Source organism: Gouania willdenowi, chromosome 11 (genome assembly GCF_900634775.1).
Source record: "Gouania willdenowi chromosome 11, fGouWil2.1, whole genome shotgun sequence".
Lineage (NCBI taxonomy): Eukaryota > Metazoa > Chordata > Actinopteri > Blenniiformes > Gobiesocidae > Gouania > Gouania willdenowi.
Window position 1 is genome coordinate 11,564,369 of NC_041054.1, and position 117,374 is coordinate 11,681,742.

A 117,374-nucleotide genomic window follows, 5' to 3' on the forward strand; every position below is an offset into this window, starting at 1 on the left:
AAGGTTTATTAAGGACGTGTTCCATTGACTGAAATGAATTCTGTACAAACAACTACAAACATTTTGTTTAAACACTTCTCTACAAGGTCTTACTTAAAAAAAGAGATTGATTCTCAAATAAATAAAGGTTAAATTAATTTTATTTTATTAAAAAGAGTCATGGAGGTAATGGTATTGATCCACAAAGCCCTGATCACAAACTTGATCTGAAACATTGCAGCTTGCTGGGGTAAAAATAACACATATACACTTTTTAATACAACAAGTCCTTCAATTAAACATTAAATAGCAATTGTATTTACAAAAATAGAATGTAAGAAAAAATAAAATACACACTGGTAAATTTTAAAAGCTTCTTTATACAAAACTGTGTGTGTGAATACTGAAATAGTCTAATGCCCTGTGATGCAGTCAGATGATGGTTATTCCAAACAGGAAGCCGCACCAGGACCTTTGGCAGCTTTTCAGCCGTAAGCATACTTGTCTGTTGGTCCTTTGTCATTTGGAGTCATCTGTCCACTCAGCTTCATTAAAAGCTTCACTATAAGGCCAGCCTGTAAGGAGAGAATCAGCAGAAAAACAGAGTTAACCTTCAGACATTTATCTGAACAGATTAGCCTGTTAGCAACTTTTGTGCTGATATCATTGAGGCAAACGACGAGTGGATTTGATCAGTTTAATGCGTCACCTGTTTTGTGTGTACAATGAAGTTCATTTTGTTGTCCCCACTGTGTATCTGGAAGTACTGGTCTGCGTGGCCAAGCTGCCACATGAATGTGCCGTACTCCAGGCTGATGAGAAGAGCCTGCAGCATCAGTAGCATCACATGTTCAGCTAATGATAGCATTAACTGCACCACATTTACATAAATGATCACATAGGCCCAGTTGTTCAAAAGGTATGATCTGGTCAGCATGGGGTCACTCAAAGTATATTTATTTGAGGAAATAAAAGGAAAATAAAATAGAAATACCTTTAATACTATAATATCTTTTGACCAGCCAGAACATACTATATCTGCCTCGGCCACATTAAAAAATAAGGGGAAAAAGGCAAATATACATTCCATATGCTTTTGAGAAAGTTAGGAATGCCATTGTCAGACACTATTTTTAAACAATGCTTTTTGTTTCTAATTAGAGTTAGAATTGAATATTGTTTGATTTTTGACAGCTTTTGAGAGGATTATTTCAGTTCTCCCTAATTGGTCTGTAGTGCAAACTAAATTCAACTGTATGCTTTGAAAATGAGTTGGAAAAATATCAATAAATACATGTATATCTACTGTATGATCAATGTAATTTATTGGACCAGGATTTTTTTTTTTTTTTTTTTTTTTTTTTTTTTTTTTTTTAAAGGATTTTTTTTGGCTCTAGTGGCCTTTATATGACAGTTGCTTGACAGGAAAGGGGTCAGAGAGAGCAGGGAATGACATGCAGGAAAGGGTCCCAGGCCGGGAATCGAACCTGGACCCGCTGCAGGTGAGGAACTATAGCCTCTGTACATGGGGCGGGCGCTCTACCCACTGAGCTAAACACCGCCCCTGGACCAGGATTTTAATCAGTTATCCAAAGCCTACTAAAAAGTTTTGAACAACACTAACTAAAGGTTTGATCCAGATTAAAACCAAGATTACGTGATTTATTCTAATTCCAGAATCCGATTTTAGTTTTGAACAACCCATTTTCAATATTTTTTATTTTTCATATTAATATTTTTAATACTTGATCCAATTCATTATCCAAAATGCAATCAGATTACCTTTTGAACAACTGACCCATAGGAATATGTGGCCGAATAAAGAATGGGCTTTGTCAAGATGCAGAAGTTAAGGAGGGAACGGACCTTGGTCTCCATGTTCATGAGGTGCAGCCCCTTGGTGTTGACCCCCACGTACACACGGATGACCTTATGGTTGCTGGCGCTGGCCTTCGTGTAGACCTGTCCAGTGAAGAAAGCGGCTCCGTACGTGGGGATGTCCCAACAGTTCTGCAGGAAGAGACGCTGGAGGTGGTGCATTTCTTTGCTCACGCCTTCGCTGGTGCTCAGTGCCTGTCGGAGACACACAAACTTTAAGTAACCCCAGGGACTTGATTTCATTTCTGAAAGATGAGCATACTTTATATTCATGTAGAATCCTGTGGGTCCAGTGATACGCTTTGCTTTTCACCTTAGAGATCGGCACGATTGACTTCAAATTCTCTTCACTGGAGAAACAAAAAAGGCCAATGTTATTTAGATTTTTTTTTTTTTTGCATGAAATGAGGCAGGGTTGGGGTCAATTAAATTTTTAAATTACAGTTACGTTTTCAATCATCCATGTTCAATTACAATTCAATTACAATCTTTTAAAGAATTTCCCTGGTAATTACAAATAAAGTCAATTATCTGAACTCAATTACAATGGCAACAGATCTTTTTACATTACACTTGTAAATAATTATCAATTATGTGATTACAATGCTGACAAATTCTCTAAACTGTATTTCTTTGGTTTCTGTGCACATTTTTTTACTATGTGGATGGCTAAATAAACATAAGAGTAGAAAACAGCATTTTACTTGAGGAATCCTTGTTTGTGCTTCTTGCTCTCATAGTTTCCATAGATGATCTGCAGGAGAAGGCTGGCCAGTGTGATCAGCTTGCTGTCCAGAGCAGGAAAGAAACCCTTCAGGAGGCAGTGATGAGCCTCATCAAACAGGGTGAGGATGGCGAGTGGATCCTCCACCTAGAAAAATAACAATATTTATAACAAGATTGGCTTCTTCACAAAACTTTTAGTCTCCGTTTATGTAAAGTTAAGTCACCTTTTTCTCAATCTCCAGAGGCAGACGAACGTCCCTGCGGAGGAAAAGCTGAGGTGTTTCCCTCTGAGGGTCCAGCACCGTCAGGTCCGTAACAATCTCCGTCCAGATCCGCAGGTGCTGCAGGGGCTTGTGGTATGGCTTCAGCTGTAAGTCTGAAATCATTCAACAATCATGCATGATTAGGAACTCTACAAACCGGACATCTTGATAAGCATATTCAAATGAAAGATGAGTAGAAAAAGTCTGATGGACTCACGGAGGTTTTCTGAGCAGATCCAAATGGTGAAATACTGCTGGGTGTCCTGAGTCAGACGCATGCCCTCCATGATCTGCTGCACTGTTGTGTTGTTGCCGTGTTTTAACTCTACAGAGCGATAGGATCCATCCATTCGATAGATGCGCACCTTCTCATACTGTGAGGCACAGAAACACAAACAAGGAGAACGTCAGTTTGCTTACTTCCTCACCTCTCATCTGATCAACGGACTAATGACTAGCAGACTACAGTAGTTGTCGGATACACAGAAATCATGGTAGGGTAGGAATGGGCGATATGGACCAAAACTCATATCGCGATAATTTTTCTCAAAATGGCGATATACGATATAAATCTCTAACTTTAGTTCAAATAATGTCTTACCAGAAAGACAATTCTAGGTTAAATTTGCTGATGCAAAATGCCACACATGCACACACAACGCTTTTGTCTTTTTCTCCTATAATGGACAGCACATCTAAGTGACTTGTTTATGGGAAGGTCTCGGTTAGGACGCACTCGGCAAACTATCTAAATTAGTATTTTGATACAAAATCAGCTATAAAAAGATATCTCGATATAGGCGATATTGTCATTTTATATATCTCCAAAATAGAAAACTTGATATATCTCCCGGCCCTATGGAAGGGTTAAACATACTTTAAAAATGTGATCTGTGACCTTTTCGGTTTGCATTAGGATCTCGGCCACAGTCTGAAGTAAAACAGCAAACCTTCTCGTGACTTACTGGTTTACTGCTGGCTTGCTGTAGAAGTTTGACAGTCTCCTCCCACTCGTTCTGTTTGTTCTCCTCACACACTTGAAGGGGAGATCTCTTCTGTTGGTCCTCAATGTGCTGTGGAAATGCAACACATTTTACTCAAAATGATTAGCGCAAATATTATATTTAAACTAACTATAACTAAACTGTATTTAAATTAATTAAAAACTCTGCACACAATATAATTATTTCACAACTTAACTGTGGTTATTGCTTAAAGCTGACCTTGGAACGATGTGATTACATTAAGGAACTAAGTGTTTTGTTTCCTACCCGATCGATCTCAGGATGCTGCAGCAGCAGCTGCACAATGTCTGCGTGGCCTCCTCTGGCTGCAAAGTGCAGAGGAGAGCTGAGCTGTCCATTCAGAAGGTTTGGATTACAGTTCCCTTTGTCCAGGAGCAGCTTGGTTGCATCTACTTTACCATGCCTGCAAGAAGTCATGCAGAAGAAGTCAAATATCACTTAGACCAGTGGTTCTCAAACTGCCCTCCAAATAATAATGTAAATACAGGCAACCAGGATCGACTGCTGCTCATTAATGCCGACCCAAGTTGAATCTGTCTGCTGCAAAGAACCGTCGGCATTAATGAGCAACAGTGGATCCTGGTTGCCTGTATTTACTTGCACCCAGGAGCTCTTCTTCCCTTCTTCATGCCGTCTACGAAACAGCAGAGTTGGAACTGTCGCCACATGCGGTCACAGATTTTTTCGGGTCACGGATCTTGTTCATCAAATTTCGGTGAACAAAAGAGGTTTACATCAACTTTTTTAACGTTTACTGATTTTTAGAGCAACCCAAAGCAGCACAAGTTGTAATTTTGACTGAAAAAGCTGCTAAATGATCCTGAATGCTTCACCTCATATAGAACTCAGTGGACTAAAAGGGGTTGCGATTCGCATCATCAATGATGTTATTTCAACATGGCGGCATGCACGCTCTGAATTAGTAAACTAGTCCAATTTTTAAAAGTTAATAAATCGAATGTGGTGCAAAATAATGCATTTTGTTAGGCATAGATCTTCTAATAAGGACATTTCAAAGGTTTTAGGCCACATATGTAAAAACAGTGGAGGATCCCTTTAAGAAGATTGGCATGTCATACCTCCATTCCCCACTAGGGGGCCGTGTCACACACTTCGAGAAGCACTGCCTTAGACAATCTAAACACAATTTGATTATTCAGCAGCACACTCACCAACAGGCATAGTGTATGGCAGCCCAGTGGTCACTGTCCAGCTGCTTGACTGAAAACCCACTGTCCAGAAGCTTGGAGAGCAGCTCCGTGTCGCCCTCACAGGCGCTGCGATGCAGAGGGAAATCATCCACCCACTGGTGATCCCTGCAAACACATGGCTCTATGTTGACTCATTTGGAAACATAATAAGATGCTAAAGTGGTTTGTAAAGTATTCAATACTAGTCATCACGCTTTTACGCTAAATCTCTTAGAAGGGGTAAACAAGTGGATTATGCTCGGTAACAATATGGTTAGGGGTAACCGTGGCTCAGTGATAGAATGGGTCATCCAATAACCAGATGGTTGGAGGTTTGAATCTTGGTCTCTTATCGTTGTGTCCACTTTATCCACATTGCCTCGTAAAAATGGTTATGAATTGTGCTGGTTGTGGTCGGAGGGGCCATGGGCGCAAAATGGCAGCCATGCTTCTGTCAGTATGTCCCAGGGCAGCTGTGACTACAGTGTAGCTTACCACCACCAGTATGACTGATGTGAGTGACTGGTGTGAATAAATAATGGTGTCTTTAACACTTTGAGTCTCCTTCAATAAAGCACTATATAAATCCCAATTTTATATTAATATAATGATCTACAATGTTATTTATTTTTATAGTAGCCTTACTTCTCCTCTGTCACACAGTTGGGCCCGTGTTGCCATTGCTCTCGTTTGGGAATCTGAATCTTGGAGTAGTCTGGTGCTCCAAGCCCAAAGTAAGGGTTGATGATAACTTTGTCCACCTACATAAACAAACAAGCAAAAAGATGAAATCAAGCAAGTTGTAATAATACTGTTTTAATCACTGCAATTCCTTAATATGATTTTACCTTCTTCAAAATCATCTTGGATAAGCAATTAAGGTCGTTAAGATAAACTACATCCAAGCACATAGTGTTTAAGTGAATAAAAGAAAGTTCCTGTTGCCCCTCACCCGGTTGGTGTATTGCAGATCTGAGCCATAGAGTGGGTTCAGTATGCACATATCGGCCTTTTCCAGTGACATCATCTTGCTTTTAATCTCCAGCGCCGTGTAGCCCATGTGCAGCCCGTCATCGCTCACTTTGCCCTCGCTGCTGTAGGCTGGGTTGCTGACGTTGGTTTTCACCCGCTCCCCGGGTGCTGGCCTGAACAGGGCGGGGATGGCGTGAGGCACAGAGTGCTGCTCTGCTAACCATCTGTGGAGAGGGAAGATGCAACGCTCTCTTCTGTTTACTGTACAACTTACATCCTAGTGTCACTGGGTGGACTGGGACAAAAATTCCGCCCCGGCATTTGATGATCCAGACCAGCCCACTACATTATCAGTGACACCATGTAGAAGCCATTATTAAGTCATTGATGCTCAACATGTGACTCTTTATGTCTTCATTTTAATTATTTCCCCAGAAAACCATAAAAGGGGGAAACTTTTTAACCCCTTTTTACTTATTACCTTTGGCCATTTCGCAACTTCCTTTTTCCCATTTTTGCCCCTTTTGACACTTTTTTCAGACTTTAGCAACCTTTTGCCAATAAATATCCCTTTTTTCATATTTTCTGTCCATTTCTGCAAGTTATTGTTGACACTTATCATATTTCTGTCCTTTCTTTGACTTTTGTCATAATAAGCTAACTTTTGTATAATAAATACCACTTGTTTTCATTTTTCCTTACATTTTGACTCTTTTAGTTCCACATTTTTGCCCTTTTTCACTACCCTTTGACATTACATAATACCTGGTTCCTCTTTATTTACCCATGTTTGCCACTCTTGACTTCTTTTGACCCATTTTAGTCACTTTTCACTATTTTCTTGGCACGTTTTCCCACTTTTGCAGTATGTCTGCCTCCACTTGCACGTCAAAAAAAGGGAGCGGACCGAAATGGTCCACTTTGGGTTGACGGCCCACTTTGACGATGCACGGTATGTTAGATGACCAGTCCACCCTTGCTAGTGTCACTGGGTGTGTATGAGAAGATGCGTCCGTACTTGTCCAAGGCCAGGAGCATCTTAGAGGTGATGGAACAGAAGTGAGTGCTGGTCTCACTGCACACCCGCATGATGTCCTGGAAGCAGTAAAAGCTGGGGCTGCCGGGGTTGTGGACGTGCTTGCTGTTGTCTGAGCAGAAGTACACGTTAATCTACCAAGTGCACATCCTAAACTGTGGATCATTGTCAGAAAAGGAAATCCTATGCTTACCTTTGACACCAACAGGCACCACAAAAAGAGAAACATCTTTTCCTGCATGTTCACCTTCAAGAGTAAATGTCTTCATGTGCACCACACGCTTTCCTGCAACGCCAAAACACATCAAACCCTGATGCTTAAAGCTCAAAATAAGTCATTCCAGTTTGTTATATTGAGCACACACAGCTGTGCCATTTATTCAAGGACTACCTGACCTATACAACTTTGGTTGGTGGAGATCAATCTGATGGTTTCATCGACATAATCTAAAATGTTTTTTGGTTTGTCTCCTCCGGCTTTGATCTTTGTCGTCAGGAGGACTTTCTTCCTCTTTTTCTCCTTCCCCTCTAAAGGCACTTCTCTCAGCAGGATCTAAATATGAGCAAAGAGACGCACCGAGAGTGAAGTTTGAGACTAAATTATTGGCCTTGATGAAGGATTAACAAGAAATATGAGATGCTGTGACAATAGCGTGCACATTTCCAGAATTGAACATTAAGATGTTTATGTGATTGGTTTCAGTGTACCTCGTAGGCTTTGGCTCTGTATTCCTTTGAGCTCAGACTGACTTGATTTTTAGGGCGAATAACGGCAACAAACACATCTTCGGGGACTTCCTCGTTTCCCATTGTGACGTCCCTCCTCAGGCCAGATAAAGTATCCAACACAGAGTCCGAATGCTTAAGGAAGGCATGCCTGACATAGCAGCAAAATGAAACACAATGAGGAATGTATAAAAAGAGTTACTGTACATAAAAGCTGGCGAGAAATTAGCTTGTTAAGTTTCATTCAGTACAGTCAATCTAAAAAGGCAAGTATAAGATTTGAGATAAATAGTAAAGTCACAGTAATCATATTTGGGTGGTTTTATCCAGAACAATCAATAGATTAGTTTAGATTAGTTTAGTTTAGATAGACTATATTAATTCCTTGGGAAGGCTCCCTCAGGGAAATTATATTTCCAGCAGCATTACAGAAAGAAAAGAAAAGCAGCAAACAGGGTTGAAATAAATAATATATAAATAAAGAATATAGAGAACAATCACCAAAGATTGTAATGCATACAAAATAATTATTGATAAAATAACCAGTTTAATGTATCAGATAGGGAGACATTATTTTCTAAAATGTTTATGCAGAATATTAATTTGTAAAGAAGTAATTACTACCAATGAACTACTATTACATTCCAAATGATCTTGAAATGCTAACTCACCAAATAAAGTGTCTATATTTTTTTCTTCTGGAGACAGAAGACACAGCATCTACCGAAGATCAGTATCACTTTCATTTTTATTGGTGTACTAATGTGTGCTCCAAATACGTTTGGTGCACATGCCAATTACGTTGTATGCATATTTGTGTGCATGTGTGTACTATGAGAAACATGCATGCATATAGTTAGAAGGTATTTATATTCTTCAAAGACTAATTATTATATGATTTGGCTACATTTAAATGTCTACTAATCAAGCTGAATCAACAGCAAGAGCTGATGAACAGTAGTGTTTTTGTAGCCTTTATTCCCACATATGTCACCCACCTTTGTATTTACACCCCTAACTTCTGGCATTGAAATAGTTTTATTTTTGAAAACCCCTTGGACGTCCATGAGTCCCCAGACCCTAGTTTGAGAAACATTAAAGATTGTTAATGAGAGTAAATAAAGACCATTACTCTGCTTAGGATTAAATTTGTTCCTGAATCTGAAAAGTTAAATGATGTATAAATGTTATTTATTCGTATATTTATTGCACAGAACTAGGGTAAAGCATATTAGTAAGTTCAGAGGTGGGTCACGACCCGGAAACCACACACCAGTGTAATTATACACTAATTTAAAAAAAAAGGTCAGTAGTATTATTCTGTACAGTGCTTGGTTAAAGCCGATCATGTTGTTTTTTGTCTCTTGATCAAACACAGCAAACTTTTACCCCAACCAGCCGCAGTAGCCGGGGAGGCTACACTTTTCCGTTCTCTGAGCCGCTAAAACTCACCGACACGATCCGCCTGCTCCACAAACACTCACAACTTTCCCGAGTCCTGATACAATCCGAACGGGTTTGGACTCAGTCTGAGACTTGAAGGATGGACCAGTTTAGTCACAACAGCTGCTGTGTTGATATGGGCGACTGTAGGCCTGTGAGTTCAGCCTGGGATGGAAGTTGCCAGATGAAGCTATCGATTTCCAAGCTCCAAATTGAACGAAAAAACAACCGAACCCCACAAACCGTATATTCACGGTTAGCTGTGTAATTTTAAAAGTTTTTTACTCACACTACATTTTTTGTTTCCAATACCAAGCTCAAAGACATGATTAAAAGAACCTAATGTGCGGTAAACTGCCCAAACTGGCAACGCAACTAGACAAGGAAGAATCGTGTTACATTTTTGGGCCGCGGATCTGCTCGGAAAACAGAGAACTCTTGCTCATGGGAACGTTATATACTGTATAATTAGAAATGGAATATAATGAAACATCTAACACTGTATGTAATGAAACTACAACTAAGAAAAGTTTGACAAAGTATACTCAAATTGAAAGAAAAGTTTAATATGAGTGATTTCTAAAAAAAAAAAAAAAAAAAAAAAAGTATTTTAGTATTCCACACTCATCGGGATTCATTAGTACTTATTGTATATTGGGAAAGTTCAGTTTATTCAACTGTAATGTTTGAGATTTTACTAGTTTTCATTTGTTTTAAAGCAGTAGCCTTTTCTACAAAATGTGTAGAAAATGTGTGTGAAAGAGGGGAGGGATGCAAAAATGTTTGTTTTTTTCACAAAGCAGGGCCTAGTCGACAATGTTCAGTAGCCAGATGTACTGAAGTCTTGCAGTGATAGGAAGCCAGTGAAGAGTACATAGAAAGTTTACTTACCTTTGTTTTTGTCAGCAATTGTCTGTACAATAAGTACCTCCACAAACCTCAGGAATCAATCAGAAATAGTCAGGTAGAGAAAAAGAAGACACTCCAGAATTTTTTTTTTTTTTTTTTTTTTTAAAGAAAAAAATATATTCAGCTTTATTTTGATAGTTCACCCTCCTTTTAGTGGTGAAAGCCAAGTAAGAAACCCAACACGTAAATACAACACACTTCACCTTTCAAGGGCTTAAAGTAGAAATGGTATTATTTCAGGTGGTTATTCATTTGTTATCCAAATTATAGCCAGAGTTTTTGGTATTACTTTGGTTTACCCCACCGATTGTATTTCTATTTCAATAACAGTTATTAGCATCAGAACAAATCCTTTTATTCCCTTTCATTTCCAAAACTTTAGCCTAAATAATGTCACGGGCAACTAAAAAAAAAAGACATTTTTAAAGGGTTCATTTGTAACCAAATAATTTATACATTTTACTAAATAAATTGTACAAAACTTCAGCATTTATTGATGTGCAACCCGAAGCAGCTGAAACCTATAGTGGTCATTTTGGACAACGACATACACAAGCAGGACAATAATAAAATGCAATACAAACATCCGATACAGCTGAAGTGCAAACAAGCGAAAATGGCTTTACTATATATGCACACGCTTAAATAGTAATAATATTTACTCTTTAGGTCATTTGCCGATGCCTACGAGCACAGGTGTGGGTCCAAAGGGTTTCCTGTGTGTGGGACCAGGTTCAGGGCGCTTTGGTGGATTGTTTGCACTGACTCAGCACTTCCTCCATCTTCTCCTGGATCTCACGCACCCTTCCGGCCCACTTATCCCGCACTTCATCTTCGTCATCCTCAGTAACAGCGGTGTAGGCCATCAAAGTGATGAGGCCAATGTGAAACAGGTGTGTGATATGTGAACAGTAGTGCTCCATGATTTCACGGTCGCTCTCACAGTTGTCGAGGTACACTTTCAGCAGCGGCCTTCCAAACAGAGAGCTGGTGCCCATCACGCCTCGGTAGTACACGTCCAAGCTCAGGTCGCTTTTGTCTCTCTCATAGATGTTTGAGAAGGCGTCCATGTAGCGCTGGGTGTTTTGCGGGTCTTTCTTCACCTGTGACACCATTCTGTTGAAGGCCGCGTACTGGTGCTTGATGTACTCTTCGTACCTGCCATACGTTTCATTCACTTCATCAATGCGGATCTTCCTCAGGCAATGCTGGTTCTTCTGGGAGATGCTATTCAGTTTGGTGTTGATTTCCTGGAAGTCCTTGTCCAAAGCATGACCCTCCTCTTTCAACAGGCCCTTCCGAGCCACCCCAACCAGAGAGGAGACGATGCCAAATATGGGGTCGATGGAGGAGGCGAAGGATGAAACCTTCTCCACACAGCATAACACTTTGGCTGCAGTTTTCTTGATCTGTGCTGCATCAGCCATCACTTCTACGTTAGCGTCCACACAAAGAGTCAGGAGTCTGAAGGGATTTAAAAAGAGCACATAGCAAATCAAAGCTTGAATTACTACAACAATTCTGATCACTGTAAACACAACTATACCTCAGAACTGTCTCTCACATCTACAACTCTAAAATATTTAACTCAAGGCCAACAGCTGAGTGCGCACATTATATGTCACAGCTGCTCCTCAAACCACCTATTGTGTAAGACGATGCCAGAAGGTGTCATTTGCTGCTATGAGATCAGTAGCAGCAACAGGCGGTGTATGCCAACCAAAGCTGCAAAGACCAACTTGACACAGTATTGACTTTATAATTTTTATCAATGTGTCTGTTCATAAACCTATTCATTTCCAGTTATTTGGATACATCTCTTGATTAAAAAGCGGATTTTCAAAATGCTCATGTCCAAAGTTTAGGTCACAGGACCATTTGTCAACAAAAAAATAAAGTCAACACAATAACGATCTCTTGGGCAGAAATTTCAATTTTTGTGAGTAAATTCTCAGTTTTTTCAGAGGAAATGCCTTCGATTTACTGATCTGTAAGGCCTACACTATGTCATTATGTAAAATGTTAGTTATCATCCCCGGCAGGTTTAAGTAGCCATGTATTCCACTTAAACATGCAGTTTACTGGCAGAATCAATCAGAAGCAACCGGACAGGGATTCCCCTTTAAAACAAGCCAGATTCATACACAAAGTTTCCGGTTTTAAAACATCTGATACAGTTAATCAAAGTATTCAGTTGTTTCTTCAGAACTTCAACTAGCATATTGTTTTCCAAATTGTATATGCTACTGATGATTTGCATGACAATGAAGCTCTTGCTATTTGTACGTATATTGTTTACTCAATTAATTAACAAAAGAAAAAGAAGAAAAAACTACACACAATGTAGATTTCCACACGCAATAATTTTGGGTGACTTGGTGCAAGAGAAGAGAATGTCAACTCGACAACAATCTCTTGGGCAGAAATTTCAATTTTTGAGTAAATTCTCAGTTTTTTCAGAAGAAATACCTTCCATTTACTGATCTGTAAGGCCTACACTATGTCATTATGTAAAATGTTAGTTATCATCTGATACAGTTAATCAAAGTATTCAGTTGTTTCTTCAGAACTTCAACTAGCGTATTTAAAAAATAAAATAAAAATCACAATTTTCTCAGAAACTAAGTAAAAACACAAAAACTTTTATTTTCTGTGATGCCGACTTGTTCCTGGACTTACAGTGGCACGTCAAATAAACAATGTTATGATTTCAGTCTTTCTGTGTGGGGTTTGCATGTACTCTAGTTTCCTCACAAAGTAATGACTTCAAACTCAAATCAATTTTTACTTATTCTACCTTAGCTTATGGGAACAAAGTCCACCTTGAATAAGATGCCTTAGGGGTTAATCAGCCTAATTTAGTTTGGATTATTGTTGTCTCTGTTTATTAACTTATTGATTATATTTTTAATTATTGATCTTCCAGTTAACATCAGTCAGCTGCTGTATTATTTGATTTCTCTTGAGGAACACCTCACAGCACCTTCAATACTGTATATGTAATTGAAATATCCAAACTAGGAGGACTCTTTTGGACATTAGAAAATGTAAATAATCAGTCTTTGGAAATTTAGGAACCAATTTACAATAGTTAATAAAAAACCCACACATAATTGATTATGGATTCTCTACAGTCTATTGCAGGGCAACGATAGTCACGTATAAATTAACTCATAATCACTACTCATTTTATGTTTAGAGATTCCACTTCTTCCATTGTCCCACCCTAACTCACTCTTCCCTGTTCTTTTCCCCTTCACCAAGATGTAGGGAGGGCTGGTAATGGGCACAACTAAGCAATAAAATAAGTTTCATTTTGTTTCATTGAAATAATAAAACATGCATTAGCTGTCGTAACAAGATTGCACCACATGTGGTGTTGACCTTCGACAGCATGAGCATACAAGGTAAAAAATAAAATAAAAATAAAGTAAGAAAGGAGAAAACATGAGTAGCTGAAATCTGTAGTATTAACCACAAATAATGAAAAGGTATGATTTTATTTATTTATTAACTAAAAAGAGCCAATAATTGAATACATGTTGATGTATGTGTTTTTAGAAGGATAAACTGATATCGGAGACCACGGACCTACTTTTAACTTTAGCACATATTTGTGACGCTAATCATCCTTCTCTATGTTGCCATGCTGGAAAAATGACTTAAGAAACAACAGTGGGTGTGTCTCCATTTGTAGTAACTCAGGAAAGACTGGAAACCAGACTGGATGCAGGTGGTGACTCTGATGAGTTCATCTCCAGCAGCTAAAAACATCTATTATGCGATCTTTAAATGAGCCCATATTTAAGTCCAACTCAGAATGTGTTGCTGCTTGTTCTGAAGCTCAGTTCTTATTTCCTGATTCCCTTCACCCTCCATTATTCCGCCTGTTTTGTCACTGTGATTTAACATCACAGCTGATTTTATCTTCACGGAGAGTAAACACCGCACAGAGCAGAGATAACAACGCATGGATATATTACATTTACTCACCAGAGATGAGACTTGGCGGTGCTTCGTCTACTGCTCACAACTGGGTTTCTTTTCCACCATTTTCCCCTCTAATCAAATAAGGACCGCCCCTTTCTGCCAAATAAGGGAATGAAATCCCGGAAGTGAGTCACGCCTGCTGTGCGGTGATTGGACGAAGGGAATTCTTCCAGATGTGTTGTGATTGAGGCTCCAACCGCAGGCTTATCCTAACCTACACCCATTGTCATGACTGGCTCTTCACATAAATCCCTCATATTTATCAATTTACCAAAAAGAATGTCATCTGTAGACAATCGGTGAGATTGGATCATTTTCAAGTTAAAATATTTCAAAAATAAGTAAATTTTTTTTAGCTTTTTTAAATAATTATTTCATACAGAACAACAAAGCCCTTGAAATTTTTAAATAGTAAGTTTTTATATATATAATTGTTTTTTTAAAAACACAATTTAACGATTAAATCAATTTACAACAATTTACATTACAACAATAAGATGGCACACAATAACTAAGAAAATAATTAAGAAAGAAAAATAAATAAATAAATTCAATTCAATTTAAACAAATTAAAAGTGTGCCTCAGTAGCTGATAGAGGGAGCCTATGTACTGTGTATATATATATATCACACAACCCTTTTTTTATTCATACTGATTTTATTGTATTTTTTCCCTTATCTTTATTCATTTGATTGTTTTCCAAATTGTATATGCTACTGATGATTTGCATGACAATGAAGCGCTTGCTATTTGTACGTATATTATTTACTCAATTAATTAACAAAAGAAAAAGTAGAAAAAACTACACACAATGTAGATTTCCACACGCAATAATTTTGGGTGACTTGGTGCAAGAGAAGAGAATGTCAATTCGACAACAATCTCTTGGGCAGAAATTTCAATTTTTGAGTAAATTCTCCGTTTTTTCAGAAGAAATACCTTCCATTTACTGATCTGTAAGGCCTACACTATGTCATTATGTAAAATGTTAGTTATCATCCCCGGCAGGTTTAAGTAGCCCTGTATTCCACTTTGACATGCAGTTTACTGGCAGAAACAATAATAAAAGTGTGTTACTAGTCAATTAAAGCCGGTATGTTAATCAGCTGTGGAATTTACTTTCCTGAAATTAACGCGGAAGCAACCGGACAGGGATTCCCCTTTAAAACAAGCCAGATTCATACACAAAGTTTCCGGTTTTAAAACCTCTGATACAGTTATTCAAAGTATTCAGTTGTTTCTTCAGAACTTCAACTAGCGTATTTAAGAAATAAAATAAAATCACAATTTTCTCAGAAAGTAAGTAAAAACACAAAAACCTTTATTTTCTGTGATGCCGACTTGTTCCTGGACTTCCAGTGGCACGTCAAATAAACAATGTTATGATCTCAGTCTTTCTGTGTGGGGTTTGCATGTACTCTAGTTTCCTCACAAAGTAATTACTTTAAAACTCAAATCAATTTTTACTTATTCTGCCTTAGCTTATGGGAACAAAGTCCACTTAGAAAACAACACAATGAAGAAAAATTAATTGATTAAATTCAATAAAAATAAAAGTGTGCCTCAGTAGCTGACAGAGGGAGCCTATGTACTATATATATATATACAGTGCATACGGAAAGTATTCGCAGCGCTTCACTTTTCCCACATTTCATCATGTTACAGCCTTATTCCAAAAGGGATTAAATTCACTTTTTTCCTCAAAATTCTACACATAATACCCCATAATGACAACTTAAAAACATTTGAGATTTTTGGCAAATTTATTAAAAATAAAAAATGAAGAAATCACTTGTACATAAGTATTCACAGCCTTTGAGATCAAGCTCAAAATTGAGCTGAGGTGCATTCTGTTTCCACTGATCATCCTTGAGATGTTTCTACAGCCTAATTGGAGTCCACCTGTGGTAAATTCAGTTGATTGGACATGATTTGGAAAGGCACACACCTGTCTATATAAGGTCCCACAGTTAACAGTGTATGTCAGACCACATAACAAGCATGAAGTCAAAGGAATTGTCTGTAGATCGCCAAGACAGGATTGTCTCAAGGCACAGGTCTGGGGAAGGGTACAGTAAAGGTCCCAATGAGCACAGTGGCCGCCATCATCCATAAATGGAAGAAGTTTGGAACCACCAGGACTCATCCTAGAGCCAGCCGTCCCTCTAAACTGAGTGATCGGGGAAGAAGGGCTTTTGTGAGGGAGGTGACTAACTCCCTGATGGTCACTCTGACAGAGCTCCAGGGTTCCTCTGTGGAGGGAGGAGAACCTTCCAGCAGGACAACCATCGCTGCAGCACTCCACCAATCAGGCCTGTATGGTAGAGTGGCCAGACGGAAGCCACTCCTTAGTAAAAGGCACATGGCAGCCCGCCTGGAGTTTGCCAAAAGGCACCTGAAAGACTCTCAGACCATGAGAAACAAATACTGATTTTTATTGTTTTATTTTTTTTTGGACATTTTTCCCTTATCTTTATTCATTTTGATTGTTTTCCAAATGCTGTTGTATATGCTACTGGTGATTTTGCATGACAATGAAGCGCTTGCTATTTGTATGTATATTATTTACTCAATTAACAAAAGAAAAAGAAGAAACTACACACAATGTAGATTTCCACATGCAATAATTTTGGGTGACTTGGCGCAAGAGAAGAGAATGTCAAACTTCAAAATTTTATGGCTTGTGCAATATGTGTGGTTCATCGTTTAATCATGGCTCAATGGTCAAGTTATTGAATTCATCCTTAATAATGGAATGTTTTTTCTTTTATTCTAATTTATTGGGATTTCAATAAGAGTTAATTTTTACCATATCCAGTAGTGTGGAGCTCAACAATGAAGGTGGAGGAATCATTACTTGTTAGTGCTGAAGTGAGGAGAGGGTTTTTAGTTAATCTTTATATATCTCTAAGCTGATTTCATTTTCCTGACTGCTTTCTTTTTACACTACGCTGGTTTCTATTTACAATGGTGGTGTGTATATATTTTCTCCTTGTATTAGCCATGTGATGCTGGATAGGACTGAGTGCCTAAACAGGATAAGCCGGTGGTGTGTCTTTAAGTGTATGTGGTGTGGTTTTTATCAAACAAAGGTTTTGCTTCTGCAAGCATGTCCAAATCATTTTTGTGAATGATTCATACAAAGCCAAATTCAAAACAGATCATACAATCAGCAATGATTATGTTGTAGGGGAGACCTTTGTACGTTTGTAAATTACTCAAAAATATGTCTTTGTTCAAACCTATATAGTCACAGTGATGCTTGAGTAAAGTTGTAATTCAATTCACTTTGAGCATTATAAGAAGTTCTAACACTAAGTGGTAATGTTCTCCTCTAGCACCATCAGGTGGTGACATTAACAATCATCTTAGATTAATTTTACAACAATTAACAGGTTTTTGCAAAGCCATAAATGGAAAATCCACGTGTTTCAATATGAATGCGAGGAGGCAGGTTTGTATGGAAGCCCAAAAGAGTCATAATTAAATAAAAACATTTTTGAAATAAATACCATTTTGATAAATAACAGACAAATATATAATATGGCCATTAAATCGTTAAATAAGCTAGTATTATGAAATACGTTTTATTATTCTTAGATATCTATTCCCGCAATTGTCTTTTATTTCATGTCCTTTTTCACAACGGCCTTTTTTATTTCATATTGTCGTTTTTCAGCAGAATAACTTCGGTCTGTCAATCAAAGCTAGTGGGTTGGACCTCGGCTTGATCCTTTAAGATCTATTAGTTTTCCTGGGTATCGGTCATGGCCATTCTTTGACTGACACAGTGGTAGCAATGGGAGGGAATATAAATAAAAGATTAACAATAAAAAATAAAGCAATAAAAGTCCAGTGAGATGTGTCTAGCTTGAATGTATTCATTTTGAGTGAGGGAGCGGGTGTGTGCGTGTGTACAGTGCAGGTAGTAAAAGTACAGCTCTCCAACACCAACACAGCCTGTTGTTTCTGCGCGGTTCCACTTTTATCTGACACGGATTCTCAGCGTCTAAAATGATCACCGAAGGGGTACCCCGTGTGTCGAACACTGACGCTAAGGGGTCCTGACCGATGGTCAATATGTGACGAGTTGAGAATCAGACTCTTAACATGTGATGCGCTCAGGCTTCTCAGCATTAGTGATAAGTCTCCACGAATCGATACAGCAAGTGCTGCTGCTCATGTCTGTGCAAAGGCTCAGCCAATCACTTCACTGGCTCCGCCTTAAGTTCTTTGATTGACAGACCGAAGTCATTCTGCTGAAAAACAACATTATGAAATAAAAAGGCCATTGTGGAAAAGGACATTATGAAATAAAAAAGACCATTGCGGAAATGGATATTTAATAATAATAAAACGTATTTCATAATATTACTTTATTTAACAATTCAATGGCCATATTATATATTTATCTGTTATTTATCAAGCTGATATTTATTTCAAAATGTTTTTATTTATTAAATTATGATTTTGAGATTCCATAGGTTTGTGCTGAGCCTTGGACAAGTTTATGAAGTAAATTATGTATATTCTATTATGTTCACAGTAACCTGATATTAAAACGGCAACTAAAGATCCTAAAAGAGGCAGGTGGTAGGTGTGCCTTTATTTAGTGAGCACTGTTATGCACCACATACCTTCAATAAGTTTAGATGGATAGATAGATTAATTTAAAGTTGAGTTTTATAGTAAATTAAAAATGAATTTAATTCACTTTTGCTCATTAGAAATTTTGCCAGTGGTCTGTTGTTTGGATTCCCAAGGCCTAAACTCACCTGTTTCCACTCTCTGTGAAAGACACGCTATAGTAACAGCTAACCAAACATGATGCAGGCAGTCAGGGATAAAAGCGTTGTGTAATGGTTGACTCCCCCTTTAGTGATAGGAGCCACATATGAAAACAAGAGACATATTTATGTGCCCCTGGACGTTGCTTCAGCTGGTGTTCCTTGGAAACATTCATTTTTTTGAAAGACGCATTTCAGACAATGTAAAGACAACTACAGCTGCAAGTTACATGACAATCCCAATAAGAACCAGTGGGATGTCATATTTTGCAACAATGGAACATCCTTCCATCCATTTTCTGACCCACTTGCTCCTTTTCAGGGTCTGCAGGTGTCTATCTCAGCTATCATTGGGCACTGGGCGGGGGTACACCCTGGACAGGGCGCCAGTCCATCGCAAGGTAGCATACACAAACACAGATGGACAACCACTCATACTCCCATTCACTTCCTCCATAAATCTAGAGACTCCAATCAATCTAGCAGTAATGTTTTTGAATTGTGGGAGGAAACCCAAACGCACAAGGAGAACATGCAAACTTCACACAGGAAGGACCCAAGCGTCCACCCCAGGAAGCAGAATTGCTAACCACATCTACTTTCAAACAGGATCAGAAAAACACAGAACAATAGAAATAAAGAAAGGCATCATCCACATCAACTTCCAGCTTCTACTTTTCATCTGCAGAATGGAGGGAGATTTGGAGATGCACTGGATCTCATCATTGCAAAAAAAGAGAGGAACATAATAGATACAAAATAATGATTAAATAATGCCATTGTAAAACGATTCCTGTTCCTTTCCTCATTCTTGTTGTCTTTCTTATTCTTATTTGTTATTTTTAAGAAGATAAAATATAAACATTTTTATAATAATGGCTTACTTTGGTGTTTTAGATCTCACTTAAGTTGCTTTTGTAAATACCTTGTACTATATTGTAAGGCTTAATCCTGACTGTGTGTTTACTTGATAGATGAGAAAACTATTATCTGTAGAAACAAGGGATCATACTTTTAATCAGACACAAGGTTTCTAAAAAAAAAAAACTTACATATATGTCGTACAAGAGAGTATACATATTCCAAACATGGTGGTGATTATGATTTTGTCTCTGGACTGCAGGGACTGTCGGACATGATCAGATGATAAACACCCCTTTGACCCCCCACCACTGAGCCCTCCCTCCGATGCTCTGTTCAGCTCCTCCTCTGTGCTTTTCCCCACAGTCATATCCTAGGTCAGCACACTGACCATCACGCCGTCCCTCAGGAAGCCCCCTGGCCGAGCGCACTGGACAAACCCCCTCTAGTTTCAGGTATGAAGCAGCACATCAGCAGGTCTCACACAGCAGGAGTGGATGCTGTGGTTCAGCTCTGGGATTTGAAAAGCTTTAAGCCTTCCATTGAGTTAGCCTGACTGGTCCAGAGGGGTGAGCTGAGTTCAAACTCTGAAATCTAAATGAGTCCACTTCTTGTTACTTTTAATCTCTAACTGTTCAAAAACTAAACTATGGCTCAACTAAATCATTCATTATGTTATATTCTTGCTAAACCAAAACAAAAAACAAAACAAAAGCTGTTGTTGTTCCAATACTGCAAAAGAACTATATGCTTTAATGGACATTTTGTGATTGGTCCGACACACACTCAAGGTCACACTTTGGATCTGATTATCTCTAACGGTATTGATATCTCTGCTGTTGATATAAGAGACTTAGCTCTATCTGATCATTTTTGTCTTTTTTACTTAAAGACTGTAACATCTGCCCCCCCTACTTCTGTGTGTTTAAAGAAAAGGTACATAAATAACAACACATGTGGACAGTTTATGGAAGCCATAGCAATGACTCCAACCTTGAGTGCTGAGACGGTTGATAATCTTTTGGATGAGTTTAATACAAAAGTCTGTAATGTCATAGATGTGGTGGCTCCAATCAAAACTAAGAGAAAACCAAACACACAGAAAACACCTTAGAAGAGGACCGAGATAATGCAGAATTTGAAATCTGATTATAGAAGAGCTGAGCGTAAATGGAGATCAACAAAACTCCAAATTAATCTAGTACAAAATAGGTCTGCGTAAAATCAATGATGGCTTGTTCAAAGCGAGGCAGCAATACTTTTATTGCTAAAAATGTCAACTTTTGCACATTGTTTTCTGTAATTGAAAAGCTTCGACCAACTCAGTCAATGCTTAACATTCAACAAAATATTTGATACATTTCTGTCAGGCGTTTGTTCTCATCACGTCACAGAAACTCGTCTTATCAAAGTGATCAATGACAAGGTTGAACGCTGATTCAGGAAAAGTATCTGTTCTCATTCTATTGGATCTAAGTTCTGCATTTGACACTGTAGACCATACGATTTTGTTGCACAGATTGCAAACATGGGTTGGACTAAATGGAAAAGTAATGCAATGGTTTAAGTCCTACTTTGAGGAGTGAAGTTATTGTGGAAGCATTGAAAAATTTGAATCTGACAGATTACCAATGTCCTGTGGGGTTCCTCAGGGCTCTGTTCTTGGACCTTCTGTTTAGCCTTTATATGCTTCCTTTAGGACAAATTTTACAGAACTGTGAGGTTGAATATCAGAGCTACACAGATGACACACAACTATATCTATCACTGAACCCAGATGACTATGGTCCCATAGAGGTGTTGTGTGACTGTGTAGAAAAAGTAAACTTCTGGATGGGCGAAAGCTTCCTTAAACTAAATCATGACAAGATGGAGGTGATTGTTTTTGGTAACAAGGAAAAGAGGACTGCTGTCAGGACTGCTGTCAGATCAAATCTATTACGAAAAACAGCCTTCTACCACCTAAAGAACATCTCCAGAGTGAAAGGTTTAATGACTCAGAAAGATCAGGAGAAACTGGTCCATGCTTTTATCTCCAGCAGACTGGACTATTGTAATGGTCTTTTGACAGGAATACCCCAAAAGAGCATCAAACAGCTACAGCTGGTTCAAAATGCTGCAGCTCAGGTCTGAACCAGAACAAAGAGGTCAGAACACATTACTCCAGTTTTAAAATATTTACACTGGCTCCCAGTCAGCCTCAGAATAGACTTTGTGAGTCAAGTATAAACCCGGCAGTTGCCTTACCTTGTTTATTTATTATTGTGTTTTTATTAGCTGCTTTTGTCACTGTCAACCCTAAATCTACAGACTACTGGTTCATAGAGATCTTTTACCATGTGTTAAAGGACAATGCTTAAGTTAAATTGTATGTCCAGGTCTGCATAACTCAACATGAGGATCAACATCAGACGATGTCCTTCAAACATGGACATATTGGTCAGTGAGCTGCTGCTTCTGCTGGGGTATGTATTGATCACATCAGCCAACACACAGAGGGTAAAATATTGGAAATTCTCCACAGCTTTTGTCTTTTTCTACCCTTTCATGCCATTAAATAACAGATTTTATGATTTTTTTAGATACATTTTTGAAGTACATTAACCAACCCGACATAAGTGAGAAATATAGAGAAAATGGCTTGGGTATACTGAAGTGGCTAAGTTGTCACAGGGTCTGGTGTTGGACTGAGATGTAGAGAGAGGAGTCAGCAGGCAGGAGTGAAGCATGTCTGCATTCTATTTAATGATTAAACTCAAAATTACTCAGTACAATAACAACAAAAAATAACAAGGAAACAAGAATTTGACTTCACTTAACCTGGAGGGGGGAAAACACCACTACACACACACGCAGGAAATAATAATGAGAATGAACCAACAACTGCTCAGCTAAATAGTAAGGGAGCCTGATTATGAATGAAGTATGTTGGAGTACAAAAGAATACCTGAAAGCATAGAGACACAAGATTTATCCAAGTTATCAACAACAAACTCGGAACCTAAAGCAACACAGATAAAGAATAAACTGGTACTGACTGAACAAAACATTAACTAAAGGAGGAATCTACACCACAGGGCTTAAGAACACTCAGAGACCAGGACACAAGTGGCCATTTATGCTCAAAATGTTTAACATTATGCTTTAATTACCGCCGCCAGGGAGGTAATATTTTCACAGGCTTTTATTTGTCCGTTAGCAGGACTACGTCAAAAGTACACTCAATGGATTTTGACAATTTTTTTTTTACCAACTATAGACCTTACGCCATGGAAGATTATATAAAATGTTGGAGGGGCTCTGGATCAAAATATGGATTTTGGATCAGTTTGGAAAAAAAAAAAAATCCCTACCTCTCATCATTGGCAAAAATTCACATCTCAGTTCGGGATTGATCAAACTTCATAAAATTTGACTCAGTTATGTCGGGTTGGTTCCTCAATTACAGAGTTTCATCAGGATTCGATCTGGTTTGTGCATTTCATTGAGATTTTTCAGGGGCAGAAATGGATGTCCCGACATTCGGACCTACTGTGTCGTTATTAATGGGGAATGAAATTTCTTTAAAGTGTAAATAATCATGGTAAATTATAACTTTCTATCTCAGACTCATTGGTTGGAGTTATGCTGACATACAGAGACCAGACTATGATGACACTTCTGACCCAGAGTTCCTGAACCCTTTGTGGATGGCCAACATTCCTGATGACCAGCCGCTGTCTGAGGTCACTATGCCCGGCTCTCACAACACTATGGCCTTGTACGGGGGAGTATACGCCGAGTGCCAGAGCTGGAGCCTGGCCTCCCAGCTTCGTGCCGGCATCCGCTTCCTAGATATTCGTGTGCGTCACGTCAATGGGAACCTCACCCTCCACCACGGGGTGTCATACCAGCGAGGGCACTTAGGCCACGTCCTGGAGGGTGTGTCTGATTTTCTGCAGGAGTATCCAAGTGAGACGGTGCTGATGCGCTTAAAGGAGGAGTTCAGTGAAACTTATGACATCTATGGTGCCGTGGTGGACTACATCCATCGCTACGCTCACTGGGACCTGCTGTGGCACAGCAGACTTGTGCCGAGTATGGGTGAAGCTCGGGGGAAACTCATCATCTTGCAGGATTTTGCTGGTCCAGATTTGGGGATGCGTTATGGTTCCCTGGACATAGCTGATGACTGGAAGGTTTGTTATATGCAGCTCTTATTATTATTATAAATATCTGCAAATACATTTATCTTATGTTCATATTTTATCGTCCTCTGATGTCCATTGAACATTTCTCTCCCTGCAGGTTCCAACCCTCCTACATGTGGAGGAGAAATGGCTCAGTGTCCATGAGCACCTTGAGACGACACTGACAGGAAACAGGACCCAGATTTTCCTCACCTACAGCAGTGGAGCCGGATTGTTTGCTTTTCCCAAAGCTGTCGCCCAGCGCATCAATCCCCAACTGTACGAGTACCTGAGGAACAAGACCAACCTGAACCAATGCTTTGGAATTATTTGCATGGACTTCCCCGGAGCGCCCATGATTCAAACCATCATTGACTTTCAGCTAAGAAACATAGAAAGTGGAAAACGGGCCTTTAATCTGCAATTCGGCAAGAGTAAATTAAAATATTTCACTTCTCCTCTCACAAAGGAAAGGGTCAAACTTTTTTCAGACAATGTTTAATCTAGATTCTGATTAAGTTAAACATGTCATTGTATGCTTTACAACCTATTCTGAGAACAAAATAAAAAAATGAAGGAATGAAACTGCAACATGTTTCTTAAACTTTTTACAAGGGACCACTTAAAGTTAGCACATTACAGACTCACAAACCACTGAACTGAATGTTCAATCTTAGATCAGTTTCTTGATGTATCTAAATTAAAATAAACTTAACGTTTTAAATGAGTTTTTTAAAAAAAATAATAGTTAAAGTCAAATATTGAATAAACATGCTTGTGTTACAGGTAGTTTGAGGAACACATTTTAAAATCCTAAATTACTGGCTCATTTCATGGTGCACTAGGGGGCAGTCTTACATTTGATCTCATTCATACTGTTCATACATAGAGAATTTTTTATTATTATTTTTCTGTACATGTGTTGAGCTTTTCTTCATTTTTATTAGCTTTTCCCCCCCAGTATTAGGAAAGTTCAGAAACACATTTTTGTTGCTGTAGTTTATTGTTTTAGGCTGAGGGTTTAGGGTTGTGACTGATCTGATAATATTCTGTTTTTAGAGTTTGTGTCACTCAAAGCATGTAGAACAGATTAATAGAACCCAGCAACTGTTTTTATCTCCATTTCCTTTCAGATGCAGAGGGTGTTGCAAGAGTTTTTTTTGAAACGCTTAAAATGTCTTAACATCCTGACAAAAAGCAAAGGAAGTTGGTGACACTCTCAGCTAAAAAATAGGTGGCCAACACCAACTGGTGTAGGGTTTCTCTTGCTACATTTGAAAAAAAGAAAATTAAAATTTGAGGAGTTCTTTGGAGCATCTTTATCGTGACAACTCTGTAAGTGTGAACGGTTTGGATCAAGACGTGAACATGCCTGAAGAATCTAGTTCTCAAAGTGGCGTGAACATTGCAACAATTGGTGAGATTTCATCTCCCTAAATTCACTTTTGGAAGTTCTGTTTGTATCTTTTTGCTTGTAAAATTCATTTGTCACTTTTTTCAGTTGTGGTGAATATTACTTATTGGATGGTAATGTTAACAGCCATCGGATTAGGTATGTTTCATTGCCTTCTCTTTAGCAGGAATAAAGCACATTCTATTAATCTACAATCATTAAGTATCATTGTTTTTACATACATTTTAATGGCACTCTGCTATATTATAGGAGCTATCTATCTGGGAAAATGTCCAGTGCAGCCAAACATCCCCATCTACCTGATTGTTCTTGGGTTGACCACTATCGTCATTCTGACTCTGTCTTACATCATGCTGGCCAGGGGAAAAGACTTCCTGACTGGATGCGGTGCAGCTTGCATTTACATTTTCAGCTTTGGCTGGTTCATCACAGGTGGGGGAAAAAAATACATTGCGTTTGTTTATGCGTGAATCAGGTGACATTAGTAAGGTAACTAGCTGCCTGAAATCATCAAATGTAGGACATTTTATTATCTTCCGTCAAACTTGAAATCCATTCATTCCATGGAGTGTTGGTGGGAAACATGATAGGAGAAAAATGACTGGATTTATCACAAAAGGTGTCTTCCCTCGTCATGGGGGAAGCTTAGCTGTTCCCAGGCTAGCACTGAAAACAAAATATGTTTAGATTTTTTTTGTTTCTAACTTTTTATGTATATATTGCAGGTACACGTTGGATTTATGCTGTCTACCCTCCCAGCTACACACCTGGAACAGATGGGTATTGCCATAAAGGCCTCTACCAGTTTGCCTTCATTCTCACCTCCCTGCAGTGGGCTGCCATCATTGTTGTTCTGATCTTCGGGATTTTTTACTTGATTGCTTATTGCCTAACTAGAAACACAAGATATCATCTGCTCAGCCGCAGCTCTTTCTATGATAACCTGAGGCCTTCATATGAATCCATTTGAGATGATGTAGCTTAAAAACCTGTTGACTGTGACACCCATAATAATAATGCTATATTTTCTGTCTGTGTCTGAGGATTACCCAAACAGTTATCAGCTTCCCAGTTTTTTAGTCTAGAATTTGCAAATCCTTCATGAAAACATTTGGAGTTTTTTGTGGCACAAAGGTGTCCTGCTGCAGTCCAAATATATGTATGAGGTTATTTGGAATAATAAATTGACCATGTGAGTTTATTTTTGACTGATTGTGACATTGGTGACATAATTAATTGGAAATCTGTGAAGGTTGTACAAGACTTTTTGGCGCAAGTCTGCTAAGATAGGCTCCATCACCCTTCTTCAGCCCAAAGTGGGTATAAAAGATAAATAGTGAACTGACAGTGAGCAATGTGCTAGAAGACCATAACCAGGATACAAAGTGATGGTTGGATGAATGGATGGAAAGTATAAAGGGTATTAAGTAATTAAAATAAAAATGATATAAATATATGACAAAATTTAAAGCTTTTATTTGAGCTCTACAAATGAATCTAAAAGTTAACAGCAGCTACATTGTTTTTTTTCTTTTTTTTCGTGACATTTAAAAAAATCATCCAAAAAAGGCTGTACGTTCAGATATTTACAATGATGTATAAAATACTAAGTGTATTTGTACGGTTGCCGTACGGACCACCACCGGTGCTATTGGTACGGTTACTCAGTTCGTCCAGCTCAAATACTTTCAATCAAACACCCCCCCCCCCTAGGTTTAGGGTAAGTTTTAGTCTTAGTCACGCGACCAAGACTGGCCTATCACGTGACCTAAACTGGCCAAAAAGGGGCGCTGCGTCCGGATAGAATGTCGGTATATGATGGAAGCCGTACGGATAGCCACTGCCTACAAAATATTTCCCCAATCCAACAATTGTAAATTTCCTCCCTTTTATATACACCAAAAATAAGAACTCAATCTTTACTGGAAACTTAGGTTAGGATATTTTGAACAATATGGGTTTAAAAAACAAAAAAAACGTATCTTTTTAAGCAGACTTTAAACTCGGCTTTAAACGTCTTCTCTGAAGTTCCACTGATTGGTAGTAAATATTATAAAGAATAATAAAACATTAAGCAATGTGTTTGACACATACCGTACTACTTTTTACTCAGGGTTTTTTTAGGACTACTAAGTGGGGTCCTTGTACATTAGCATTTAGCAGCTAAAACACACGCTGAGGTTAACACAGTAGTGTTTGAGCCCTTTTTTCTGTAGTCCTCCGGGCAGCTTCCTGTGTGTTAACCCCCTTGAAGTATGTGGAGCTACCTGGGCCACCGTTTCCTCCAGGAGCTGCTGGTCCGTCCTCCGGTCCGAGGCTTCAGTCTGTCCGCTGCTCAGGTCAGATCCAGTGAATGAGGCAGTGTGTGAAGACATTTGTTTAGCTTAAAAGACTTTGAAGGACATTCTCCTCCTTTGGCTTAGTGTCTGCCTATTTGGAGGTTATAGTTAATGATACTTGTTTTGCGTGTATAAATTAGCGTACTAGTGCATTTCAAGTAGCATAACATAATAATATGACAGCCCTCCCATAGTACAGGTACATCTGATTTTTTTTAAAATTATTTTATTTATTTTATTTTTGGGGGGGAATATCGTGAAAAGTTAAATTTTTGTCACTCATATATATATAAATTAGTCTCAGAAAATTACAATATTACCCAGAATCAATATTAAAATGATATTTTAAACAGATGTGCAAAATTTCACAGGTATTATTTACCCAAAAATAATTTAATTTTATGGGGTTATTTATCAAAGGCTCAGTAATTATGATTAATTATATTTTAACTTTAAAGAACGTAATTGACTTTAGGTGGAAAAATGCTGGTAAATCATAATTTAGTTATAATTGAACATGGATAGTTGAAAATGTAATTGTAATTGTAATTGACCCCAAACCATGACTTCTTCAACACACAGTTTTTAATTTGTCAGTTTGCGTAATTGATTCTTGTATTTGTAGTGTAAGTATTGATACTCGGGATAGGCACGTACACATCTAAGTATTGTATCGGTTTGTGGAGAAAGCTTTGCATGTTATTCGAGCCCTTGAGGATTAACAGAAAATGCTCACCACTTCACTGATTTATTGTAGAGATAGCCAACTAAATTTCATTGCAGCTTATTCAATTTCCTTTTGTCTTTAATTATTGTTTCCTTTTTATGATGAATCAGTTTTAATTCTTAACGCTGCTGTGAACGTGTGTTGTTGTTTTATTCTCCTTACTGTTGGATGATCCACACAGAACACAGTCATAGTGGAGCGATGGTGGAAGGTGCCTTTGTCTGAAGTAGGACAGGAGCCGAGGCTTCACCCTCGAAGGCACAAAATTTATAAGAATGTCGAGGACACCAAACATTCTCCTCAGGAGAAGATGGAGCTGATCCTGACTCAGAATCAAAGTGAGTCTCCAATGCTGTTCAAGTGTTTTTTTAAACCTAAATCTCGCTGATGATGATGGTGGTGACTGTGTGTGGCAGAGCTGGGTGGAAGAGGAGACACCGTGCTGGTGAAAAAGTCTGTTGGTCGGAATAAGCTGCTGCCTCAAGGCCTGGCTGTGTATCCGACACCAGAGAACAAGCAAATGTTTGCTGAGGATTTAAGAGTGAGTGCTGATACCAGTCAATTACAATTCAACTTTCGTAAGTGATAATTAATTACAATTCTGGTGTAATTAGAATTGTAACTGTAATTTAAAACATCTGTTGCTGTTGTAATCATAATTGAATTGCAACTGAGTTCAGATAATTGACTTTGTAATTGTAATTGGCATGGAAATTCTATAAAAACTACAATTTAATTAAAACACAAAGCTAGGGAAACATGTTAAGTTTTATTCCTTACACATACTGTACATAGTTAACAATTATTAAAATGTCTCATATCAGGTTTTTTCACTTCATTTCAATTTTCTTGAGTATCATTTTATCTTTTTTTTTTTTTTTAAATTGTAATTGACAGAAATTAGGCTCAGGATCCCACGCCATAGACATTAATACCAGTATTTGTATGGATAAGGAACTCTAACAAGGTCACCAAGTGATAAGAAACAAATTAGATGATAGATAATATTTTTTTTATTGTATTGTACAGCTTATTTAAGACATTGGTCATAACCGACCAGTTATCATAAGAGATGCTAACAGAAGGATAACACAAGAGGAAGGTTTAGTTTTATGGGGTTATTTATCAAAGGCTCAGTAATTATGATTCATTATATTTTAACTTTAAAGAATGTATTTGACTTTAGGTGGAAAAATGATAATTGTAATTGGAAAAAATGCTGGTAAATCATAATTTAATTATAATTGAACATGGATAGTTGAAAATGTAATTGTAATTGACCCCAACCCATGACTTCTTCTACACACAGCTTCTACGTGAGGGGCGACCAGAGGACAGGATACAAACGCGCACGGGACAAATGGTGACGTCTGATATTGAGTCTGTGTGCTTAAATGTGAAAACGAGCTCAGTAAGTTACATGAAACTCACACTAAAAGTTGCTTTTATTGTTTTGACAGACTGTTGAGTTCCTCAAAAGCTCCACGTTAAACATAAACAAAATGCCATCAGAGGAATTCCAGCTCAACAAAGAAGTTCTCATCAGACAGTTTTCCAAAAAGGTAAAGCCATCGGCCTCTTTTGAATTCTTCTCTACCTATGGAACAGCTTCAGCTGTACATCAAACTCATCACCTTTCCCTCTGTTACACTTTCCTCCAGCTTGGAGTGGTTGTGCCACCTCATGCTTTGAACTTTCCATTTGAACCAGTGAAGGACCTCGGTGAATACTGGTGTGAAGTGACGGTAAGAGCTTTTCCCATTGGTGCACCTTGTTCATCCTCCGTAAGGTAAAGATTATTATTAGTTTGTTGGAGTTGAACCTGCTCTTCAATTTGTGCCAATGATACTTCAGAGACTGAGAGAAAACCCAGAGTGACGTAGTGATTTGTTGTTTTTTTTTTTAATCAGTACATCGTAATAATTGTTGCACACGGATAAAAAAGGGACTTCCAGGCACGCATGGGTTGATTTAACTCTCTTGTCAGTGTTCATAACGGTCCTGATATTACTGCGGGTCCCACATAATACCTAATTTAAATGGTGGTCACCAGATTACATGATCAACATTCAAGCAGGAATACTGACCTGCTCAAAACAGACAAAAATTATTGTTTTTCCAACAGAAATTATCATGGAGATACTTTTTAACTATTTAAAAATGCACCCCAGCATTTTTTGGCGTTCATCATGCACCCACATGCATGACCGTCAACCGTTACCATGGTGACCATTGCCGTTGCTGCCAAAATCGTTGCTGTGGCTCCCTGGCAACCATTGCTATGGTCACCATTATCATGGCGATTTATTTACTCCAGGTTTGCGAAGGTTCCCAGGGATCCTTCAGTCACCACATAATGTCACATACATCCATGGTGCAGGAGAAAGCTGCTGTAAACTGATTATACAGTGTGCATCAGCAAAATATGTGCTGAAAGATGGTTTATGAGGATGATGGTGTCTGAGTTTGAGCTGTAGTTTTCAACTAGTTTGGCTTCAGGACTCACCATCACCCTTATGCTGCATTCACACCAGATGCATCAAGAAATGTTCATGCAACCAGAGGCGAAATCTTTCCGGTGCGGTCTGATCTGCGTGTCAAGAGTGTTGGCCGTGCGAGCGCGCTCCCGATTTTTCATCATATTCGCAAGAGTTGAAAATATTGAACTCCGGCGACTGTTTTGCATGACAAAAGCCAATCAGAGACTTTGTTGACGATGACGTCAGGCCGTCAACACGGACACCGGTCTGTTCACCCATTCAACCATGGAGTAGAAGCTGTGTGTGACCACCTGGAGCTGTATGATTTGGCGTGGAGGAGAATCGGCGAGGAGGTGGTAGTAGCAGGTAAAAGTTCTCTGTAGTTTCATCATTGAAAGTCAGCACTGAGGTAGGATAGCATTAGCCGCTAATCACACCGGCTTTTTTCATTGGTGGTTTATGTTTATGAGAGGAGAAAAAGGAGCGCAGCTTCTCGCTTCAGCAGGCAGTGAAACTCTCAGAGTTGAATGTGTCGCTGGTGGGCAACGCTTCATTTCAAATGCGCATATGAAGCAAATGAGGACATTTTCTTTAACCTGCGGAACGTTTCGTGCGGCAGACACGTCCTGCACCGCAGAAGCCGCATTCGGTGTGAACCCAGCATTAACAATCAAAGCAAGTAGCAACCCAAATGATTTCGCTATTGTCATTTCTCTTCTAGGTGAATGGGATTGACACGGTTCGCGTTCCCATTTCACTGTTGCCCTATAGAGATCGGTCAGCCCGTCATGGAGCGCAGACCTTGAAGCAGGCTGAAGAAGGGGCAGAGTCTGTTCCTGAGGAGGCTGAAGACGCTGTTTCAAGATCTACTGCTGAAGAAGCAGCTACGACTACACAGACGGAGCAAAATACAACCACACCACCAGAAAACAAATAAGACTTTAAAGAAGGACGTGAGAACAGCTGTGTTATTCTCAGGATGTACTGCATCAGGACAGATGATGACTTTACTGTTACTCGGATGGTCATCGTGTTGTCACATTTCCCCTGCAACATTAAACTGAAGATTTTTTTATCGTTATTGTTGAATTGTTTGTCATTGCCGACAAGCTCTAATTTACACAATATTAGAAGGCAGTTCACACTTCCTGTAATATTGATGAATGCTAGTTTACAAAACATGATTAAAGTAAAAATTGTAATGTAATGGTACATCTGTTGGCTAATCAAGTAAAATCAGATGGTTTTACACACATTGTTCAAATACTATGTGGTTGACAATGTTGACCTAGACTTTCCAATTAAACCAACACGATTTTTAACATGTGGAACCTAAAGAAGCACAAACTTAATATTCAAGTCTTTTTGCTAAAAAAAAGGCAATGTTAAATACTTTTATTTTTATTTTTACAAATCAATAGAAATTTTGAAGCCAAAATCTAACATTTATTCTCAATGTCAAAACACAGAAAAGGCTGCATCACTTCGTTACACACACATATTGGAATACAGTTCACATTAGATCATTTTATATCCAACTTAAACAATGCCATCTGTACATTCCTGTCAGACATCTGCAGCCTATCTGTACAAAATGACTTTGTTGCATTTTTGTCCAACAAATGAAAGTTTGAGCTGATCAGAGCAACATCTCATGGAAGTTTAGGCAAAACTCAGCATGTATGAAACAGACGGGCTCATAGGTTGTTGTTATTACTGCTTACAGACATGATTAATTCAGGCTGTGACCAAAAGGAGAACAACCTCATTGAGAAAGCTGAGTTGGGACCATCTTAACTTGGAAAAAGCCAAAGATATGGAAGACTAAAGTTCAAGTGAATGGCAGTTTTCAGTTAGACCTTTGTGTCTAAGACACACACACACACACACATTTAGTATCGAATCAAAGGAAAACAGTGTTCACACTGGAAAAGGTTTTAAATCATATTCCCGATGCCATACTCATATTTACGCACACATTTAGTTTAGGATGAAGTATGATTGACAGGTTTGATGCAGGTGAAACATTTCTGTATTTCCTAAAAGGGTAAGAGGTAAAATCATGTGGCATTTCTGACAAACGTCTTTCATTGTTAAAGATAATGGAAAAATATGATGCAGCTTCTAAAAGCTTCGACTCATTTTGTCTCCCTGGAACATTTCTGTCACATGACCAAAATAAAAATAACTCAAATGTTTACGCACACACATTGAGCGGGAAATATAAGAACCACACTGGGGTCAAATTACATCTGCTCTGCCAATAAAGACCCTAAAAACACGGTGACAGTTCCTTTATTTATTGTAGCCCACTATTTAAGGTACAGCAGGCGTGACTCAACATGGAAGTAAACAACAAAGAACAACCTAAGTAGGATTTGAGGCAGAGAAGGAAACCTGCTCGCAGGTTTGTTTGCTTGAAAACACATTTTTCTCCCAATGTGTGCGAACAGTGCGATGGTGGAGTCACTTAGAAACCATATTTGGCCTGCGTCTGCCGGCGGGTCAGTTTGTTCTCAGCCCAGCTGTTCTTCAGCTCCAGCTCCCGTTCTTTCGCCTGAAACAGATGGAAAAACAAGAACCCCCACTTTTTAGAGCATTCCCCCCCAAAAAAAGGTCTTTGTGTGTGTATCAGAGCTAGAAACGAACATGATCTAAAGCATGCACCACTACAACCCACCAGCATTAAAATCACAAAAAAAAGAACTTTTTACCAAGCTCAACAATGCTTGTGCTACACCAGTGGTTCCCAATCTTTTTTTTATCCTGTGTACCTTCCTTGCATTTTTGTTAAATCATGTGTACCCCCCTCTTCATATCATAAGTACCCTCTCCATAATTTCATATGCTTTTTCATTTGTGGAACAGCGGGCTCTCCTAAACCCCTAACTGTGTCTCACACATTAATTCATTAGGCTTAATCTACAAATTCAAAACTTTTGTGATTACTTCAACAGTAAGTGAAATATGGTTTCCTTTGTAAAATGATAATTATTGTCTTCAATTTTTAAGTGTGATAAAATGGCCTCTACAGCATACAATAATCCGGTTTCAATAAATTTCAAGAAAATATTGTATTTTATTGAGCAATAGTATTGTTAGTTTGTGGTGAATATGTCCAAAAAATAACCTAAAAAATGTCCTGATTAATTAAATCTTTCCAAGTACCCCCTGCAATGTGCTCCTGTACCCCCAGGGGTACACATACCCCTGTTTGGAAACTAATGTACTACACTAATGTGAGCCTGTGCTGTTTCTCTGTCCTCACCTGATGAATTAGATATGTAATCTGATGCTTGCGTCGCTGCTGTCCAGTAGGCATCCCTCCTCTTTTCTGTACAACACACAAAAGTAAAAAAAACAGTTTAACAAATACAGGTTTCGTTGTATACAGTACAATTACAATAAAGATGTTCTATTCTAAAAAAAAAACAGCACAAATTGGAAAAAAAAATTGATTAGTAGCCAGATTTGTTTCAAGCTCAGAGTTGTTTTCTTACACTAGAATGTTCCTATTTGAAACATATTTAAGACTCCACCAACATTAATGACTGAGGGTCAGTTTCTGTGTGTTTGAAGTCTCACAGAGCAAAATCAGTGCTGCTGAGCTCACCTTGCTGTGGGACTGCCTGGTCTGCTTTTCCTCGCTGATGCTCTTGGTCAACCACTGCTGATTGCCGCTCAGCTGGTCGTCCCCACTGATCTCCAGAAACTTCACCTCCTCTTTGCCTCTGTTCCTCTTCCCCTGCAGCCGCATGAACTGCAAATTGACAAAACAACACTGAGTCACACACGTCATCAGAAGAGACATCGAGGGGAAGATTCTTCTCTCTACTTACAGCTTCATCGTCAAACACAGAGGACTGACCGGGCTCTTCAGCCTCTGGCTGTCCAGGGCTTGTTTCCTGGAGGTATGGCTCGCTGTAGTATCCCTGTACGAGAGCAGAGAGAGGAGGTTTGGAACCACAGGGTAAATCTGACATAAATAATGTAACTGTAGGTCTAAACACAACGATGATAAATACCTGAGGATTATCCTCTGGGCCGGGGATGTGCTGCTGATATTGACCCCCCCATGCACCGACTCCCTCTTGGTTCCCCCCAAAGTCGAGCGGTGCATCGGACTGTCCGGGCTCCTCTGGGGCAGGAAACGGAAGAGGATCTGTGGAGGGTGAAGTTTCGGGATCAAAGTTGGGGATGAGCTCTGAGGAAGACCGGGAGCTCTCGCAGAGTGAGAAGTAGTTCTGGGGGCTGATGTCGGCCTCGTCCTGGTCGTCGGTGGTTATTTGTCGAGCAACCTGCAGCGCTGCGGACTTCGCTGCAGCTTTGATGGCCGAAGGTGACGCGCTTGAACCAATGAGGCCCTTAACCGCAGCTACGGGTTTGGGTACCTTCGGTTCTTGCCTTTTGGTGAGTGTGTGTGGGATGAGCGGTCTGTCCTTTGCCTTCACTGTCAGGTTTTTGGGTTGTGGGAGGAGGGACGCCAGACCTGAGCCTACACTCTGATCGGAAGAGAAGAAAAGATTTCAACTTTAAAAATGTTTGAATCAACAAATATCTGTTTTTTTTCAGCATCTTATAAAATTTCAAAACACAAGTAGAGGAAAGACAAAGAAAACTTAAGAGATACAGACCACAGGTTAGCATTCTATCATAAGCAGCCAGTGACACTGTGATGGACTAAAAATAAAATACAAACTGTAGCATTCTGATCTTCTATGAATGGGAATGTTTTCTCACCTGCCGCTGTTTCTTGGGTGATGGCTCATCGTCATCAGAGTCTGACTGCACAGAAAAGACACAATAATGATGATTAATGATAACGTATTTTAGCAGAACTCAATGTATAGAAGTCAACCACTGCATTCTGACAGGTGACTTGAAATGCACTTGTTCTTATCGTATTATCTGTTAGAAGCTGGGATATATTGGAAAACATGTGATGCACAGCATTGCTTTTACCAAAGGAGGAATACTGGAAATGTGATTTTAGTTCATTTCTTAACAATGTGAGGGTAGTGGTTCCCATCACATGACATTACCACAATGGTTTCCAACCTTTTTTGGATCGTGGCCCCTTTTTGACATCAGTTTTCTGACGACCCCAAAGAGATTTTTTTTCTTCTTCTAAAATTAGTTTTTGATCACTTTTGTTACAGTGTTACAAATACAGAATTAGTGACAAATTGTGCCATCTCAAATATTTTTATACTACATTTTGTTTGAACTGAATTTGTGTGATTGAAAAAGTATGGAATACAGTTGTTTAGGATCGTGTGTTTTAATCTAAAAAAGAATTTATTAATAATAAATAATAATAATAATTTCATAACAAACATTTTTAATCAGTAATATATATATATATATATATCAATTACTAGACATTTCAGGCGACCCCAAGGTTGAAAAACACTGCATTACAAGGTTACATAGAAAATAAACAAACGTTTAAAACGTTGGATTAGAGCAATGCAATAGATGAGCTTCAGATGCTTTGCAAAGCCAAAACTTTAAAATAGCCAGAATGTTAAGAATAATAAACAGTATGTTTAATGTGTCAATCCCTCCGTCCTAATACATTTCCTTTGATACTTTTCAAAATAAAAATGTGTTCTTAAGTGCACGGCTGTTTAATTAAAGATGTAATACTACTACTGCTCCTGTAAGTATCTATGAACAGGATCAGGGGTGAAGTGAGTCTGCACAGAATGTTATGTTCAGTACTTACATCCCGTCTGTGAATCTGTGGCACTGTGATCTTCACTGGTTCAGTTCGTTTCCTTGGTTTAGGCAGACTGGAGAACAAGCCTTTCATTGATGGTTGGAGGACTGGTTCCTCACGTGTGCTGTGGACCGCTGATGGTTTAGCTCCTGGTTTTTTGGGAGCAGGAAGCTGGGAGAAGAGCCTCCCTGTACTGGGTCTGCTCTCAGAGATGGAGAGAACATCTCCACCAGAGTCACTCTCATCACTGCTGCCATAAGCGACCAGAGACATGTTTGCTGCTGTAGTTGTGCTCACAGAGGTCTATCCGAGTGAATCAATGGACATCGATATGTGATCAATGGAGGTGAAGATGGAAAACACAGCAAGTTAAAGGAGAACTTCACAGTGAATACTGATGATCTCTACGCTAACTGCGGCTACAGGCCGACGATATCAGAAAACCAGCTGTTTCTTCTTCAAATTATCTAAAATCTTCTTCAGACAGCGGCTGCGCATCATTTGGATAACGGAGGACGTAGCTGCTCATTTAATTAACGGGTAAATACGAGTCTTTTACTATTTTAATCCCTGCGATACACCAAAACAGTGGCCTCCATTGCTGCTGGCAAAACAGACTACTGCGCAGCTTTTTGCGCATCTACTTCTTCTTCTATTGAATGAAAGCCCGCATGAGTGAAATACACTAGCGCCCCTAATGGAATAAATTGGTCTTTCATCCTTAATTAAATAGTTAAAACGAAAACATTAAACATGAAAATATTAATTAAAATTGTTTCACTCGAGTTTGTCAAAAATCATGTTATATTTTATTATGATTATCATAAAGGTTATTATTATTACTATCCTCAAAAATGAAAAAAACAATCATTGAAACACTTAGACAATATATTTTCTTATCTGCAATGTGACTCCATCATCATGCTTTCTTTTTCTGGAAAAAGAATCCAACTATATTTCTGTGTTTCTACATTATTGTATCTAACTAGTGTAGTGCCCGTAGGAAGTATGTCTTGCTATAGAAAAGTGGGAGGTTAAGTAACTTTTTCATGGTTGGTTTACATGGGAGCTTTAGTTCCTCTTCAATTCAGAATACAAGTCAAATCCTCTTTAAACTGGCTTTGTAAACACTCAATTCCTAATGCAAATTGAATTCTGAATTACACACACACACACACGCACACAATTCTTTACTCACTTTAGCTACAAACGTTGCTCACTGAGGACACCTGCTGGTCAAAGCCCTTTAAAAGCCCATGGTGCAGTCAGATTCTTACGCGGCTCTCCATCTTATCCCGAGTTACCATGACTACGAGTCAACATTGAGCTGTTCTACAAAGCTGCATTTATTTAAGACAATTTTATGAAATAATTCAAAAACGGTATCATTGCAGTCCAAACAAATACAAATTTGCACACCCTTGCCATGTTGAAAGTCTCAGCTCTGTCTGGCCCTGAACCGCAGAGATATTTGAGCCACCCACAGAGATTCCTTGCTTTTATAGATAGATGGATAGATGGGTTGTTTCCCATATCCAAATCTTTAACCTTATATCATATTTTATGGAAGAAAATGTGAGAAAAACAACCAAATACAACAAGCAGAGGTAAAAAAAAAAAAAAAAAAAAAAAAAAAAAAGAATATATATTGTTGTTTTTAATGAGACTAAGTGAATTTCACTGTTCAGTTTTGGCCTGCAGGGGCGCTAAATGTCCGGTTTTGGGTGGGGGGCGCGTCTGCGGAGAGAAGCGGGTTTTAATTTCAAACCCTCGCAGTCGGAGGGAAGAGCCAGTGGAACCTGGAGGAAACGTCTAATACCAACTGTTTCTCTGCCGTATTGCCTGTAACAGTGGACCTGCTTACTACACCCACGCCGCGACTTCGCGCCAGTTTTCTGCGTCAAACCCAGTGTGGAGGACAAACCGGGGCTTCTCTTGTTTTGTTGCTACAGGTGCGGATCACCAACGAAGACTGAGCCGCGTTAAGACGTTTCCTTCGTCCACCACCGTATCTCATACACACTCAGCAAGCCATTTCTGTCAGAAACATGCCGCGGTCCAACAGGCAGAAAGAATACAAACCGGGAGACCTAGTGTTTGCTAAAATGAAGGGATATCCTCACTGGCCTGCAAGGGTAAGCACTGTTATTTAATTACCCACCGTTTATTTGCTTTCCCGTTTGGTGTATCTAGCTGCTCGCTCTCGTGTTTCGGATCAACTAGTTCCCTGGCTAACCGATGACCGATTTCCGCATGCCAGGCTAATGAACTAGCATCCCATGTTTAGTTGTTTATTTTTATTCCATACACTTTTTAGTTTGTATGTTGGCCCTTTTAACTACATACAGTAATATAATACGAAAGTACTTACGGAACTTCCCTATTAAAACATTTTCAATTCAACGCTGTTAAAAAAAATTAATAAATAAAAAATATTGACATTTAACAAACAAATGAGGTAACAGGAACTGCTGTACAGTTTTTTTTTTATTTTTTTATTATTTTTTTTAATATGTAATATTGTTATTACTTAGTCAGTTTTGGTGATTCCCTGAAACGGAAGGATAGGAGCTTCCAATACTTTTTCCAGATTGACTGATCTAACACTATAGTTGTTTAACCCTGTTGAAAAGATTTTATCAGACAATTAGTTGGGACCTAAAAAGCCTGATTTGAACAGGTTGGTTCAGGAAATACAAACACAATTTAAACAGTTCAAATTACTTGGATAAGTGTTTATAAAAATATTTTAATTTTAAGTTTGTTGTGATTATGAGTTATTATATTAGTATTGTTGTGTTTGGTTCCCCAGGAGTAAAAAAAAAATCAGTTTTTGATATTAACCTGGGAAAAAAAAGGAAGCCACTGTTGAAAGAAATTAAGGTGTCGGGGAGAATTTAGGTATTCCAATTAAACTATGAGCAGAAACCAGTGTAGTACCTAAGAAAAATAATGTAAGGACGTAATAATAATAATAGTAAAAACATTGAAGTTGAAAACAAAAATGCTCAAGTTTATGATGGAAATTCAATCAAGTTTAATAATTATAATACAGTGCTGCTCTAAATTAAGGCAATCCAAGATTGCAGTGGACTTTATAATATTTCTGTCATCATGTAATGTCAGATTATGTGTTTTGACTGGTTTTGATAAGCTATTTTCTTTATGTGACAACAGATGTGAAAGACCACAGTCAGGTTAACCATGTGCTGGCTAGTGTGTGTATATATATATATGTGTAGCTTTCCACATTTCTGTAAGGTCAGCTTTGTGTACTGATGTAAGTTACGTTAACTGGTGTAACTAATGAATAATGTTTCATGTCTGCACTTTGAGTTTCTGCAAAACCATGTATTGTGAGTATAGTTTTTCAGGGCAAATTCAATCTTATTGGTTTGTATATCATTATATCTCTTGGCTTGGATTGTCATCATAATTGAATATAAAAGGAATTCCATTGTCTGGCCTTATATTAACAAATATATATTACTGAGCAGTAAACGTTGCAAAAAAATGTTTACAAAAAACAAATTGGTTAAGGAAATGTAACTCACTATGAATATAACTTTAAAATAGTATGTTTATTAAAGAAAAAAAAAAAAAGAGTTAACGTGGCATCATCAGTGAAACACATCCTACTGCTTTTTGCTTCACAAGCTAACGTCAAGGCAGCCGGAAGTCGATCACCAGTTTTGTACAGTAACCAACAGACTCAAAACGTTGTCACTTGTTTACCTGCGCGGCCTAGCCGTTGTTAGCCTCCACGAGTTAGCCTAGCAGCCGTATTCTAAAGTGCCTCAGCTCCTACTCAGCCGCCATCGCACACAGCGACCACAGTGCGTATACTTGCATATTTATTGAATGTGAACTAAACAGGGGTTCGCTGAAAAGGAGCGTTGTTGCGGCTGCTTTGTGGCTCCTGCACCAGGTTCCTCTGGTGTTCCGCTCACGGGCTAACTTTGAGCTCCGTGACCGTTAAGACGACGACAGCCAATCAACTGTCGCGTCACTTGCAACGGTCAATTCTGACCAGCAACACAAACCTTAGTCCCACAGCAGTTCATCACAGCAACATATTCTCTCATATAACTGCTTTTACTTTGTCACAGTTTAAAAACTGTATCTTTAAATGGAATACGCAGATGTTACTCTCAATATTAAACTCACAGTTTAATATTGGCCGTGGCTATTGATACGGAAACGTATGAGTACGTTTAGGCCAGTTTAGGTGATACGATAGATGCACCACGTGACTTAAAGTTCTGTCAGTTTTATTTTAACTCATATTTATTTTTAGCTAAGCCTTTTATTTTAGCCCTAACCCAGGTGATGCCCTAAAATGTTTATTTTTCTGTATGTGTATTTTTAAAAGTGGAATTTGCCGTGTTAAATATGTTAAAATGAAAAAATATATATGACAAAAGTGGGATTCAAACCCACTGCAGCGGGTTGTTGTCAGGATGGCCAAGGTGAGAACATAGGCACATTACGCTTATGTAGAAAAGGTCTGGAAAACGTACCCATAGTCTTGGGGTATACGTTTCCGTATCAATAGACACTTCCTTTATTATATGTGTATGTCCTCTAATAATGACAGTTAAACAGCTGCTTACGGAGCCATGTGCTCTGACTCTTTGTAAACAGACTAGACTTCAGCCCTTCAAATATTGACAATACAAAACATACGAATTCTTCCCACAAGGCTTGTTTTTTTTTTTTTACTCTTTATAACAGCTTGCCATTGTTCCTTTGACATCATATGGCATTGAATCAATTGAAAATTATTTAAAGAAATCAATATGCTCAAAGGTTTGAGTATCTGCTAGAATATGTCATATGAATGATTTACAAAAGCAATTATACTAATGTATTGATGATATCAACATAGACAGTGATTAAAATAATAATGGAATTGAAAGAAAATGCAAACAGAGGATATATACATCTTAAAAAAAATAAAATAGAAAGTCAATATTCTTCATGGTACAATATTTATCACAAAGGAATCTGCACCTATAATCAGGTACTAGCAGTCCAAGGGATGACCTTGATAGGCTGAAAATTATGATTAAATATATTTAAAATGAATACATATGAGCAAATATGCAAGGTTTTTAGTATTACAAAAAAAAACCTAAAAGCAATGTAAATATGAAGTGAAGGAGTTAGTTGTTGGTTTAGTTCAAGTTGTAAAGTAACTTTTTAAGGGCTTCACTGGGAGGAGAAAAAAATCTTATGTAAAAAACCCATCCCATTCATCCAATTTCTGATCCTCTTGCTCCTTTTTTCAGAGTCTGCTAGTGCCTACTGTATCTCCGGCTCTCATTGGGCGTTAGGCGGTGGTTCACCCAGGACAGGGCAACAGTCCATCTCAGGGCAACACACAATCACGCCTACGGGCAATTTTAGAGACTTCAATCAACCTCTAACAGACATGTTTTTGGGTTGTGGGAGGAAGCCGGAGTACCCGGAGAAAACCTACGCAAAAACGGGGAGAACACGCAAACTAGGGCTGGGCGATTTTGCCTAAAAATAAAAAATTCCCCAATTATTTTTTTTTAAGGAAAATTGGAGTTTCCTTTTTTTGTTTTTCACTGCACTTAGAAATGACTGCAGACAAAGTTAATGAGCCTCTGTCATTCAATAAATTCAAGCTTTACCCAGGTTTAAGCAAAAGAGCTTACATTTTCTGATTAAGAAATCAGATTACATAATTTATAACATTACAATTAAAAAAAAAATTAAACTCTTCCCTTTTCATCTCAGCATAGTGTGAATAAAACATTAAACATACCTGTGGCACACATATAGCCTACTTAAAGGGTAAACACATGTAAACAAAGAGGGGGCTGGATCACATCGCGCTACGGTAACCCACAAGGAAGGAACGCGATAAAAGACCGAAAAAACTGGTGGGAAAGAAAAAATATTTTTATCTACAAATTCGATAAATCATGTTTTGTTTTTTTGCCCAGCCCTAATGCAAACTCCACACAAAAAGAGCTTGAAACCAGAACCTTCTTGCTGTGACTGTGAGGCGGACGTGTTAACCACTACACCACCGTGTGGCCATAAACAAACCCCACCTGTGAAGTCTACACTGATTTACCAATAAATTAAAATACAACAACCTGCAATCCCTGAAATCCTGATGGTGGAAAGGAAATAGACGGTTTCCCTTTGAACAAAAACACCAATAGGTGATAGAGTTATGTTATGTGTGACTTTTCCTTCATTTCTTATCAGCCTGGCCTCAGGCTCTGCCCCACCTATTCTGATATTCAGACTCAGTGGTCATATCTTGTGATACCAAAGGTCCTGTGTGGTAGACTTAGGCCATGGTCAGATATAATATACTGAATTATTTGCACTACTGAGATATTAAATATACTGAGCACTGGGATTTACAGTTGAAGGTAGTTTAACAGCCTTATTAAATTGGTTGACATTACTTTGACTGTGATGACGAACCTTTTTATTCTCATTCTCACTACATATTAAAACAAATATAAGCTCTGTCTGTTAGTTTAATAAATGTTGTGATGTCCATCAGAAATGACTGTAGATGAAGGGACAGATGACACATTTGATGCATCAGCAGCTCGTCTTTATCTGTGAAGCCATGAGTCAGGGAGTGGGGAGGTTTTCCCTCTTTTTTTTAAACGGTATTTTTCCATCAATAGGAGAAAGAAAATTACTAAAATAATACAGAACATCTCATAAAAATAAACAAAAGGTGTAATGACAATTTACAAAGCCAGAATGAGGGATTTAACAACAGAAAATGTGATTGTGGGGTTAAAATTGTAAAAAAAGATGGTAATATGTTGAATAAATGAATCCTGTTTAAAAAAAAAAATATATATATATATATATATATATATATATATAGAGAGAGAGATAATCTTGTTGTTTTCAGCTCTGTTAAATGCTGGTGACCATGTTTTGAGTTTAAACTTCTGTTCTATTTGCTTTGTGTTGTTTAAGGAGAAATTATTGTTTGATTTTCTCTCGCGAGTCTCTGTGAAATAAGAAATAGATCAATTAGTAATTAAACATGAAAAATGTACATGATTGTGTCCCAACCCATATGTTTATTTTGTGAATCTTGTTACCTTGACCAGTGCATGCTTTGTTCTGTTTAACAGATTGACGAGTTGCCTGAAGGAGCTGTGAAGTCGGCCTCCAACAAGTACCAAGTGTTCTTCTTTGGAACACATGAGACGTGAGTATTTTTAACGGTAATGCTCTGGCTGTCTTTTCTTGTGAGAAGTGGAAAATGATAACATTTTACTACAATGTTTCTCTGTCACAGGGCCTTCCTGGGGGCGAAGGATTTGTCCCCGTATGATGAATGTAAGGAAAAGTTTGGAAAAGCCAACAAAAGGAAAGGATTTGCTGAGGGACTTTGGGAGATTGAGAACAACCCGACTGTCACACATGAAAACTACGAGGTATGAAGATAATAATACATGTATATCATAACTGAGATGAGTTACGTTGTGTTATAGTGTTACATAATGAGAATATATTCAGAATTTGGATTGAGTGTGTTCTTAACTTTGTTGCAAACCCAAATGTGTTTTGAAGCTTCAACAATACTCAACACATATTTACATTTGATGCTATTATACATTAGCTTTTAGAGCAAGCCAGTAATACTAGATTAATACTTTAGTTTTCTATTTAGAAGCAAATCCAGTATTGTATCAATGCTTCATGTGACGACTTTAATTTATTTTATAAATTGTATAAATTTGGATGGTTTATGTATTCTGAGGTGATGCTTTAATGTGTACCGTCACAATAACAGGAAAGTTGCTTAGTTTTGTCAAAATGTCTTTGTTTTGAAAGAACAATAGTGTAAGCACAGTCATGCATGTGGGATTTAAATGCTGTCGATGTTTGATTCACTGCAGCATTTTCACCCTTTTTAGGAATGACGTGGCTTTACAAGCACAGGAAAGCGTTTACACTTGTATTGATTCTACAGTGATGCCAACATTTAGTGTCTTTGCTCTTCAGTCAAAGCAGGACGAGGCGTCAGAAGGAGCTGGAGACACTGCTGGCTCAGAGAAAGCTGAGGCCGAGGGCAGCAGCGACGAGGACGAAGGAGCTCTGGTCATCGATGAGAAGAACGAGAGAGGAGCGAACAAACGGAAAGCAGAGGAGTCCTCCGAGGTGAGCGTCATCCCCTCAACCTTTAGCCGAGAGCCTCTCAGTGGTTGAGCTAACACCGTCATTGACTCTCAGGCTCCTCCCAAACGGCCTAAGGACGGAGACATAGAAGTTGATGGTAACAAGTCCAACGCAGGAGCCAAGCTGAATGATGTGGCTGCACCGAAGACCACTCCTCCTTCCTCAGAGAGTGAACTTAAACCTGAGGCCAAGGAAAACGCTCCCGTGGGGGGGAAGCTAACTGCAGACAAGGTGACACAGCTCCCCTAAACTCAAGCTGCATTTCCATTACCCTTGGAAATTTGCAAAATCTAATTAGCGCAATAAAAACTGACAACGGAAGCAGCAGAATTTTAAAATAAAAACACTAAAAATATCGCAAAAATGTTTTTGGGCTTTCATGAGGAGGTTTTTCAGACATTTTGTTCAATAAAGCCATCCCCACAGACTAACTTCCTCTTTCTGTCCCTGCAGCCGGCGACAGACAGCACTTAATGTCAGCCCTGAGGAAAACCATCAGCCTGCTTCTCACTGGACGTGAAACAAAGGGGGGAAGGGGGGGGGTCAAGCTTGTGTCAGGAAACGAGCAAATCTTCATTTTACCATTTCTTTGGGATATCGTATATCCCAGAAACAAATAGTTTGCTAAATCTGATTTTAAAAAGAAGAGCATTTCTAAATGGGAGTTTGGTGTATATATTTTTATTTCTAAGTGCAATTACATAATTACAAAGACTGATTGCTAGTTGTCAGAATACTTTCAGTACAGAGTGAAATTAGGATTGAATATACCTTAAGTAACAAGCAAACATAATGTAAAAATGATCCATTTGTTTTGTGGGACAAAATCTTTCTTTGGTTTTAAAATGTTGATGTGACAATTTAAAAAAAAAAAAAAAAAAAAAAAAAAGGACACATTTACATCCATGTTCTCAACTTCTTTTCCTGGAATAACACTTTTACTACACAAAGCTCCTCAGCAACTTATAAATCATCCATTGTTTGATTATGAAAAGTTGCACTTCAAGTTTTGATTTCTTTGCTTCATTTTTTCATCTTTTTTTTGTTTGTTTGTTTTCGTGCTGTTGCATTTGCAATAGGACGAAGCTTCGGTGTGCGTGTGTGCTCGCTTTAATGGAGGTGACCAAAGCGTGTGATTCATTTTCAGGATCCCACATGTCATTTGTGTATCATGTGGAACCCACATACTCATGTTTGATAGTTACCCTTTGAAACCTTTTCCTGCTGATGACGAGAGCAGAAAGACTTTCCCGATCGCCGCGTTTGAAATCCATGCCAGCTGACGGCTATCAGGCCGCCACTCAATTTGATATTATTATTTAATATTTTTCAGGAACTGTTTAGTGTTTCCATTACATCTTTGCAAAAATAGAGCGTGTTCAGGAATGAAAAGCAGAGTAAATGAGTACTTTGTAAAGTTCAGTTTTCAATATTGAGTTTGAACTGGAGTCTGCTTCACTTCAGTTGTCACTTTAATTGTAATGTAAAACAAAGTGGGATGTTTTGATCCAGATTTAATTGAAGAGAAAATGTGTTGGTTATGGTGCAAATCTAATTCTCGGGGTTTGAATCCCTCCTCTCACTGTGTTACCTGGATGTCATCGCTTTAGTGTTTGCTCAACTCATTGCCTGCTTTAGTCTTTAGTTTAGAAAAGAAAGCTATTATTAGGAGGTCATAATGAACTCTCATTAAAACCACCAGCTTCTTCAACTTCATGCTGCTGATTTTAAATATGGGGGGAAGTGACTGTTCAAACGTGAAGGCAACTCTGAGGGTTATATTTAGTATTAAAGTGTAGTTTGTTTTGTTCGTAATTCATTAGTTGTTTGTAGTCGCCAGCTCATTTAATAAACTTGTTGATTATTAAAAAAAAAGTGGAATCTGAAAATTGTGTGTTTCGGTATCAGAAATTTATTTTCCTTCATTTTGTGTGTTATTGGAGTCATAGTATTTTCTTTCTCATTTTTGTGTGTTTGTATTGTTTGTGTTTTTATCATTTAGTGTAACCTTTTTGTGTGTGTTATTTTTTTTCTGTTTATGTTGTCATTTTGTGTATGTTTTTGGTATCCTTCACCTTTTTTCCCTCCTCCTTTTGTGGGTTTTTGTGTGTTTTGTTTGTGTGGTTTAGTGCCATTTAGTATAATTTCTCTCTTTTCATGTATTTTTGTAGTAATCTAAGATGACAAAATTACTGATCTTATTTCAATTTTTCTGTCATTTTGTGTGATTACTTTGGGGGAGGGGGTCGCACAAAATTAGCCCAAGACTGGCCAGTTGCCCATGTGAATTGAAGACATTCATTCATTTGATGGCATTGGACATTTTAGTGTATTTTTTTTTAATTGAAAAAGTACGGATTCAAATAAAAAAAAGGCCAATTTCACATTAATACAGATTATAGACAAAGCTGAAAGACAAAACAAAAAATTATATATGAACTAATGGGAAAAACAATGTGCTAACAATCAAGCAACAGATTGGGAAATTGAAAAATATCTAGTTTTTTTCATAAATGAAACAAATCTAGAGGCTTTTTTTCCATGAAGAGAGAATTTATGGAGGTAAATTTACGTCTTTATTATTGAACATTTTTAAATTTTTCTTTAAAAATTTAGTTTTTTGATTGAATAATAAAGACACAAATGTACTACACATAATGTGGCCCAAATACAAAAAAGATGACTTCAACAAAAAATGTTCAAATGCAATTGTTTGGATCTCAAATATTTTTTTTTGCATTTGAACACTTTTTGCTTTGATTGGAAGTATCAATTTTTGATTGAAGTAAACTTTTTGATTGAAATTTTTTTTTTTTTTTTTAAAGAAGTTTTTTTTGATTGAATAATGGAGACACAAATCTACCTCCTAACGAATTGGCTTAAAGTTTAAGGTCGTTCCAAAATCAGTTATCTTATCCTTAACAAACGAGTCAAATTTACATCGGATACAGTAAACCCTTTAATCCCTTTAGATTGAAACCAACCAGTCCTAACTAAACAAAACACACAGTAACCAACACCCAAACTAAATCTCTGTCTCAATAATACTTTTGTAAGGTAAACATCATTCATCATTTTAAACATTTTAGTATAGTTCTTCTCTTCCTCTTAACGACCTGTTGTATAATCCAGTCCAGCAGGGGGAGCTAAACGCACTTCAAATCTGTTGCACAGAAGAAGAAGAAGAAGAAGACCTCCGCACCGCTAGGTGTCGCTGTCCACAGTCTCACGTGTGACATTGACAACAGAGGGTAAAAGCGGTTTTGTAGCTTCTCTGAAATAACGCATAGGTGCGGACTACTATTTGCTTTATTACAGCACAATGAGACTGACTGCAGTGCTGGCGATGGCAGCCCGGGCCGTGGTGCCCAAAGACTACCGCTACGGGACAAACAGGCCGTGGACTGAGGCCGCTAAGAGGCGGAATCCTCCGGGGAAGAAACGGAGGAAGGTGTTCGTGGAGCCGCTGGAAGCAAAGGACTGGTCCGTGCTTAAAGGAGACATGGTGAGAGAGGCTAACAACAACAACGGAGTGGTCTGGTTAACAGCATGTACAGTGGGGTTCTCTTGCCTAGGTTCGAATCATAGTTCAAATACGGTTCTTTTATTTTGAAGGAGACTAGTTTTTAAAAGAAAGCCGTACCCGTGTCATGGTATAAGTTCTCATGGGTCAGATCGTTTATGAGCATGCGCACTACCGGGAAATTAATTTATGCTACTACTATTTGTTTATTGGATTATTATTCTCAGTGCTGATATAAACTCAGTACGTGAAACCATCACACAGTAATAGGGGGTTAGGGTTAGTGTTTTCTGTATGATACCACAATTAAAATAAAAGTTATTTTATTATGCATGCAATTTAGATTTATTTAGTTGTGAATCACTACTATATACATTGAATGAACAAACTTGTGTTAAATTAAAAAAACATTTAATAAACCTCTTTAGGCACTCCTCCGAAAAAGATTTGATCAATTAAATGCTCTTAAGATGCACAGATTTATTTATTTATTTATATATATTTTTTTTAATAATTAAAGAAGATCCAGTGCAAAGGGAATCATGTCTCACTCTACTGTAATCTCTCTGAGTTCTCCAGACAGCGACCCTCCAGGACCAAAGCTGAACATTTTAAAAATCTTATTCCAATACCTTTCATTGTTAGGTTGTGTTTTAATCCTGATTTTGAATGTTGTTCTCTGATTCTCAGGTGGAGATTCTTGCAGGGAAGGATAAAGGGAAACAGGGGAAAGTCATCCAAGTCTTTAGACGCAGAAACTGGGTGATCCTGGAAGGACTGAACACTGTAAGGACAGCTTTTAGTTTGTTTTGAAAACCGTCGGAGAACATTATACTTTTTAATAAAACTAGGGTTCTGAGATTGTTCATTAGCCATAAACCAGGACTCAAACAAAATACAAAATGTAGAAATTGATATTCAGGCTCATAAAAAACTGTTTGTTTTTTTTTTGTTTTTTTTTTTTAAATCTAAGTGACCACCATGCTTACATATATTAGCATTAGGATGTTATAAAATGACATTATTATAAGTTCTGCATTTAGTATCATGAAAATGATTCTCTCTTTAATTCCTCTCAGTCTAAAGTAGTCATAAAATGCAGATAATCGCTAGAGTATGTCAGAGTAAATATAAAGCTACAAACATTTGTAATTAGTGTGATGATTATTTGGGGAAGAACCATTTTTTCCATGTGAATGATCGTTGGATGGCAAAGGTTTGGGAGATGCTGCCTTTAGTGATGCTGTGTGTAAATGAAAAGTTTAAACTGTTCGTTGTTGTTGTTTTTTTAAGTAAACCTTTATTTAACCAGGAAATGTATGTTGCGTTAAGAATCTCTTTTTTCTGGAAGCTGTGAGGTTTAAAAGTTTTGTTCAAGGTCACTCCTGCACCTTTGATCATTTATGTCACTGGATTTAGGGGTTAAAGCTGCATAAAAAACAAAAACTATTACTTTTTCAACCTCACCACCAGATGGAGTCAGATCAGTAGCAATAAACTACTGATGGTGGGTGTGAACTTCTGTTTTTGTTTAATTATTACAGGTTTTAGGGGTTTTGTTTTGTTTTTTAATCACCATGTCTGCACATTTTGCTGTGAGAAGTGCAAACTTTTACGGCACACATGCCAGTTTTTTTTTTTTTTTGCACAAAAAAAAAAGAAGTTGTAAAACTTTGATTCTTTTGCTCAATTGTGAAGCATTACAGGTATATTGGAAAGTCTGATGATTACCGTGGGACCTACATCGCATCTGAGGCTCCTCTTCTGCTCCAGAATATAGCACTCATCGATCCCGCCGACAGGTACAGTCCACTGACTCACATTCCAGTGGGGAGATCTTAACTACACATCTAAAGTCATTAGGTGATATTATTTAATTAACATGTTTTCTTGATGATGCCACAGAAAGCCCACAGAGGTGGAGTGGAAGTTCACAGAGGAAGGTGAACGAGTTCGAGTGTCACTTAGGACGGGTCGAATCATCCCAAAGCCGGTGGTGGAACGACGAGACGGCATTGTGCCTGAGCAGTGGAAAGGTGAGTGTGTGTGCTGTGCGTTTGTTGGAGGATAATTCCTCCCAATGGCAAACATTTATTCCAGTAGTTTCTACCAGTCAGCATTAAACTGGAGTTTTTTTTTTTCCCAGGTTGTGCTGACTCAACAGAAACGGCTGCAATCAGTTTTTAAAAAATGTTTTATTGTATTTTTATCGTCACACTTTTTATTCTCTTAGATTGTCCATGGGCAAACTGCAGGCTGGGAGCCACATGTGACCCTTGGTCTAATTTTGGACGGCCCCTAAAATAAATACTACCTGACTCTAAAAATATTACTCAAAACCACCACAAAATAATACAGTAAATTGAAGAAAAGCAGACAAAATAACAACTAAAAGTATACAAAATGACATCATCAAGAACACACAGAGACCTTAGTTCTATCTTGTATGTTCTGTGATTGGTCATAAGTCTATTCTGTGGCCCTTTCATTGGACAATCACATTTTTGTGCTAAAAGTTGCCCATCTCTGCCATGGATGTTTAATGTGTTTTTGTTTGGAACCATAACTGTTACTCACATTGATTTTAAACCCATATATAGTTATTTTCACTTTTCAAAGTGTTTGATTTGAGTATTTTTCCCTTTTTCTTAGATGGACCAAAAGACACAAGTCCTGAAGACGCTCTGGAAAAGACTTACCAACCCTCGCTTAAAACCCTGCAGGAAGAAGTGATGGAGAAACTGGGTATCCAGGAGGACAGGAGGCACCGGACGTCTTACTGGTACTGACCCAACAAACCACAGACACTCTGGCTCCTGTGTGAGCCTCCAGTTCTCCCAGGGACTCGGAACACGGTTGAAGGTCAAGACACACAAAGACGGTGAGGGGAAGCCAAGAGTAAGAAAATGCTAATGCAACATTTGAAAGAAAAGAAAACGAGCTGTAAAAACTGACACAGAGAGGAAATAATGCCCGTCTGTAAATGTGTCAATACAACAGTGAATAAATATTTCAGTGAAGGAAATGTTTCACATTGTGTTGCTGGAGATAAATTTTGGGACTCACGTTATCTAGAACCAATTGAAAAATATGTACATTAATGGTCATGAAATAAGATAATTTAAAATAGTAAATATGTAATAGGGTACCATTAACATTCAGAAATAACTTAACATCTCACTTTGTATCACCAGTTGGTCAATTAAAATTCCTAAAAAAGAAAGAGAAAATATTTGATTTAAAATTTGCCACAATGAGCTTTTAATAATTTGAATTCATGACTTGTGCCATTCTTTCCTCTGTAATTTATAAATATTATGTTGATACATTGGACGTGTATTTCAGATCATACAGGCGTTGACTCGCCTTACAATCCTAAATCTTGCACCTTTAGTCTGAATGTGGCTAAAAATAGTTGCATTATGTCACAAAAGCACAGATATACAGCCCTCAGAAAACCCAAAGATGGGTGAGTCAGCGTTTCTACTGTGCCAGAGGAAGAGGGAAAAAATGACATGAAGGGAGAAGACGCATCAGACTGTCTGGTATAAATACAGGCCACGCTCGCCTCACTTGGCTTAACAGCTACAGTCTACAGTGTGTGACGTGTTTTCAGTTCTAAGTATTATCTCGTATGAAAGTAGCCGCGGTCTGCGACAAAGGCAGCAATGGTACAGTTAGCACTGTAGCTAACGGACGTTAAAGTGTACATCTTCCTTTTTTCCACGCTTTATTCGATTTTTACTGCCACACTAACTGTAGATAAGCTTTTATTTAGCTTTATAAAGAGTTTCTCTCCTTAACCTTTTACTTAAAGCTTCTTCTGTCCTGCTCTGTAAATGAATTCACTACGTTTATATGTGTAAAATGTTGTTACTGTAAGCAGCAGCTCCTATCAGACCCTCTACAAATGCGTGCTATGTAATTAATAGCTCAATGGGTTACACTCCTCACTACTGTATGATCTGTCCCAAGCAAGACTTTTCATCTGCAGGAGACTTACTGTAATATTTCCAGGTTTCATTTCTTCAAACAACTTTTTTTCAGGAAATTTACTTTGATCTCCTGAGATGTTTCAACTTCCAACTGTCAGTCTTTCTCATAGGCATCTGCTGATTGCTTTGATGTGTCCTTATGAGTAATTTCTGGTTGTGGCCAACTTGGCAGTTCTCTCAGGCTGGCTACGTCCCCTGTCTGTCGCTGTGTCTGGAAAACAGCGTTCCTCCTGTGAGAGAGTCCAAATGTTCCCTCATCCCTGTTGATGTTAAAGCTCTGCTTCCAGCGTTTGTGTTTGCTTCCTTCTGTCTCCGTTATCTTTGCATTGTCCCTAACCGTGATGTAATATTTTATTTTATGCTGGTCTGATATTGCAAACTTGTTATTTTCAGAAGGAAACATAAAAGCGATCAGCAGACGCCGCTGAGGAAGCCTGTCAGGAGTATCAAAGTAAAATACCTCAAAAAAAATTGTCTGGATGAATGAAACCTTAGCATATTGCTTCAGAAAAGAAGACAAAATGAAACTTGACATAAGACGTAATCAGTTTCCAAAGGTCTCAATTGTTGCCAGAAAATGTAGACATGCCAAACAACATGATCATAACTTAAATCTGGGTTGAGTTGACTGATTTAGTTTGATGTTTTTTAGAAAATGTATGCAAAGTTTATAGGCGGACAGGAATATTTTTTTGCAGATCGTCACGAGGTTGACATGGTTTTAATTTTAGACTGGCGTGAATGGTCTTTGGTCTTATTTTATATTCCTCTTGAGTTGGAAAGGTTTTGTACAGAGTAAGTGTGAGTATGTCCAGAGTTAAAGTCAAATAAAAGCACGCTTAATTTTGGTCTTTTTTTCCCTTTCCAAAAATATTGTATGGCTGTCGTGAGCCAATTATCGTCCATCGTATTCGTGAGCTTTGTCCATCATCCCACCTCTGTTTATCACTGATCAGCACAGAGATTCTGATTAGTTCATTTAACACCATTCTCTCTCACACTAACTCGTTTTTGTTTGTTAAATCAAATGTAACAAAGCAGTAACATCATGTAGAAATCCGGCCACGTTGCATTTCTCAGCATGTGGAGGTTTGCAGCAGTTTTCTTCAGATTCATCCCTCCTGATCCAGTTCACCTCTGCAACCCAGAGGGAATAAAAGCACCCAGTCAGCGGAAACTGGGATTTGAGGTTTTTTTCTTTTGTGGGAGGAAAATGGATGCATAGTCTGTTCTGTCATTGCATTAGTGTTTGGTGGTTTTCCTCTCAGGGGTTAGAGCAACGTTAAAGCTGAGCCTTTCTGGTGCTTCTGTTTTATTTCCATTTAGACACAAGTCAGACATTTATTGGGAGCGTTGGCCTCTGCGGGGAGAAAAGCAGTTTTAAACGCTTTTCCAATCACTAGTTAGTGGTAATCTGACAGCACTTCTGGTAACCCATGCGGGACCACTGGTGTGACTCAGGTTGAATTAGGAATACATAAAAAATGAAGTGCTGAGTCACATTTGGTCCTATAATGAATTCCACCTGGTGATGCAGGCTGCACGTGGCAGGGCCAGGGGCGTAGCACCACATTGTGGGCCCTGAGGACAAACCATCTTGTTGAGCACCTACTGTAAGTTATGTACACTTTTTTTTTTTTTTTCCTGGAAACTATACTTGTATTCTCACATTATTAAATAAGATTTCTTTTTTCTTTACATTAACCCAGAAGTTCCTAACCTTTTTTTGGGTCGTGACCCCATTTTAATATCACAAATGTCCGGCGACCCCAGAGACATTTTTTTTTCTAGAATTGGTTTTTGATCATGTTTATTAAAGTGTTACAAATACAGAGTAGTCAGGATTAGTAACAAAGTGACAAGTGATCCACATCAGATGTTTTTATACTGGATTTTATTTGAACTAGATTTATATTTGAAAAAGTTTCAGTATAGGATACAGGATTTTGATATTTATTGTGTGTGATGTGTATTTATAAAATAATAATAATTCAAAGAAAATACAATTTCAATCCTTTTTTTACCTATTTTTTATTTATTTTTTTATTTTTACAGTTACTAGACATTATTGGCGACCCCATTTTAATTCCAGGAGACCCCACATTGGGTCCTGACCCTTAGGTTGAAAAAAACTGCAATAAACTAATGACTCCATATCCATTGCTTGTATTTTATAAATCTGTTCAACTATATTTTAGTGATTCATTGAATATTGTGTTTGTGACATTTTTGCAACAAATTAGGGTGGCTGGTAATTTTTTATATACATTTTTTTTGGGGGGGAGGGGCTATAACTACCACACACGCAAAGCAAACGTGTTGGAAGATTAATAAAAGGTAAAGATAGAATGATTAGAATCATGGGGACATTATTTATTGAAGCTTCTTGTTCTTAATGTTCTAATCTCTTTTTCTTGGACTGATTCTCAGTCTCTGCACAGATTGTCCACAAATAACATAAACATGAACAAATTCACAGCATCTGATTACACTTGAAGGTAAAATTGGAGCTTCTGACTCACTTGATCTGAGTGCAGCTACATTGTAATGATAGTCTAATTATAGGCTGATTGTTTGAAGGCCTGCATGAAAATGTAGCGTTAGTTTGTATACAGACTTTGTTGGGTTTAATTTAGTAAGATATCCTATCCGAGGGTCTTTGTATACAACCTCTAAGTGCTGCAATTAGGAATAGAAAAACTCTCATCTGACTTCATTTTGAGCTTTTAGTAATGAAACCAAATCTGACTTCTGATCTTGAACTGTTCATGAATGCTAACCTGATGTGGATGCTCATTTATGTACAGTATGTCACAAAAAAGATACCTACTTAATATCAATATATATGTATATGAGAAATTCTGTATAACAGCCCCTCATTAAATAAATTGCTTGATTATAACCATGCAGATCCTAAGGTAAACACACAAAACAACTCAGACACAAAATTACACACAAAAAAGAGAGCAAATGACACCAAAATGCACGAAATAACAAAAATATAGGACCATAAAAATACACAAAATGACTCCAAATACGCACAAAAGCACATAACAAAAACACACAAAATGAGAGAAAAATATATAAAATGACAACAAAAACAAACAAAACCCTTTGATTGTTCCTGTATTAATGCTCAGATTGGTCATTATTCTAAATGCTGATGTGAAAGTTGATAATTTGGCCCTTTGATTAGAGAATCACATTTTTGTGGCTCTGCTGTGATAAAAGTTGCCCATCTTGGCACTAATCTATAAAAGTGAATACATTCTCTTCTGCTTTTGACTCAAAGCCAAACTGAGGACTCAGCTTTTGTCCCTAGTGGCTCATAGTGTTCTATATAAGTAGATAGTCCACCTATAGCCAGAAACGCCATTCCATCCTTTTGTATTTTCAATAACTTAAGAGTTAATTGCATGGTTGCATATAACTAGTAAAACAATTCCACCTGTTTGAACTGTTTCTTTTGTATAAAAAAAGAAAATAAGGCATAACATATGTACAAATCATCTTTATTGCACTCCATGTGTTTTCTGTGCGTTCACGAACTGAAATGACTTCTACAAACGGCGTCTCGCTGTTCTTTGCCTTCCTGTAGATCAGCCGGGCGGATTGGGTCCTCGTCAGCCGTTTCTTCATGTCGTGCTGGAAATTTCTCTCCTTTAATGATGGCAATGTTATGTAAAACGACACACGCCACAATAATGTCCCTGGCCCTCTCAGGAGTGACTCTCAGGTGGTGCAGGCACTGAAAACGGGTTTTAAGCAGCTCTATGGTGTTCTGCACACAGGCTATTGTCCTACTGTGGGCTTCATTAAAGTGCTGCTGGGGGCCTGGTTTAGGGTCAGCGTAGGGCGTTAATAGGTGTTGGTTACACTGGTACGCCCTATCACCCAGGAGAAAACCATCAAACTCACCTGGAAGACATTGAAAAATGAAAAATAGTTATAAATATTAATGATAAACTAAGAAAAACTATTGTAAAAATAAAAAGGATTAGGGACATGTCTGCTTATTTTACCTGACCTAAAACCCTTAGTCCAAATTCAGATCAAATTAAACATTTGGTAAAACTTAATGGAGATAAGAAACACATTTGTAAAAATTAAAACTTAAACAATTATTTAAAACTAATGGTGTATGACAGTGTTTGTTGATCAGCACAATTATGCCACAAATAAATACTTTTAACCAAAATACACGTAATTTCTGTTTTGGGTTTTTCATACATATCTGTACCCCTTAATTTGTAAATAATCATAATGTCACATGTGCCATATACACCATTTGCAGCATCTTGATCTCCTAAATGATAAGATCTTACTGTTCACATTAAAAATAGGTGGTGAGAGGTGATAACTATATTCACATCAAAAAGCTCAGTTTATATACTTGGTTTCTTAGATAAAAATCATGAGTATCTTAAGATGTGACAATAAGAAGGCCGTACAAGAGATTTAGAGATGTCTAGGTTGAAATAAATGTAGTCGGATACTTATATGACATTTGTTTGAGATCATTTCGTTCTAACATTTGTCATACAGTATGTGACTTCATTTTGAATCGATGTGTTATGATGAGCAAAGATGCAGACATCAGGTAAAGTAAAGTTGGATCAACCTGAACCTACCCCTCTCAAACCTGGTGTTCAGACTCGACTCCGGAAAGATCTTTGACTCATGAATTGATCCGGGCCACTTTGTGTCAACATTGGTGATTATTTGTGATGCATCACAAGCGATCTAGACGAAGTTTAGAATACATTACACTGGATTTATTTATCTCAAATATATATAAGAAATCATTGCTCTCTTTAAAAAAAAAAAAAAAAAAAGACATTTATGACATTTGGAGACCACGTGTGGTTTACCTGCACATTAATACTGTGGGTGGACTTTCTGTTGATATAGTCACCTTCACTGACTGCAGGGGATTTAATATGAACATGTGTCCCATCAATACAGCCAATCACACTGGGAAACCCTAAAAAAAAACAAAAAAAAACTTATGTATACATAAAAACTGTGCATTAATATGATTTACCTGCAATTTTGTGGAACTCCTCCTTTATTTGACTGACTGGTTTGTGTCCAGGGAAGACGATAAACATCCGGGAGAGTTTTTTCAGAGCTAGACACACTGATCTCACTGATCTGCTAACAGTGGATTTACTAATTCGCTCTGAATCGCCCACGTTGTACAGAAAGCTGCCGTTGGTGAAGAAGCGCAGGGCGACACACAGGGTCTGCTCGGCTGTGAGAGCACGTCCTCTACGGGTTCTGTGGCTGATGTAGGGTCCGATCAGATCAACCAGATACCGTATGGACTCCAGTGTAAAACGATATCTCTCAGTCAAAACCTTATCCGGGAACGATAAGATATTCATTCGTGGTTTGAAAATCATCTCCCGACGGATGTTGAGCTCTCTGCGGAGTAACTTTGCTCCTTCATCAATGGGGTTTTCCAGAAAAGGACACGCCATTTCCAGCTCAGTGTGTTTGTTTACTTCAGCACACTGAGCATTTAAATGAACGTCTCTGAGGAAATTATAGAAACTTAGGGAATTTTAAACCTGCTCCTGGTGAACAGGTGCTTTTGTTTACAATCAGTTACTGCAGCAACACTGATTTAATGTTATAAAACCGTCTACAGCAACGGCTCACTGTCAGGTTTAAAATATTTAGGTTTGTAAAACATAAAACAAGGAGTTGTCCTCTTCATATCAGGCTTTTGACGCTCAGAGTTATCACAAAAACAAGAAAAAGACAGATCCTTCTTCTTCTTCTTCTTCTTCTAGTTTTTGGATGTCTTCCACTTCCGCTTTGGGTTGGAATGGCGGGAAGCATTACCGCCACCTGCCGGACGGAAGGAATTGTGCTAATGGTTAGCTAGTTAAAATAAGGCCTCAGTTTCCCCATTCCTACCCAAAAAGTAGTCTGTCATTAAATACTATATAAAAAATACATATGAAAAAAAAATAAAATAATTTATAATGTTATTTGTGCATAAACTTTATATTTATATATATTCAACTATAAAGTATTAACAAATTGTAAAGATGTTAATTAAAAATTTGACTAGAATTAGTAAAAATATTACTAGTATTCTACACTAGTAGTGTAGAAATGTTTGTAGTGATGTATTGACATGGATGGGAGAAGTTAGACAATTTTCCCTTCGCAGAATGACATTGTAGATATTTACAATATTCATTTTGACTCAGAGGAATTTCATTAACATATATCTCTTACAAATATCCAGGGCAGCTAATAAATGTTAAAGCGGCTACAGCAACAGCACAAGCTTCCTGTGAAGTGTAGAATAGAATGTTAAATCCTTCTGTGAGCAACACATACGTAGCTCAGAGTAAACAGCTCTCAGATTCAGTGAAAACACCACACTCTACTTTTAAAATGATGAAATGAAAGAAGAAGGAAAAAAAAAACCCCTCAACAATAAAACAAGACTAACGCTAATGGCCAACAAATGTAATCATGACAAAATCAACCGTTAAAAAGTAGCTAATTTTCATCAACAAATATAAATCAGTCAACCAGCAGCTTTAAAAATGAATGAGAACACTCACACTGCTCCAGGCAAGTTTTCCTTTTACCTGCTTGTGGCGACATCTCCCTGATCCCTGGATTCATATCCATCTGGGTCATCGTGACAGTGGACGTGGCTGAAAAACATTATATTTCTGCTGTTATCTGACTGTGAGATTCCTCAGATCTGCAGCTCCTCACACCACAAAGCACCATTCAGTCTGTTTGCAGAGGTCTGGATACTCAGCTGGTAAGTGGAAATATGCACTATTTTATCTACATGTTCAACTTAGCCCTGAATTTCATCTAAATAGTTCCACATTTAAAGGAGGGTTGCGTGGTCTTCCAATGTCTCACATAATCACAGAACATTGCTTTAAGAAGCAACTTAAATTTGTTTTATTAATTATTATGTGACACATGGCCAAGCTCAGCCAAAAAAAAAGATTAACCGATGTAAATTGATTTTCCATTGAACCTTCAATATTGAATGACAAAACTGATTATTTAACGTCTGATGACTGTGTAATGCAGTGCTGTAAATATGAATATTTTTAAGAAAGTGTCTATTTGTACGGTTGACGTACGGACAACCCCCGGTGCTATTGGTACCGTTACCGAAGTACAAGTAACTCGCAAATCGATTCGGGATTTAATTCGATTTTCGATTAAGCTCAGGATATTTCAGTCACAGTATCAATTTTACTTGAGTATGGAAGAGATTCTCAGAGAACGAATGCTGTAAATACTGCAACAGTATAAACTAACTCAATAACCTGGTGAAGTATTAAAAATAGGCAGTGGCTATTCGTACGGTTGTCAAATCAATATACCAACATTCTATCCGTATGCAGCGCCCCTATTTGTGCAGTTTGGGTCAGTCATTGGCCAGTTTAGGTCACGTGACTAAGACTAAACCTTACCCTAAACCTAACCCTAAAAGTTGTTGTGATATAGGGTTATAACCTAAACCGAACCCTAAGAAACAGTTTTTATGTGTATTTAAAACTTATTTGTATAAAAACACATTTCCAGTATGCTTATCATATGCCATATTATCTAATTATGTGATGTTGTCTAAAATTGTAGCTGCTGAGGTCAAAATGATGAGGTTGAACCTGAGTGGGATGAATGCAAAGCAATGCATGAGATAAATAGATCTTTAAAAGAAGAAAAATAGGGGAGAAAAAAAATGTGTGTTGTATGGGGTGCCAAGTGTAAAAATTTAGTATAAAATTTTTAGCAAACACATTTTCATTATTTATCTCACTTTTATCATATTTAGCACATTTTCCTACATTTAACACAACATTTAACCACATATATAGAGGTAAAAAAAAAAACCCATTAAATCTAAATGTTAAATCTAAATATTAAATCTAAATCTAAATGTTAAATCTAAATGTTAAATGTTAAATCTAAATGTTTAAATCTAAATCTAAATTTTATATATCATATCTAAATGTTAAATAGAAAATCTAGATGTTAAATGTAAAATTTTAAATCTAAATCTAAATGTTAAATGTTAAATCTAAATCTAAATGTGAAACTTAAATGTTTCGCACATATGCTAATTGACCCCGCCCCTTGTAACCTCAACCAATACACAAGCAGAGACACATAAAACCACTCCCACCCACCTCTTCACCAATGCTTGGCTGGGTGATATGCATGGCTGGTTCTTTCCGTGCGGCAGAGATTGAGCGCGTGGCCATGGCAGGTGGACGACCTGCCCTTCACAGTACACTCCCGCAACACAACAGTGCAACACATTTATTAAAAGGTATTTCAATCCCGTAGTTTGTCGGTGTGTGTTAATGTGATGTGACATGCTGAGATCTCCTGCTGCATATGTAGCTACGGTAGCTGAATGGATAAGGAGGTGCGCTGTTAAGCCAAAGGTCTATGGTTCGGGGCCCTCTTTCTTATTTTGTCTTTTTGGGATGTCTAAAATGTTGTAAAAATTTTCATTCTGCACCCATAAGATTTAACATTTAGATTTAACATTTAACATTTATATATAAGATTTAACATTTAGACTTAGATTTAACATTTAGATATAACATATAACATTTAGACTTAGATTTAAAATTTAGATATAGATTCAACATTTAGATATAACATATACCATTTACATTTAGATTTATATATTTAGATTTAATGGGTTTTTTTTTTTTACCTCTATATATGTGGTTAAATGTTGTGTTAAATGTAGGAAAATGTGCTAAATATGAGAAAAGTGAGATAAATAATTATAACTTTTATATAAAAAAAATTTACACTTGGAACCCCATAGTGTTGTGTTGTAATACCAGTATAGAGAGTTTGTGTTTCTGTCTCCCTTGTCTTTTCAGGCTGTGCCCATCCTCTGCTCTGCAGCATCATCATCAGCAGCTCTGCACACTGCGCTGATTCCCATTCAGTGTGTGTGTGTGTGTCACACAGGTCTGCACTCTTCACCTCTCTCTCTCTCTCTCTCTCTGTCTCTCTCTCTCTGTTTCTCTCTCTCTCTCTCTCTCTCTCTCTCTGTCTCTCTCTCTCTCTCTCTCTCTCTCTCTCTCTCTCTCTCTCTCTCTCTCTCTCTCTGTCTCTCTCTGTCTGTCTCTCTCTGTCTGTCTCTCTCTCTCTCTCTCTCTCTCTCTGTCTCTCTCTCTGTCTCTCTCTCTCTCTCTCTCTCTCTCTCCCTCTCTGTTCCTCTCTCTCTCTCTCTCTCTCTCTCTCTCTCTCTCTGTCTCTCTCTCTCTCTGTCTCTCTCTCTGTCTCTCTCTCTCTCTCTCTCTCTCTCTCTCTCTCTCTCTCTCTCTCTCTCTCGCTCTCTCTCTCTCTCTCTCGCAGCAGTAGTTCAGGACTTTACTTCAGGCGTCACTCCTTCCTTTCCATCCCGTGTCTGTCTCTCACCTGCCCCTGTAACCGACCCGGGAGAGACGCACTGCAGCAAGCCGAGCCAGGGGGACCAACTGAGGCCGAAGAGACGCCGAAATGCTGCGGGGAGCGAGTCGGTATGTGGGATGTTATTTTGCTGATGCTTGATGCACTTTTCATCTGAAAAAAAAAAAACATTTCTAGAAAACAATTTAGCTGGAGATACTTCTTTTACTTTTGTTTGCTTATTGATGGGAACCATTTAAGCAAAACACGTCACAAATTATTTAAAACGGTAATAAATAAATAAAATAGATGGGAGGAATTGATTTATAACTGATTAATACATGTGTAAACAACAAGAACATGAAGATTAGTAACAATAATAGGAATGTTTTATGGAAAACAACTGCATACATCATGACAACTCTGCACTATTTAAGACCTGTTTTTGTGACTTTGAACACAAATCTGATGTTATAAAATACGTTTATTATAAGTGGAATTTAAAAAAAGAAAGAAAGGAAAAATGAAGGGAAAAAAACCCCCTGCATCAATAATAGTTACGCTAGTTAGAATAAACTATATACTTGTAATTTTGTGGCCCCCGTGTGGCTGCAGGGTTGTTTGCATCTACTGTAATAATCCAAAAGAATCAGACCTCTGTATTTGTAAGAGTGAGTTATACTTGTATAGACAAGCTGTAATTACATGTAACGTTCAGCCCTCTGGTAAAGCATCAATTATTGAATATGAATATGATTCTTGTTCATGTTAGTTTTGATTTCATGTCAAACCTGATGTACAATAGTATTTCTCCCAAATTAGAAAATTGTTTGAAAAAAACATTTTCTAATTTCCAAGCTCAGTAACAAAATATGTCCCTTATCTAAATAAATTCAAGTCGAACTCTACAGTAGGATTAAAGATGCTGTACAAGATTGAGAAAAAATGAAGCATATTCACCTAGAAGGAAAACACTGTGGAAAATGTGAAATTTTCAAAAACAAACATCACAACCTCAAGTATAGGCAACCTGTGCAGATACTCAATCACTTGCTGGTAAAGAGTAATAACACGCATGTGTGTATAATGATAAACCTTTAAAAAGTTTTCTACAAAATGGGAGATTGATGTTGATCCTTTGCAGAAATATGAAAACTCTTCTGCTTATCCGTTACCGGGTCACGGGGGCAGCATCCTTAGCAGGGAGCCCCAGACTTCCCTTACCCCGGCCACTTCTTCCAGCTCCTCCGGGGGGATCTCGAGGCGTTCCCAGGCCAGCATCAGAATCAAAATGTGTCATGTTGAAAATATATAATTGTGTGTGCTTTCATTTAATTCATTTTTATTTTACTGATTTATTACACTAAAATAATGGAGCTGCATGTGGCCCCTGAACAAAGATTGATACCTGTGTTCTAGATAGAGAACCTCTTATTCTTTGGGTCAGAGGTTCACAGACTCAAAATGCAGAACAAACTGCTACAGCCATAGTTTTCTTCCTGCTAAGACGATGCAGCACCATTAATAGATTAGATGTGTTGCAGACTGTGAACCATGTACACATTGATAGGTTTTGCTGTATTGCTGTGTGTTTGTTTTCATGTGTTTTAAACTGGACCTGTGGTACCAAAACAGAAATAAAACACATGCCTATGTCAAGGTTCAGGGTATTTATGTGCTGAGTCTCCATGTTTTATTTGTCTTCTTCTTAGATCCATTAACCTCATGTAAATCTATTCGAAGCATGAATAAAACAGTCCTCTGTGTAACGTGAACCCAGCAGTTACTTCTTCTTTGTGTTTTGGGGGAAACAGATGATGTGATGCTGCTGGAGGTGCCTGATTGTCTTTCTTTGTGTCCTCCGAAAACTGAAAATCTGCTCAGAACAGTCAAGGGGGGAAAAAATTCTAGTTTAGTCTGATCGGTGCTCGGTTTGTCTGTGGTTTTGTTGAGTCAGGGTGAGATCAGGTTTGGTTTAAGTCCACTCAGCACTTTCCCAGTCTAACTGGATGATGAATCAAGTTGTTGGTATTTTTTTTAACCATGATGTAGGAACTTACAGATGGAGATACTTTCCAGATACTGGGAGGTCTAGAGGCAGAGGTTTAAGGATTCCATTTTAGCCTTTGCTGTTAACCTGGTGAATGTAATGATGCTGGTGTTTGTCCCCCGTGGGGTACTGTATTCTAAGGACCTAATAAAATTAAAATTAGTGTAACATGTGCAGCTCATTTATGCCTTTTTTTGCCACTGCACATGAATTGTTGGAGAGATACAGCTTTGCATTGCAAGATGTTTAATTTCAAATGTTCTTAATTATTAACAATTTGATTGAATAAATAAATAGTAATTTAACTAAAAATAATTTTTCAGGCCTGATTGTGTGAAAAATGTGATGGACATTTCAGTGAATTTGGTGGATAAAGTCATCTTTGTGTTCAAGTGTATGCTTGTGTGACGCCCCTGACTACTGCGGAACAAACCAAGGACTTTCGAGCTGTAAAGCAGCTCAGTTATCCTCTGCACCTGCATCTTGTTGCTTTTTAATCATCCCTTTATTGAAGAGAGATTTCTTCACAGAAAGCCTACCGTACAGACAGACTTATTCCATGGGTGATATAAATGCAGGGTTTCTGTGAATGTTTAAATCCATCCATTTTCTGAGCCACTTACTCTATTTCTCAGGTTCGTGGGGTCTGCTGTCTATCTCCAACTCTCATAGGGCGTTAGGTGGGGGTACACCCTGGAGAGGGTGCTAGTCCATCGCAGGGCAACTCACACAATCTCTCACATTCCCATTCACTGTAACAGGCAATCTAGCGATGTTTTTGGACAGTGGGAGGAAGCCGGATGACCCGGAGAAAACACAAGTACGGAGAAAACACGCAAACTCCACACAGAAAAGACCCAAGTGTCCAGCCCAAGGCTTGAACCCAAGACCTTCTTGCTGTGAGGTGGATGTTCGAACCACTACCACACCATGTTTAAATCTGAACATCTGATAGGTCTGGATTGAGAGTGAGTTTTCTAATTTGCTGCTACAGAGCAACTCGTGCCTTTGTTGACTGTGTTGCATTCTGGATACCTGTGAGATGTTAGGACCACTATTTTTTAATCACGCTTTAAAACTATTTGCAGTCGATGCCTGTGTGTGCAAGAGGTGGACACTGAATTAGTCTTTGGGATGATTGATGCACGGACTGCATTTATTGGATCTATAATTTCAGTGCGATGGCATTGGTTTCTGCTTGACTTGTCTCATTGTAATCCTCATTAGGATGAGCAGTGCTGCAGAGTGTTTGGTGACAAGAGACCTTAAAGACCTCAGTGAAAACATCTGATCCAAAAGACGAGCAGGGCTTTCCCCTCTGCCATCCTGTGAATGCACAAAGTGCTTTCGAGGCACGCTGTGGCAGCAGTTACACCATTAGAGTCAGTGTGCTGGGTCTTAATGTGGTCATCTATTTCATACAAAGCCTGTTCCAGAGCCTTTCTGAGCCATTCTCTGAAACTTCCTTTTGCAGCTATGAAAAGAGCAAGTAAAAGAAAAGAAAGCAAGCGAGCAAGTGTGCCAGTGCCCTGTTCTTTAGCTTTCCCTGAAGCCTTTTGTCAGTGTGTGGCTATGAAGTGAAAGCACAGTGTGCAGCTGTCCTCTTGCCCCATCGCAGGCTTTTTGTGAGAGGTCTTCTTCCTAGGAATACTAATGGTGATTCAAACTCTGTGGAGTCAACCCAGCTGGCGAAAAAAAAACAAAAATCACTTATGCTACAATCAAAGAAGGGCATTTAAAATGACACGACTTACAGAGCTGTGCCTCTGCTGACTCCTTACAGAGGATGTGTGTGATAGTGAAAGTGATCCTCAATACAATTAATGAACATGAAGCTCTGGTTTAGCTCACATTGTTGTGGTTATTTTAATGTGGAGGCCAAGTTAATGGTTTTTAAGGCTACTCATGTTGTGATAGTTAAGTCTATCTTTAAAATGTAAGTTTTTGCCACAACACTATTTAACCTGATTCAAATTTGTCAAAACAGGTAACCAAGTTCAGCTGTTTTGTCCAAGATAGGTTGTCTTGGACAAAATATGGGTTGTCTGTCTACAGTAGGTAGACAGCCCATGTTAAAACATCCAAGGTTACATTCCCACATTTGCAGATCATAAATGGATGGTGGTTTCCTCTTATTGTAAAAAAAAAACAAAAAAAACATACAGGTCACGCTATCCAAGCTCAATCCATAGGAATCCGCTTCTATTTAATTCATTTAAGTTGCTTAAGGTATGTACGAGTGAAATCATTTCATGGTGCATTTTTCCAATCACAACAAAGCCTGTGATTTTGTTAAGCAAATGGTCTTACAGAATAGAAACAAACCGGTGGAGATAACAGGCAGGCATGCTGACAGTGACCTTTAATTTTACAATAAATCAGCTGAATGTGTTCAGGCTGAAACTAGCTGAAGCAACACATTACACAACCACCGGAGTCAGAAATCACTGAGCCCATTAAAGGCTAAACATGTGTGAAATTGAAAAGTGGGAACTGGATTGGTCTGCTCTCTATTGTGTGAGCTGAAAACTGTATCATTTAATGGTTATTTGACCCTATTTTAAGCTTTTTTTTCTATTGGTTCTAATTCTATATTTAAAACAATTGACGACCCAGGAGAGCTTACTAAGTTAAAGTTCAGAATTAGTCTGTCATTGCTGGACACAGATGATGATCCTGTTGACCTTTATTTCAATGCTGATGCGGCCCATTAATCTGCCAGCCACATTAACACTTCTACTGTCTGCAGTGAAAGGGAGGAATAACGTTTGCATTCTTCAGGACTTGATTGCACACAATTAATTTGCAACAGTAATATGAAGACCTTTTAGATCTGATGTGTTTTTGCATGTATGTGTTGAAGTCTCAGGAGGACAAATGACAAGTATTTAATTCTGGTTTCTGTGTTTCACCTCGCAGACATGTCCAGATATTTCCACTTCTCTGTGCAGTCTGTCAGCTCACTCTGGCCTTTCCCACGCAAACTGCTTCTTCCTATGGTATGCCTACATTTTACTCTCACCTTCACTTGAATTATGAAAACCTAGAGCTATGCTTAATGATTCTTTTTTTTTTTTATATTTGTGCAGACGGGGTGAAGCGGCTACAGGTGAACATCCCTCACTCAGGTACATTATTTGCATCGTTGGGCAGCTCCGTCACCATCCCCTGCTCAGTATCGATGTCATCTGAGTCTCCCTCCACATATTCTGCCTCTATTGAGCCACGAATAAAATGGTCAGTGGTTTCTGAAGAAGTGGAAACTCAGATCTTGGTGGTTCGAGGGCAGAGGGTGAAGGTGAACGAGCTTTACCGAGAACGCGTCGCACTGCTGAACTACACGTCGAGCCCTGATGACCTCTCACTGTGGCTCAAGGATCTGCGCTCAAGTGACTCGGGCCATTACCGCTGTGAGGCGCAGCAGGGCCTGGAGGACGCCAGCGACCTGGTGCAGCTCAAGGTCAAAGGTAACACAATCAGAAATATTGATCACTGTTAAAGTCTCAAAAGAATTTATGACATGGATTGGACTAAGATGAGATCATCCATCCATCTGTGTGTGTTTTTAGGAGTCGTCTTCCACTACAGAAATGCTTTGGGCCGCTACGCCTTCACCTTTCATCAGGCGCGTGATGCTTGTGAGGCCATCGGTGCACAAATCGCCACAGTTGACCAGCTGCTGGCAGCTTATCGTGACGGATACGAGCAGTGCGACGCCGGCTGGCTAGAAGATCAGTCTGTCAGGTATTAAATCATTCCTGTATCAGCCTCTCTGTGCTCTATAAACACACATGCAAAGTTCTTAAACCACTGCCTTAAATTCTGGTGAGCTTTTGGTATTTGATTCACCTTGGATATCAAAATCATTACGCCATCACTCCTTCAGGTACCCAATTCAAGTGCCCCGGGAAGGTTGTTATGGAGACATGGACGGCAAACCAGGAGTGAGGAACTATGGGACAATGAGTGCAGATGACGAGTATGACGTCTATTGTTATGTAGAACAAGCTGGAGGTAAATCCCTGTTCATGGTCAAAGGAAAAGTATTTTGATATACACTCAACGATTTTTACTTGCATGCAGTATATGAATGAAAAACATACTTTTTTCCCCAGGTGAGGTTTTCCATGACTCCAACCCGCAGAAGTTTTCATTTGAAGAGGCTCAGCTATACTGCAGGTCCACAGGGGCTGAGCTGGCAACAACAGCACAGCTGTACTGGGCCTGGAGTGAAGGACTGGACCGCTGCAGTCCCGGCTGGTTGTCTGATGGCAGCGTGAGGTTTCCTATTATCACCCCAAGAGAGCGCTGTGGGGGAGCTCCAGCAGGAGTCAAAACTCTTTACCGCTTCAGTAACCAGACCGGTTTCCCAGAGCCATCCAGCCTGCATGATGTCTATTGCTTCAATGGTGAGTCTTGTACCTAAAAACTGTATTTTGGTGAAAAAACCTCATAGCTAATAAAACTCACTGTGAATGAACTGCACTTTTTGTCCTTCTAATGTCTAACCTCACTCCACAGGAAACAAAAATGCATCGACAGACTCTCCGATGGACTACATGGTCACAGACGCAGAAGACATTGAAAAAGATGTTGTTATTCTTATGGAAAAGGATCATGAACTTCAAATGAGCAATCAAGATGAGCAGGTGGAACGAGAGGCCCAAAGTTGGCTGGAATCTTTATCATTTTTCACTGCTCCTTTTAAAGACAGAAACCAAGTCAACACCCACCAAACAGTCCGAACAGAGCCATCCTTCAGTCCGACCGCACGTACAAACCTCCCTCGGCCTCTAGAAGAAATGCAGTCTTTTACTGAAACAAACTTTAACTCACAGAATCATACAGAACAGATAAACATTACGATTAGCAGCATAGAACCTCACAAATCACCACAAAATACAACATTTTTCTCCTACGTTTACAATGAAACTCATCCTCAGCAAAACTCATCAGAAAATACCAAAGATATTCAAGTCACTGACATTACCAGTTTAAAAACACAAACAAATCACAGCGAGGCAAGCAGCAACCATTCTCATGAGGAAAGTCCCTGGGAGGTCACCTCTGTGACCTTTGACCCAATACAGATGACGCTGGAGAAGGCAGTCATGGAGGACTCTGTGCGAACATCGTTCATGAGTCAAAACTCAAAAGAGGAAGAGTTACATTTCTGGATACCTGATCAAGCAACCAGAGTTATCACTGAGACACAAACATTCCCTTGGTCACACATGGACGGGTCTGGAGATACCTCTCAAGGTATGTAAATATATCAACGCCCTACACACATTTTTTTTAATTTATTTTATACAGAAACACTTAATAAATAATTATTTAACTGTATCTGACAACAAAGGTTAGAGAAAACATTTCAGAACTAGCTTGGAAGAAAGACTATGCAACGTTAATTAAAACCAAAAGTACCACTCATACACTGCTTTGTAAGTAACAAATGCTGTAATATTTAATATGTGAATGATTACAAATGTACTAGGATCACTACATTTGACAACCTCAATACTGCCATTATTTAAAAAGTGTCTTTTAAAAACTGTTTTCCAGACAGCGACCTCGACATCTCAACCGCAGAGTCTCCTGCTGTGGCTGCCACCACTCAACCAACTCCTTTTGCCTTGTCTGAACATCCAGATCTCAGTTTTTCTACAGCCAAACTGGGCTTGCATGTCCTCTCCACCATATCACAGCTGTGGGAGGCATCCATCCCCATGCAAGAGGGAAGTTCAAGCTCTGACATTGAAGATAGGCATAACGTAGAGCGCAAAAATGAACTGCACTTAACAATGTCCGCAGACCAGGTCGTTTCTGGAGTAAGTCTGTCTACGGAAACAGCTCCAGATAACTTAAACACCTCTAACGTCTTTCCTGCAGACTCTAGCACTGCAAACACGTCAGGGTATAGCATGGGTTTATTTGTCGGAGCCTATGAAGAAGCCAGTGGGCATGAGCCGGGTACAGTTGAATATGACATCGAACTTAAAAAGAACATTATTAATGCAACAACTCTTGAGGGAAAAACTGAAAGTTACACTTATACACTGGAAAAGGAAGCAAATGTTTCCCTAACTCCAAAGGAAGCTGAAGGTAATGGTATTTATACCTCATCTTTAGAGGAAAGTTTAACCATTGATCCAATATTTGAAGAAGCTAAGGTTTCTTCAACAGTTGTGCTTTTGGAAGAACTGTTCAATTCTTCAACCCTTGATCCAGACTTTAACTTCGCCCCAACTTTTAAGGAAGGGTTAAAAGCTGACCAAAACTTTGAAGAAGCTAAAGTTGCAACAACACTTTCCCTTGAAGTTGATTTAAACAATTCTTCCACTGCTGAAGAAAACATTAACTTTATCCCAACAATTAAAGAAGGGCTAAATGACTCAGCTCTAGAAAGAGGAAAAAATGATTCAACAACTATCTATCAGGAAGATTCCTTTGGCACCCCGACACCTGAGGATGATGTTAACATTAGCCCAACTCTTAAAGAAGAGGATAATATCGCTCCAACTCTCGAGGACTTTACTACCTCTACCATTATATATAAACGTGAAAAGTCTGTGAATGACCTGCAGAACAGCCAAAGAACCACTACATCGACCACCGACCCCATCTCGTCTGGCTCAGCAAAAACCACCATCCGATCCACCACACGCCCCTGGAGCCCATCCACTACAATGTCCCGGAAGGCGACCAACCATATGCCGCCAGTGGACTACGGTCTGGACCTTGAGATTAGTCTCACTCAGTCACCCACCCTGCTTATTTTGACCAATGAAAGGGCGGCTAAGGGTGGAGCGGGGAAGTCTTCAGGTAATGTCAAAGCTCATCTCATCAGTCTAACCGTCCTCTTACTGCTCAACACAGTGATGCACTAAAGTCCCCTGTCTCTGCTCCATGTTGCTCTAAAATCCCTTCTGCTTTTCAAGCCCTCCCCCTCCCACACTCCCCCGTTGGTTTCACTTGTTTCACTAAGTGAACCTTTCCCCTGCTGACTCTTCCTGTTTTAAACACTCCTCCCTTGTCTCCTTGTGACTCTCCCCTGCAAGACGCTCACTGTGGGACAGCTCCCTTTGGCTCCTGTCAACCCCCTAGTCTCTTTGTGCATGATGTTTTTCCCTCACCCATGCAAAGTTTGACTTCTGTGAAGTGTGAAACATATGTCGTAAAGAGTAATCAACTGCTTCTGTAAGAAAGGCAGTTTTAGCATTGGTAAAACGTTCTCAGTATTGTAATCTAGAGAGTTTAAGTGTAAATAATAGATTTATGGACATTTAAGCACATAATCTTCTATTGATGAATGTTTACTCTGTGCCATTTTAAAGCTCTCTCACCTTTTCCATCAAACTAGAATTACCTCAGAAGAGGATTTGTCTTTTCTATTGAAAGTAACGTCATTCACATTGAATGTCACAATTCCTAATCATACAACTGCTTAATACGTCATACAGCATTACGCTCTGATAGATGGTATTGGTTTTCAAGCACTCTTATGTCATAAGCACAGTTTTTTTTTGTAATATCTTCATAAGCACAAACCGTGTTCAATGCAAACAAAGGGCCCTGTTTTGACAACACAACTGTGAGAGCACAGGGCGAAGCTAGATTTTTCTTATTTTTTAATATGTTGCCAGATACAGCTTTGCAATGCTATGACCATCATATAATTTCACTGCATGATTATTTTGAGCTCGCCTTCCTCCTACAAGTGATGTTCTTTTTTTAAAAAATAAATATGCACAGTCTAACAGAGTCAGAGAGATTTGGAAAGCCAGGTCAAAGGACAAACAACAACTTTCATGTTATATTTCACCATTTATCAAAAATATTTTTTACTGAACATGACAGCAGATGAGTTGTTACTAAGTTATCATTTTTAATTTGCATTATATTTATTTGTATCAATACTAAGAGGTTTAAGATTGAAGAATTGAGGAGCGAGATAACGTAAATATTAGGATTTTTTAAATGTATGTTAACAGTAAAAAAAACCAAATAATGAAAAAGAACATACAAAAGGATCTCTTCTCAACTGGTGGTTCAGGAGGTAATAGTGGACTCCAGGCATTTGGTTAGACAACAAATATCATATTGTTTTATTATGGTAACTTATGAGAGTAAAACTTATTCCTACTTTTAATAGTTGGTGGAAGTTATTTAGTGCTTTTGGTACTTTTTCCATATTTCTTGTTAAATGACACTTTTCAGTTTGATTGCTTTACATTTCTGCAAGAAAAAGACGCTGTATACGTGTCATGTCTATTATGATAAACATATAAAACTGCATCATACAAATACACATATTTTAAAGTTGTTGTAAATGTGTTTGTTGGTAGTTTCAGAGGGCTGAAGGAAGGTGGGTCCTAAAGCCTGATTAGATGAAAATCACAGCAAACTAGTAAACACTGCACCAGACTCATTTCCCTTTTTGTTGAGCATGTCAGACACATTTAACTCTTGTAGTAGGAGCTTACATCAAGTGTGTGTTTGAACTACCATTGATGTTACTTTTTTCTAATCAAGTCTATCATGTTTATGTTGTTTAATCCCATTTGTTTGATACCCCTGTCTGTTCTAAGACCTAATACAGACTAAGCTGAAGTATTTGTGTCCTGTCTCTCTTTCGTCTATGAATCGGATTATTTAAACTCCTGTGTGTGTGTGTGTGTGTGTGTGTGTGTGTGTGTGTGTGTGTGTGTGTGTGTGTGTGTGTGTGTGTGTGTGTGTGTGTGTGTGTGTGTGTGTGTGTGTGTGTGTGTGTGTGTGTGTGTGTGTGTGTGTGTGTGTGTGTGTGTGTGTGTGTGTGTGTGTGTGTGTGCGTGCGTGCGCGCCATGTGTCTAGATTTTACCCTGTATTTTAATGTTGGAATAAATTCTATCCTGCTGTCATCTTTGCATGTACAAACAAAGATACAAGAAGCATTGCTGAAATATATGACGTAAAGTGCGGCTATAGATACAAAATATTAGACCTCACTTTGTTATGCAATGATTTTTTTCACGTTACCTTGAATTTACATTCAGCAGCTTAAGGAAGGGAATCCAATAGTGGCGACTGGAAAGAGGCAGTCCCTTTTATTCATTTTAATAACCTGTCAATGCTACTCTACAGGTGAACTAATGTGTTTTTGGGAAGGAAGACATTGTGCATGTTTACATGCCAAGCTTCTGTGTAATAATTCCAGCAAGTTTATTTTGTCCTGTTTTTATTATTAATATGTTAAGGTTTCATCTATTCAGACGATTTCTTTCAGGAAATGTACTTTCTCCTGACATGTTGTGACTGTCAACTATCAGACACCTCTGAGGAAGAATGACAGCTTCAATCGTAACATGTCAGGGGGCAAAGGTAAATTTCCTGTAAAAAAGTTGTCTGAACAATTGAAACCTCAGCATGTGATAATCTTCTTTGTCCTCCAAACTTGATAGACTAATAACTTGTCCAGGGTGCTCTGAGTTGTCTTGGATTGGGCTCCCACACCATCCTGAAGAAGATGATAAGTGGGTATAAAAGAAGGAATGGATGGACTGATAGATTTTGATTAAGGACGTAGCATCACTTTCCCACTCGTAGGCTTAGTTTTGTTCAAACCATATCATCAGACTGAGTGTAATGACAGATCTCGCATTGTTCATGTTTACTGTGTCGAGAGAAGCAAATAGACCAAACCCTCATTTAAAGTGTGTCATTTCAGCTCGAATGCTTCAAACCATCATTTACTTTTATTTCTACAAATTCAGCTAAATTGAAAGTGACACTTAAACCACTCACTTCTCATATCAACACTGTAAATGATGCTCAGACAGGGATTTTTGGACTGATGATGGGAAACATTCCTCAGCGTAAAAGACACAATTGTAAACACTGTAACAAAATCCACACTTTTCTCCTGGAATTTAGTGTTGGATTAATTAATTAATTGTGGGAGAGTTTAAAACAAAAATAATGAATAAAAATAATTGCCTTTTAAATATCCTGTTTAAGAATAGGAAGATCTTACACTGACATTTGCTGCCATCTGCTGGCTGTTCTCCTGTTCTCTTTACGTCCTATCAGTGAAACCAAAGATACATTTTTAATGCATCAAAAAAAAAAAAAAAAAACCCTTGTCCATGTAAAATGTTAATTCCTGTCATATGCCCTCCACGTCCTCTGGTTTATGATTTTTAAATTAACTCTGGAGTTCCTCTGTTGTGTTTTAGATGTTTGTGTAAGTGAGCCATGTCTCAATGGAGGCACCTGCATGGACAGAGAGGGCCATGTTGAATGTCTCTGCTTACCAACATATGGAGGACACTTCTGTCAGACTGGTGAGAGCTCTGCTACTTTACACTGAACACTGTTTCTTACATGTCATGAAAATTAAAGTGTGTGCAAGCTCTTGAACAGATGTAGGTGTAAAGAGTACTGATGCATATCTTCCTCAAGTAGAAGCACTGTTACTTGATTGAAATTGTACAAGTACTAAGTCATACATAAAATACTTAAGTACAAGTAAAAAGTCATCAATTAAATAGTACTAAATAGTACTAACTGTTAAAATTTACAAGTTACATTTACCCCTACCCCCACGTTTATTTTTGGTAATAAATCTTGCCACGGTTCTCTTGTATACAGTAAACATCTTATGTATAAACTTAAAAAGTAAGAGACAAAATTAATAAATTATTTTCCACAAAGGCATCTGTATAAAATAAAAGGTTTGTCAAAATGTACATTTTTTTTAAATTAAAATAACACCACTGAATTCAAATCAAAACAAGAAGACAGTCATCAACATCCCCCGCCAGATTGGTTGTCATTATAACTCACAACCTTTTCTTAAATGTCCTAAATCTAAGAAGTTAGATGTATACATAAGAAAATATTATCACATCAGAATATAAAATTACTAACTATCTTAAATGGCTTCTAAGAAAAGCTGTCGCCTTTGAAGATACCTCGAATAGAGTAAAGAAAAATTTAACAAGGGCAATAACTCTGGAAAAGATAATTGTGTACTTACCATTTTCGAACTCACACGAAGCCACACGCCAAATTTGGTTATCCTATCTCAAACAGTTTCTGAGAAAAGCTGTCCCCTTTGAAGATACCTCAAACAGAGTAAAAAACAAAACAAAACAAGGGCAATAACTTTGTAAAAAATAATTGTGCGCTTCTCATTTTCGAACTCCATCAAGGTATTGATACTCTGAAGCCACACACCGAATTTTGTTATCCTAACAATTTCTGAGATGTTTTGGCACCGAGCATTACGTTTAATCTGGTTGGTCGGCTATGATGTGATGCATTTGATTGTTGTCTGGTCATTTCATTTTTTTTGTAGTTTCACAGTGTCCGTTGATCATTTTAGAACAAAATGGACCCACTACCACCTGAGCCACGGTCACAGTAAATAATAATTTACTCAGTAACGGTTGGGGGTAGAAATTACTTTACTTCTTTTAAAATGCATTTAAAGTCAGAGTAAAGCAGAAATTAATTTGCGTTATGAGTTTGTCACACCACAGAAACATGTGTCAATGACCACTGCAGCCAAATTTGAAAGATGAAAAAAAAAAAAAACCGCTAATTTAATCAAATTAGGTTTCACAATCATGGAAAAAAAGCACTTCTCTCTGCTATGAGACGCTGGGGGCGTGTCAGTTAGAGGCGCCTCTGTGTACTGTGTCTGGGAGAGAGCAGTGTGAAAGCAGCTCCAGTGTCGATAGTGCTTCTCCCACTGGTTTTCTAAAAGTGCTCGGATCGGGCCAAACAATGTGTCAGCGTAAAGGTCTGCCCCGGACGCGTTTTATTCCCCCCGAGTCCAAATATGTGGATTGCACCTGCTGGGGTCTGCGGAAGTTTGGTATTCTAACCGGTTGAATGACTTTTTACATGTTCTAAGGAATACATTTATGACCTGTTTAATGTGTTTAGGAGAAAATGGCTGATTTGGAAATATACTAAAAAAAAGAACAAGTACCAATAAAAGCTACTCAATTACAGCAATATGAGTACTTGTAATCCTTTACTTTCACCTTTGCGCTTGAACTCTTGCATAGAATGTTTGAAATAACTAGTATGGCCTGTGTATGTGCAGTGCTTAACAGAACTAAACAAAACTTGAAGACGTACAATCAATAGGAATGGAACAAAAAAATGGAATCCGCCTGGTTGTGTTTACGTCTCCACTGTGACCTTCTCAGACCTGGAACACTGTGAACCCGGCTGGGACAAATTCAACGGTTTCTGCTATCGACACTTCAGCCAGCGTCTGAGCTGGGAGGTGGCAGAGCAGCAGTGTCGCATGATGGGAGCTCATCTGACATCCATCACAACCCCAGAGGAGCAGAGCTTCATCAACAGTAGGACAACATTCATGTGTTAGGATTGAGATCTGAGCTATTTGTTTGGTTTTCCTGCTGATTCCCTGACTGACTGACACTTCCATATGTACTTAATGTCAGGGAACTACAAGGAGTACCAGTGGACGGGCCTGAATGACAAGACAATAGAGGATGACTTCCGTTGGTCTGATGGAAACTCATTGGTGAGACTTGTCAGAGATACAGCAAATTAAAGACCTTTCAGTACTATAAAACAGATACAATTAAATATGTTTAAGGGAAAACCTTCAACATGTTCTGCTTTTTATATTCTACATTTGCTTCAGCTCTCATTATATTCATGTTTTTGGTATGCATTTGCATTAATGCTATTTAATTTGACCAAAATACAATTTTCATCTCAAGGCAACTTTACCAGAGCAAAACTGTAACTACTACTCAGAGTTAATGAGTTATTTTCTGCAGTTAAGCAGTAGGACTCGTATTCGTGGCTTCACAGCATTAACTCCCCTTGTTCGTATATGAAAAGTGAAACTATAGCTAACTATATATAACTTTTGTTGTAATTACAGCTGTATGAGAACTGGTACAGAGGGCAGCCGGACAGCTACTTCCTCTCAGGAGAAGACTGTGTGGTGATGGTTTGGCACGACGACGGGCGTTGGAGCGATGTCCCCTGCAACTATCAGCTCGCTTTCACCTGCAAAAAGAGCACCAGTGGGTGACAAATAAAAAAACACAACTGAGCTACATTTGTTGCAAGCGGCCATACCACATCACTGAGACAGGGAGGCCTATCTCTCTTCCCCTCTGTGGTAGTCCTGAGTTGTTGCATGTATGTTTTAAAGTGATGGTTCAGGTCTGACCTTGGGATCCATACTCAACCAGTGATCACCGACATATGAGGAACAAAAGGACATTTTATTAAAAAGTTGGTGCATTTTGAACCCGAGATATACAAAAATAGCACCAATAAAATAATCTGAATGACTGGAAGTTAGCTTTGCCAGAGAGAGCCTAAAAAGCAGAAAATACGGTTAAATAAAGGAAAATAATATATAGAATTAACTTTGTTTTAATTCCCAATGGAAATGAATCAAAGTCGGATCAGAGCTGTTTCCAAGAAAAATGCATCGACCCACTTTTGGATCCAAGTTGATGTGTTAAGAAGATCTGTTTCACACATTTCTAAGTTTTTTATTTGAATTGTTGATGTCTTCCCACAGCCTTTTGTGGTCCTCCGCCAAAGATCCGAAATGCCTTAACATTTGGGAAAGTTCGACAGAGGTATGAGACGAATGCACTGGTGCGTTATCGCTGTGAAGAGGGTTTCCAGCAAAGACTAAACCCAGTGATCAGGTGTCTGTCTGCAGGCATCTGGGAGAGGCCAAAGATCCGCTGCATACCTGGTAAGAGGGCTCGAACCTGCAACCATATTAGATGCTTATGACAATAATGAATCCTTGAATAATCCAGAAAGAGAACCCAAACCACATCACAATAATGTATCAAATCTTTGCTCCCCTCAGAACCTGGAGGCTCAACTCAGCTTCCCCATGAGACTTCTGCAACCAACAACTATGCAGCTGCTGAGAACAACAATGAAGCAACTAAAGAAACACCACAGTACTGGGACATCAGGTTTTAAATGATAGTTTTCCAAAAGGAAGACCCTATGAACCACTGAGATAAAGAAAAGTAAACAAATGAGGATTCCTTTGAGCCATTGAGGAAAACCAGCACAGAGGAAGTCACTGTTTTTCTTTTCTCGTCAAATATTTGTACCCCACCTTAATATTGGGTCAATGTTACCCATTGAGCCATTTGAAAAATATCTCATTGGTTCATTTGTCTTTTTGTGATTTTTTTTGTTTTTTATACTACGTGTTATGCTTATGTCTTTTTTTTTAATAGTAACCATAAATGTGTTTTTATCCTAATGTACCCTATCCCACCTTTTTTTCAAAAATGCTTTTTTCACTTCCAGTGGATGCACTACTGTTTGTCAGCCTGATGTTGTAATTAAGTTTTGTATAGTGCTGATGATCAAAACAATAAATTACTCCCTTACCTTCACATATTTACTTTGTGCTATGTTGACTTTATAAAGAGTTCGGGACTGTCTGACCCTTCATTAATCTGAAAAACATACACCACCTTGTTTTTTTCTCCTTTAGAATGAAGTTTAAAACCGGCGGGTAAACACCCGACCTGGCAACTCTGGTAGTGACTTCCTGTGTTTTCAATCACGTGGTGAATTGATTGACTGTTGATACGGAACTAAAAGTGTTTAATGGTTTGTAAAATGGCTTTTTTTCCTCTGCTGTGCGAATGACAAGAAGCAGCTAATATTCAAAAGAAGATGTTTGCAGTGTGGACATCAGCGCATGGTAAGTAAAAGTTGTTGTTTATGCTACGGTCAAAATGTCTGCTTTATCTATGTGGAAATTAATTTCATACAGTCACGTTGACGTGATTAAAAAACAAAAAACAAAAAAAAAAAACAAGGAAATTCTACCTTTAAAAAGTCTATTTCGATTTAACTTTATTATTAAAATTGCATTTGACAGGAACCTTATATGCAACATTGCTGGTTCATCGTCACATTATGTGAGATCCCAGGTCGGTGTTACATATAAGCAAATGTTTAAGTAGTTTATTAAATATTGATAGAACTATTTTTTTTGTTTTTTGGGGGGGTTTTTTGTGCTATTTTTTGAAGTTTTATTAGTTTTATTAAGCTAGCTAAAGTGATTTGCGTTAAATGTAATGGTACATTTTCCTACCAGCAGGTGGCAGCACAGTGTTAGTTAGGGTTCTGGTAGTGACTTAATTGTGTAAAAGATGTTTAAATCATTATTGGTCAGAATCAGATCATAACAGAAATGAACAGAATTTCTAAAAGACTGAAAGAAGACAAAAATACAGACTTATATGGTTTTAGTATTACAATTATGAAATGCAATAATACCACAAAATGGTATTTTCAAATGTGTTCTTTATTTACTGCTTGTATTTTGACTTTAAAGACGCAAATTGCTTAAATTCAGGTGTTATGGGTTCATCAGTTTTAGTAAGTGTTTTGTCAATTCTGAAACGGTTTATAAGCGGGAATGATTTCTGACACTAAACACTTTTTGTACTTTATAAAAGTCAAATTTATTTGATTAAACACTTACGATGAATAAAGAGGTGAAAGCTGTGTGGTAAAAAAAAAAACAAAAATCAAATACAAGACCTCATAAATCAAAGCTTACGTTATAGCTTTCATACCAGGATTGTCCAGATACTGGGCTCGAATGGATGGATGGATTAGGGCTGGGAAATATGGACCAACACTCATATCTCAATATTTATCTCAAAATGACGATATTCGATATTAATCTCAATATTTTTATCAAAAAAGTCTCACCAGAAAGACAATTCTGGGTTAAAATTGCTGATGCAAAATGCCACACGGGCACATTTATTAACAAACAGCCGCATAATATGTGCCACTTTTGTCTTTTTCTCCAATGAGGGACAGCACGTGTGAGTGAGTTCTGTAGTGTGGCTTGTTTAGAGGAAAGATTCACTCAGTGATCCATCGAACTGTGCTTTTCATGCTGTTCTGAGATGTAGTGAAAGCAGTGACTCCTAAAACGAGTGTTTTATTGCAAAATAAGCTACAAAATAAAAATATACCGATATAGGCGATAATTGTAATTTTCTACAACACCAAAAAAGAAATAAAACTTGATTTATCTTGGATGTCGATATATTGCCCTGGCCTGGGATGGATTAAAGCTGATCATATTTTTTACACTAATTTTAAAGTGCTCAACACTTGGAAACGTTCATCTTGAGAGGAGATTATTTGAAGTAGTCCGCCTGCAGAGGATAAAGCTTTTTGTCCAAAACAAGAAAAGCATATTCTCACAGCTCTGCCATCCAATGAGCTGCACTCCTCTCCTTGTGCTACGTCTTATTAAAGGAAGGCATTTGATCAGCACTGCTTTGAGGCTAAGATGGACATTCAGAAACAAGTTCATCCTGGAGTTGGGCTGTCACTCTCTGGCGTTCAATAGCCCCCCCCCACTGGCCTGAAAGCAGTCCTAGCAGAGATCACAGCTTCAGATGGGTGTGTGCTGTGACCCCTGACCTTTATGTTGCAGGGGTGAAGGAGAACGATCAGAGGCCAGTCTTTGGGGACTGATTATGGACTTGGTCTTTCTTCCACTGGGGCGCATGGCTCACTAATTGAGGGCCGTCCTCCCCCTTCGTCCAGCTCATGTGTGAGGATGTGGAGGCTCAGAAATGAGCCACTTGTAAGAACAGGAAAAGGTGTGAGATGTAATTATGTTGTGTTACAAGGCTAGATGCTGTTTTAATCACTACGGTAGTGGTTTTCAAACTTTACTGGCTCAAGTACCCCTTTTTCTCATTTCTGAATCCAAGTACCCCCTTTGTCCGACTAGAAAAAACAACTATGGAACATAATGATGGAATGAACGAGCGATAACACACATTTAAAATAATTTCATTTTGTAAATTAGTGGAAATAAACAGTATTCAGTGCCTCCTCAATACATTTATTGTTATAGTTTTTATTATTTCCAGTCATCTGAACCAAGACTGACTCTTGTATTTTCAGTTTATGTTCTAATCAAGATCATTTTTATAATCATTTTCTGTGTTTTTGGTGTCCTTTTGTGTATTTTATTGTTGTTTGCCTGTTATTTTATTACTCAGTATATTTTTCTTTTTATTTTGTGTTTTTGTTGTCATTGTTGGTATTATTTAAACTATTCTCTCTCTGTGGGTGCGTTTTTGTGTATTTTATTGTTGTTTTTCTTATTATTCAGTATATTTTTCCCTTATTTTGTGTGTTTTTGTTGTCGTCGTTGTGTGTTGTTGGTATTATTTAAACTATTCTTTCTCTGTGGGTGCGTTTTTGTGTATTTTATTCTTGTTTGTCTGTTTTTCTTATTATTCAGTATATTTTTCCCTTATTTTATCTGTCTTTGTTGTCGTTTTGTGAGTTGCTGGCAATATTCAGTATGATTATCACTTTCAACTAAAAATAAACATTATGAAATATTTTTAACGCTTTCCTTTGTTAATTTTCCACTCTCTCTCTCTCTCTCAAGTACCCCCTGTAGTGCCATCGCGTACCCCTAGGGTTACACGTACCCACATTTGAAAAACACTGGCCTAGAGTGTGACTCCAGAAAGATGAAACCAAAAGTCGTGATGATAATGATAAATTGTTGTACACATAAAATAAAAACAATAAATGTCAAGAGTTTATATCATTCAAACATGTTATTCATCATCAAATCATGTTTTGTAACAATTTGTAACAATAGCGAGAGAGTGAGCTGATAAAACTGTATAAAGGCCCATATTAAAATTAACATATCAGTTGTAATTTCACAAAATGGCCCATTTGAGCATAATAATCCACTTACATCTATTTGTTTTCTCCCATGTGATTGGAATGATGTAAAATCCTGTTTATTTCAGCTCTAAGCAGATTTCTACTTCAAAGATGATGCTGAGGGTATTTGTAAGACTCAATAAGGATAAACACTAATTGCGATGATCAAACGGGGGCCAACTACTGTTTCTGCTGGGAACGTCAGCACGGACCTTTCACCACAACCTTTTACCCCTGCGTCACAGCTCTGAGTGAGGGACACAAACAACCTTTGTGACTTCTCCCGCCACAACATACACGTCTGCATAAAATGCAGAGGTGGTTCTTGGTTCTTTGGGTGCAAAAATATATAGAAATAGAAGATAATAAATAAAAGAAAAAAGAAAATATTAAATCCAAAATGTATCTGCACTTTATTTGACTATAAACAACATATATAGTCTCATGTAGACAGTTTCTACTATAAGAAGACTGTTAAACTTTGAATGGTTTTTATTCAATTATCAATAAAGTCACAATACCTGCAGGGTTTTTTTTTTTCTCAAAGCTGACTCAAAAGTATGCAAAATTAGCAACAGAGCAAGAGCTTAATTAATAAGATTATAATAATATAATTTAAATATGAATATACTGAAACTGCTTTTATAAGGTAGTTGAAAGGAATGCATCAGCCAAGCCACTTAAACTCATTTAGATGTGACGAGTAATACTGATTTTGCATTATCGGCCTCCTGCGGTCCAATCGAACCATTTCAGAGACAATCAGGGAGAACAGATTCAAACAATAACACAAACCACCTCTAGGACAGAGAACATGTATAACCTAAGGGTGAAATTACCAGATATAAAATTAAATACTACTTACATTTTTTCATCAAATTGTAAATATTGTTAAAATAAGGCTTTTAACATGGTCGGGGCCACAAAAATGTGATTGTCTGATCCTAGAGCCACATTATCAACATTCACGTCACCATTTGGAATAATGACCAATTTGAGCATTAATACAGGAAAGAACTAATTGTTTTTTGTGTTTTTTATGCCATTTTGTGAGTTAATCATATATTATTGTTGTTTTATGTATTGTTATCATTTTGTATATATTTTTCTCTCATCCAGAGTGTTTTTGGTGTTACTTTATTGTGATTTAGGAGGTATTTTGTTTATTTTTGTTGGTTTGTGTTTTTGGATTATTTTTGTTGTCCTTTTTATGTTGTTTTTTCTCTCTTATTTGGCGTGCTTTTGGAGTCTTTTTGTGCATTTACCTTTGGGGCAGCACAATACCAAGGGCTGCCAGTTTGCCCATGTTTGCAATAAGGCACTAAATGTCTTTTTCTCTCTCTTCTTTTTCTTCTTTTTGTCCAATGTAGTTGTGTAAGTTACAGAAATCTGTAATATTTATGTCAAAATGTACTCTTTGAATTAGATGAATAAAACACATCTGTAGATTTCCATGATTATTTTGTTAGAAACATCTTTATGATGTCATCTTACACATTTCCAAGGCTTCATTCAGCCTTTGGGGTATTTTAGGAATGTTGTGAGTCTTGGATCTTGGCAAATGCTGCAGCAGCGGGGTTGTAGCTGCCTCTCAGCACGATGTAAAAGTGTGTGTGTGTGTTCCTTTGCCTGGCAGCTTTCAGATCATCTTTCCTTAATCCACGACAATTCAACCCACAGGGCTCCCTGCAGGGAGTGGCTGTTCTCACACTGCACCAGTTTGCACTGTGAAGGGAAGCACTGATTGGCAGGCAGCTGTGAGAGAAATGAAAGTCAAAGAGGGTTTAATTTGATCCTTTGGAGGTGCAATGCTGAAGTGGAGGAGGTGGAGGAGGAATGAAAAGCTGTTGATACGGGCCTATCGTACACATAAAAGCATCTTATCAATTATCAATGATACATTTCAGTAGAAATCAGATTAAATTTAGATTAAAAAAATGACTTTTTCTTGCTTAGATTCTGGCAAAGGCAGTGATTGGCTTTCACACACATTTATCTGCTGCAAAACTCGTCAGTGAAAGACAAATAAAGTTTCGGATCAATAATTTGTGATTTTTTGCACCATGCAAAGATCATAATTGAGAGAAAAACACTGGTACCTCGCTGCAAAAAAGGTCAGGAACAGGACCTGGTTAGATGTGAGCGTATGTAATGCTTTGTAATGGCTTGGGGATCTGTTCATGAGGGAAAAAAAATAGTGAAAACTAAGTTGTAAATATAGCATATAATATTATACTTGCATACAACTTTTTAAGTTTGTATCTGCCCAACATTTAAAGATCAATTCCCTTTCTGTTTACAATTTGAAGGGAATAACCGACGTGTTCCTTTAAGAAAAAAAAAACAAAAACAAAAAAACAAACAAAAAAAACGTGAATACTTACACTAAAGCATCTACAAAGCATTTTGACGTAGGGCTGGCCGATTTTGCAAAAAAAAAAACAAAAAAAAAAACATATATATATATATGTATATATCGTCAGGTTTTTTTTAAAGAAAAATTTGAGTTTTGATTCAATTTGCGATTTTTTTTTTCAATGCACCTAAAAATGACTGCAAACATCAGATATATTGTCAAAAGTGCAACTTTATTGCTGTGATTGTCCTCAAGAGTTAAAATGCATAGAACTATCCCAACATAAAAAGTAAATGAGGCTCTGTCATTCAACAATTCCAAGCTTTAAAACAGGTTTAGGCAAAAGTGCAACAGCAACTTCACAGTATATATTTTATAACATATAACATTACAATTTGAAAAATAATAAACTCTTCCCTTAGCATCTCAGTATAGTGTGAATAAAACATTAAACATACCTTTGGCACACATATAACCTACTCAAAGGGTAAACACATGTAAACAAAGAGGGGGCTGTCTCACATCGCGCTACGGTAACCCACAAGGACGGAACACGAAAAAGTCAGAAAAAACTGTGGTGGGAAAAAGAAAACATTAAATTCTTTGATTTATTATTATTATTATTATTTATTTTTTTTAAACTCGAATTTGCAAGATAAAATGCGTTTTTATCTACAAATTTGATAAACCGATTACATTTTTTTTCCCAGCCCTAATTTAACGTAGACTTGGTTTACCCTTTAGTTTTCTAAGGGTTTTTAAAAGTAGCTACAGTGCTCTGGATCTCCAGATGGAGGTGCTCTAATCTAGACTTGTACCTCTGAAATGAGGCACCTCCTTCTAATTTTCAGCCTCTGTTTTAGTGTGATGGAACAACATGGAGAGAAGTCCCAGAGGAGGCAGTTTGTGAGCTGTTCTCACACCATAATCCTCCCTGACCATGTGAGAGTGACTAATCCTAACGCAGGATAAATTAACACCAGTTGGGGAAACCAGATAGAAAATGTAAAGGGATCAAAAGTGTCAGGTCACGTAGTCGTCATTTAAAATAGAAGCCAAAATAACACCCATTGCTTTAGTGTTTTGCACATTCTCAGAGATGAAGTGGTAAAATTGTTCAGGATATGTAAGCAGGATAATGGTTCTTTAGGAATGAGGAAGGATACGAATAAGCATAACATAGAGGATGTGTAAAATAAATTATCAATAGGACTGTGAAAGTTACAAAGAATCAGGGGTCACAGTTTTAACAAAAGGTCAGCATTGTTATTTAACGTATGTGGGTACAACTTCCTGTGTGACGGAATAAGTAGCCGCCCACTAAGTAGTTAACTAATAACAACTGCAGTTTAAAAAAAAAAAAAATATATATATATATATATATATTATAATTATCAAACGTAGGATTTAAAGTTCTGTGGATTTCAAGCTTGTAGCCTCAATCGCGACTTTTATTGTGAAAGGGAAAATTTGGTGTTTATAGTGTGTAACCTAGGGTTTTTCAACCTTGGGGCTACCTGAAATATCTAATAATAATAAAATAAAAATAAATTACTGATTAAGATTATATTCTTTTATAGTTTTTTTTTTAATTTATCCTTTTTTCACAATTAGAAAAACAATACATAATATCACAAAAATTTTAAAAAATTAAAACAATTCACACAATCTAAAATGACTGTATTCTGTACTTACACTTACTCAAATATAAATCAAGTTCAAATAAAACGCAGTATAAAAATATCTGAGCTGGTGCTTATTGTCACTTTTTGTACTAATCCTTATTACCCTGTATTTTTAATACAGTTTAAACAAATATGATCAAGAAACTTATTTTAGAGAAAAAAAGTCTCTGGGGAGAAATTTGTGATATGAAAATGGTGTCATGACCCGACAACGGTTGGGAACCACTGGTGTAACGCTTACAGTTAAACTACATAAAACCTTTTTTTTTGTTTTATTTGTTTATCAAACAGAATGATGTTCCCCAATCAGGAATATGGAGGGTATTTATTTTGTGAAATCTTTTCACAAACGTTTATTAATCAAACTCACACATGATGTAATGGCCCCTGCTTGGTACCAACTGTTGTATATTTCTCCTTCATGTTCACTTATGTCCATATTTCCTCCTCATCTTGACTGACGTCTCTGGTTATAAACAGTCGGTGTCTGTCTGTCTGTCTGTCATTCATACACACCAGTTATAGCAGACGCGTCCATCAAACGTGAGATTGCGAATAACAGCATCCTGATGACGTTCAAATCACTGCTGTGTTTTTCTTGTGGCACTCTGAGGCATTAGCATGTGAAAGGCCCGGGTTCCTGTGAACTTATTTGAGCTCTGACCTCTCATTGGTGTCTGGCAGACAACAAATAGCTGCAGATGGAATGGAGCGTTTCATACCCACTGACTCCAGTCCAGAGCCACTGGGACATGTCTTCTCACCAGCAACAGAATGTTATTTTGAATAGGTGACAGTTAAAAGTGGCTTTGACTTGTTTTCATAACAGATATGCGTCCTGTGATACTTGTTGGAAAGCCTGTGATAACATCCATACACCATTTATAGTGAATGGTTCGAAATAAAATATGTTACATTAAACAATTACATTTTCTTTTATGCTTCTCATCCACTAAGTTATACATAGTTTTGCAATTTGTTCATTAAAACACAGCAAATTCCCTTTTTCATACATACAGACAAATCCAAAGCATCTTGTTTGGAAAGTCAAGGTAATGTGACCTAAAATTATTATTATTATTAATTTAATGTTTTCTTTTTCCCACCACAGTTTTTTTGGACTTTTTTGCGTTCCGTCCTTGTGGGTTACCGTAGCCCCCTCTTTGTTTACATGTGTTTACCCTTTGAGTAGGCTATGTGTGTGCCACAGGCATGTTTAATTTTTTATTCACACTATGCTGAGATGAAAAGGGAAGAGTTTATTATTTTTTTAATTGTACTGTTATATGTTATAAAATATGTAGTTATCTGATTTCTTAATCAGAAAATTTAAGCTACTGTGAAGTTGCTGTTGCACTTTTGCTTAAACCTGGTTAAAGCTTGAAATTGTTGAACGACAAAACTTTTTACTTTTTATTTTGGGATTGTTCTATACATTTTAACTCTTGAGGACAATCACAGTAATAAAGTTGCACTTTTGACAATATATCTAATGTCTGCAGTCATTTTTTGAAAATTGAGAATCGAAACTCAAATTTTTCTTAAAATATATATATTCTTTTTTTTTGGCAAAATCGCCCAGCCTTAGTCCCTGGTCTTCTTTTAATATTGTTTCATCGCCAAAACATGTACAAAAAGTTATTTTATTTCTTCAAAATCACTCTAGTGTTGCCTGTGTTATTGTCTTTTTTTATGTTTTGGTATTTGTAATGAACTGGTTGCTTATTCCTTCCCTCCTGTGTAAACTGTGCTAGCTCATGAGAACCTGGCCAAGATAACATGTTACATTTATTCTTTCATTTTCCAATCTGCTTATTCACATTCAGGATAGCGGGGGTCTGCTTGTGCCTATGTCCAGTCGACAGTATGGTTTTGTCCCCATTCGATTTTAATCACGATACTTGGGTGTCGATGCAATTTATATTGCGATTTGATCGTAATTATCCAAAAACAAAAGTTGAATCATACACTTAATACAAGTCACTCAGAAGGTTGGACATTTATTTTAATTGCATATGAAAGTGCAATATCCTACATGTCACGTGTAGTAGCAGTAGTAGTTAACCTATGAGGACATATGCAGACAGAAAACAATCTAGTAAAGATATCACACACACACACACACACACACACGCACACACACACACACACACACACAATCACCATATTTTACATTTTCTCCCACTTCTAGCTGTACAGGATGCCAGTCCATTGTTTATTTCATTGCAATTCAATTTAGATTAAAGATCTAAAAAAAAAAAGGCTGATAAATATGAAATAATTTTATACACACTTTGTTCAAGTTTTACCAAAACTTAATTATATTTTTTTTAAAAGAAAGAAAATAATGAAAAAATCAAATGTGTTGGGCTACTTCTGTTAGGGTAAATAAACGCTGAATCAACTCATCACACATACAATGCAGATTCAGGAGACTTAATAAATGAAATCATGTTCCATAGTGCATAGAAACTTTTAAAATGCTCAGATTAATGTAGTGTCAGTGATTTTCTAACCGGACTAACTCTTATTAGCGACGCTTTTAAATGTGATGCTAATGTTCACTGCTAACACGATTACTTTGCTGGTCAGCCACAGAAACCTGAATGAACATATTCAAGGGGTGTTTCTCATTTTTATTGTCATATCTGAGAGACGTTTCATTCATTGAGTCATCATTTGTTGGTTGAACTCATTGATCGGCATTCGGCATAGTTTAGTTAATCGTTTAACTGTTTTGTGCTAAAACAAATTTAATGCAACAGTACATTGTTACGTGTGTTTAGACTTTAAAGACGCAAAATTAATGATCAATGAGGCGAGCAAAGCCGTTAAAACAAGATAGGCTAAGTGTCACATGTAGAAACCTGGGACACATGCACCACATGCTTTAGCACTACAGTGGTCGAGTTGTGTAGATGAAGGGTGGATGATATGATAGTCTAATTTTCTTTATTTAAGTCTCATGTATGAAAAACTATCAATTGTTTACAAAAAGCTTTAGATTTCACTTTAAAATGAAGCTCCTGGTTCCAACCATTGTTATACGTTTGTTGACATTATTTGTTTCTGTTCATCTATGTTAGTCATTTTTCTCATCTCGTCTAAAAAAAATTATATTCTATATATTATTAATTGTATTTTAGTAGTACATTGATAAAAGGGGTAACAATGGAGATAACAGTGGTTACTATGAAATTAAATTCTTCTGTAATCTTTTTAAAATGATAAATCTACAGCATTTGAAATAATAATAATGATACAAAAATTAATCATTTATATGAGCTTATGAAAGAGAAGCATTAGTAATAGTTTATAGATTGGTTATAGAAATAAATATCTTTTTTCCAGTTTCTGTTGTTTATTATATGGTGGCATAATAAACAAACCCCTCATGCTAAACCTTCGCTGGAAACCATTGAACCCTGATTAGTTGTAACACATATTGCTTAGAGCTCACTGTCCAACCAGAGGCTTTTTACACAGCGTTGTGTTCACAACGCGCTGCAACTGGATGTTTTCATTGTGCTCCACCTGTTTGATCACCGATTCAACACGCACTAAAACGCACCATATCCCTCACACAGATGTGTCAGACAGAAGAATTCCTGCATGCACGCAGCATCAGACATGCAAAACACACCACAACCACTTTCTCACAGCTCAGCTCAGCCCAGACACACACACACACACACACACACACACACACTCACAGTGTAATGCAGACGATCTGAAGGGCCTCATCTCGCCTGCCTTTCTTTGCCTGTCTGCTCTGCATGACCCGGCCTTTTTATGAGTCTAATTAAGTAGTCAGACCCTTCAGCAAGCCGTGACACACTCATGGCTGATTTCTGGCCACGTTTTGTACCCACATTTTCGTCTGGATGAATCGGTTTTATATCACGATCTATGAGATATTGTTTCTCCATTGAGCAAAAGGTGCCTCCTCTGTGAATGGTGTGAGAGAGTTGAGGAGATGTTCAACAAGAACCACTAGGCTGCATTGTGGGAAAAAAGCGACTGAATGACTTTTAGACGACGGCAAATATTTTCAGACATTGTTCTTTTGTCAGTGGGAGAGGTTCATTTTAACATTCCCAAGCATAGACAAAAAAAAAAAACATGTTAAAAGCATGAATTAAAAAAGTCAAGAGTCTCTCCCCAAGCCCAAACCATGCATTTCTGCATGTGCTTAAAAACGAACCGTCTCTGCACACACACGTGTGTGTGTGTGTGTGTGTGTGTGGGAGTTTTGCTGGTTTCATCTCCATGGTTCACTGGTGACCGTCGACTACCTTCGTCCTCAGGGTTGACCGTCCTCTAGAGGATGTTTCCAATCCACCCCTCCTGACTGAGCTTTGACCTCTGAGCCCTCATCAAAGCGGAGGGCGATGGGTTAAACAGTGGGTCAACAACCTCTTTATCCACACGTGACCTCTGTCACCACCCCACAGATCAAAATCCACTCCAGAGGGTGGTTCTGGGATCACTTTCATTTAGAAAATCATGGAGTTTTTTCCTCTTATTGAACCGCTCAATATCGAAAAGATGATTTAACAGAAAAAGGGCATTATTATTGTTGTTATTATTATTATTATTATTATTATTATTATTATTATTATTATTATTATTATTATTGTTGTGACCTAAAAAAAAATGCTGTTTAACAGTTTTTATTTTGGAGTTCCAGCAACAAAACCTCTAAACAAGCCAAATGAATTACGGTACTCAAATGTGCTGATGACATGCTCCTAATTGGTTCTTAACAGAACTACTTTTCTATTTATTCTATTGTGTTCCATTCTAGTTGATCGTTTTCTATCAAATTAGGTTAGAAATAAACATTTATTATATTCTCTAAATTTAAAGCAGTTAATTTTATATTCAAATTTGTGAGTTTTCATAATTTGTATTTAGTTTAGTTTATTAGGACCCCCATTAGCTGTGCTTTACAGCCAGCTAATATTCCTGGGTTCCTTCTTAAAAGTCATACAGATCAAAACTATCCATTAGACAGATAACAGACAAAACACAATAATATTTCAATAATTGACAAAAATATGACAATTCATACATGAAAAATACAAGTCCTATCAGTCCAACAATGACAATTCATACATATGTATGAAAAACACAAGTCATATCAGTACATTCGCAGAATCTGACAATCGCAGTCTCCAAACATTGTAAATTTAATTTGAAAATAGCTGACACCAAGGTATCTCTTCAGTTGCCCTTTAAAATCAGACTTATGTTCCATTTTGATCAGCTTTTAATGGCAAAATGTTTAATTCTTTCATTGCTCTGTAAACAAAAGATTTTTGAAGAAAATGAGTATTTGCTTTTGGAAGTGAAAACCGTCGTTCTGCTGTGAGCCTCGTAGCATAACCACGCGATTCTCTGCTGCTTTTAAATTGACTGAATTAAAACTGTGGATTTTTGAGTTTTGATATTTTCCATGTGGAGAATAATAGAGAAGCTAATGCTTGCGTGCATAGATTTCACACTGGTTCTATAGGAGCAGTTTAGGGCTATACAAGCGGCCTTATTCTGCATCAACTGGAGTCTCTGTAGATCTTTTCTTTTAGCTTTAGCCCACATTCTGACAAATCATTAGAGTTCTCGCAACAAGCGTTGCCATTTCTGCTGGATTCATTGTATTCTTAATTACTTCATTACCTTCAACTAATTAGGTTTTGTTCGCTTAATTAGACTGAATAAGATATTTTTGGTCTCATATATTGGCAATATTCTTATTGAAATTAATACATACATTTATATAAAGCTTATTAATTTATGTTTTTTGCTTGAAATGATTAAAACATCAAGATTCTTCATGAATATCCTGCCAGCCTTCACAGGTGTCTGTGTTAGAAATCCTAAAAGCCCAGGAGGACGCTCAGCGACAATCAGAGGGGTCAAAGGTCATACAGCTTGTGGATTTAAAAGGCCATCAGTGAGGGTCACCGCTGGCAGCGTCCTCCACACACACACACACACACACACACGCTCAAACACTCAGTCATGTGGGGAGATGTGGTGAATCAGGAAGGAAATGACCATTGTCCAACTGAACCTCAGGTCACATCTCTGGATGTCACACTGAACTATCCACCCTCAAAACGAATGAGGCCCGTGATTTATGACGTAATTAAACATGTTTGTATCATGTAATGACTTTTTGATAAACAGCGTCCTGTGAAAAGTCGATTGGCTACCTTAACGTAAAACGTGTCCTTTTTATTCAAGGTTCTGACAAAGTAAAACTCAATCAGTTTTTTGTCTTAACATTCTGAGTTCCTAAAGAAATTTCAATGTGTTCATTTTGATTTTGTTGCATACAAAATGTATGTATTGTGTGCTTTTTGACTCAAGAAAAAAATCTCAAATTGTCTTTTACATGTCTGATTGTTTATGTGCTTCAAAAATAACATAAAAACAATATAGTTTGGGTTCCAACAATCACTGTGAATACATTTTGAAATACACACCTATGGAAAAACTCTTCTCCAAATAGAAACCATTCTTATTTCAACAATCTGAAAAAAACATTTACTAGGATTTTGTAATTATTTTCTCCTCAAGTGCATTTAAACTAAAGCAACTTCTATCTGCGGAACTTTACCATGAAAACACTCTAAATTTCATCATCAAAGTTTTAATACTACATTTAATTAAATGTAAGGTAAATCTACTTTCTTCTGATTGACTTAGTTGTGTTATGAACTGTTGCTTCTCCTGTTTCTCACTGTGTCTTCTGTAGTTAATAAAGTTAAAGCTCAGACCCATTAATGCAGTTATTTATTAAATCAAATGATTTCACTAAGTTTTCTCTCGGGAACAGGTAGATTCAGACATAAGCAGTCAAACAGGACACGCTCCCTTCAGGAGACGTTTCCATGAACCCGTCTCAGATAGACCAGGATTTGTCGTTGAACTTGAACCCAGTTCCCTCTCGCCACATGATTTCAAGGTGCAGCCCCCTCCCTCCTGCCCACCCCTCCCCTGTGTCTCCCCTCCACCCATGTCTTTGTGAGCCTGTCTTCCTTGACTTTCTGCATCCCCCGTCTGGCCTTCTGCAGCCTCTCTCCCTTTGCCCCCCCCCCCCCACCCCCCCACACACACCCTTCCCATCATTCCCAGGAGCCATTCTTCACTCCTGGGTCGGGAGGCTCTAGGAGACAGCCTTTAGGGACTTGCAATGCAGAATGCTAATCAGGCCCACGGCGACACTTCCCACGATTTTACCCCCAGACATGAGCTTTTGTTTTGTTATTGATTCCCTTATAATCGCATGGTTTCCGTAACTTTCCTGCTGTCTGGTGGCTGATGCTGCTGCACTGGGCCAACCTGTCAGATGGCACATTCATCTTTCCTCAGTGTCCCTGCCAAAAAACGTCATGTTAACACAGCTGTACTGACAATTGTGCTTAGTATAATCTCGACTATTTTATCAGAACTGCTGTATATTTATTCACCCTACCCCTTAAGGAATCTTAACATACACTTTGTTTGTTTCCTACGTCTGTGTACATTATATGGAAGTACTTTCAGTATGTTAGAGTTTTAGGCAGATGTGCTTGCTTTTAGCTAATTTAAATGGTTGTTTTTCTAAATTGCAACTACTGCAAAGTAAGTAAAACTTAAAGAAATTAAAAATGTGGTGTCGAGCCACTTTGCCCGTGAACAAACATCCGTGCTTCAAGTGCATCTCATACATTTAAAATTTGTTACATTTTTTTGAAACAGCATTTGAAAACAAATTTGACAAAATGCAAACACTTCCAAAGTTAGCTTGTGAAAGCAGTTTCATGTCACATGGCACGACTAAGCTCAGCAACAATACACAGGGTAGCGTTGATTTGTAGCTTCTTAGATGAATTACAGCTAAAAAGCTAGACTTTTAAGGCCAAGCAGTGAACAGCTTAGTTAGTAAACATAAGAAGAACGATAATTAATATTATAGGCAAAAGTGTAGCTTGAGGTTATCGGCTGCACATCAGCAAATTAGTCACAATTCTTAGATGGGGCGTTATGTATCTATCTGTAATATTTTATTTGACTAATGAGGGTCACCAAGTTAAGTGTAGGAGTGATGTCTGATTCTGAGATAGAATGGTCTCCCTAAAATAAGCCTGGATGGATGAATTTCAAGAATGGATGGTTTTCAACGTGACCTAGTGTTTGTGAACCTATTGGGGAATACCAAATACCCTCCAGATGTTTTGGTGGCTGCATACATGCTCAGCAGCAGAAGCAACATCTGTATCCCTGTGTGTATCAGTCATGCTGTCCTGCTCTCACTCAACACTGTGTCCAGATGTGCCTCAGATGTATACATTGTGTATTTGCGTGGGAGTGTTGCATTCAGAACCGTTAGTTAATCATTTCATTTTCAAATATAGTGATGAGGCTTTTTTGCACTCTTGGAAACATGAGGACACTTAAAATGTCTTTGAAATCAATACTGATTCATACATTTATACTATTTTATTTATTATTTAAAGCATACTGTACACTTTTTCCAACAAGTTCATTTTGTGCTTGTTTTTTAAATAATATGTTAAGGTTTAATTTATTCCGACAACTTTTTTCTTTTTTTGGCTCGATGAAAAAAATAAATAATACAGCATTAGAAAACTCACGATGACCTATAATGAGATGCTTTTGCTGAAAGCTACAAGAAGTTCCAGTGCAGTGCATATGTTTGTCAGTGTCAAGGTACGTACCTGCTTGCTCTGCTGTTTTAAGACACCTGATATTCAGATTTATGTGTAGGACATCTGAGTCAGAAAATGACATAACCACTGTTTTAGCTAACCCTGCCAGATTTTCTTTCAGACTGTGGAACCATTGACAACCCTTGCCTGTATCTTCTCTTTTTTATGTTGTTTACTGTGGCGTGGTTTTTATTGTAATATGAATCCCCCTGGGTGGGAAAAAGGATTTGTTATTACTCCTGAAAGCAGTTAAACTGAAGGATTTTCTTCCATCCTTGTCTTGTTTAGGGTCATAATAAAGGAGCTTCAAGCAGAGTCTACAATAGAGCCGACCTCTTCACCACATGGACATGGCACAGCGACGGACCATCCCAGACATGTCCACTCCCACGGTCAAACCAAAGATTGCAAATCCCTACACGTACATGTTTTTCTTTTTGCACTGTGAGAAGTTACAAGAAAAAACTCAATTGCCACAAAGGTGAAAAATACTTGATGCCATTTGACTATAGCTAATAAACTGTAGCCTAAAAGGTTTCATTAGCATCATTCCAAGTGTAAATGTAAAGAGCTGAACCAGATATTTAGGAGTGAATAGGCCTGTCAGTGTCTATATGTTTGCCTCAAGATAGACACGAGATGCTTATATGTCAACATGACAGATGTCAAAATTCATCCTCTGAACACACTTAGATCTTCATGTGTCCAGAAATATAAGTAGACTAAAAAATTCACACATAGAGGAAGATTTTCATTGTAAACATCACTTTTTTTATTGATTAGTAGTTGCAGTAGATACAATTGCATAGAACTGGTACAAGGTAGCTCACGTGCAAATTCAGCACTAAAACCCCTGAGAAAAATATCATCACTTCGACTGTTTCTCAGAATCTGTTAAACATTTACATGTTTGATGATCTGACACAAATGAACAGTTTGTTCATATACCACCTAATATCTGTTATTTCAATTTGTATAATAAAAAAATCCACATACAAAGCACTTTTGCTCAAATCGTATTGCACATTAGTAAAATATATCGGCAAAGCCCACGACTTTGTGTGCATCCACCGATGTGCATTCTCTGCATCCGTGTGAAAAAACACAAGGTAAAAAAAAACAGAAAAAAACGATGCAGATTGTATCGCCACCCGCCAAATTATTCTTGCATAGAGTAAAAGTAAAAAAAAAAGAAAAAAAAGATGATCACATTTGATTAGATAAAACACTTGATTTTTTAGATTACAACAGGAATAGAGTGCAAATAAAAGACATCAGAGGATGCTCCAGTCTTATGGTCCTGTTTACATGCTGTGTCATCAAACAGTGCAAACGTTAAATAAAGTTTAACATGACTAAACAAAACAGTCATCCATCCATCCATTAATCCACTAGACTAAATCCACTAAAGTATTTTTAAGCAACAGTCACACCGATTGTCAACCACCCTAAACATCAAAGAAATACGATACACTAGCTTTTGTTTTTGTTATTTTTTTAACAATAGGATTTAAAAACATGCTAGAAATGTGTTTTACAGCTAAATAAGGTTGAGTAATTAAAAAAAAAGAGTTGGTAATACGGTACCTAATAATAACTAATATTCACATAAATCTCAGTGATAACTTGGTTTAATTCAATGTTGGTATGAAGAGCAAACAAGGCCCAAGCTCTGATCAGATGGGCTCAGAGTGTCTGTGGTGTTACCCATGAAATATCTTCACGTCACACTTTGTCCAAAATGTGTTGCATTCCTTTCATCATCCAGTCTGAAAGTGATTCTGTTGTTGTAACGACAAATGCTTCCTCTAGGTCAATCCTGGCTCTATAAACCATCCACGGTGAGCTTGTTCAGTATCTTTATGTGAGATTCTCCATCCAGGCTGATATCATAGTTTGTCATTATAATGTAGTCCAGATGAAGAATGGGTGATCACAGGATTTGTTTAACGTTTGGATGGTTGTAGTCTTCAGGCTGAACAGGGACCTGAAAATAAAGTGAATAAGGAGATGTTAAAACAAATGTCAATCGGGAAACAACCGACTCAAGTGCATTTTGTTGGATGTTTTGAATTTCTACCCTTTTATAATTTATCTTCCTATTATCTCAAATTGCATTTAAAGTGTTTACTGTGACTTTGAGCTACACCAGTGTCACGCATCATTGTTTGCTGCATGATTGTCTCTCTACAGACAGTGATATCCCTTTCAAATGTGTTACATTGCATTATTGAGTGCTACTTGGCATAATAGAAACTGTTGATCCCAGGCAAAACTCATGCCTGAAATATATGTTGAGAAGATCAGATAATATTATCATAAACCGACCAAACAAAGAGATGAATTTACAATTTTTGATCATCGTTTTCATGGCACTTTTTTCTTTTTTAATTAATTCTTTATTCAACATGGAGAGAATAATGATATACCAATATATAATGAATTAATAACAATAAAAATCAATAAATAAAGAAAATGTTTATTCTTACATGTGTTTAAATATCTACAATACTGCTAGATGTATTAACCCTGTGGTTATTAACATCAGTTCAACCTCCAGTACAGTGGGCCTGAATTATTATAGACTTGGCACGCAACTTGAAGACTTTGGCTGCTCTGAGAGGCTGGCCCGTAGCCTGGACATGCTAAACACTTTAGGTGATTGTCTCTGAACACGTTTATTGCCCCTGTGTTGACAGGGGTTCATGCACAAACACGGCAAGAGGTATCGTTAAATGTAGACTCCACAATTGAGCACTAAGTTGTCACATGATCCAGACTAAAGTTATATTTGGGACAACAGTCCATCGAGGCAAGATTTCATATCCATTATAGCGATTAGCCAGAAGTTTAAAAAAATGTACAAAACTGGTTCACTGATAAAAAAAGACACACACATGCAAAAATAAAATGCATCCTGTCAAACTTTGAAACAATCGGCCCACTAGCCGAGCTTTTCTTCTAATCAGAGCCATCGCACTTCACCCCTCCTCCTCCTCCTCGGAGTGAGGTGTCCCCTCATCCCTCCATCATTGTCTGAGCCACCAAAGTGTTTTTTCCCACGCTTTATTTTTCTCTGTCCTGTTTGCAGCCTGGCAGGACGAGCGGGAGGAGGAGAGATGGGGGGAAAGGCTGGTGGTGGCTGATGAGGTCGTCATGGCAACCCCACATCGGCATGCCCCTGATTGGAGTATGCGGCGACTAATTATTCAGTGCATATGGTTAAAAAAAACAATAAAGTAGGCCATATTGAAATGCAGGGGCAAACATGGCAGGGATGATTAACATACGAGCTGAGAGCGGCGTTTGAGTTTCACCAACATGAGAGCCTATGTCATTATTATTATCATTGAAATAGTTTGATAAATACTGTTTTAAATAATTTACATTCTTATTTTTATAAGGTGTTTCCATTTTGTTTTATGTAGATAATCATGTTATTGTTTAATGGGAAATAGCAAAACAAATTGTACTTTTTTTTATTCAATAATGCATGTTTATGGCCGCCGAGCAGCATATTGTGTGTTTGCGTGTGTCAGAGGCTGCAGAGATGGAAGGTCGGTTGTGTGTGAGAAAGCAGTGGAGAAGGAGGGTTTTGTGTGTGTGTGTGTGTGTGTGTGTGTGTGTGTGAGGAGGGAGGGTTAATGTTAACAATGGCCGGCATTGTTTACCAATCTCCCTCCTCCATTAATCAGGACGATCCGGCTCTAATTGGCGTTTTGGTTAAGCTGGTCTCCAGACCCCCGTTCCCTCCACTGGCCTAAATAATGGCATTACGCCACAAGTGCCGCCACACATTGGCGAGGACAATGTGCTGCTTGTCTGAGGGTCCACGATAGGACCCCCACCTTCTTCTCCTTCGCTCCTTTCTTAGGCACCCCCTGCGCCCCTAAAATAAACCTCACACAGAAACACAAAGACGGCCTCTTACTATTGAGATCTCACTGTCGCAGACTCTTCCCCCTATTTCCCCTCCCCTTTTCTTTTTTTTTTTAACCCTCATTCACTCACTGAAGTTTTTTAGCAGCTGAAAGTTAAAGACTTCGTGGTTGGGCCTGAAAATCTGACAATTGTTTTGGAACTGATGATTGCTGTCTTTCTCTCTTTCTGTTTTATGTATATGCACCCATTTCTAGATTGAACCTTAACCACCATTGCTACTATGTTAAAGAAGTCCAATGAGAACAGCTTCACACAGGTGTGTTGAATATCATGTGGCATAATTAAAAAAAAAACTTAAATTAATATAGGCTGTATCATAGTATGATTCTTTGTCTTGCTTTTAAACTAAAATAGTCCTTTAAAGCTCATGGTCTTACAGTACTGGTAATTACTATTTCTTATCATTTACCATAACATGTGGGCTGATCTACAGATTATTGTTTTTGTTTTTTTTGTTTTTTACATACAAACTCATACACCCTTCTTTCTGTATGCCCAATCAAAGCTGTGCATAGCATGTGAGAAAACAGTGAGGTGGGATAACAAGTGGAGATTTATGGGAACCGCTGTGTTGCTAATTACGTCTCCTTGTGGATGTGTGGAAGCGCGTAGGTGTAGGTTTGCTTCGAAATCCAGTGTGTGGCTTCCTGCGCATTTGTGTGTGTGCGTGTGTTAAATTTGCGAGCATGACGATTATATCCAAATTATAACTCTTTGGCATCAAACACTACAGTGGTAACGACAACAAAGCCGAGCAGTCGCTGAAAATCACAAAATAGAGAAATCGGAGAAAAGGCGATGCAGGAAACGCAGCTGTCTTTAAAATGCCAGCTTGGCGGCGCGAAAAAAAAAGGCTTTTCCCCTCTATCTCATCCCATCCCGCCCGTCTCTTGGGGCGATCACTGCAATTAACACACTGGCAGTAATTAACACTGTCTTGAGGCGACCAATGGCGCGCAAAAAATCAGAGCCAACGTGAAGTGGGGGAAGGTGCATACTCTGTCTGTCTGTCCACGTTTGCCGCCATTTAGCTGCCATTTTGTGCCAGTCCTAACACCTAAGATGGTGGCAGGACTGTGACTTGCCATGCAGGAGAGGAGGACACACTGGCACGGGAGGGGTCTGAGAAGAGGAGGATTGTGGGATTGAGGAGGGAGTCTTGTAGATGTGCATCGCTGAACAGTTACCAGGACAAGGAAAGGGAAGCAGGGAGAGAGGGAGGGTGAAGGAGGCATGATCGTCAGGACGCTGCCCTACATGCACCACAGATAAACATATAAGCTCACTTAACACAAATACGAAAATAACACAATGTTTACAAAGGTGCGACACAATACGCCATGTGTGGCAACGTTTGGTGTAAAAAGAAAGTGTCATTTACATGTGCTTAATCAACGCCTTGCACATATGTGCCCATGCTTGGACACACACACACACACACACACACACACACACACAAACAACCAACACAGCCGTTCTCATGGTATGGTCTGCCCCTGAGCATGCAAATGACATTCATTATGCAAATGAATACAAATCAGAGCCAACCATCTGAGAATCCAAGCTTGGGAAAAAACAGATAGAATGAAATTAAATGAATGAGGAGGAGGAGGAGGAGGAGGAGGAAGGGACACACAGAGGATGGAGGATGTATGTGGAAAAGTACAGTGTCACTTTGAATGAGTGGCCATTAGAAAATAAGTTATTACGGACTTTGTCTACCCTGTAAAGATGCATTGATCTCACTTTAAGCTCCAAGTATCAATGATATATTAAATGGCGGTTCATTGTTGACTTGACAAACACTCAGTGCTCTATCACGTTAGCTACATCCAGTATTGTTTCCTGCTGTTTTGATAGAACATAAAGTTTTGTCTTCAGTGTTTGATCTAAAATAATTTCGCACCAAATACAGGAGCACGGATGACTTCCTCGCCCCCTCTGACGGCACAGCTCTGCCTTGTTTGTGAACGTTAAGCATGAAAAGCACCCACCCCCACCCCCCAACAAAAGTGCTGCAGAAGAGCATCCGCTGAAGTGGAGTAGCTCCAAATGACAGAAAAGCACCGCTAATTGCCTCTCGAGGTGGCCTTTGTTTTGTTGCGCCTCTCTCTTACTGCTCCCCATGTTGGACATCATTCTTCAAAAGCCCAAAAGACGTCCAGTCACATCATCAGCCAGTAAATGTATCATCCAACATCCAAAGAAGGAAAAAACACAGGACTCTCCCAGCAGGAGATCAATTTCTCTTTTCACATTGACAAAATACGTGCAAAATATATAAAATGGCCTTGATGTGGGTACAACACCCGTTTCGGAAATGGAAACAATGCGAATACAACAAACAACAACAAACAAAAATAAAATCAAGAAAACTGATGCAACATTCACATATGTCACAAACACACAATACCTGCTTGAGGATCAATCAGATTTTTCCAGCAAATAGCTTCGATTTGTACCTGTCGCTAACAAAGGGGAATTGTATGTGATTTTTGTGGTGATGTTTTGAGAAACTTAGTCCTACAAGGTTAAAATGAATTTAAAGGTGAACTACTGTGATCAGAGACACTAATAGGCAGTATGTGTGTGTAGTGTGTTCATGGCACACACCTGAGTCGTCCTCAGGTGCTTTTATAAGCATTAGATGGTTTAGAAAATGAAAAATGTGGCACTTCGGTTTTAGATTGTCACTTGGACATTTGACTGCTTTCATTTAATTTTGATCTAAATTACAACTGAAACCATTATGGAGAAAAAATAACAAAAATTTGGAAGACGATTTATAAAAAAAACATGAAATTATAATATAATTTGCAGACTGTGTTATCTTCCTTTTGTGTTCAAGAGCCAAAATAAGAAAAAACATTTGTGTTAACGCAAATTTGACGTAAACATTCAGGTCAAAGTCATGAGATCTTCATTGGCCAGCAGTTTGGGTGCATTTAAAGTTCATTCTGTGGTTGTTGACTTTTTGCCTTGTGTGTGTTTTCAGATCCTGTATGAAACCCAACAGCCCCTCCCTTCTCGTTAAACCCAACCCTTATGTAAGGCAGCATCATACCTTCACGTCACTCGTCCGCAGCATCTGTCCTCCACCTCCAATCATCTCTGCTGTCCTCCTTTATCTTTACTCTTCTCCTGCTGGTTTCCCACGCAGGCGTGTAATGGGATTCTTGTTACTTTCGGTTATCTAGCTTTATGAAGAATGTACGTCACTCATACAGCTAGATAACCAAAGATAACAGACAACCCCTCAGGCCTGCAGACGCATAGTTCCCCACCAGCAATACGCATGCACGTCAGATACACCTGTGAGGACAAACAGTGGCACAGGGTGAGGGGCTAATTCACCAGGCAACAGCTAATCTGTTCCAAAGGGGCACGCTCGTGCTCGTAAATGGAGTGAATGCAGATGATTGACCACAATGTTTAAAACACCACAGTAGAGTTATTTGGAAACAAGCACAGCTAAAGACTCACAGGAGAACGCTTCATTTTCTGTAGTTTCAAGTGTTTATGGTGTCTTTTAACAATTAAGATGTAAATGGGATCATAAAGGAAGACCAATGAAAGCCAAGTGTCCAGAAATGCAAACATCCGACCTTACAACCCGTTATGGATCACAAAACAGTATTACAGTAGTGTGTAAACAATAAGTACATTGAACATTAAAAATGCATTTATTTTACAGCAGTAACATTACAGAGATGCATGAAGTTAATTAACTATAGCTTCCACTGTAGATTTCCCAAACTAACCCCTTGAAATCCCTTTGAATTATACAATCACATATTAAAACCGGTATTCTATTGTTATGCTATCCTATAGTTTTAGTTTCCTATATAACTAGTATAACCTAAGATTCAATCCAGTTCCAGACATATATATATATATATATATATATCTAATTAAATTTTTTTTAATTTTAATTAATTAATTTTTTTTACAAGAAGCTTAAATATCGATCAATTAAAAATAAAAATTAATTCAAATCAATTAATTTACCCCCTGAGAGATCATTTTAAGACTCAAAGATTGGCACAAAATCTTGGAAATTAAATGGATAAATAAATTATAAAACAGGAGAGTTTTAGTTCGGTAAAATAATGGTGCATTTTTGAGTAATTTAACATTGTTATTTTGAGACACATGGGCAAATATTTTTATTGTTTTTTTTTTTTTTTTATGTATTTTTGATTTCTTTTTAATTATTATTATTTTTGGGATGGAGGTCAGCATATTTTCAGTTTTGTTTTTTTTTTGTTTTTTTAAACCATTTAAATACAATAATGGTTTTGTGTGAAAATTATGCAGATACATTTGTTGAAATAATTTTGTTCAAGTTGATCATTTTATCTCTACTTTGTTTATTTTATTTCCCACAGTCTTCGTGCTTTTTTTTTTTTTTTTAATTGGCTTTTAGCGGGATGTAAGTGACGTCACGAGCATTCAATTAGTCCCATAGCAACGAGGTGTGAAGCCTAATTAGGCGCGCGGACATACACGCGCGCGCGCACACGCAGATGTGTAAGTAGGCCACAGCACTCGTCCTCTTTACGCCACAGTCAGTATAAAGTCAGTAAATAAACAAACAGCTGCTGCGGGTTGTTTACAGCTTGTTTAAAAATAATGCTCGTTACTGAGGCTCCATATTTATTAAAGCCAGGCCGTATTAACGCATTTGGTCACTGAAAGCAAAGCACCGCCGACCGTGGAGCGCGGACCCTGTGAAGGCCGGACTATGTTTACCTCCCACCGTGAGCGTTTCATCCTCTCATCATTCCAGTGTTTGCTAATTTAACCTCATTCTTTAATTCATCGGGCTATCTGCTGAGCAAGCTGCTATTTATTAAAGCTATAAACTACACACTTGTGCAATGTGTGTGCGTGTTTTTAATGTCATTAAAAGAAGGCGTTCACTATCACACATAAAGCACGTGGGCCAAATTTCAACCCTTCATTGGTCCATTAGTGAAAATGCTTTTTACTTTATAATTTCACATTATTTAATTGTGACCAAATGCTTTGGAGCCACTTGTGGATAAATGATATTTTACTTAACATAGCACAAAGCCATCATATTTTAAATAAATTATAGCAATTTTATGATTAAACAAATATATATTTTAAGATTTTTATTATGATGCCTTTTTCCCCCCTTTGATGATTTGGAAAATGGTTAAGGCAAAAAGGACTAACGGATGACAAAAGTGAATTAGAAGTTTGACATTTGAAAAAAAAAAAAAAAAGCAGAAATTTGACTTGAATGGCTTATAGCCTGTTGAGATTCAATAAATATATTTAAAACAGAAGTTTTACATTTGTAAGGATTTAGTTCACGTATTTTAAATCACTTTGATAAAAGAAATAATAATCTACTGTGCATTTGTGAATATGTCCTCAAGGATGTGTGCAATTGTGGTTGATGATGTATTTTGTAGATTTTAAACTGAAAATGTTTATTTTGATTATGCTTATTCTTTTTCATGTGTGTATCAGATCACATTAGATTGTCCTATATATACTGTGTTGTGTTTTTGAATGACTTTGACATGGTTCAAAGGACTAATGGGAAACAAGTGATTTTTTTTCCCCTGCTTTTTGGACATTTTTTTCTTTAAATTTCTCTATCCAGATGCCAGTTCTTAGTTGTTGTTGGGTTTTTGTTTTTTTTTTTAAAAATAGTTATATTTAATTTTAAAGAGTTAACTTCAAAAAGCTTTTTCAAGATGAAACATTTCCTTATTACTATATATGTCTTGGAATCTGATTCCCAAAGTGGAACAACTCTAAATTAAAACTTTTAATTGTATTCTGGATATCTGATTTATTCCCTGCAGGATTCAGGGAATTTAAAACCAGATCAACTTGGAAATGGCTGGACTTTAATCTCACTCTTAACTCACAGTCATAACCTTAATCTGAAGGGGTTTTTTAAATACTCAAAACAAAAAAAATGTGCAGTTTGAAATTAACAGGGCCTTCAGGGCTGCTGCAAATGGTGTAAAACGAGAAGCTGAGTAGTTTAGTAAACAATCACACATTTACTTTTTTTCTTATTTTTTTAAAATAAAAATCTAAAAGCTGCTTTTTTTGTATGTGGTTCAGTTTATATTACAGTGTCTGTTTTTTATGTTTCTCACCTGGGAGTCGGAGAAATTATATTCATCTTCTCTTTGTTGTTGCCTTTAGGGATGAAAACCTATAGGAAAGATTAAAAATAGACTTTAGAAAATGCCATACAACCTAAAAAAAAAATACACCGATTTTGGCATTTTTAATTCATCAAGGCTATGGCATCTTCCTTGTACAGAATCACCGTGTGTGTGTGTGTGAGAGAGAGAGAGATGCACAGATGCAGTTCAATGTGGTCTTCATCTCAAACACTTGAAGTCACAAACTAGTCTCTGGGGATCTCGTCATGATTTGAAAGGGGATTAACCAGGAGAGGTCAGTTTCTCATGTAGCCTAGGGTTACAGTGCGTTTTTGCGCGCTTTTGGCTTTGGTGCGTTGTTTATACATATATTATGGACTCTTTCCAATATTATAATCTTTAAATCTGTTTGAATTATTTATTTATTTGGGGGAGGGGTCAACTGAGATTATTCTTATGAATAATTGTATATATAAAAGGGTCTGGTTTTCTCTCACACGGATTAAACAGGCCTTATGTAAGGGCTGCCCAGGCTGAACACTTTGAATAATCCCAGGCAGCATGTTGTTGTTGCTGCTGCTGCTGCTGCGTTCACGTACATTAATCACCTTCTTTATTATGTTTTTTTTCTCCTGCTTGGTTTTTGGAGTGCGTATTATAATCTGCGTGCAGCACACATGCAAAAACCAACATGGAAGTGCCAGTCCAAGGATATTACATGCTAACATGTGCATGAATGGAGAAAATATGTGTATTATTTACGTCTTCTTTGTCTTCAAAAACGGTGATAATTGTCCGACATGCAAGTCTAATGTGAAATACAGGACTAATAAAAAATTAGAATAAATACTATAAGAAGTAGTTTGCCCTGGTTTTCTGACATTATGTGGCCAATATATATTTATTAATGTATAAACACGCTACATCCACACTGCCTTACACACACTGTTTTACACACACATTTCAGTTAATTAAAGGTATGCAATATCAACAAAAATAAATAAATAAAAATGAAACCATGGATATTCAGAGAGAACCTCTAAACTCTGCACTCTTCTGTAATGTTCTGCAGATCAGCAGCGTGTAACCTAAGTGGACTGAGCTACAAGTGCAGCGCAACACTGATGCTGATGTGCAGCCTCCTCCTCCTCAGAGGATGGAGAACCAGAATGAGTGTATAGGTCAGGAACTGGGCCTGAGGATCTTGATTCAGGTGAACCATTTGACCGTGTGTGTGTGTGTGTGTTATTGTCTCCATCAGATAGAAAGCAGAGCTGAGCCTCAGACCCACACACTGGTCTTACCGTGGACTCCCATGCTGCTGCAGACTGGGATGCTCCGGGTCCCGTACACAGTGCTGCTGCTGCTGCTGCATCCAAAGCTCCCTCCAGGCGTGCGGCATGCTGGGAGCCAAATGAGCAGACGATGTGCGCACTGAGCTTTGTGGTGACGGAGCATCGTGACGTGCAGCCGGTCAGTCCATTCCCTCACATGTGAATCCTCCGCCCCGCACAACCCGGTCCTCCCCGAGCCCCACAGGGGGTCGGAGCACTCCATCCCAGGTGGTGCTACATCTCCAAATACTGAAACATCTCGTTTGTCCAAAATTCATATACACCGTCCAAGTCCCACCCCTTTATGAGTCAGTGAGGTAACAAAGATCCCCCCCCCCACCACCGACAATTCTCTTATTATGCAAGAACGACGATGTAATTATAACACGGACCTATGGCAGCGCGTCTCACGCCCCCTGACAGGCGCACACTGGCACAGTACTCATCATAAGTCTAGGTCTCTCTCTCTTTCTCTCTCTCTCTCTCTCTCTCTCTCTCTCTCTCTCTCTCCCTCCCTGGAATATTCCTGTTGTCATTCACAGCTTTAAGGAACATTTAAATAAACAAATGTTACTCAAATGGAGCTTAGATCTATCAGAATCAGAAAAAAACTTTATTTGTCCCAGTGGGGTAATTACAAGGTAAAGGGCGGCATATAAAGAAATTAAAGAAACATAGTAATAATAATAAATGAAAACAGCACTGATAATGATAATAATTATATACACCTACGCAGAAAACAAGGAAGCATAAACCTAGTACAGAAGCAAAATGGGCCAATTCTGATGGAGAAAATAATTTTGGGCAATTCAAGAATAACATCGAACTGTCGAGATTGAAGTTGAAATTTTAAGAAGAAAGTCCAAATATAATGTCGAGATTAAAGTCGGAATTTTGAAAATGAACTCAAAACACAGCAGTAAATAAACGGGTGCCATGTTAAAAATGGAGGAAAACAACTCGTCCGCCTCTTTTTTTGTCTGATGACAAAAACATCTTTATTTCAATACAGGAGTTATTTATATCCTGGTACGGCATACTACTATCAAGAAACACTACCAGAAGAGGCCAGGGGATGATATAAAGCTATGCATTGTCAGTGCTATAGGGATATCTGAGTGTCCATACTGTGGGACTTAAATGAACAATCCAAAACATTGGCCCAATTTCACTTATCCACATCTTTAGAATTACATAATAAATGAACCATGTGAGTGACCCGCAACATATTGCCATCTATTCAATTTAACTTTATTTATATAGTGCAGAATACAACAAAGTCATCTCAAGTGCTTAACAATATAACATTTATAGTAAGAAAGAAAGAACCCAACAAGATCCACATGAACAAGCATTTAGTGACAGTGGGAAGAAAAAACTCCCTTTTTTAATTTTTCTCCGGCAGAACCAGGTTTAGAGGTGGCAGTCATCTGCCTCGACTGGTTGCGGTTTAGTGAACAGAAGGACGGGATGGAGGGATAGACCATCAGAGTGTCCCAGACTAGTTGAGCCATGAACCATCAACCCTGAACTGCTAGCTCCAGCATCAAGACTGAAACAAAAAAGAGAGCAGAGGGCGAGGAGAAGGCACAGACTGCAGGAAAAAACATGATACACTATGATAAACTCGTTCCTAGTGGTTAGGTTAATATTATTATTAAATGTCATGCAGCCTTCCTCCATGCTCAAATGCTGCCAATACAGACATGGTTTTGTCTTGTACTGGGCACACGTAGTGATCTAGAATGAAAACTAAAGCCACCGAGATGCCCCTAAAATCTTCAATCTTCATTTCAGATCTTCACTGTTCACTTGGTTATAAAATGTAGAGAGCACACGTAGGATTGGGACGTTTTTGGAGACCAGTTTTTACTCATCCGTCCAATGAAGACTCTGACCCCTCACCAGCCCAGCAGAGCCCTATGTTCTTCCCAACACCACCTGTTCGAGGTGCCCAGGTCACGTTACAAACAGTGGGGTGATCGTGCTTTTGCTGTGACAGGTCCAAATCTCTGGAACTCGTTGGCACTTGAGTTACGTGCCATCACACACCTGCCCCTGTTCAAAGCAAAACTAAAGACTTAACTGGTTAGAAGGGCATTTGACAAGTAGTTCTGTGGCACTTGTAAATGTGATAATGGTCTGTTTTTAATTATATAGTATGCCGTTTTTAAAATGTATTTTTATTGTGTGGCCAATTCACCATATGACAACAAACGGTAGATCTTGGCCGTCTACAAAACGCTGTGTAACGATGAATGCGTTAAATTTCAAAGTTGGGTTGAATAACAAAGAGATTCTTTTTTTTTTTACCTCATAAACATGGCATTGTAATCTCTTTAAGGAGTTTGAAGAGATATTGCGAAAAACGTAATCTGTTTCTAAGGAAAAAACAGTCAAGTTTGGAAGTGGTGCAGCATTCAGTCCCGTCTGTGGCTATTGAGGATTTGTACGGAAACAGATTAGGGCTAGTTTTGATGGAGACTGTTGTTGTATATGGTGAATTGGCCCTTGTCCGCGTCAGTAGATTTGACTTTAATAGCAAACTTTCGACTTTAATTTAATTTTTTTTACTTTAATCTCAACATTGTACTTCAACTTTATTCTCAACATTTTGACTTTAATCTTGACATTTTGACTTTAATCTTGATTTTCCCAAAATAATTTTCTCTATCAAAAATGGCCCTAATCCGCTTCCGTAAAATGGTCATTGCACGTTTAAAAAATAGTTTTCAGTGAGATCAAACAGCATTCTTTGGTGATTTTTTTTTAATGTATGTTGAACAATTGCCAATGATTTTACACAAATATACTGTAACTCAATGTTATGTTTGCAACTTGCATCAAGTTTTCTAACTGAAACATTTGTGATTGTTACAAAACCATAGTTTCTTATAGTAATATTTCACAAGCAAGAAATAATTGCAATAAAGTTAAAGTTACTTTGTCTTTCTTGTAATGATTTCTTGCATTTTGTTCTCAAGTTCAAGTTGGAGTTTAATGTTGAAATAATAAGAAAACACCTGAATCCTTCCATCATTAAAAATAGCCTGATTGGAATCACTGGCACATCTAAATCTTTAACTTCAGTTGTGATAATTAAAGCCATTTTATTGTCTGTGGTTTGACGTGAGGCCGACTAAGAGATGTTTCTCTTATAAACCACATGACCGACCCGATTTTAATGTTGGAACCAACGATGATGGTTGTTTGAGGAATTGCAGAAGTGAAACTTGTAGACAGACTCAAGAGGCTCTGTAGCTTCACTAATTATCATGATAATCCCTGCAAAGATCCTTTGAATTCTCTAAAAGATGAGAATCCTCTCCAATGTTATTGTATGAGCTTTCAATGTGTCTGCATGTGCAGGCCTAGACGTGTTGTGCATTAGCATACATAAAGTTTTACTCTATGGTGTGACTCTGTCTAGACCACTTCATTGTAATTACGCCCTAAACCATCAGTAAGGGAATTATACAGATAATGATTCAGATACCACGTGTTAAATGAAAAGTACAAACACGTTTTAGTGCAAAAATAACAATAAAAAATTGTGAAATTTGGACAAATTTTTGATCATGTATTTGCATAAACAGCCAAGACCAAAGACGTGAAGAGAATGAGTAAGTCTGTTTTTTTTTAGCAGTATTATTCATCTTTGGGGTATCGGGCATGAGCAAGGGAGCATTTGGACTTCAAAGTGGACGTGTTGGAATTAGGAAACCCAACTTGGACAGTTAATTGATGACTTTTCCTTTGACTCGTGCACCATCAGAAGGTGGTAGATCCATTCTGTACATAGGAAGATAAAAAACAACTCTAAGAGCTTTGTTTCGAGGACAGAGGACTCAGATATCAAAACGTAGACTGATTTTTGTTTATTCAGGTTTGGTTAGAGTTAGATTTGTGCTTTTGACAAGTTAACAAACTTTTCTTTTTGGCCTCCGGCAATGACACAGACAATCTTCTCCCCATTGCACAGCCTGACAAAGTCAGGTCTGTAAAGGGAAAAGTTGGGGTAATAAAAGTAAAATTAAACAAAATCAAAGTATATTCCTTCACTTAACAAGTGGGGCTTATATCTATACCAGCTGACATCAGGCACTCAGCGGGTTACAACCCTACCAAGACACCAGACTGTTTCAGGGCCAACACACAGAGACAAACACATTAACACATACTCCCTCCCATGGTGAATTTCAGAAAATCCAATGAGCGATACTTAGATTGTTTTGGATTGTGATGAGAAGAAGTAATCTGAGAAAACATATGCCCTGACAGAGCATGTGTCAGACCATGTGTTAAAAATATTTTGTTTGTGCAAATGATCACATGAGATAGAAGAGCCTATCTCAGCAGCATCATACAACTAACCCTTCTTTGTGATATGTAACAAAGAAATCATAAAAGCAGTGAAATCCCTACAAAATAGATGAGGTTGCCACACATAATACAACTGAAGGGTCTAAAAGTTACTAAGGTGTGATGTTGATATTTTTCCATCCTGTTTGTGTATTTAAAACATGACAAAACTGTTCCTACCAATCCTGTGCCATGATGTTTAACACTCAAAATGCACAAAGATGTAGCCTTAATTTTACATAAAGTGCGACCACAACTTTGTAAAAAAAAAATAAATAAATAAATGTTAACAGCAACTTTTGCATTAATCCACAGCATATGTGTCAAACTCAAAATCCGGCCCTTTTTTCCAATTCGGCCCACAGGTGAAAGTACAAAAACATCAATCATTAAGTAAATTACCAACTACATATTTCAGTTGTTGATATCGCAGTCTCTCAAAATTCATAAATTAAATGAAATCCCACAATATTTGCAGGGCTCGCAATTTTTTTAATCACAAATTGTACAAAATAACTCAAGAAATGGTTACAAAATGAAGGACTTTAGAAGTGACGATCCTGCTGGTACTGCTATCTTTCATTTATTGCTTGGATATTGTATGGATATTGTATTCACATGTGGAAGTGTAAATAGGTCACAACCATTTTAAAATTGCTTTTTTAATCCAACCTTAAATACAGCCCACTTGGGATCAAGCTGATCTGTATTTGGCTCCTGAACTAAAATTAGTTTGACACCCCTGATCTACACATGTAATGTTCATTTAAAAAACACAACCTGGAGTTATTTTTTCCTCTTTGCTGGAGTTACTTTTACTAAAGGGATTGAAAGAAAGACGGAAAGACACATTCACTGCAGACCTAAAAGAATAGTTGCGTTGTGACCTTCACTTTTTGCCATGGTGCTTCCTCCATGACCGTGAGAAGCAGACAGTGTGTATTCACTGTTGGGTCATAGTGTGTCTCAGTAATGAACTACCCTCACTGTCCCCTCCATTGTCTTAGCATTGCCTGCAGTGACACCACACAGAGCAGAGAGGTGGTCTGTCATTTCAAAAAGAAGCAAGCAGCTGTTATTACTGTAAATATGATGTGTGTGTGCAACTGTGTGTGTGTGCCCATGCATGCACAAACTCAGACCTGGCACCCTTTCACCCCCACGTCGCGTCCATATTCAAATTGGGAGCCTTTGAATAGGAGCTTAATGAGACGTGGTGGTGTATAATTAATGACTGAGGGGCCACTCTGCTGCAGCACAATCACTTATTTCTCCAACATAGAAAAATATTCCACACTTCTGAGATGTCTGTGGGAAATTCCAACACACTGTGTGTAAAAAGCAGAGAGAATATGAAGCAGAGTTTGTCCATGTGCTGTGTGTGTGTGTCTGCTGCACAGAGTGAAGAAACAAGAAAAAGTGACATAAGTCAGTGCAGAAGCCCCTTTTTCTCTGGTGTTCCATTATAGGCACCACTAGTGTTCTAATGCCTCCTGGTGGACTGTTTAAAGTCTGCTGCACAGGACCGTTATAATGGACAATTTAATTGTGGGAAAAATCATTGGAGCCTACTTTAAAAACACAAATTTGACTTAAAACGTATATGTTTATCATTATTTATCAACAAATAACTCAAGTACATATGTTAAGCGTATAATTAGAGAAAAGAGGATTTTTATAATTATTATTGTTTTTTGTAATTCACTTTTTATTTGAAAAACACTTTTATTTTTTATTTAACATAGTTTCCTTGGCCATGTCCCCATTTTCCTTCATTGAATAAAATGAACAGCAAAAAAAAAAAAAAAAAAACATAATAAAGAAGAGTCCAAGTGTGTCAGTCCACATTGTCGTTCCCGAAGTTTCCATTTTTGAAAGATGATTTAATTTTTAATCATATTCTGTTTTATTCAAGTTTGTTTGATAATTATTTTTATTTTCTTAGTATATGAGTTATTATTATTATTATTATTATTATTATTATTATTGTTGTTGTTGTTGTTGTTGTTGTTGTTGTTGTACAGTAGAAGGAAAGAAGTCTATAGACCGCACTATAATTCTTTTTTCTGATTGCTGTAAATGAGAATCACATATATTCATTCACACTCATTCATGTGTACCAAGCATGCCATGCAAGACATATGTTCTGTACTGATAGTACTGTCCATAATAATAATAATAATAATAATAATAATAATAATACAAGTAAAAAATAGAGCCATCTCTTGATTGGGAAAAAAAACTCTACTAAAGCATGGCCATCATTGTACAATATACTAGAGCAATATATTTAAGATTACCTATAATTTACTTTTTAAATACGTTCTTTCATTTCAAATTGAGCATTTTAAACCGTTGCTTGTTGTGTGGTGTGAGTGCTCGATTAAATGTAAACGTGGTTTTCTTGTCCTTTGTCTCCTTCGTGTGGTGGGTTTGTGTATTACAAGGAAGCCAACAAAGATCATGTGCAGTAATCTGCTGCTCCATCAGGCCAAAGGATGCACTACAAGCTGGGCTCGTACTCATTGATTGTGTGATTGATTCACTGATCAATTGATTTATGTACTAATTTTTCAATCAAACACCCAAAAACACCAATCCCCCTCATTTATGAGCCTTTCTGACAAGTCAACAGTCTCCTTCCTAAACTCTGTAGAATAAGTTTCACTTGCAGTAAATCATATACCTATTTTCATATCAACTTCTTTTAAAGTAATTTTTGTTTTTGATCAAATTTGTAGATTATCAAACCTTCCTGCTCTTTTATTAAGTAATTTTCTCCATCATTTCCTCTCAGCCACAAGACGATTATTAAATTATTTTTGATAAACTAGGAAATGGATAGATGGACCAGATCTAAGTATTGAGACGTTTGCTCCTATTGGATAATGGATGATCATTGATCCAGGTTTCCATGTTCTCCATAACTCTCTGTTATCATGATGGTTTTATAAATCATGAATCATGGCAAATAAGAGTTAAAAGGATTACAGTTCTTTATCACAGCAGAAATGTAATGTACAAAAGCCTACATAAGTAACGAGACGCTCCCCGATCTGTGATGATATTAGATCAATAAAGAGTAACATGATGGCAGAGTGAGTGCAGTGAAGTGTGTGTGGGTGTGAGTGTGTGGGCAGTGGAGAGGATAGAACCGCACAGAGAGCAGCACAGCTTGTTTTTGGTATGTTTGGCAAAGAACAACTGTCTGATGTTAGATTGCTTGCATCCAATGTAAAGTAACATTTAAATTCACTGCTTATCAATATGGACTAAACTGGAACATTTCTTTTCTAAGCTATTGATGGCTTAAGAGGCTTAAAACCATCTTAAGATATCTTAATTCATGTTGAGATTATACCATCTCAGCTGCGGCAAATTCATCACACAAATGTCCAGTTAGCTGTGAACTCACCATGTTCTACAAACAAGTTTAACATGATTCAAATTTTGGACACCGAGCATTACAGTATCCTACACGAAGCAACCGTCAAAAAACCAATGTGGTTACAATAAGATCAAAACAGTCTCCAACCAAACTCAGATAGGCTTCGGTATTCAGAACAATGTTATGTTGATTTTTCAGACTGTTCCCTTTGAAATCAAGAGATCTTTGCTCCATTTAGTGGTACACTTCTTTTCTTCAGGCTGTTACTTGGTTTGAACTTCAGCATCTTGACTTCAGGAGATCGCAACATGAACCCTGTCCTCTCTAAGGAAGATCATTTCTTAACATTCCTCCCCATTGTTGGGTACATGTCCACCCTTTTCTCCTCAGAAGCCCGCAAACATATCTTTCTCCAGGAGTCACTTCCTTCCTGGTTTGTGTGTCATCTTTCCAATTTTCTGATCCTGCACGTATAGTCTCCTTCCGGCCTCTGGACAGGAATGCTGCAGACCCAGACTTTCTTCTCTCCACTGGAATCCATCCAAATGAAATGGATGGACTTTGAGAGACTTTGGATCATCACAGGATTCTGGTTTTGCTGAGGTGTCCCTTGGTGTGTTTTAGTCTGTTTCTGCTTGGTTCCACTTAGCGGATAACTCCACAGTTGGCAGGAAAATTAAGGATAATTTAACACAACTTTGTAAATTGATTCTGATTCTAAATTGAGCTAAATTTTGAATCTGCCTAGGGAACTTTAAAGAGGATTAAAGAAGCCATACTGACAACATGCAGATGCGGACCATTCACAATGATACCCATAAATGTAATATTACATAAACATTATCTGGGAAAGTATATGCATGAATGTGAGCCCTCCAGAAAATGTTGCTTATAGTTCGCTCGCGCTTTCAGTAAATTCTGTGCTTTACAATTCATCTCCTAATGATGCATTGATTTTGAATGTTTTAAATTGCACTTTTCTTCTTAAATGCTCATCTGTTTAATTTTAAAACTAGGAGTACGGAGACTAGGAGACAAACATGTTCAGCTAACTGCGAGAAGAGGACTTGCTATATGGTCCTTTTTAACTTAAACAGGAATTATTCACTGTTATAATCACAAAATAGTTGATTGTTAGAACAACAGCATGTGTTGCCTATGAGTCACTCCTTAACTGTTTCACAAATCAGGGTGCCATTAATATAAACTGTCTATGATGTCATATATCTGGGCCCAGATCACCTTTACATTCAAAATGTATACATTGATTAGATATTTTGAGTGTATTGTTGTTAAATTTCAAAATACATGCAATGATTAATGCAAACTTCATTTCTGATAAGTTCAGTCAAGATGATAATATAATTTATTTTAAATAAACAGCACATGTTTTACCCACCCAACTTAAATCAAGGCTATTATTTTTGCTTTAAGGACTGACAACCCAGGCCCAAAAACGAAACTCTATGCTATAGACAAACATATTGTTTCATCCTTTTTTTTAAAGCCTGTAACATTTTTGAGGAACTCAAATATGACTTGTCAATGTTTTCAAATGATGTCATTTTATTTACTTTAATAAAAGAAAATATACAATAAGAAAGACACAAAATTATCTTAACATGAAATATAGTTTTTCTTCCACTTAGCAGGTCCAAAACTCCTTTTACTTTAAAAGTCTGACATATTTCTTTTTCCTTGAAAGAGAAGAATGATTTAGTTTCCCTGCAAGCTAACAGGCGGCCTTTACTGCATTGCCAAAGTTTGTTAGATATAAGATGATGACAACACAGACAATTCTTGGTTGTATTTCACAAACCTTCTCATGATTCCTAAAACAACACACAAGTGTTAATGTGACTTAAAGATGCCAAAATTTGGATAGAAATTAGACATGACAGAAAAAAAACGACTATCATTGAAACAATCAGTTTGTTTAGTGTCAAACAGAGAAATTATGCAAAGTTCTTGAATATTCAAAAAAGACAGTGAAGAACTAACTGTATGAAAATCTATTTGGATTTTTATTCAAATGATATATAAATTATTAGTTAGGATCACTCAGAATGTTTCCTTGTTGCATGCTTCAATGGATGAATAAAAAGTGTCTTTAATCCTATCATCATTGATTCACCACTTGTTACGATGCTTCCATCGGTTCCCATGAAAACAGTCAATATATTATTTGACTGGTAGCAACTTCACAAGTAAAGTAATTCAGTGGTGGAAAGTATTTAAATGAGGCTATCGTGCATTTCTATACTGTGTAAGTTTGCCTACATAATAGAAAATATGATTGAATAAACTGAATCTAATGCAAACTTTTGACATTTCATGGTTGGAAAAATGTCCTGTTAACCTTACATTATTTTACACGTGCAAACAAACCTGTCAAGTAACTGTGGATATTTCTCTTGGCATATAGAATACACTGGAATTAAATTAAATTGAATTGAATTTTATTATGTAGTGCCAATTACAACAAAAGTCATCTCAAAGCTCTTTCAAAATATAAAATTTATAATAAAAAGGAAAAAAGCCAACAAATCCACATGAACAAGCATAAGCGACAGTGGGAAGAAAAAACTCCCTTCTAACAGTTTTTCTTTCAACAGGAAGAAATCTCCAGCAGAACCAGGTTCAGAGTTGGCAGCCATCTGTCTCGACTGGTTGGGGTTAGTGAACAGAAGGAAGAACAGAATAGGATAGAGAGATAGACCATCCTAGTGTCCCAGACAAGTTGAGCCATGAACCATTGATCAGGAACTGCCAGCTCCAACATCAAGACACCAGTTGAGCCATGAACCACAGAACAGGAACTGTCAATTCCAGCTTCAGGACACCTGAAACAGAAAAGAGAGAGAAGGGTGAGGAGAAGGCACAGACTGAAGAAAAACCTGTTACAAGAATACAGTGGAATTAGAATTTATATGGGGTGGACACACCAGTGTAAATGGTGTGTAAGCAGTGTGAGCAGTGTAATGGGTATACAACTAGGTTCAGAAGTAGGGGGTTGGCGACAATCCAGCACAACCTTGTCTGACTGGACTTCACACATTGCAACCCAGTAGAGCTATGTGTAGATGGTGGATTGTGTTGGTGTTCTACTATGTAATCTTAGTTTTTAGTTCCTATTTTTTTTTTTAGGTTTAGGGCTTTGTTCATAGTGGTTAGGTTAACGCTATTATATGGTATATACGTTTCAACATATACGTAAGATTTGAGTTTAGCTTCTGAAGGTTGAGAAAGTAGTTTCCTCCCGTACTAAACCTGGGAGTTGGTTCCAAAGGCGAGGAGCGTGGTAGCTTAACGGTTTGCCTCCTATTCTACTTCTAGACACTTTTGGAACTTCCAGTAGACCAGCAAACAGAGAGCTGAGAGTTCTGCCTGGACGATAGGGTACTAACAGGTCTCTAAGATACACAGGAGCTTGATCATGTAGAGATGTTTGTTTTGAACCCAGCAAGTCCCTTGGATCTATGGATCTATGGACACAGGACAGATAGTGGAGCTCAGAGTTCACACCAAACATGGTGAAGCAGCTTTTAGTTGTTATGCTGCAAAGACTGCAAAGAAACAAAACAGCAAAAGTGAAGTCGGCATCAAATATGAACATTTTAACATCCAGGATCCATCCAGCTAAAACTCTTTTTCCTCAAAGTACTTTTAATGCTTTTACTTTACACTTTACAAATAGTCATGCAAGATCCAAATAGATGATGCCAGAATTTATACAAAAACACTATGGAACATTTAGGAAAACCAGTTAAAGTTGTAATAGGGGTTGTTATTGGTGTATTATATGATGTCATTAACCCTGGGACGATTCCTCAAAGTCCACAAATACGTT

At 37.8% G+C, this 117,374-nt stretch overlaps 9 protein-coding genes and 2 long non-coding RNA genes across 14 annotated transcripts; 6 read left to right on the top strand and 5 right to left on the bottom strand.

The window, feature by feature from the left end:
• Window positions 1-339: 339 nt before the first annotated feature.
• krit1 (KRIT1 ankyrin repeat containing) lies at window positions 340-9,608 on the bottom strand. Of its 2 annotated transcripts, none has more exons than XM_028461459.1 (17): window positions 9,280-9,608; window positions 7,778-7,946; window positions 7,466-7,622; window positions 7,263-7,355; window positions 7,052-7,181; window positions 6,014-6,257; window positions 5,707-5,822; window positions 5,044-5,187; window positions 4,118-4,274; window positions 3,812-3,919; window positions 3,064-3,220; window positions 2,808-2,959; window positions 2,562-2,728; window positions 2,120-2,207; window positions 1,846-2,052; window positions 689-805; window positions 340-554 (listed from the first exon to the last, which is right to left on the bottom strand). In XM_028461459.1, exons 2-17 carry the CDS (start codon window positions 7,877-7,879, stop codon window positions 465-467), a joined length of 2,229 nt encoding a protein of 742 aa, XP_028317260.1. In that variant the 5' UTR covers window positions 7,880-7,946; window positions 9,280-9,608; the 3' UTR covers window positions 340-464. The 2 variants fall into 2 exon arrangements, with proteins under 2 accessions (XP_028317260.1, XP_028317258.1); XM_028461457.1 differs by having other exon boundaries at window positions 9,248-9,608.
• Window positions 9,609-10,248: 640 nt separating this feature from the next.
• Window positions 10,249-14,236, bottom strand: rpz2 (rapunzel 2). Its single transcript, XM_028461460.1, has 2 exons — window positions 14,141-14,236; window positions 10,249-11,611 (listed from the first exon to the last, which is right to left on the bottom strand). The coding sequence occupies exon 2, from the start codon at window positions 11,572-11,574 to the stop codon at window positions 10,882-10,884; it is 693 nt and encodes a 230-aa protein (XP_028317261.1). The 5' UTR covers window positions 11,575-11,611; window positions 14,141-14,236; the 3' UTR covers window positions 10,249-10,881.
• A 5,998-nt stretch (window positions 14,237-20,234) lies between these two features.
• LOC114472596 (1-phosphatidylinositol phosphodiesterase-like) lies at window positions 20,235-24,457 on the top strand. The gene is made up of 4 exons (XM_028461912.1): window positions 20,235-20,355; window positions 22,165-22,251; window positions 23,394-23,964; window positions 24,074-24,457. Exons 2-4 carry the CDS (start codon window positions 22,181-22,183, stop codon window positions 24,455-24,457), a joined length of 1,026 nt encoding a protein of 341 aa, XP_028317713.1. The 5' UTR covers window positions 20,235-20,355; window positions 22,165-22,180.
• A 3,058-nt stretch (window positions 24,458-27,515) lies between these two features.
• Window positions 27,516-31,996, top strand: mrpl9 (mitochondrial ribosomal protein L9). The gene is made up of 7 exons (XM_028461051.1): window positions 27,516-27,708; window positions 28,617-28,773; window positions 28,852-28,976; window positions 29,745-29,798; window positions 29,896-29,997; window positions 30,097-30,180; window positions 31,637-31,996. The coding sequence occupies exons 1-7, from the start codon at window positions 27,625-27,627 to the stop codon at window positions 31,850-31,852; spliced, it is 822 nt and encodes a 273-aa protein (XP_028316852.1). The 5' UTR covers window positions 27,516-27,624; the 3' UTR covers window positions 31,853-31,996.
• Window positions 31,997-32,295: 299 nt separating this feature from the next.
• Window positions 32,296-40,581, bottom strand: prcc (proline rich mitotic checkpoint control factor). 3 transcript variants are annotated; one of them, XM_028461050.1, is made up of 8 exons: window positions 40,373-40,581; window positions 36,644-36,940; window positions 35,656-35,700; window positions 34,941-35,417; window positions 34,755-34,847; window positions 34,529-34,675; window positions 34,184-34,249; window positions 32,296-33,472 (listed from the first exon to the last, which is right to left on the bottom strand). In XM_028461050.1, exons 2-8 carry the CDS (start codon window positions 36,908-36,910, stop codon window positions 33,386-33,388), a joined length of 1,182 nt encoding a protein of 393 aa, XP_028316851.1. In that variant the 5' UTR covers window positions 36,911-36,940; window positions 40,373-40,581; the 3' UTR covers window positions 32,296-33,385. The 3 variants fall into 3 exon arrangements, with proteins under 3 accessions (XP_028316851.1, XP_028316849.1, XP_028316850.1); XM_028461048.1 differs by lacking the exon at window positions 40,373-40,581 and adding an exon at window positions 38,799-38,874; XM_028461049.1 differs by lacking the exon at window positions 40,373-40,581 and adding an exon at window positions 37,836-37,919.
• Window positions 38,353-45,725, top strand: LOC114472020 (hepatoma-derived growth factor-like). The gene is made up of 6 exons (XM_028461052.1): window positions 38,353-38,772; window positions 43,786-43,862; window positions 43,953-44,091; window positions 44,663-44,818; window positions 44,891-45,067; window positions 45,290-45,725. Exons 1-6 carry the CDS (start codon window positions 38,686-38,688, stop codon window positions 45,308-45,310), a joined length of 657 nt encoding a protein of 218 aa, XP_028316853.1. The 5' UTR covers window positions 38,353-38,685; the 3' UTR covers window positions 45,311-45,725.
• A 2,222-nt stretch (window positions 45,726-47,947) lies between these two features.
• Window positions 47,948-51,387, top strand: mrpl24 (mitochondrial ribosomal protein L24). Its single transcript, XM_028461197.1, has 6 exons — window positions 47,948-48,087; window positions 48,155-48,341; window positions 49,050-49,145; window positions 50,058-50,161; window positions 50,265-50,395; window positions 51,012-51,387. The coding sequence occupies exons 2-6, from the start codon at window positions 48,159-48,161 to the stop codon at window positions 51,146-51,148; spliced, it is 651 nt and encodes a 216-aa protein (XP_028316998.1). The 5' UTR covers window positions 47,948-48,087; window positions 48,155-48,158; the 3' UTR covers window positions 51,149-51,387.
• Window positions 51,388-55,849: 4,462 nt separating this feature from the next.
• LOC114472284 (putative nuclease HARBI1) lies at window positions 55,850-58,188 on the bottom strand. Its single transcript, XM_028461484.1, has 4 exons — window positions 57,399-58,188; window positions 57,226-57,338; window positions 56,986-57,097; window positions 55,850-56,272 (listed from the first exon to the last, which is right to left on the bottom strand). The coding sequence occupies exons 1-4, from the start codon at window positions 57,835-57,837 to the stop codon at window positions 55,896-55,898; spliced, it is 1,041 nt and encodes a 346-aa protein (XP_028317285.1). The 5' UTR covers window positions 57,838-58,188; the 3' UTR covers window positions 55,850-55,895.
• Window positions 58,189-61,665: 3,477 nt separating this feature from the next.
• On the top strand, window positions 61,666-78,110 carry LOC114472097 (brevican core protein-like). Its single transcript, XM_028461198.1, has 14 exons — window positions 61,666-61,899; window positions 66,738-66,817; window positions 66,908-67,285; window positions 67,388-67,562; window positions 67,705-67,832; window positions 67,934-68,227; window positions 68,340-69,080; window positions 69,384-70,643; window positions 74,034-74,141; window positions 76,020-76,178; window positions 76,281-76,363; window positions 76,733-76,877; window positions 77,387-77,569; window positions 77,690-78,110. The coding sequence occupies exons 1-14, from the start codon at window positions 61,880-61,882 to the stop codon at window positions 77,806-77,808; spliced, it is 3,873 nt and encodes a 1,290-aa protein (XP_028316999.1). The 5' UTR covers window positions 61,666-61,879; the 3' UTR covers window positions 77,809-78,110.
• Window positions 78,111-78,435: 325 nt separating this feature from the next.
• Window positions 78,436-101,401, top strand: LOC114472628 (uncharacterized). The gene is made up of 3 exons (XR_003675161.1): window positions 78,436-78,550; window positions 94,629-94,732; window positions 101,278-101,401. It is a non-coding gene; the product is annotated as an uncharacterized LOC114472628 (long non-coding RNA).
• On the bottom strand, window positions 95,089-106,007 carry LOC114472627 (uncharacterized). Its single transcript, XR_003675158.1, has 4 exons — window positions 105,745-106,007; window positions 104,429-104,487; window positions 101,347-101,594; window positions 95,089-96,327 (listed from the first exon to the last, which is right to left on the bottom strand). It is a non-coding gene; the product is annotated as an uncharacterized LOC114472627 (long non-coding RNA).
• Window positions 106,008-117,374: the final 11,367 nt, after the last annotated feature.

Bases quoted from the DNA above. Each gene is read 5' to 3' on its own strand.
- rpz2 (XM_028461460.1), bottom strand. From the start codon at position 11,574: ATGGCTGATGCAGCACAGATCAAGAAAACTGCAGCCAAAGTGTTATGC.
- LOC114472596 (XM_028461912.1), top strand. From the start codon at position 22,181: ATGAGGATCAACATCAGACGATGTCCTTCAAACATGGACATATTGGTC. The intron at 22,252-23,393 runs GTATGTATTGAT...TTTCTATCTCAG, and splicing joins GAGCTGCTGCTTCTGCTGGG to ACTCATTGGTTGGAGTTATG. The intron at 23,965-24,073 runs GTTTGTTATATG...CTCTCCCTGCAG, and splicing joins ACATAGCTGATGACTGGAAG to GTTCCAACCCTCCTACATGT.
- mrpl9 (XM_028461051.1), top strand. From the start codon at position 27,625: ATGTGGAGCTACCTGGGCCACCGTTTCCTCCAGGAGCTGCTGGTCCGT. The intron at 28,977-29,744 runs GTGAGTGCTGAT...TTCTACACACAG, and splicing joins TGTTTGCTGAGGATTTAAGA to CTTCTACGTGAGGGGCGACC. The intron at 29,799-29,895 runs GTGACGTCTGAT...TTGTTTTGACAG, and splicing joins AAACGCGCACGGGACAAATG to ACTGTTGAGTTCCTCAAAAG.
- mrpl24 (XM_028461197.1), top strand. From the start codon at position 48,159: ATGAGACTGACTGCAGTGCTGGCGATGGCAGCCCGGGCCGTGGTGCCC. The intron at 48,342-49,049 runs GTGAGAGAGGCT...TCTGATTCTCAG, and splicing joins CCGTGCTTAAAGGAGACATG to GTGGAGATTCTTGCAGGGAA. The intron at 49,146-50,057 runs GTAAGGACAGCT...TCAATTGTGAAG, and splicing joins TCCTGGAAGGACTGAACACT to CATTACAGGTATATTGGAAA.
- LOC114472020 (XM_028461052.1), top strand. From the start codon at position 38,686: ATGCCGCGGTCCAACAGGCAGAAAGAATACAAACCGGGAGACCTAGTG. The intron at 38,773-43,785 runs GTAAGCACTGTT...TCTGTTTAACAG, and splicing joins ATCCTCACTGGCCTGCAAGG to ATTGACGAGTTGCCTGAAGG. The intron at 43,863-43,952 runs GTGAGTATTTTT...TCTCTGTCACAG, and splicing joins TTCTTTGGAACACATGAGAC to GGCCTTCCTGGGGGCGAAGG.
- LOC114472097 (XM_028461198.1), top strand. From the start codon at position 61,880: ATGCTGCGGGGAGCGAGTCG. The intron at 66,818-66,907 runs GTATGCCTACAT...ATATTTGTGCAG, and splicing joins GCAAACTGCTTCTTCCTATG to ACGGGGTGAAGCGGCTACAG. The intron at 74,142-76,019 runs GTGAGAGCTCTG...TGACCTTCTCAG, and splicing joins AGGACACTTCTGTCAGACTG to ACCTGGAACACTGTGAACCC.
- krit1 (XM_028461459.1), bottom strand. From the start codon at position 7,879: ATGGGAAACGAGGAAGTCCCCGAAGATGTGTTTGTTGCCGTTATTCGC. The intron at 2,053-2,119 runs GTATGCTCATCT...TGTCTCCGACAG, and splicing joins GGATTCTACATGAATATAAA to GCACTGAGCACCAGCGAAGG. The intron at 555-688 runs GTGACGCATTAA...CTCTCCTTACAG, and splicing joins TCATTGTACACACAAAACAG to GCTGGCCTTATAGTGAAGCT.
- prcc (XM_028461050.1), bottom strand. From the start codon at position 36,910: ATGTCTCTGGTCGCTTATGGCAGCAGTGATGAGAGTGACTCTGGTGGA. The intron at 35,418-35,655 runs GTGAGAAAACAT...TCTTCCGATCAG, and splicing joins CACCCAAGAAACAGCGGCAG to AGTGTAGGCTCAGGTCTGGC. The intron at 33,473-34,183 runs GTGAGGACAGAG...CATCTGTTTCAG, and splicing joins TTACATATCTAATTCATCAG to GCGAAAGAACGGGAGCTGGA.
- LOC114472284 (XM_028461484.1), bottom strand. From the start codon at position 57,837: ATGGCGTGTCCTTTTCTGGAAAACCCCATTGATGAAGGAGCAAAGTTA. The intron at 57,098-57,225 runs GTAAACCACACG...AACTTCGTCTAG, and splicing joins CCCACAGTATTAATGTGCAG to ATCGCTTGTGATGCATCACA. The intron at 56,273-56,985 runs GTAGGTTCAGGT...AATGTCTTCCAG, and splicing joins GAACACCAGGTTTGAGAGGG to GTGAGTTTGATGGTTTTCTC.